Source organism: Melitaea cinxia, chromosome 2 (assembly GCF_905220565.1).
Source record: "Melitaea cinxia chromosome 2, ilMelCinx1.1, whole genome shotgun sequence".
NCBI lineage: Eukaryota > Metazoa > Arthropoda > Insecta > Lepidoptera > Nymphalidae > Melitaea > Melitaea cinxia.
The window spans coordinates 9,435,630-9,557,525 of record NC_059395.1 but is presented as its reverse complement, the minus strand read 5'-3'; the positions used below and the strand labels follow the sequence as shown (position 1 = coordinate 9,557,525).

Genomic DNA, 121,896 nt, shown 5'->3' with positions numbered 1-121,896 from the left:
AAAATGCTTTGTAATAACGATTATGAATATCTTTCTCAAAATGTGGTTTTCTGCATTATATTTTTCTTCATACCACTGACCCTGACCACGAGATAAAACAAAAATTACATTAATTAATTTAGAGGAGTATGCCAAGATTAAATCCAATAACTACCTCTTAACTATTCACGTGTTCTATGCATTAGTCCATCTTAGGTCAACTACCTTATTCCCTATAAATTCTTTTATTTCATTTTTTGTTTAATACAGCTGCCAGGACAGACTTCGATCTGTCAAAAGTTATATATATGTATAACTTTTTTGTATAAGACGGTGGTCCGTGCCTCTTAAGGAACGTACAAAAAAAATAAATTTGCCGAATTAGTCAAGCCATTCTCGAGTTATGCGCTTAGCAACATTCATTTTTTAACCGACTTCCAAAACAGGAGGAGGTTCTCAATTCGACTGTATTTTTCTTTTATGTGTTTTACATCAGAACTTTTGACCATGTGGACCGATTTCGACAAATTTTTTTTAATCGAAAGGTGGTGTGTGTCAATTGGTCCCATTTAAATTTATTTGAGATCTAACAACTACTTTTCGAGTTATATCTAATAATGCGTTTTTACTTGACGCTTTTTTCGTCGACCTACGTTGTATTATACCGCATAACTTTCTACTGGATGTACCGATTTTGATAATTCTTTTTTTGTTAGAAAGGAGATATCCCAGGTTTAGTACCATGGTAAGGAAACCAGGATCTGATGATGGGATCTCAGAGAAATCGAGGGAAACTCTTGAAAATCCGCAATAACTTTTTACTGGGTGTACCGATTTTAATAATTTTTAATTTAATCGAAAGCTGATGTTTGTCATGTGGTCACATATAAATTTTATTGAGATCTGATAACTACTTTTTGAGTAATCTTTGATAACGCGTAGTTACTTGACTATTTTTTCGTCGATCTACGTTGTATTACTCGTCGATGTAATTGAAGTCGGTTTTTTTTCGTTTGTGAGCAAACACAATTATTCACATCTAATCAAATATAATCCATCAATTTTCGTGGTGAACTGAGCGCCTAGTCCGAGTTTTGTTAAATCCGTCTCGCAATAACGGGCGTAAATTTTAACTTCATTTTGTATGGGAAATTCGAGATTTCAACTTAGTTCTCTCGTTTGCCGCTAGATGACTCTGTATCGATGGTATCGTATAACTATTCTTTATCGTCTAGGCTGCACTGTTTAAATTCCCATGCAAAATAATCTTCACGGATAAACGCGTTTCTGTCAAGTTTCTGTGAATAAAACTCGCACTAGGCACTTTGAGCAAAAAACGAGTATGGTTTTGAACACACGACTGAAGTAAAACTTACCACAATAGGCCTGCACTGTGTCTACGAAACGGAACTTACTAGGAGAGAAAGAGAAAGAAAATGAGTACTCGCACATCTCTCTCTTGCTCCGTTCGCCTCGCTCGATCACACTTTTCGTAACGCTCTCGTCACCATTCACGAGCTTACTCCCCAAGCCAAGCGTGCGTAATGGTTTTACTTCGAAATTTTCCATAAGCACAGCTGTCATTAAATTTTTGCGATGTGTCATTGTCATTCATTCTGTACCGTAATGTTTTTACATTTAATTCGTTTCCCTTGAAAAACATAGCTTTTATGATATTTATACTATTGCATGAATTAATCAAGTTGAAAGTGTATATTAAAATGTTATTAGTGTAGAAATAAGAAAAAAAAAAAGGTGTTTCTGGTCGTTTGCTTACCAGTTATGACCAGTGTGTTTGTTATCTTTTTTCGCCTACTTACGTTGTATTACTTGCCGAGGTAATTGAAGTCGGTTTTTTTCGTTTGCGAGCAAACACAATTATATTTATATAGATTTCACAAACACAAAACTATTAATGCAATATTAGATATAAGTTTGTATGCATTAAATAAATAAATAAAAATATATATGTATACCGAATCACATTAAATTCGGTTTATTCCATTCAGCAATACTCACATGCCCATGGTATCTTCTTACGTTAATAATAATTATTATAAGGTAACCATGTAACCATGTTTCTAAAAGAAGTATAACAAACTTATTAAATAGCGTAATATGCTTTACGGACTCCAAGCTACCTCAACTTTAGCTCTAGATGAGTATAAATATTCTGACAGTATATTGCAAAGCTTTGCGCAGTTACGAAAAAACAAACCAAAGTGGATTAATATAAAAGAAAACAATCGTGTTTCTTCAAAGGAAAACGTAGAGTAAGTTGCTGTTAAGTAAAATGTAAAATCTGAAACCGCCGGTGTTGCGCTAAAACGTTCACTATAATATTAATAGGCATGGGATAGGGAAAGTGTTTCGACTGTGTACTTGAAAAGCTTTGATCTTTATTTTGATTCAGAATGAGCACCTTCTGAATCCTGAACATGCTAATAATGATTGTAATAAACTTAATAAAATTGGTTTCTAGTTAATTGCTGACTATTATTCTGAAAGAAAATGTTTTAGTATATTTTTTCTAATGTGTAATAAGTATAAGACCTTTTAACTATTTTTTTTTCAACATGAACTTATATTTTGCCATTATATACTGCATTTTATTTTGAAACTAGCACCTAATACAAAATATATCTTATTTGATAAACAGATTCATAAAAACTGACTTTTAAAAAAATTATAAAATTATAGCTGTTATTATATATATATAATTTTTATTTATTTATATATTATATTTTTTAACATTAAACTAATGGTTAAAATTATTCATAAATAATATTCGTTATATCCGCCAACCCGCATTGGAGCAGCGTGGTGGATTAAGCTCTGATCCTTCTCCTACATGGGGAAAGAGGCCTATGCCCAACAGTGGCATATTACAGACTGAAGCGAATATTTATTTAAATAAAAGACTTCCAAATGCGTTATCGTAATCTTTTTATTAACAATAAAATGAATCAAGTGCATACATAATTCAAATCCCGATTTAAGTTCCACAAGCCTGGTACTACTGGTTCACTTACCTGCTTCGTTAGACTATACTTTGCCGTATGTTAAAACTTGAGTTCATTGCCAAGACAAAGAATAAGGTCTTATATTAAGTTCACAATCAAATTAATTTCAAAACTTTGTTTTGAACACTTCTTTACGGGGTAAACACGGTTATAATTAAATAATGACTTATTTATATGACAAAAAGCCTTCGCATTTTCAAACGCGTAATGCGTTTCCTTAGCAATTTATATTTGAGAAATATAAGAAGAAAAATTTTATGGAATATATAACAATAAATAAATTTTTATTTACATCTTTAAAAATTGTATCCTATCTATTATAATCTCGGGTAGTTAGAAAATGAAGCTTGTGATTAAGCTATGATTTTTACACATAAAAATTTCGGTGATTGTATCACTGTGTTAACAAGAAATTTTATTGAACTATCCGTGAAACATTTAAAGAAATACTTATACGGCCACATATTTATTTTTACTTGAACAAAATGTTACACTATTTTTATATAATCTCACATTTCATGCGAAAATAATTTTAAACAATTATTAATTATATTATATTTGAGACTCAAATTAATATCCGTAATCGTAAACGTGGCTTTTAAGCATTTTTAAGAATATTACAATCATGGTATTGATTCTTAAAGAAACAAATATTGTATGAAATGGCACATTCTTCATCCGACTGTGGAGCTCGTGGCTTAAAAAAAACCTTTCCAATTTAAAAACGGCATGCTTATAAATACGTATCATAAGATAAGTATTTACAAATTTTCCTTAGATTCAAACATTATATTACTAACGTTAAATAATCAATAAACCTTGGTTCGTTTTGAGATTAATTACGACCATTCAATATTTATGTATGTATATATCTAATCCTTAAAAAAGAAGTTTGAAATCAAATCGTATCCTAACGTTCAACAGGAAAACTTTTGTAGATGTTTTATGAACGATGAATTAAACTAATATAGGTTATTATTATAAAGAATTTAAGTACAAAACATTGTCAGTATTTGGATTAATATTTTACATTAAAACATTTTAACTACTTATATTTACCTGGCAGTTGTGATTTTAATTTAATTCTCGGATGTTTTATTTTCTATCCACAATAAGCTACATGTCTTATCATATATACCATTATATAACAAATTACAACATTCTATGATTGTTTTCTGTCTGTTATTCCGAGAATATACATAGATTACATACCAAATTTATTGACAATAAAGTACTACCTATTATTAGTAACACCGTCTTCATTTCGTTACAAAAGAACTAGAATGGAAAATACAAACATTATAAAGTATACCATGGATCGAGATCAGAACTCTACAATAATTAAAGCTCCGTTCTATAAATTACAATAAATTTTATGTTGTCGTTATAATTCAATTACTTTGGCACATATACATATCTTTAGTTAAATTTATAAATACATGATATTAGTAAATTACCCAAAACAAAGTGACACGTTTCGAGATATAACATTAGACGATTTATTAAACGATACATCATATTGTAATTTACGAGAATCGTGACGATCCTATAAAATAACCTATTAACATGGTATGTACAACATACAAATACTAAAATTTGTAGAGACGGTGGCCCTATAGGGCTGACACGCTGAACTGAACCGTAAAGAACGCAGACGCGCCGCGCTCGACCTCACTCACTCCACTTCACACTTCGACTTAAACAACATTAAAGATAATATTGTCTCTGCAAAATCTCACTCCACGAACACTCGTCATTTATAGCGAGTCGTATATACTAAGTATATGTATATAAATTTGATAAAGTTAATTCGTATTTTAAATATTATCCGTATTATTAATTTATCATAAAAACACTTCGATAATGTCCACGTCGTACTCGATGAGTTCGGTGCGATATGGAAAAGCGACAGAAATGTTCGTTCGGTCTCACTCCTAGCAGACGGGCAGGCGAGGCGGCGGCGGCGGCACGCGCAAGGGCGTGGCGCGCCGTTAAATGATGCTCTCGCGGTTCCGTTCATTCTCCTCCTGCGAGCTCAGAGAGCTGCCCCCGCGGATCTGCATTTCGATTTCTTGCAGCCTATATTTCAAATACTCCATTAACTTGATATATTCACAAAATTACAAAACTTGAAATTTCTTCTTCGGATGTAACATATTCGTAAATAATTCGTACATCTTTTGTTTTTTAATACAATTCTAATTCAGAGCAATATATAAAAATGTCTATACTCCCATTTAAAATAAAAAATACCTCTGAGCAACTTCCCATTGCTGTTGGTCCAGTTTGGCCGACATAGCTGCGTTTTCCGACTCGACTGTGTAGAGGCGCTCTCGCAGCCACTTGACTTCACACTCAAGCGCCTCGTGAGATTCAATAAGCGCTCGAGGGGCGCCGCCAGTGACCACCATACTGCTGCCTCCTGCGGCACTACTACGAGCACTCGATGCACATGAAGCTACAGGAGATGCTACACGAAGAGGGGTTACTGAAGAACTGGAAAGTCAAATATTTACTTACTATTTCTTTCGTTCCTGATGACAGCTCTTGTGTTATAGTATATCTGCCGTGTCGGCGGCGCCTAAATACCGACGGTTAAGAATTCGTTTTCCGCTCAGAGTAGAAGTTGTGTTTATACAAACATTTATTTCCGGTCTGGTTGTTTGTCCTTGTGGGTCTCCCCACCGTTCCTCGTAGAACACGGTTAAGCTTTCGGTCCCGGTTGTTATCATATACATATGATAGCGATAATTACTCACAGTAGATAACATATTCGCAACCCGCAGTGGAGCAGCGTGGTGGATTAAGCTCTAATCCTTTTCCTAGATGGGGAAAGAGGCCTATGCAATGGGATATTACAGGTTGAAGCGTATTTCTTTCATAACATAAGCATGCAGCGCTGCATCTAAATACTTGATCTGTGAATTGGGCATACAATTACGTACATATAAGATAGTAAATTTCGTTTGTTTGACAACAAAATTACAAATATATTTACTTCAGACTCTCTGCTGACACCTGATTGTTCCTTTGCGATATTTAACTTCACTGCAAAGCATGAGTTCAATAAAACGAATGTAAGTCTGAGATCATCGCTTTTTTAATAACATACTCAGTCCGACTGACAGTATTCCACAGATGGTTGACGCTTGCGTTTTCAACCCTTAACTTTCATATCTATTTGATTGTCTTCTCTTCTCTGTGGTAAAATGAATCTTAAAGTACTGGTTTGAAAAAAAACATCCTTAAGTTTTAATTACTATTGTTATTTGTCTGTTGACCTCCTAAAATACTCTTTCATGGTTACCTATATAGCTGGTCCCGGTAGGAAGGCGGGTGTGAGGTATGCAATGGCGGGGGAATCGATGCGGGCGGAAGATGCATCTCCTCTATGGGAATACGCCCGCTCGTCTCCACCAGCCCTGGCGTAGACTGGCACCGACCCATTGCCACTACAAGCATTTGTTCATTTAAAATGATATTTAATTCCTATTTATTTTATTTACATTTATTTTCTAAAATAATGAATGGATTGTTTGACGTGATAGACACAATTAAAACACATTGTACTGTGTGGTGTTACTTTAGAATGGCAGGGTATGATTTTTTTTTTTAGTTAAGTACTTCATTCTTAGCTAGAAATACGATAAAGTTACATAATATATAACAATTTAAAAGTACATAATATGTTGTTAATTACCTAGTACCTAGGGGTAGTACCTTTTTCAAGAGGCGCTTTCTTATACTTTTCAAGTCTTTTGACTGCTATTGCTTCAAGACGGACTCTTGCGGCTGGGTACTCCTTCAGAACGTCCCACATGTCCTTCTTGCTGAGCACGAACAGGTCCGAGTAGCCAACGGAGCGCACAGACGCTGTCCGCCGGTTGCCTGTCGACGTGTCATCCACACACTCCGTGCCAACCGATGTTCGGGCAACACATTACGTGAACTATTTCGACTTCGACTTACTTTTACCCAGTAAATAACCATTGAAAACGAAATAGTTCATACAAACATAACAACAGTAACAAGTGTGAAATAAGAAAACTGATCGATAGTAAAACATTTAAAAAATTTCAAAAGTTAAATATTTAAATTTCGAAGATAAATGAAGGTATGGTTTTAATAATTATAAGAATTATTTAACATAACTATAAGAAGCGATGTCTATTAAATATTTTCTGTGCTTCAAGACAAAGCGTTTAGGATTCAAAAATTAGTAAATAAAACTTTTACGAGTAAAAAGAATTAAGCCGTTCTACTAAGTTTAAAATGCCTATTTAAGGCAATGATAGTTTCAACTAAAAACAATCACTGTAACAGCTTGATAGAATGAGAAAACCTTTATTATAACTGGATAATATAGAACTTTAAAATATTATTAGGGGTTTCATGCACCAAGAGGTCACGCCAAATATATAAAGTATTTAGGTAGGATGCAAAGCGGTCGGGGACACTGCCTTCAATACAACCAAAGGAGATGAAACTAAAAGCAAACAAACCACATGACGCATCGTGCTACGAGTCCTGAGTGTATAAAGCTAAAAAACAATCTACGAAAATTATAAATAGAAATTATAAAAATGTAGCTTACCCGTATATGTTAATGAAATTTATCGTTCAAGAAATTTAATTTAGAAAACGTTATGCACATTGCGTTGATGAGAATGGTATATAATGTAGCTCAAATGTATAAAAGTTGGTCAAAGAAACAATAAAATGGAAGCTTGTCCTATAAACAGTATCATGGAACTTCATTAACGCTTAACAATTTAGAATCGAGACTAATCAGCTATATTCTTTTAAGTGCGAAATTAACCGAAAAGCGTTAATGACCGTTCACAAGTGATGTCCCAAAACCTGTTGGTAGCGTCGCGGCCGCTCCCTCGGCCTGATTGCAGCGTCTCCTCGAAACGTTTGCTTTTGCTTTTAAAAACTTCTCAAGATACGACAAAGTAGAATAATAATGGCGTGGCGTCTCGGGCCGGGCGATATTTACCAAGTTGTTTACCTGCGGTGCCCATGTTCAGAATGGATATTTCGCCAAAATAAGAACCCGCCTTGAGTGTAGCTAACACTGTTTTTCCGTTGTCGCCGACCACCTGTAGTTTGCCACGATTCACTATGTACATCTCCTTGCCGACCTCGCCTTAAAATATTATGCAAGTTGTTAAAAAAAAAGAATAATATTTTTAAAAATGTTTAGCAAAAATATTTAAACTGACCTTTTCTACAAATGTAATCGCCTGGCGAAAACAAAACAGGCCGAAGTCTCAAAACAAGCTCGCACAGAAATCCAGCCTCGGTATTTTGAAAAATTTCCACCCTAAATGATATAAATATTTGTAATAAATGTTTTAGTTTAAAAAACTTTTAATTTAATTTTTTTTAAATGTATTACAATTCTACGGTAATCACAATTCAAAATTTGTAATCAAATTTTACAGCATTAAAATGAAAACATAATTATATAAGTAAAAATAAATATAAACTTTTGATTTTAAAATGACCCAATGTATTATTTAGTAAATAAACAAAGTTAACGTCGTTCCGCTTAAAAATGAAAATTAGAAGGAGGAGCCATTTGGCGACAAAAATTTACGTATCGTATGAGTTAAGGAACACTGCTGAATAATTCATGAAAGCAAAAAGCGAGTGTTTCTGTTTTTAATTATACGACACGGTATTTTAAGCACAAACTGTTCTCACGAGCTATAATATATTTTTATTCATAAGACCAACTTTCTAATCTAATCTAAAAACCAAGCCTAGATATATTGATGAATGATTAGAATCTTAATCTAGGTATATTTATAGAAGCCTATAAGCAATATAGTACTGTCTAGTATTAAAATAATAATAAGTCTATAAAGATAGCTAAAACCCATTAAAAATAAAATAAACTAATTTAAAATATTAAACGCTATTAAGTATTCACTTTGACTTCACCCTTATAAAGTAGCCCTATAAGAATTATAAGTGTACCTTTTTAAAGTATCGAGATGTACGTTAATGGCAATTTCCGCTTTAAGCTTATCAGGGAGGCAGGAGACAGCCTTCTCCTCGTCGGAACACTTCTGGGTCAGCCACAGGTAATCGAACCATTTGATCACCTTCACTTGCAAGTGAGTAGGTACTCGTCGCATTCTCATGTAAGTCTTGACACCGTCTAGTTTTGCTGCAAATATAATTTATATTGTAGTAAAAATACCTAAACCATTTTTCATTTCAACTACAATTTTTAGAAGATGCTAAAAGTAAAATACTTTCATATTTAATGTTGTACAAATCGATTTTTTTAATTTTAATACTAGTTGTACGACGTTTTTCAAAATTGTAGGCTTATGATCGAAAAATGTTGTCTCTCTAAAAAACGTAACCGTCAAACTAAATTATAATAAAACTAAAACAATAAACTATATGCTAGAACTAATTTTGTAACAGCAATTTCGTAATTGTATCGTAATTATTGACTCGGTTGTCTGTACTAAGCAAGTTTTCCCTAAGTTAAAATATCACGGTTCAGATGACGAGAATTTAATCAATAAATGCCCGAAAAGTTAGTTGAATTAAACTGAAATTACAGTTTCGTGTATCTTAATAAAGGAAATCGGAAGTTTGCTATCCAAAGTTATTTTTTAACCTTAACATGCTGCTACTGTTTAATCATGAAAAATATTTTTAAAGTTTGCTATATCAACAAGATAAAATATGTACTTTACATAATAGCTAAAACGCTGTTTTTGAAGTACAACTTCTTTACGCATGCTTTACTTGGGGAATTAGCTGGTGAATGCGTGAAGAGAGCGTTACGACAAGACATGGGGCGATGCGAACGGAAGTTGAGAGCGAGATATAATTTAGTGAAGATAGAAAGAGAGAGAGTCACGCTTTGTAAATTTTACTTCAGTCGTGTTGTTTAAAGCGCAATCGTTTTTTTTTCCTTTGAAAACATGTACCATGGAAAAACAACTACGAACAAAGACGCAAAACAGCCGATTCTTTCCTCTTTTTTTATTAGTGATAATATTTCGTATCTTTGTCAAACCCAAAGTCACCAACCCGCCTGCCCAGCGTGGTGACTTTGGACAATACACATGAGTTCGTCCCATTTTTGGCGTAACCTTGTGGTAGCCTATGTCCAGCAGTGGACTGCGATAGGCTGAAGTGATCTTTGTCAAATAGCTAAATATTTGTTTTACTTTTATATCCATCATTTTGTTGCGATTATGTCTTGTACATATATCATATTCTATCTCCATGTTGTTATGTTGTAGGTCGCTCATTAATTATGATTAGAATTCAAATTATTATGCAGCATTATGAGTTAACTAATTCTTTTCAATTCATATATTCGCCGTAAAAGACAAGTTTATAAAGTTCGCCAAGTCTCTCGCAACAGCAACGGAATCTTGAGATTTAGTCCAAGTTCCACTGAGCATACCTTCAATCCGCAGGTTGTATCAATAGAATATCCTGGGGATATACTTAGCTAATTGCAGAAGTTTAGCTATTCAGAACGTTTTCAAAAGAGCTTTAGCGCTTACGAACAGCTCATTCATATGCTTCGAGAAATATCTGAATGTACTTGTATAACATTGAGATTCTGTATAACTAATAGTGTTTTGATATCATCCGAATACATATTTGTCGGTACTTCTGTAGTACCCACCTATTTGACTATATTGTTTTCAAAACTAAATAATTTGTATCATCAATGACCTTTATGTGGCGTTACTATCTATCAATTGTAATTATTTGATTTTCAATTTAATACAAGGTGACAAAGTAAAGAAGAACACTTCAGCGGTACCATAATTAATAATATAATTTTATCTTTCTCAGTTGCAAAGAAACTTTTGTGTTAACACGGAAATGAGATCTTCAGTTAACATGCGAAGATAAGAGAATGTTCGTTAACATACATTTTATTAATATTATCTACATATTTTCCAACGTACAATAAGAAATGAACCTTAAGATTCTTCCGAAAGTCCCAGAATATAAATAATTATTAAAATAAAAAGTTATTACTCTGGAAGATTTTGAATTAATTATTAAATTATACCCTGCATTTTATGATTATTTTAGCCTAGTGAAATTTTCAGTAATTTAATTTTCCCCCAACAAGGGGCCGCACCCGGAAATGAGCCACGTCCACCACACGACGAAGTATCTTGGAAAGCGACAGTAACATTTTTATCTGTTTCTTTTTCTTTACTTTCTGAATTCATTATAGGTTCCACAAATCATCATCATCATGTCGTATTCGGTGACGGCGACTCCTATAAATTACGCTGGTGGGCTCTAATATGGCTAGCGAAACCGAATTTAGTTTTGAAGACTCGGTTGTAAGAAGTAGTTGGCCAGCTGAATCGTATGTGTAAAAGTAGAAGGGTTTTGGCCTAGTCTTCCTTACTTGGCGTTTAAGGTATTGCCCGCCTTGTTTTCGTTTTCCGTTTGAAAGCTCAGAATAGAAGACTGCCTTCGGTAGTCTGCTATCGGGCATGCGTAGGACGTGACCGCTCCATCTCAGTTGACTTTTCATTACGAGAACTTCAATTCCAGACATACCTGTACGACGTAATAACTCGGTGTTTGAAATTCGGTCCTGCCACTTAATGCGCAATATGGATCTTAGACATTTGAGGTGAAATGTGTCTAACTTCTTGATATCTGCTTTATAGCAGCACCAGGTCTCTGAAGCGTATAATAATGTAGGCAGGACAATCGCTTTGTAGACTAATATTTTAGTTTGCAATTTGAGGTCGTGTGAATTCCAGACACGGGATTTAAGTTTGCCAAAGACCGCTGCAGCACCTGCTATTCGGGCTGGTATTTCTGATTCTAGTGTATTGTTGTGCTTTAGTCTGCTGCCTAAGTATTTGAAGTATGGGACTTCCTGCAATGCAGAACCATCCAAGTTGATAGCGGATTGGTCAGCAAGACAACCACAAGCAGGTTGGTTTAAAACCTGAATTTTGCTGGTGCTTATAACCAGACCAAACCTGCGGCACGACGTGTGTAAGGAGTTCACTTAGGCTTGAAGAGACTGCCATAAGGCAAACATCGTCGGCATATAAAACGTCTAGAAGAGAGAGCTTGGAAACTTGTCTCTTAGCTCTGAAACGGGATAGATCGAATATGCTCTTGTCTGTTCTGGAGCTAATTTCAATTTGACTATTGCAAGTTCTGACCATATCCCGCATAACAAAGGCAAAGTATAGAGAAAACAGAGTGGGAGCCAAGACACAGCCCTGTTTCACGCCACTGGTTACTGGTATTTGGTCTGAAAAGTCATTTTCATGTCGAACTTTAACCGCCATATTGTCATGAAACTGACGTATCAAGTTTAATAACTTTCCAGGACAGCCAATTTTCTTTAGCATTATCCAGAGCGCTTCACGCGGGACTCTGTCAAAGGCTTTCTCCAGATCTACAAAGCACATATAAAGAGGACGGTATTGTTCCAGGCTCTTTTCTTAGATTTGCCTTACGACAAAGATAGCATCTACCGTACCTCGGCCTGGCCGGAAACCACACTGGGTCTCGGAAAGTATGGTTTCTGCGTGTTGGCATAGACGGGTGTTTATAATATGGGATAAGATTTTCCCAGCTACTGAGAGAAGCTAGATACCTCTGTACGAGTTGCAATCAGCGATGTCGCCTTTGCCTTTGTACAATTTACAGATGGAGGCATTTCTCCAATCTTGCGGAACCACTTCACTCTCGCATATTTTCAGGATAAGTTGAAATAACCTGTTTTTGACGTGAGGGCCGCTGTATTTTTATAATTCAGACGGTAAATCATCTACCCCAGGTGCCTTGTGATTTCTCAGCCTATCCAGTGCCTTCATAAAGTCATCAAAAGATGGTGGTTCTACCAGATCTTCAAGTACCGGTAAACTTTCGAGGGAATCTATAAACAACAAGTCAGCTGTCTGTGCACTAGGGTTAAGAACGTCATTAAAATGTTCTGCCCATCGGGCAAGAACATCTTTCTGTTCAGTAAGCCGTTGAGTCTTGTCCTTGTTGAAAATTAGAGCTACTTTCTTAGATCTTGGGCCGAAAATAGCTTTGAGACTCTCAAAAAATCTACTATTCTGATTGGTATCAGCATAACGCTGGATTTCATTGGCTTTGTGTACCCACCATTTATCTTTGAGAGCGCGCACTTTTAATTTTAGGCTATGATTAGAAGTTCTCCGCTCAGAGACGTCTGACGAAAGAAGGGTACGTGTGTGGTCCTCAACGAGCTTCTTGATTTGCACCTCGGAATCATCAAACCAATCTTGATTTTTCTTTTCTGGTTTCCCAATAACTCGTGAGGCACAGGTGTGAAGGTTCTCAGCGTATAAACGCCACTCTTCGTCAATAGATATACCCTCTTTTGTCTCTGACATACTGGTGCAGAATGCATCATCTAGCTCTTGACTTAAATGTGGCTCGCGAACAAGCTTTTCACAGTGTATTTTTGCCGGGATCTTGTGAGATGCCCGACGTGGTGCTTTTAAGTGGAACCGTAGTTTTGATCGGACTAGCCGATGATCGGTCCAGCCCTGAGCACCCCTCATTACTCGAGTGATAAATACTTCACTGAGGTCTCTCTTGCGTACTATCACATAGTCTAAGAGGTGCCAGTGCTTAGATTTTGGATGCAACCACGTGGTCTTGAGCTTTTCTGGCAATCGGTAACAGGTGTTAGTAATTGTAAGATCAAATTCGGCACAGAGAGTGAGAAGATCGAGACCATTGGCGTTGCATTTACCAACACCATGACGACCAAGAACTCCACTCCAAGCACTGAAATCGTTACCAACTCGTGCGTTAAAGTTTCCAAACAAAATTATCTTATCTGCGGATGGTATCTAGTCAGGACTTGATTCAGCTTGATTCGGTAGTTCTTTGAGTGTTTTTGCCAGCTGATTCTTTACGGCAAACCCGACTCCACTAGCTGTTCTCTCAGTACTTGGCTTCCCACTCCAGTAATAGGTGTAGCCTCCCAGTTGTTCGCAAAGCTCTCCCGAGTCACTAAGATGGGTTTCGCTTATTGCGGCTATATCTATGTTATATTTGGCCAATTCTCTCGCGATTAGAGCCATCTTTCTCTCCGGACATAAGTTTATGTCATTGTCCAATAAAGTACGAACGTTCCACGTTCCTATTATATTATAATTCCACAAATATTTCGGTAACAAACAATATGCCTATACTTTTCGTACGTATATGCATTATTCTTAAAGTGTAGTGAGAACTAAGCAAACTAATTTACTACATTAAAAAGTCAAGAATAAATAATATATAGGCTTGCTTCAGCCTGTAATATCCCACTACTGGGCATAGGCCTCTCTCACCATGTAGGAGAAGGATCAGAGCTAAATCCACCACGCTGCTCCAATGCGGGTTGGCGGATATATTCCCTCCTACGAGTAACGATCGCTATCAGGTGTACATGATAACAACCGGGACCAACGGCTTAACGTGCTCTCCGAGGCCCGGTGGGAAGACCCACAAGGACTGCATAAACACCCAGACCACTACAGACACCTGTATGGCCAATACAAATGTTTGTCATGTGCGGGGATCTTACCCGCAACCGCCAGCGCAACAGGTATAATCCAGTGCTGTGACCGTTGCGCCAACGCGGCGTCATAAAAAATATAGGCTCATAAAAAGCAAAATCAAAATTGGACAAAATATAATTCGGATATATATATCTGTATTTGAATGTATGTATATGTAAACAATAAATTCATACATGTATGTAATATATATGTCTATTCACTGAGTTGTTTCACATTATTTTCTATAACATGAAAAAGTACACCTACACCTTTAATATATCATATCCTTCGCCCTAAGGTTGCCTGGAAGAGATTGCTTTTTAGCAACAAGGCCGCCTTTTGTACACTTTTCTACTAATTATTGTTAATGTTGCTTATTTATTTTATTTCTTGTCTGATACACAGTAAATTTTAAATAAAATAAATGTATATATGTAAAAATCAACATATAGGAATTAATAATTTACTTGTTAACTCGAAAAAAAACTATTAGTCATTAAATTACTGTCCGTTAGAGTGGTGTCTTTGTCTAATTTAGTTGCCTATGAGCCTGAATGTAATTGTACGCTGTTAGTGTGATAATTGTGACTGTCTATCTATAGATATCATTAAAAGCAAACATCACTTAACTATTGATGACTTGTTTTCCTGGCGCAATCAGATTTAACGCTCAGATAATTTCTTGCGAATATTGCTTAGAAACCGTTTACCGATAAAAGTGAAGATAATGCTTTACTACGGACTATCAAATTCCTATATACAAAATTATTAATATACATACATATTTTTAAGAAATTATCCGTCTTCATTTACTATAAATTGCTTAAAAAACAACTTTTTAGGTTTACGACCCAAAGTGTACCAACGAATCCCCTATTACAAAGGACCGTTTCCTGCTAACCGTCCGTTTGTAGGGGTTTTCTGTTTAATATTAATGACTATGTGCTGAAAATGTTAGTGTCGTTTAATAGAATATATTTATATATATATATATATATATATATATATATATATATATATATATATATATATATTCTATTAAACGATTAACGATTTAACATTATTATATATATATATATATATATAATAATGAGAATATATATATATATATATATATATATATATAATATATATAAAATATATATAAAAATTAATGTTTGTCTGTATGTCCTTTATAGAATCGTAAACTATGCCTACAAAGCCTACAAAGCTTTCTGAGTTGGTACGACAAAAAAAATAATAAGCGTAGTTACAGTTAGTACCTACAGCTAGTTGTTTGATACAATTATCAAACAAATAACAAATAATAAATGAATTGACTCTTTTTAAGTGTCTGAAACCAATGTGGATGAGTTCTTTTAACATTGTTTTAAATTTATAACATATATTAAAACGCTAAGGTTAAGATGTATGCCCCTTTTTTAGAAAAAAAACCTCCCAATTTCTCCACATAAATTATATATCATTTTATAGATAATTACTTGCTCTACCGGCATCAACAGTTAAAAAAATTATTATTGCTTTTGTTTTTGTATATTAATTAATTTTGAAACAACGTCAACATGATTGACGGTCCATGACGATGATGACGGTAATTTTGTAAAGTGATAATTATTATACTTATTTAGTTCGAATTATTCGCAGGGGTATAGCTAGTGTTTAATGTGTCAATACAGTATTATACGAGTAATAATAACAATAAGTCATCAACGATGCGATTACTGTAAAAGTATCATCTAGTAATTATCATTTTAGAAGCATTATGAGAAAAATTGATATATGCAGTTTACCATTAAAATACATAATATACAAACTTTTTTAAGATAAAATACAACAAAAATAAAAAATAAAATACTAAATTAAAACTTGCAAATATAGTATCCGATGACACAACGTACAGTGTGAGTTAAATTTCTGCAAAATTAATCAATACTATAGTCATGTTCGGTTCCATTCGAATACTATTCATCCTACTTGTTAGCAAATAATTGGTAAATACACAATACGAGAACATATAGGAGGAGATTAATTACTCGTATTTCCAATAGAATTCTCTTCATACTAAGTGCTTAAATAATACATTTCCGAACAATATATTTAAGTTGATCTCTGAAAATCTCGACAGCATGTTCAGCTCATCTTACATACATCCCTATTCAAACAAAGCACGTTGAAATATGATCGTATAGATTCGACGTCAAGACTAACAATTTGAATACAAACTAGGGACTTATCAACCGTGACTGCACTCCGAATGTTGTACTATTATGAGTAGCAAACAACGCCTCATCTCGTACAGGGAACAATGGTAGACAGTAGGTGTTCAACGTGCATGTTTATTGTTTAGAGACAAAAGCAATGAATCCTAAAAACTTCTTACTTTTTACAATTTTTTTTTTTTAAATAGATATAGTTTGAAGTGTTCATCTATATCCAGTTTAAATACAATGAGAGATGAGAAAGAGAAGTTATAACATAAAGGTATATAAGCTGAAATGATATCATGGATTAGAAGCAAAAGTGATTGGTTCGAATTCGAGCCAGTACCAGAGTTCTGAATCGGCTAAGTTTATTTGAAATTCATCTCACGTACGGCAGTGGAAAAAACATCCTGACGAAGCTTTTTACGATAACGGAGACATAAATTACGATATCGCTCAATTGTCACTACTGAAAATAAAACCTGGTATTTTTTTTGTAATTTCATATTATTTACAAAACATAAACTATACATATGCATAGAACATAATTTTTTTAGAATGTGTTATATTGAAATAAACATGAATAATTAAAACAATAGTTCTATACTTTCTGCAGCTTCGTAAAATATTTTATTAGCCTTAAAATATTTAGGAATCTGACTATTCTAAATACGTTCACTATATTTTTTAAATACATTTCTTAGCAAAATATTTTTTTTATAAAAGCTTTAATAGGTACTATTAGCAATAAGTTACTACGATTCAGCCAGTAACATTTCACTGCTGAGCATAGGCCTCTTTCTCCACGTAGGAGAAGGATTGGCGCTTAATCCTCCACGCTGCTCTGCACGCTGGTCCTAGTATGAGTAATGATAGCTATCATTTATATAACAATATATGATGATAACATACTTAATAATAAAAATAAATAATTAATACTTAATAATAAAATTATGTTGTGTCATGGGGCACCAGGTAGGAACGAAGTTCCTTCGGATAGTATAGAAGCAACACAATTTGAAAAAAAAATTTTGAATTTTATATATATTTTTCTAGTTCTTGATTTTTTTTAATTTTTTCGTTTGGTTTTTAATTAAGTACATAAAAGTATTTAGGAAATTTATTATTTTAGAAGATAACAAATATCGTAAAATAAAATAAATCAAACAAAATAATAATAATAATAATAATAATAATTTGAGGCATGTTAAGCGCTAAGACCATGCATAAAATAATAATAATGATAATAATAATAATTTGAGGCATGTTAAGCGCTAAGACCATGCATAACCGCGAGGTGTGCAGCCTCAGGGCCTACTTTGAAACGAGACGGGACAGCGCTTTGCATGGTGACGTTTCAATATGTGACAAAGGACTGACCCCCCTAGCCTTGGCCAAAGAGAACTGGCAGAAACCGGTCGTACTGAGCACCTCTGACCGGGAGACCGTATGGATGGAGAAGGAACTGCATGGACGGTTCTACAAGGCGCTTCACGCGCCTCACGTGGACAGTAAGGCCTCCGTGCAGTGGCTGCGATTCGGCGACCTCTTTGGGGAAACCGAAGGTTTTGTCTGTGCAATACAAGATCAGGTGGTCAAGACGAACAACTACCGAAAGCACGTCCTGAAGGATGGCACTCCCGACTTCTGTCGAGCCTGTCGTCATCCCGTTGAGTCACTCAGGCATGTGCTTTCGGGTTGTTCCGCGCTTGCTAATACTGAGTACTTGCACAGACACAACCAAGTGGCCAAGATTCTCCACCAAGAGCTTGCTCTTATGTACGGTCTCCTGGAACAGAGGATGCCGTATTACCAATACTCACCGGTGCCAGTACTCGAACGCGACGGAGTCCGGCTCTACTGGGACCTGCCTATCGCCACAGACAGGACGATACTGGCGAACAAGCCTGATATCGTGGTGATGGACAGGGCACGGTCGAGGGTATTTTTAGTGGACATCACCGTCCCGCATGACGAGAACCTCGTGAAAGCCGAGACTGAGAAAAAACGTAAATATCTGGATCTGGCGCACGAGATTGTCGACATGTGGGGTGTGGGGTCTGCTGAAATAATCCCTATCGTAATATCTGCCAATAGTTTGATCCCGGTTAGCCTCGCTCACCATCTGAGGCAACTGGGGATCCAGGACGGTTCGCTTGCAGCCAGGATGCAGAAGGCGGTGTTACTTGACTCGGCTAGGATTGTCCGCCGGTTTCTCAGCCTGCAGCCCTAACCCCCGGCCGTTTGATCTCCCTGCCGGGGCGTATTCCTCCACCCGCTTATATTTATATATGTAAGTATAAGTAAATTTACTATATAATTATATAAGTAGTTATTATAATATATGTATCTATTATGTATTGGGCGGGCGGAGTGACATTCAGTAGAACAATAATAATAATAATTCATACTATAAAGTGAAATAAAAAACATATAGTCTTTATTTATTTTTGTCAACAGTATAAAATTACATAAATAATTTAAAAATAAGTTTACTAGTAATATGTTAGTTTTACAAACGTCATATTATACAGTCGTGTGACTGATATTACGTCACTTCCGTTATATATTTTTCCTACGGTTTTAGTATCACATTTTTTTCAGTTCGGTCGCCCAGCCAAATATCAAGCCTGCCGTAAGTAACTTCGTTCCAATAAGATAATAATTATAACAAACTTAGCGTGCAAACCAGAAAGAAATACGTTTAAAAATACAAATACCAATCCCGAGCGGGATCAAACCCAAACCGTCAGTTAGGTTAGATGTATACATGGCACACGCACCAGAGTGATCGTTACTTGGTTACTATTCATTTTTATTTGTCAATTAATTAACTGTCGTTCTTAACTGTCTGTTATTTAACTGTTTATTATAAGGTAAAAAAAAAAAACAGCAAAATATCAATATATTTATTTATTAGCACGTTTAGATAAATTTTGAAACAAGTTGGGATGAATAGACAAAATCATTAAACTTCTTGCTAAAGTTAAAAAGTGCAACAGATCTTAAAAGTTCTATTTAAGTTGCCCGTTGCTTGAACAATTATTCATTACATTAACTACAACTACTACACCGAAAAAACCAGACCTTATAAATGAAAAGTTTTAATTTAGTTTTAATTAAAAGATAAATTTTCTTTTGTTACCAATTATTATATGAATTCTATGTTATGTTTTATTGCATATATAATTATATATTTGTTAATTAAAATTAACGTTAGATGTGATAATTTAAATATTTGTTTTATCTTAATTTCTTTGTAATTTCATAATTATTTGCATACAGGAAAACTTCATTATGCAAATCTACAAAATATTGAAAACTTAAAATAAACTGTGAGACATTTTATTCTACACTAGCGACATCTGTCCATCCATATTTTTTACACGATAAGTAATCACCAACATATTATATATGAAAAACCTTCTCTGAAATATGCTATATCTTATGGTATAAATATTATTACGATCGATTAAGTAGTTTTCGTAGTATAAAAAACCGGCTCTTCATTTATAAGTATAGATTTTAATTATATTCGCATACCAATAATTGATTTTAAATTTAGTAACTTTATTTACAGTACGCTATTTTGTTATAACACTTTAATTTCCACCGTCACCGAAAATTGACTTTTAGCATAATGTATTAAAATATTAATATCAAAAAGCAGAATATCGAATATCGAAATTCCATAGCCAATGCCCATAAAATCAAATAGTCCTTTCGAGTGCAAGATTTCATTTATCGAAATACCTCACATCACTTCTGTCCGCGCGAATAACGTTTCACGATACGATTTCGGTGACATTGTTGACGTTTTTTGTTATGGCGATGAGGCACGAGGTGGTCGCACCGGCCGGCGAGCCGAGCATGAAGCGAAACGTAGAGCGGCAGTTGATCCATTAGGGACAACCCCCATATACCGTTTCGAAAAGAAGAGTAAATTTTGACTTATTTAAAATATAACTATGTATTTTTATACTTTAACATTTGCCGCTACAAAAATGTAATATAGTAAGTATTCCCGAACGAAATTTCAATGGAGTGAAATTTATAATATTAAATTTGTCAAGCAACGGATCCACATGTGTCTTTTTGCACTCGAGCAGTCAAAAATACTCGCCGAAAATCTGCGATCCCTTCTATGTGAATTGTTCCTTTATTGTCGAATAGCTAGACTCGGGAGGCGAGGCGGACGCACGGACTGAACCTTCGGGCTTCGGGCGGATGGAACGCCGAGCGGATCGATGGCAGGCGCGCGGGACGCTCCGCTCCCTCTGGGATGGGGCGCGGCGCCCGACTTTCGCCGAGCTATTTATAGCATTCAAGCCGCTGACCTATTTCGCTGCAGCGCCACCAAGGAAGGTCACGGATTCAGCCTGCTCTCTGTCGTCGCGGCGCCATTGTCTTTTCAACCGAGCTGCAGTGCTAATTAAAGTTGTTGACACTTTGCCGCTTTCTGTGTATAAAATGCTCATCCTATCCTTGCCTCACATTGATCGTGAAACTTACACGCTATATTCTCATTCAGTTTTTGCTTTGAAGTCTATTTATGTTGCAATCGAAAGTCGAGAACACGTGTCAAGTGGAATGTATTTCTTTAACCCTTTAACGCATATGGGACACATTTGTCCCCGTAAGTTTTTTCAGTTTCCTGCGATACGTATTAGTTTATATAAATTTAAAAGTGTGTATTTATAAATTTGAAAGTACGTTTAACGATATTTTAGCTGATAGCACTGAGCAAGATGGATTAGAAAAGAAATAAATAGGCGCGAAGTTGTGAGTTTCTCGTCGGCTGAAGTTATGTTTTAGATTTTAATTTTTGTAATATTTCTTCAGTTTTATGATGCTTTGTTTTTAATAATTCTATTCTTTGGTTAGTATTTTGCAAGTTTCATCAGTTTTTCTAATGTTTTCATTCCTAAATATGGTTTTTTTACGAAAAATCGAAAAGGGACACGGGTGTCCCAGTGTGCGTCAACGGAGCCTTTTGTCATATGTTTGACCACCCTCTAAATTTACTATATTTAAGTCATAATTCTTGTAAGTCAATGCAAATTTTGATTCAGAAGTTCGAAAACATGTCTACGAGAAGTACTAGGGAGTTTGCGTTAACGGAAAGTGAGATTTTGGAATATTTAGTAGCTGATAATAATGACGACGAGGATGGACTTTTTTTGGACGAAGAAGATCAACAATTTCTGGCGCAAGACATTGATGAAGGTCTTTCCAGCGTTGAGATTGAACCTAGCATTCCTCCGAGTGTTAGCGAAAACATACAGAATGAAGAGAAGCGATTGCAACAAGAAATTCCACAAACAAGCACAGAAGCTGTACCCTCCTTCAACTGGAGAAAAAACACCTATATACCGCATCAATTTCATGATCAAGAACGCTACAAATATGGTGAAGTTAATATTTTAGACAGTCTTACTAGTTCAAATTTCTCTCCTTTAAATATTTTCAATGCAGTTACAAATTTCGATCAATTAATTGACGACATTATTGTACCTGAATCGGAACAATACGCGTTGCAAAATGGAAGGTCTTTTACTCTCTCTAGTGCTGAGGCCAAGGCTTATCTCGGCTATCTTTATGAACTACGGAATGGGATATCATATTTTACCTTCTTTTCGCTCTTATTGGTCCACAGAGCCTGATGTAGGAGTTCCTTATATTGCAAACGTAATGCCATGTTCCCTAATTGCTGATTTTTCGTCTCGTCAGAGAAGTTTTCCATCTTCAGTAACCACAAATAAGCGGATAAGTCATACTCCAAACGAGAAACGCCTTCTCACTTTATGGTGAATGCAAATATAAGGAAGAGATGCGTCCAATGCGCCAAATTTCATGTTGAGAATCCAACAAACAATTAGTGTTCAACTTCTGAAAGAAATTGTTTTGCAGAATACCACTAAACCTTTTTTTGTTTAAGATTATAATTTTCAGTTGATATAATAAAAACATTAATTTATACTGTATTAGTGTTTTTTTTGCGAAATAACGATATGAAAACCGTGCGTGAAATTGGTACATTTTGCAACCGTTGACGCACACTGGGACACATATGTCCCAGCCTGAAAAACAGATGAAAAATAATAAACTATTATTTTTTTCATTATTTTATGTTTAATTAGCTCCTAATAAGTCGTTATGATTAGTAAACATTTTTGTTTCATTTCTCTAAACCTTATGTGCGTGAAAGGGTTAACGCGAGTCATCGACTCGATAATTTTTTTTTTATATATCTTTTTGTTTAAGAAAAATAAACGCATAAAATTGAATAAACAATGAAGTTAAGGCCCAATATGTATAATAAAATTGCAATTTCATAGTGACGTATAACGTGATAGCCGTGAAACGCGCTACGTTCACGTAGCGGGCACGTGTCACCACGTCTTACCTGCTTAGCGTGTTAATGCCACCATCCGCTATTCAATTTCGAGTCCCTCGTATTAACGTTATTAAGTTTATCATTTGCACACCCACTTAAAATAGTCAGTAGCTTAAAATATTACAAAGCTAATTACTTTAAAAAAGTTTTGAATATTACGTGCAGAACAAAAACCTCAGTGTTGAAGCATATGTTGACTTTAATAAAGAATTTATTGCAATATCCGCTATCGGAGAGTGATGAAACAGCACAATCATTAACGAGTAACATAAATTGTTCAAAACGATTTTCCTCAGCTAAGAATGTTAACATTCAATCATGCTCATAATTGAACGCGTTGAACCACACCGTACGGTGAATTATTGTGCCCAAAATAAAGGTCGTTTACAGCCGTCATAAAACGTTGCTCGTATTAGAATCTGGTTTTATTTCTACCTGTCATTTAAATGTCGCATGCCCGCGCTACTCGTTTATTTTATATTTATTTTAGTTATAATACTTTACCTTTCTTTCGGTTATGGATACTGTAGCGAAATAGTTATGTTGCAACATAAGGAAATGTTTCCAACTACCCCAAATCATTTCATGTCAATGCCGAAAATCTTGCACTTGGGATTTAAATAGATATACTCGTATGCCAGATTTAATAACTTTTTACAAATATTTTCTTATCTACAGTATACTTTAATAAACGTAATAGTTACATTTTTGACATACCTTGGAACTCCTTCCGAGCCGTACTGACGGAGGTGACGATGTTTGCAACGTGGCCCAACACTGTTGCAAATAGTAGCAAACCAAACAGAAGCTGCGCAATCACGAAGACATATTCCCCTTTACTTCGCGGTCGTGGCAGATCACCTGTGAATTTTGTTAAATTATCCTCATTTAAATAAAACTATTAATAACAATGAAGTTCAATATACTAAAGATAACAATGAATCCAATGAGAACAATGTATCAACTTTGTCAAGGACAATCTCTTCATATTCTTTTTATATGAAATTTCAAAACCATACGTTTAGTTTTTATAAATGCAGATATTCTAGGAAAAAAACAATCAAGTGATTTTGTAAACAAACAGAATTTTATACATCAAAAAGTCGTGACCAAAACATCAGCACGCCTGTCGGCTAAGTGTTTTCCGTTTTACCGCATCGCTATAAGCATAACTATTTAACTCGCAATAACACGCGGTTTCAGCATACAAATAGCGTTTACGTGGTCTATTGTTGGTCGAAAAAATGTTACTATGCATGACAATTGCATCGTGACATACGCAAGCCACTATTTTCAACTATCAATGAAGTGACATCACGAATGCGTACGTCAATGAAATAAATCGAAGTTGTTAAAATGCTTAACTCTTAGTATTATTGATAAAGATTGCCATTAAGATCATACCGAAACCCATCATTAATGTAAACAGACTTATATAATTTCAGCTTTCTTAATCCTTATAAGAATAATTTTCTAAAATAGATTAGTTGTACCTAATTATTATTAGTAAATTTAATTGGTTTTCATTATTTTTGAAGTAAAACTTCTTTAGGCACGCTTGACTTGGAAAGTAAGCTGGTGAATGCGTGATGAGGACGTTACGAAAAACGTGATCGGGTGAAGCGAACGGAGTAAAAGAGAGATGAGAGCACACGTTTTCTTTCTCTCTTTCTCTCATAGCCAGTTACGTTTCGTTTATCTAATAATATTGCCAAAGAAGTTTAACTTCAGTCGTGTGGTTTAAAGCATACTCATTATTTTCGTTGTCATTTTTAATTTATGTTGATTGTTACATCCTCGAATCCTGCACGAGGTATAGCAAAATGTACTAATTTGTAAGGTATATTTGGATGTTTGGATGTATATTCAAAATTTATTTATTGTAGTTACTTTAGTTGAAGATTATATACCTAAGAAAAACAAATTATTATCAGTCTACTATTGATTATAGTAGAGTTATTTTTTCCTTTCTAGTTTCTAGTATACGAATATTTTATTTCTATATACGTTTCTAAAAGCAGAGGTTATAAACATCGTCCCCAGTTGTTAGGCCGATTCTCAGCGAGCCTCCACTGAGCGAATCCGAGCGCCTACAACTTAAAAAACGGCGCTCATCAGACCTCACGACTTCCGTGACCAATACTAATAAGCAAGTTCCATATACCCGTTTGGTAGCATTGCAAAATTATATCCATAGATTTGTCTCTCCGATAAAGACGACGTCTAACTCGCCTTGACTTTCTATGAAGAAATTCATAAGGTTTGACCATTCAAGAAAACCAGTTCAGCCGAGGACTCCTCGAATCAGGGCCAATAAAGGGCAAGTGATTTCACCCCGCTGAGACATATATACACAAAAATAAAATCCCACAGCGTCGGACCACGTTCTAGCTTTACTGAGCAGTCACAGAACTGTCGATTTGTTGTCTAAATAATAAATTGGCTATGGTATTATAATGCATGATATTTAAAAAAAGGTATGGACATTTTAAGAGCCCATGGGTTTTACTTCAGTCTGTAATATCATCAGTAAAGAATATAGCCTCCCCCTCTCTTCTCGTGGGTATCGTTAGAGGCGACTAAGGGATAACACAGTTCCACTACCACCTTGGAACTTAAAAAGCCGACCAATGGTGAGATAACTAACTGCTGGCTTTGAAATATGCAAGCCGAAGACGGTTAGCATCATTTTCGGTGCGACAAAGCCAGCTCTGTGGTCACCAACCCAGTCGTGACTATGGGCAAAATATTTGAGTTCACGCCATTTTTGGCGTAAACTTGTAGAGGCCTATGTCTAGCAGTGGACTGTGAGAGGCTGAATTGTGCATAAGCCTCTTTTCCCATGTAGGAGAAGGATTAGAGCTTAATCCACCACGCTGTTTCAATGCTGGTTGGTGCAAATATTTCCTACTATAAGTAACGATCGCTATCAGGTGTACATGATAACAAACGGGATGGACGGCTTAACGTGCTCTCCGAGGCACGGTGGGGAGACCCACGAGGACTACAAAAACACCCAGACTACGGCAAACGTTTGTATGGCCAATACAAATGTTTGTCATGTGCGGGGATCGAACCCGCAACCGCCAGCGCAACAGTCACAAACCAGTACTTTAATTAGTACTACCTACTTCTCAATTTAGAGCTGGTTCAATACTAGCAAGTAATGTTTGGTATGTATTTTAATCTATAAAAGTAAATACAAGTGGTTAGTTAGCAAAGTCATTTGTTTTACGTCAATGCTATGAAATGAAAGAGGTAATCAAAATGTAGGTATAAATAAAATGCTTAGCCTTTTTGTTTCTTTTTTACATTTTTTATTGAGGTTTCTTAAAAAGTTAGATTAGCACAGAAAGCGCAAAATACTTTTTAAAAAACATAATAATGCTATTTGAAATTTAAGTTTTTTTAAGGGACATATTTTTTTGTGAATTTGATTAAATTCATCACATTTTGTCGTCTAATAAGAGATATCAAATGGGGTTTCGAAATAACACGTCGATGTAATTATAAAAACACGCTGGAACGATTTAATGGTTGTACCATTGGAACGCAGACCGTCCATACCGCGAACACCGCATTTTGGTCATTACTTTAGGGTGTGCCCCATTTGCAGTACACATTTGCCTGACATGCTGAATAATTTCTACGTCAGTGTTTACGTTATGTTTATTTTTTTGTATAAATAATGTTACTTAATTGTAATTTTAACGAAATTGTCTTTCATTTATTTGTATAAACGAATTTAAAAAAAAAAAGCTTACAAAGGGTCTGTTCAAAAATGTCAATGTCACGAAAAAGTTTGTCTGTTGCAATGCAATATTTAAAAGTCGTGTATTGATATCAATACATATAATAAAATTATAACGGGTCGCTGTCTGTACATTTAAGATATACTCGTATGAGAAAAACTATTATTGGGATCTATATCAACACAAATAGCACCCAAAAAAATGATTGACAGAATTTTTATCTGTTTGCCTCTTTGTCTGTGCGTTTGTACACGCTAATCTCAGAGACGGCTTATCCGATGTAGAACTGGGGGCACGGTAGTGCCCCCGCCAAAACGAGCCAAAAAAAAAACAAAAAGCACTACCTATCTTTTCTCGAAGCGCTTCGTCGTTTTTTTTTTTTTTTTTTGAACCCTCATAACTTGGGTTTCGATTATACCAGATAAACAAAATTCTCAGAATATGATCTCAATATTAGACTCATTAAACATATAAAGTTTCAATTGCATAGCTCTTATAATTTAGATTTTATTGATATCTAAAAAACCCCGATTTTTAACCGACTTCCAAAAAAGGAGGAGGTTCTCAATTCGACTGTATTTTTTTTTTTTTTTTTTTTTTTTTTTTTTTTTTTTTTTTTTTTTTTATGTATGTTACATCAGAACTTTTGACCGTGTGGACCGATTTCGACAAATTTTGTTTTAATCGAAAGGTGGTGTGTGCCAATTGGTCCCATTTAAATTTATTTGAGATCTAACAACTACTTTTCGAGTTATATCTAATAATGCGTTTTTACTTGACGCTTTTTTCGTCGACCTACGTTGTATTATACCGCATAACTTTCTACTGGATGTACCGATTTTGATAATTCTTTTTTTGTTGGAAAGGGGATATCCCTAGTTTGGTACCGTGATAAGGAAACCAGGATCTGATGATGGGATCCTAGAGAAATCGAGGGAAACTATCGAAAATCCGTAATAACTTTTTACTGGGTGTACCGATTTTGATAATTTTTGATTTAATCGAAAGCTGATGTTTATCTTGTGGTCACATATAAATTTTATCGAGATCTAATAAGTACTTTTTGAGTAATCTTTGATAACGCGTTGTTGTTTGACTATTTTATCGTCGATCTACGTTGTATTACTTGTCGATGTAATTGAAGTCGGTTTTTTTTTCGTTTGTGGGCAAACACAATTATGTCACTCACTGATGATCATCAAAATTCTTAGAGTACTTCCTGAAGCCCCAGAAAGCTGAAATTTGGTATGTAAGCTAGTATTAGTACACAAACAATAAAAAAAATTCTAAAACTTGGAACTTTTACCCCCCAACCCCTTAAACAAGGGGATGGAAATTTGTATGAGACTTCCGCAAATTTTGATGCTAGAGGTCTGAAAATTGATATAGGGACTCCTTGTTATTAATAATGTGTCGCAGGTAAAATGCAGCTATAATATTGTCATAAGCAACTTACAAAAAGAAGTGAAATCCCACCAAAAACATTTTCATGTAAAATGTTGCCAAGACGAGATGCCGAACGGCCAAGCCACATATTTTGACTAAGGTGTAGAGTTTGTGAAGTTAGGGCTTGTAGAGTTAGGGCGTGTAGAGTTAGAAGCTTGGCTCTACGTGAGATCTGATAGCTTTTTGACAGTGCGAGCCATATGATCTCGTCTTGGCAACATTTTACATGAAAATGTTTTTGGTGGGATTTGGTTTTTACTAAAATAGTGGCGAGCTTAGTTTAACATTTAGTGTTTGTTTCATGTCAATCGGTTGACAAATAAAAAAAATTACCAATTTAAAAAATTATTTTGAACATGTAAAGTCACTATTCCACGCGAACGAAGTCGCGAGCACAGCTAGTATGAATTATTTTGCTTTAATATACGAGTATGAAAAGAAATTTTTTACTTCATGCATAATTATTGAAAGAAAAGCCGTCTAGATAAAATGTGTTTTAATTACATATATACCTATCTATTAAAATGTTATTATCCTGTATTATGTTTCTTTAATTCTTTTCCATGAATCGTAGGATTGTTACCAAAAAAAATCATCTGGAGTTTGATTTTAACGACTTTCGTATAAGCTGTCTTTTAATCAATATTTTTTTATTTATATTTTTTACTTATCTGTATGTCATATAACTAATGTACTTACCTCATCATAATAACCCATGTATATTATCATTAAATATATTTATTTTCCTTATATTATATAGTAATTAACGATTTGATTAGATATGATTAACAAATAACCTACATCTTCAAAATCATTTTAGAACTTCAGAGATGGAAACGATTCCATACGTTCTTGGACTAAAATGTAATGAAATGAAAATGGTATCAATTAATGTATTTAGGCTTATTTATCCCTTGGTAAAAATTATCTATATTTTGGCCATCTGAGAGCGGAATTATTAGATGTTTTGTAAAAGTGAGGTTATGTTACAATGTCTAAAATAACCCGATCACTAAGTTCTTGCAGCACTAATGTTAATTATATTTAGTGATGAATGTTTGAAAACTCATTACAAATATCAATCACTTGAAACCATAAATAAATATCAGGAATGAACTCAGAACGTATCAGAAAAAACAGTAAACACGAAATGAGTGACGGGATATAGGAGGAGATGGCACGGTGGCCAGTGCAGAAAATGAACGGCTAGTATCAATGTCAGTCAGATGTCTATCTGTGTAGAGTATGTAATATAAACAATAAACAATAAATGTAATAGCATAGGTATATAATAATGTAATTGTAATGATAAGGCTTTATATATGTACTTAATAAGATGGGATTAGTAAAACATTAATTTAAAAAAAGGGAGAAAAATGGATAAAAAAAATTTTCAAGTACACAAAAAAGTGCCTAATAACAATAACATCAGTTAAGTGTACATTGTAAGTAGCAAATAAGTGTACATATGTTGTAGCTAGAAAATAAGTGTACATATATTTTAGTTAGCAAATAAGTGTAAATATAATAAAAATAATAACTATAAAAAAAATATGTAGAATAGTCTTGGTCGGTGGACTCGCGTCGATTTTTAACCGACTTCAAAAAGGAGGAGGTTACTCAATTCGACCCTATATATGTTTTTTTTATGTATGTTCGAGGATAACTCCGTCGTTTATGGACCGATTTCGAATATTTTTTTTTTTTGGAAAGGAGATATCCCTAGTTTGGTACCGTGATAAGGAAACCAGGTTCTGATGATGGGATCCGAAAGAAATCGAGGGAAACTCTTGAAAATCCGCATAACTTTTTACTGGATGTACCGATTTTGATGATTTTTAATTTAATCGAAAGCCGATGTTTATCATGTGGTCATATTTAAATTTTATCGAGATCTAATTACAACTTTTGGAGTAATCTTTGATAATGCGTATTTACTTGACATTTTTTTTGTCTACCTACGTGGTATTACTTGTCGATATAATTGAAGTCAGTTTTTCTTCGTTTGCCTGCAAACACAATTATTAGAAATTCTAAGGCTAGTTCATAAGTTTTCTAAAGTTGCAGTGAAGTGCCGATGCATAATTAAAATAAAATAAAAACATATGGAATAACAAAAGCACGGGCATTATAGCCCTGTGGATATATCATTTACATTAAAAAAAGTCAGATGTCCAAGCTGTCATTAAAAAATATGATTTATTTTAAATCGATACGAAATCGATAATCATTTTGGTTTCTCAGATATGAATTGATATTTTGACTATTAATGTAACTTTATTTAAATGCGCTTTATTGTTAACAACTTCAACCGTGTATCTAAATACTTTGAATTAGTTAATTAGTGCAAACTTTTTCTTTTTGAATTCTGTAATCGATTATAGTTAAATCGATACTCAATTATTTTGACGAAAACTATCTTTTTTCGTTTTTCTTCGCTTCCAGATTCTGAATTGAGCTCATATCTTATATGTTAAAATAAAAAAATATGTCCAATTTTTTAAACCATATTTCTACTTATTACATTTTATCCCAAAAGTGTGCCCCATCTCCTTTGTCATATTAATGGACATTTTTTTTAAAACGTCGTCTTCACAATCTTCATTTAGTATCGTTATAATGATGTTCATCGATATTTATTAGTTTGTGATTGATAAACTTTAACAAAACTAGTGCGAGAATTTCTATTTACGTTTTTTTTTTTTTTTTTTTTTTATTAAATTTAAAATATTACTTAAAAGACTTATTGGTAACTGTATTCAACTCACGGGTCAGCGTTCTACCGCAAGGCGGTTCGCTTGCGGATGTAGCGGTCACGTAGGTAAGCCGTGGAATATCTTGTAAAAATGTAAAAATCAAATCTGAATTCATTAAAAATCAATTAATTTACTTGTAATACCATATTTTACAAAATATGTTTATAAGTACGTACATATATCGTTATTATATGATATTATTTATCGTGAAAGGTTTGCGGAATCAATTCTATATAACCATAAAAAGTAATTTCCTGTTTACACGTAGTTCACGCCAACATTATTTTATGCGAATGAGGTAACTGACTTTAGGCAAAATTGTTTTTCTCGTTAAATATTTGACAGCTATTGAAAATCGAAAAAAATAACGGAGTTAAGAGGGCGAACGTCCTTTTAAAATATTATTCACGAAATGAGGTTTCGCTTGTACCTTCAAAAACAGGAGAGTTTGGCTTAATATTACGATAATTATTAAAAGTTTCAGGCACCTTGTACTGTATTGATTTGTATAAATTGCCTTTGTACGACTCATTGGCAGGCTACCAAAGGCCTATATGTAAGAGGTACAGTTTATAAAAAATTAAGAACAGTACTGAGAGTTAATTAGTACACCCACTTAGGACATTTTTTACATGTTTATATTTTCCTTTTTATGTAAATTTTTTTCTCTGTTAGTGTACAATAAAGAGTATTTGTATTGTATTGTATTAGGACCCGGTTTCCAGGACACCGTAGTACAGATTGGGAAGGTGTGGACTTAGAAATGTCAAACTCGTTTATTGGCTAAAACTGCTTACTGCCTCGACAAATACTGTCAATAACATTTATGTTATGTTATTTAATATGTACGATTTTATTTTTGTGTTACCCCACATTAGGAATTCTAAACATTTTCGAATATCATATCAAAAACTATTCTATTATTCTTATGTTATTTATTTTCGAAGTAAAACTTGTTTATGCACGCTTGACTTGAAGAGTAAGCTGGCGAATGCGTGACGAGAGCATTACGAAAAGTGTGATCGGGAGAGGCAAATGGAAGTTGAGAGGAAGATAGAAAGAGAGAGAGTTACGTTTTGTAAGTTTTACTTCAGTCGTGTGGTCTAAAGCACACTCGTTTCTTTTTTTTGAAATATAATAAAAATAAAAAAAAAATCGTATAAGTATACAATTGTATCTGTAAGTCTTCCTGTAGAGTAATTTACAATTATTTTTTAATAAAATAGATAAATACATTTAATAACATACTCAACACGGTTAGCAGTACCGTTATTCCTGTAGATACTTAGGCGAGGCAATAATTTGGAAAAAAAATTAATAGCACTATACTTGTACGCTATATAAAACATATGCACAATTTCAGTATTTTGCACATACAAATAAAATGAACATTTTGAATTTATGAGAGAACATTTCACTACTACAAGTTTGGTCTTATTTTAGTTAATAGTGCTACAAACAGACAACAAAGTTTGCATCACTTTAAAAAAAACATAGTAGATATTGTGTATGAAACCATCACGTGTGTTTACTGTTTATGTTTTGCGGAAATAAAATTCTTTAGTAACATATCAAACACATAAAAACAATTCAACATATTCTCTTTTAAGAACAGGCAGTCATTTTTTTTTCAATGTAACTAGATCGGCAAACAAGCGTACGGCTCACCTGATGATAAGTGATTACCGTAGCTTATAGACATCTGCAATATCAGAAGCATCGCAAGCGCGTTGCCGACCCCATCCCCAGTTCCCCCCAGGAGCTTTGGTCACCTTACTCACCAAGAGGAACACAACACTGAACACATAGAACGTGCCTTGTACTACCCACTGGTAGCATATACAAATGTAACTCTAACATAATTATGATGATTAATATGTAAGTTTGTAGAATTTATTTATTTATTCTTAATGTACACCGAAATACAGACACATATGAAGAAAGATACAATACAAGACGTCATGTCAAAGGCGATCTTATCGTTAAATAGCGATTTCTTCCAGATAACCTTTGGGTACTGGACACGATACAGTAGCAGCGGTTAAGATGTGCACAAATTGAGGAGTATAAATCAATTATAAATAGACAAAAACTACGATATGATAGACTTACCTAATTATTAAAAAAGAAGAAAAAACATGTATATAAATAAGTAAATATATAAATAAATAAATATTTTAGTATATAATATATAAAACACATATATACACACATACAACATACACATACATAATTACATTGAGACATACATATATTTACATAATAATATGCATAAAAAATAATTAGATACATAAAATATACATTAACAATAATTATTTATTAACAATAGTATATAAATATCATACAAATAAATGTTATTAACGATATGTAGATATAAAATGTTTTTTAACACGTCGTTTAAAAATATCGTAGAGTAGAGAAAAGATAGAAGATGTAAGTTGCGGCGTTCTCTTATTTTAAGCCAGTTAAGCTATTTAATTGTTAACTGTTACAAAATTTAAATATCTTATATTGAAAATCATCTAAAGCGTCTCAAATCCAACAAAAACGTAACCAACCTAAAGTTTGTTTTTAATTTATTGTACCTTTTAAAATAATAATGATTAAAAATGTAGCGCGTATTTTCGATATGCTGCATTTTTGAAAAAGTAACTAACTTGGAATAATCATCAATCAATACATATAATAAAAATGCAAATGTGATATAATTGTGCACGCTAATATCAGAAACGGATTATTCGATTTAGATGCCGTTTTCACTAATATATTGTGGTAAGCTTCATATAAAATTTAGTGTTTATTTCATGTCAATCGGTTCATAAACGAAAAATTGTGAATAAAAACACGTATATGCCCAAACGACGGTGTTTATAATCCAAAATAAAGCAAAAGATAAATCCAAAAATGCTGCCCAAAGTCACTATTCCACACGGACGAAGTCGTGGGCACAACTAGTAAACAATAAATATTTAAATTAATTTAAGCGCCATCTGTTTTTGGTGCTTTGAATATATGTCACATTATACGAAGCTTATGAGTATTATCATTTTATTAATACAATTCCTTAATCTCTTTAAGGATTGACAGACGGTATTTTAGCGAATAAAAAATATAACAACTGATAGTCTTTAGTTTGAATAATAAAAAGAAAATATTTACGGCAATGAAGCAAAAAAAGTCATGAATAAACATTACTGTGCAAAACAATTTTCGGCTTCGCTGAATGTTTACATTGCCATTAATTTGGAATAAAAAACGATGATAAAAGGTATAACAAAGACGATTCCTCTCAACTCGTTAAATTTTTGTTAAGATGTTGTTAAAATTTAAATTACTATTGGATGTTGGATTATTTTTACTCCAAAAACACAATTAATTTTGTTATTTATCTCGTTTTCATTAGGTTTGGTGTTAGTAGACATTATAAATTTATTATTATTACATTATTCGTTTTTTATACAACCAGACTATGAAGTACTTACGCAGATGTTGAAAACGTAACGAAAATCCATGTATTGATTGAAATTGGATATAAAGTCTTTTACATCGATAAGGGTTGCAATCACATAATTTACAAATTATAGGTAGTTGTGCAATAGTAATCATTGCCTTTTATAACTTATATTCCCTCCAAACAAATTCCCTTTCACAAAACAGTCACAAACAAGTCACTTTTTAACATTTATATATCCATAAACAAAATTGATTATTTCATCCTTCAAATTCAATTACAATGTATAGTTGTTTGTCTATATTTGGTCCGCAATATTACAAAGATCCACCACAAATACATAAACTCATAATACCCAATACCATAATCTAACATTTGCAAACTTTGCGTGGAGGGATCCCGCATATTATTGAAGTTATTATGAACTCCACTTTATAGGAGTGGACGTTATTATGGTATCTTATTTCGTAACGAACATTTCGGCGGTTGGCCTTTATATTCAAATAGTTTAAAACAAATGTTTAAAGTTTACCGTGTTTACATTACATGGAATGTTACACAATATAAAAATTCGTATACCTATTATTATAACGAAACAGTATAATTAAATTTTATAAAATGGATATAATATACTCTATGCATTTGCTTTGAAATTGTAATTAATAAATTGTGTATAATAATTAAAATTACAAACAAATTATTATAAAATATCACATTTTTTTAAATAAAAATCATAATGTAATTGTTTTATGATAAACAAATTAAAGGTTGGATTTTAAATACAACTAGTTGTGCCTCGCCTTCACACACGTAAAGAGGAAAGAATAACCTATAGCCTTCCTTGGTAAATGAAATAAAGATGAATGAATAAAAACAAAAACAATTTTTCATTTCGAAGCAGTAGTTCCTGAGATTAGCGCATTGATACAAACAAATAAACAAACTGTTCAGCTTTATAATCTAATATATAAAATTCACGTGTCGCGGTGTTTGTAGTTAAACTCCTCCGAAGCGGCTTGACCGATTCTCATGAAATTTTGTGTGCATATAGGGTAGGTCTGAGAATCGAACAATCGGTTGAGAAGCTTTAATATAACATATATGGCAAAACAACGTTTGCCGGGTCAGCTAGTATTAGTATAAATACCATTCTTTACGGTGGTATTTGATGTATATTTAAATTAGCTTCATAGTTTAGAATGTCTAGTTAGATCATACACGTAATAATAATTTAAAAAACACTCTATGTAATATATAATATATCAAAGTAGTACGTCTATAAAAAAAAAATCAAATTTAAAAAAATGTCAATGGATTTTTTTTTCACGTGGAACATGATCTTTAAAACGTACAGAAGACCTCATTTGAAGGAACACAGTTAAGAGTTGGAAACCCTATAAATATAATATTTCCATACTGTCCTATACTTTGCAGGTGTGTGTATATGACTACTGCACCACTTTTGTAAAACGTAGCGAAAGCCTGTGCAAAAAATAACTCTTTAAAGATAAGATCACAATTTTTAGCTTTATACTCAATCTATATTCAAGTTATTATCTGTATTTTAACCTTATTCACCACTTTCAGCCATCACGCTGTTGCGGATTAGAGTGCCATATTCCTATTAAGAGTAATGACTGTTGCCAGGTAGGCCTAATGGCTGTACAGGCTCTCTTAGGCACAGGACATCCACTAAAAGAAACACCCAGACGAGAAACAGAGAAATAGGTATGAAAAATATATAAATAAATAGCTATTTAATAGTAATTTTTAAAATGTTATTATAAGCTAATTTTACTTCAAATGGTTTTATTTCTCAAATTGATATCAAATTGAATAAAAAACCTTGGAAAGATGAAAACAGTACAATATTTTTCGCAATTACATTTTCTTTTTCAGATAAACAACAAAGACGCGCCCTGAGGCAACAGCCGACTGCCACGTCTTTTGGTGTCGCTACCATAGTAACACTGATTGTATCTGTTTTTCGCATATGGACTGAGATAAAAAAACAGCAGCAATCTATCAATTTGCTTCCATTTTTTGTACATTATTAGTTAGTTTAGCGGCCACAAATGCTTGAAATTACACCATTCATTGCCACAGCGCTCGTTAACTAATTATATATTTATTTTGAACTATCTATGTAATTAATGATATTGGTTTGAATCCATATAAAAGTCATCGGAATATCCCACGCTAGATTCAATTTAGGAATGAAACTATTTTGTGGCTAGATCTTATACTGGATTTTAATTGTTCTTTTTAAACCGTAATGCTCATGCCTTTGAAAATAGTGTATGCCATCAATAAAATTCCTACATTCACTTAGCTCTCCATAACAAACTTCCACCTAACAATCGGCATTAATAGAAAAGAGATGAGCTCTCATGTTATACGCAAGAAATACAATTAAAAATTGGAGCTGCGGAAATGCACAGTACCCACCTTTCCTTTTTTGTCACGGTTGTTTTATTTTTCACCCTGAAGTCGAAACTGCGAATCCACATGGCTAATATAATAATGCTAGTATTATTTCCACTATTCCTATGTATGTGATTATTTCAATAATTAGTTATGAATGGAAATAATTTGCATGATTCTACTGTTCAAAATGAATGTAATCTTTAAATTAATATATTTGTCGAAAATAAGTTTTGTAAATTAAATAAACAATTAAAATAACGCCATGCATTGGATTTTCAGAATACTTTGTGTAATAATGAATTACAAAGATCGTATTAGGAATGAAAAAAAATCTTTTGTCATTCACTTGATAACTGGCACAAAATTTTTCAATTTTAACATTTTAATTGGCAAGACAGATTCTCAAACTGTGTAAAAAATAGTGATAAAAATAATTGTGTTAGCTCAAAATCTCAAAAAGTAGTTATCACATCTCAATAAAATTTATATGTGCCCACATGACAAACATCAGCTTTCGATTAAATTAAAAATGATTAAAATCGGTAGTCCCAGTAAAAAGTTATTACGGATTTTCAAGAGTTTCCCTCGATTTCTCTAGGATCCCACCATCAGATCCTGGTTTCCTTATCATGGCAATAAACTAGGGATATTTTCTTTCAACAAAAAAAAAAATTATCAAAATCGGTACACCCAGTAAAAAGTTATTGCGGATTTTCAAGAGTTTTCCTCGATTTCTCTGGGATCCCATCATCAGATCCTGGTTTCCTTATCATGAAACTAAACTAAGGATATCTTTTTTCCAACAAAAAAAGAATTATCAAAATCGGTACATCCAGTAGAAAGTTATGCGGTATAATACAACGTAGGTCGACGAAAAAAGCGTCAAGTAAAAATGCATTATTAGATATAACTCGAAAAGTAGTTGACACACACCACCTTTCGATTAAAAAAAATTGTCACACGTCAAAAGTTCTGATGTAACATACATTAAAAAAAAATACAGTCGAATTGAGAACCTCCTTCTTTTTTGGAAGTCGGTTAACAAGCGTCGATCGGTTACAGTCGATGTTTTAAGCACCTGTATATTTGCAAAAATACGTATACATTTAATACAATGAATGTAACAGGATACAAACAGGCTACAAATGCTACAATACAGACGAAATCGATCAACCCTGTTATCCGGCCGACGCTGATATAATGGGACCACAGCGAAACGATATCTCGAACAAGATTTCTTTCACTAAATTCGGAACCATAATTTAACATCAACGTATTGGATAAACCGAAATAAAAATTCCTTAACCTCGACGTTAAAGGATTATTTTATATTGCCTCTGTATGTTTTTATATCCTTATAAAAATCATGTCACATATCATTTATAAAATCTTTATTTTTTCAAACCATTCAAAGGTACCTCAACATTATTTTATTCCCTTGTATCTATCTAATGTTCCTATATTACTCTAAGTTAAAAAAAAATCTCAGCAAAAATAGTTTAAAAAATACATGTGAAACTCAAAAGATAGCCACCGATACGACTACATAGTGTTAGCTCAACACATTGGATACTTTATACTCGGGGATATAAATTGATTATGGAGGATAGCGTAAAATACTGTAAGCTTGGTTTTCCAATCTTCTTTATAAATTGTTACTTTGATAGTATCCCTAATAATTTAAATACAGAAAACTTTTCTAAAATATTTTTTTATTTTAAAATGAAAGTAATGTACTACCTCATTTTTTTCATTTTTATGTAACACTAAATTTATCACAGTTATTTTTAATAAACAGTAATAGTATTCCAGACGATACTCGCTATTGTTGAAATGTACATTGAATGGTCTGAAATTTTTAAATCTTCAAAAGTATTTTAGATACACTTACTGCTTTACTTTGTGAAGGAATTGTAACAGTTAACAAACTTTGCGCTAAGTATTTATTGAAAACAAAGAAATGAAGAGAGCATAAGAAGCAGACACTGAGTATTTAATTTCACACCGCTATTGTTTTAAAAAGTCTCGTGCAAACTGACTCTCAGAAAGTTGCAATTTTCCTTATCCCTCGATATAAAGTAGAGGTGTTTTCTCTTTAATATTTTCTCTTCGTTCTGAAAATCGAATTAGCAGACCGGAAGTCTACCTACACTTTAACGATTTTCACGAGAAAGTAATTGGAAGAAAAATGTTTAAAAGCTATGATTCGAGATAAAAAGTATTCCGATTATTATTATTATTATTATTATTATTATTACTCAAACGAGTATGTAGTAGAAAAAAAAGACCAGTCTAGATGAATGAAAAATGGGAAATACATTTATTTAATTTATATGAAATACAAAAATCTCTTCCACTGAAAAAAATATATTAACTGAAATATGCATTTTAAGAGAGCTTAAATAAATAAAAAAGTATATCATAATTAAATAACAGGAAGACTCAGTGGAAAAAATGCTCACACTATTTTATTAAGAGTGATATTATTTTTTAATTTCAAGTGCGTTTTGACCCTGCCGACCCTGTCCAGCAGCTTTCCATCTTACACAGTAACACAAAACAACTTGGGAGCAATGTTATTTAGCTGTGTTCGTATCCTGTGTGTGTGACCTAAGATTAGATGTTTGTTACTTAATAGACTAAAATAACTGAAATTCTTTTTTTTTTTCTTCATATTAATAGTTATTTCACTGTGACAGATTTTATCTGGCGAAGTTTCTGCTGTCTGGATGGCTCACTGAATAGTTGATGTTCAATAATTCATTTAGTTCAAATAATTTAATTTCTCTTGTTCGAGAACTCGACAGGCATCGAGTTATTTTTTTTCCTGTGTTTCTATATATAATTTGACATGGTATAACTTGAGCTAGGACTACAGCTCATGGAGGCCACCCCGCCATTTTGCCGGGACCCCATCTCGCCAAACCCAGGCGGACGACTGCTCACACGTGGTGATTTTTTAGCCAGTAGGAGTCTGACTGCCCTCGCGCCGGAGGGTATCCATGGTGGATTTTCCACACGTAAAAAAGAAAGGACTACATCTCGCATTTGATGGATGGTGGCATGGTTGGATGAAATATTGTCACAACTCTAAAAAAAATGTGTGACATTATCTTACGCCTGCCAGCTGTTCTTTAATTCTAATCGTAATTCCTTCAGTCAGCGAGGTACTTATAGCTCCTGAGGTACTGAAAACCCATACTGATTTTAGACGTCAAATCATAATAAAGATATTAGTAATATAGCGTATACTTGCGTACAAATTATAGTAAGCGTTATAATGACACCAGGAAATGGCAGAGGTGTTTGAACGTCTAGCCTCATTTCGTTTAACGGCTGTCATTTGAATTTCGCATTTGCGTACGTCTTCTTATTGTTGTCGAGGTTACACGAGCAATAACAATATATACGCTCGTTATATCAGACTCATGTACTTTTGATATACATTGGAAATGAGGCGTAATATATCCTTTTAACAATTGTCTTTAATTTATATGCTTTCCTCTCAATATTCCTTAATGAACGTTTACACTAAAGTTAATATTTATTTCGTAAATTAAAGTCTTGCAATCGTCACATTTTTGTCATTGTATGTAAGTCAAACATATTTATTTATTTAACAAAATATTATGAATGCTTTTAGTTTACCGCAAAGTAAAAAAAGAAAGTTTAAGTTGTCAGCAGAATGTTTTTTTTTTTTTGCTAAAGTAGTTTTAATAGTTATCTAAATTTGTACTAGCTGGTAATTATTATTTTAAAATAATAAATATTTTTATTTAAATCTATTGTTATTACTTTTGTGAGCTGATAGCAAGGAAGCAATTGTAAAAAAGTTAAGTAATACCCTACTCTTAACTTTTTTTAATATTTAGTCGAGTACAGTTAAAGTGATATATTAATTGTTCTGAATTTGTTAATCAATTAGTGCAATTTATGGCATTATTGGTATTGATTAAGTTGTTTTAATACATTAGAGTAATTTGTAATTAATAAAAAAAATTAAAAACAGTATCGCGAAAAAACGAGAAACCTGATAAATGCTGACCGAGAATTCTCGTGCCTAGAGAAACAAAGAAAACCTAGGTTGTACCCATGGTTTCGTATGCGATTACCATTCTTATATACATTTATACATATGTAATAGCAGCTTAAAATGTAGCATACTCAAAGGTTGTTTGACGTACTGAGGTTATAGTATCGGATTACTGGACAGTATTAAAATATAAGTTTTGTTAAAATATCATAGGGAATGAAATCGGACGCAACTTTAATTGAAACTCGCTCAAGAAATAAAAGAATTGGAAGGATTAGTATAATTGAAAGAACTTAAAACATTTTTAGTTTAACTTTATATTTATATTTAGCTAACCTATTTGGAGATACCGGTAGTCTCGGTCTGTGATACACCGCTGTGCCGAGTAAACATATTTAAATGCCTGTGCCACTGAGTTACCGATAGTTTGAAGGATGACTGTGATATTGAGAGGGAACGCAGGTCGCTTTCTGTCCGATGCAACATGTTAGCTCGGAGATTTGCAAGGTGTACGAAGCCAGTCAAATTAACGCTTTTTCAAGCATACTGTCAGTCATTTTATACCTGCAGTCTTTGGGCTGACTACACGGGTCGGGCATACAGCGATCTACGGGTCCAGTACAACAACGCGTTCAATGTTTTGATGGGGCTGCCGCGACAGTGCAGTGCCTCAAGCATGTTTGCGGAGGCGCATGACATTACTTTTACGCCGTTATGAGAAAACGGTGCGCCTCCATGTTAGCCCGCCTCCGCAGGTCCTCCAGCGGAATGCTGAATATGTTTGTTGACCAGTGGGACTCGCCACTAATGTATCGGTGGGTGCAGCTTCATAAAAGACCGAATTATGTAACTGTGTCGTACTAACATTAGTTTCTAAGTTTTTAAATGTTACTAACAATTTTTATGGATGGAAATCTGAAATAAATTATTATTATTATTATCAATAACAATATATAAAAATGTTTAGGTGTACAAATGTACATCATTTTCTTATAGAAATGAAAACCTATACGGTAGGAGTAAGCTTTTAAGTAATGGAGTAAAACATTGTTTCCTTTTAAACTGTCTTTCCCATCAACCTTTTGTATTTGACTTTATTAAAACAGAGAACGTCTGCTGAAAGTGAAAAAGAAATTAAATCACAGTTTTTATGCTGAATTTTCGAACGAATAACTCCAAACACTTCATAATATTCTTTATTTCAATATGTATTAACGGTACAGTTTACTTTATTCAATATGAAATACCTACTTATCTAACGGCATTTAAACATTCAACAGGAAAATTAATCAATTTAAAGTAACGTATTTTACTTATAAAAAAGTTATATCAAGTTAGTGAAAAAATACGTCTGTTCCTTAATTAAATTTCAAGTAATTGAAATGAGGAGAAAATTACAAAATGTGTATCAGGAATTTAAAAAGCAAAATTTTTCGTAAAACTTTTTGAATAAATTTAATTTTTTTCTTTTTTTTGATTCTGTTTTAATATATTGGTAATTCCTTTTCGTGGTAAATCTGTTATGCTTAAGATCAACTTAAATTTTCGTATTTCAGATCGGATTAGGCTTAATATCTTTTAAGCTGAATTTACGAAAACTAATTTGTCCTAAACAAACTGTCCTAGAGCTACAGCCGGCCCAAGGCTATTCGTTTAAATTCATCTATTTGTAATTATCACGCAGCCATCGTGCAATTGATTGCATGTTGGCAATTGAAACCGCATTGCTCTAAATATATTGGCTATGTTTTGAAACCTACTGTTACTAATATTTTTACCTACAAACATTGGACTTTACCATATAAGCTTAACTTTACAATTATATTGTCCCAATGTTTGGCCATATAGAATGTCTCTATGAAGCAAACCATCTTCCAGGTTGTACAAGTTGTTTTTTTTTTTCGAATACGAGATAAATTTTAAACTTTAGTTAGTAGTTAGTAACGGTGCTGACCTTAATTTAAAACACGACCATTTTGTTAACACCTTATAGTATTATACACAGTTAGTAGTTTTTATTTAACAAATAATATACTTATACTAGCTGACCCCGCAAACGTTGTTTTGCCATATATTTTATTAACCTTCTCAATCCCTCCCGCCCCTTATAACTGAGGGGAATGAAAAATAGATGTTGGCCGATTCTCAGACCTACCCGATATGCACACAAAATTTCATTATATTTTATTAACCCTCTTAACACCCCCCCCCCCCCTCCTTATAACTTAGAGGTATGAAAAATAGATGTTGTTCGATTCTCAGACCTACTCGATATGCACACAAAATTTCATGAAAATCGGTCAAGCCGTTTCAGATGAGTTTAACTACAAACACCGCGACACGAGAATTTTATAAATTAGATTAGTCAGTACAGTTCTAATTTGTTAACCGACTTCCTATAAGAAGGAGATTCAAAATTCGACTGTACTTTAAGCAGTCGTTGATAACGCCTATTTACTTGACTATTATTTGTATTACTTGTCGATGTAATTGAATTTTTTTTTTTTTTTCGTTTGCGTGCAAACACAATTATTTATAAAGGTATATTATGGTAATATTAGTGAGAAGTCAAATCGAAGGCAATATGCTAATTAAATGACATTTGTGGCTAGATAGACATATCTATACAAATAATAAAATGGTAGGAAAGTCAAAACTGTACATTGACTATTTTTTTAAAGAATACTTGGGGTGTGATCTAAAATCGATACCGAAGCCAAAAATATAGTTTTTAGAATTTTTGTCTGTTTGTCTGTATGTATGTTCGGGATAAACTCAAAAAGTACTGAATGGATTTACTTCAAATTTGGCACGAATATTAAGAAGTCGGGTCAACATATAGGCTACATAATATCACGCTATCACCTACGGGGAACGAGCAGTGAACTTTTATTTCTTCAACGTATTCTGTAACAACGTGTAATCTAACGACGCATATTTGAATGTTGTTATTATGTTAATAACCATGCTATAAGCTAGCTTCATACTATAAATAAAGACATTCTGTAGTATATTTAGTATCAACATTGCACCCGTGCGAAGCCGGGGCGGGTCGCTAGTTCTAAATAATTTTGATTTTAGTAATAATGTTAATGTGCGATAAACAAATTTTGTATTGAAGTCATAGGTATGACACTCATAAGTTGTACAGAAAAAAAAAGAAACCGAGATCGATTTACATTGACAAATAGGTATAATACAATACCTAGTATTGCGAATAACTCAAACACTACTTCATCAGGTATCGTTCAAATAAAAATGTAACAATAAACAAAAAATCGCTACACCCAATAAAAAATTATGGAGTATCACACATTAAAATACAATCGAATTGAAAAAATCCTCCTTTTTTAAGTCTAAGTTTTAATTTTTTTTTTTTTTTTTTTATAGCTATAATATGATATAAGCAGATTATAGTAGTAATGTACTGCAAAATATCGTATTAATTTATTTATATATCATTAGCATCCTTACAAACTAAATTGTAACATTTCTATGTGTAATAACAATTCATATATGTATTTTGATACGGAATTTGAAAGTTCTCGTATGAATTCGAACTTCTTTGTAAGCGTAAGCTTTGCATGCCGACACATTGCAAACGCATACTATTATAGCATGACTATCAATGTTATCACAATAAAAAATAATACGAAATGTCATGTTGCTGTAAATTCTTAAAAACTAAAAAAAATATCATGATAATTAATGAAATATAAAACCGTTTTATTTAATTTTTTTCATAGAAAGCTCGGTTTTTAATTACACTGCCATTTAGATAATACATTTTTTTTTATCTTTCAATGTCAAATCAATTTTTGATACCATCGTAAATCTCTCGCTTCCTCGCCTCCCGCTGTCTGTATGCTTAAATCTTTAAATTACGCGACGGATTTTGATGCGGTTTTCTTTAGTAAATGATTCCAGAGGAAGTTTTGTATGTATAATACATTCATAACATAGTTGAGAACCACTGATAGTTTTAGAGGTTTCTACTACTACATTGCAAATATTTATTTTATATTTTATATTTAGTGTCAGCATAGCACCGATGCGAAGCCGGGGCGGCTCGCTAGTATAATATAATTTCATCATTATCATTACAGCCTATACAGTCCACTGCTGGACACAGGCCTCCACAAGTTTACGTCAAAAATAACGTGAACTCATGTGTTTTGCCCATAGTCACCACGCTGGGCAGGCGGGTTGGTGACCGCAGTACTGGCTTTGTCGCACCAAAGACGCTGCTGCCCGTCTTCGGCCTGTGTATTTCAAAGCCAGCAGTTGGATGGCTATCCCGCCATCGGTCGGCTTCTTAAGTTCCAAGATGGTCGTGGAACCTTGTTATCCCTTAGTCGCCTCTTACGACACCCACGGGAAGAGAGGGGGTGGCTAAATTCTTTAGTGCCGTAGCCACACAGCACAATACAAATATAATTTAAAAAGTATATATTTGGCAGCAGAAAAATCTATCTGCCTTCGTATTTTCCTAACAAAATAGTAAAATTTACTACTAAAACACAAAAGTTACAAAGACACCACATATAAACTTTTTTATTTTCCCTTCTCTCCTTACTTTGGCCTATCCTGAAGAAGCCTTTTTTATAAAATTTAAAATTTATAATTATATCAGTGTATTTTTTATAACTCAGTATTATAATGTAACAAGTTTTATAGCTCAGCAAGAAAATAACTCCGCTGAGATTATTCCGCTTCATTAAAAATTTTCTACGCTAAGAAAAAAATAGCATATTCTTTTTTTCGAGATTTTCTGTTTGTACGGTGTTAGCGTTATAAATAAGCGCTATCTTTCCGGCAATTATCGCCCTATTTATGGGCGGAAAATGTCGACCTCCGGCTGAGTAGCTACCCTCGATACTGTTTATTATTGAACCGCATAATGATTCATTTAAAATAAACGAAAGTATGAAATACGACGCTTGTGACCACGATAGGTTCAAATTAGATTTGGTTACGTCAAATATGGTTTTGATTAAATCTAATAAATTGATTTTAATTAACCGGTATTAACATTGTTTAATAAATATAATTTTTTAAATTTTATGTTAAATAAATCTCTTTTTGTTTTTATTTAAGATAAAACTTGAATACGTATGTATAAAACCTTGTTCAGTATATATGTAAATGAATGCGCAGTACGCAAGTACATAAAATTGCTCTTTATAGCCACGCAATACATGCTCGTATATCTTAATTGTTTAATTTCACGTACATACTGCGTTTAGGCTAAAATATCTAGGGATGTGAAGCGTTTTTGTTTTATAATATTCGTATTTTTCTTTACTTACATTTTATTCATAGTGTATCTAAGGTGTTGGCACAAAAAAGAGCCTGTTACTAAAATTTTGCTACCCGTTTGTGCGCCCGTCCATCCCAAATTGATGAGACTTCTCTAACAAATTTTATAATTTATAGTTATATCTAAGAATACATACATAGTGTTACAAAATTGCAAGAAATCCTTGCCTTTTTGCATTTAGTTAGCACCTAGAAACCTAATCGCTGAACACTTAATCTTCAAAAATTGAATAAAAACTATGACCATTATAACGGCGAACTATAAATTTAATGAGTCTTCCTACTAGAATCCTGGCTTTTCGTGTTTTATCTAAAAATATGATACTGAAAATATTGAACAAGGTGCGTTAGTCAGAAACCGGCCGGTAAGATAGATCTTACTATAAAATAAATTCATTTGATGGAAGGTCTACAAAATAATATACTTTAAATATCAAAGTACTTTTATGTCTGTATCCAAAAAAAAATTCTGTCAAACTTGATTAACACGTGTATTTCTTTGAATAAATACAATTCTTAAACTTTTTCTGTATAATACAATTTAAAAAAAAGAAGTAAACTTTAAAAAATGAATCGCGTCACTTAACTTGTCTTTATATTTTAAAAACATATTTTTTTATAAATAAATTAGCATTTAAATAATATTAGTATTTAATATCAATGTACGAAATAAAAAGTCATTGCATGGGCGTGTCAGTCGGCGCGAATATTGACAGTGGCGGACGACGATAAACAGACACTTCAAGTCGACAGCGCTTGACTCGAGGAAGCTTCTTGCTACATTTTTCTACTTGGTTTTTTTTTTTCTACAGGACCAAGCACTTCTAGTATTTAATTTGAGATTCGTAGAAACGTAGCGTCGTAAAAAAATCTGCGATGTGACTGTGATTCCTAATGTATTTTTTTTTTTTCTTAACCAACCGGTAAAATATGCTTTTTCGTAATACAAGGGATCTTATACGAGATTTTTGATGAATATGTTGTTGCGTCATAATAAAATGGTGTCACGTAAAGTAATCTTTGCAGCCATCAGCTTTAACGACGTCAGCCCTGGCGTGCGCTTACGACAGCCTTTCAGTAAAAATTGTCAATTGGCGCTTAAAACGATTTACCATAGTCGAAGTTGCTCATTGACAGTATTGTATTAAATCCCTTTGAATGTACGTACTATGTACTGTACCATATTAGCTAATCAAACTTTTTATTACCGTTTAAACTGTATTAGAGATTTGAAAGATTACATTTACTATTAATAAGCCTATGGATTCTTAAACACTTAAACTTAAGGATGACGTAAGATCGCACGATATATATAGTTTTTAAAAAGATTGCATTTCTGACTGACTTTAAAACTAATTTCGTTTTGACATTTGAACCCCAGTTTTATAAAATCGAGTTAACCATAATCTCTTTTGGCTTTCGCCCAAACATACTGCAGTTTTAAAAATATGCTGAATTACTATTACTTTAAATTTTTGCCAAATTTTTAATAACGTTTAGTTTTAAACTTTGAGCCCTTAAAATTAATTTATTTTAATAATAACAAATTTAAGTTAATTCGATATCTAAATTTAACACTAAAATCTACTGTACCAATGATGAAAAAAATATCATATAAAAAATAATACAAAATATCAACAGGTATAAAAGCAATGAAAATATACTATAATTAATTTCGAAACATTTGCCAGTATGCCGATATTGAAAAGAGCTTTGTTTCGATTTCCAACTTTTTTTTTTAAATTATACTATGCTATTCTAGTTAATATTACGGTCATAAAATACGTACGTCAGTAGTTCGCTTTCAATCTATAATGATGGTGTAATAGACCGAAGAAAATTGTTATATCGTTATTAGTTATGTAAGTATCTGTGTATGAATACATGAAACAAAAATTTTGTACCCCTTTTTACGAAAATTAAACGGACGGAGGAGTATGAAATGTCGTCCACTTATGGTTTATATAGAAAAGGAGTGCAGATTTGCAGAATGCTAATTTTTTTTTTAATTATGCGCATAAATATATCAAATCAATAAAAATAAGATTACACACACTACCATGTATTGACACACACACGCATATACTCTTTAGTTGATTGTCAAAGTCTATAGTCAAATTGAATTATTTTTTTATGTTCTTTACTTTCATTATTTTTCTTATTTAAATTTTTAATTATGGTCGAATTTGGACCGTTAGGCGACCACTAGTATTAAAATATAAAGTGTGTCATCTTGTTAACAACGAAAATATCGTGTTATAACAAACATACTAAGTTTAAATAATTATAAAGAAGAAGATAAATACTTACCTATCGTTGTAAGCGCCAATGTACACCAATAATAACTCTGTAGATACTGTTTCACTACGTCCGTATTTTCTGTATCGTGGTACACCCAGTTTTTGCTACCAAATCCATTGTTTTTATATATTATATGGTACAAGCACCCATTCCAGTGGAAAATCACTAATAAATAATGTATTAAACTTGTCGATCTAAACAAATTAGGATAGTTCGTGTGCCGCTCGGTGCGGTCCATGAATGCCCAAAACCGGTAGATTTTCACGAGCCGGAAGGAGCGAAGAATGGAGTTAAAACCGATGGACAGGTAGAGGAAGTCCAGGGGCAACAAACACAGGCAGTCGATGTAGAATGTTGTCGAATTCATGTAATGTGCTCTTAGTTTTGCCGCATCCGTCTGTAACACCCCGTCTTCTAAATATCCCGTCCGAAAGTGAAATAGAATATCCGCCAAATAAAGAAAATCCGAAAAGTAATCCAAGCAAAACCAAACTATCAGCGTTTCCCCTGAAACAAAGGTGTGTTTTAAACATACTTATAGTTATCTAAATTTATTCGAATAATTTAAATTTATATTTATTATGTATTAATAACATTAACATTTAACTTCTGCATGAAATACGTAGAAGTGTAACAGAGTATTACAGAGTGGCAAAGGAAGCAGTTTCATTAGGTACAGTTCAGTTTAATAAAACAATGAAAAACTTGAACGATGCAACATCGGAATGTACCTTTCAAAGTATCACATTGTTTTCGGTGAGACATTTAACTCGGAAAAGCTATTTAAATAAGTAATTTAATTCTCCGCGAAACAAGTTGTGGAAAACTATGCGTCGAGAGCGCTGCAACCCAGATCGTTGTACTAATGTACTTCACTATCTTAAATAGAGGCGTCTTTTGCATAAGAACGAGAATCAAGATTACATTTTTATTTATTTTCTAAACTGTTTTTGTTTAAATTTAATTCAAAATGAACAAACCACGTTACATTTCTATGTATAATATTATTTGAACGATATGAGTTCTATTAGATTTTTTTAGAACATATGACATTTAAAATACAGATATATATATTTAAATTTCCACTCTTATAAAACGACGATAGTTAGACAACAGCCTAGTATTCACGAATACAATAGTAACACTTTTTTATCTGATAAAAATGTGATATGACATGCTATGAAATATGTTACCATTTATCTACAAAGATCTTTTTATAATTAAGATGGATACTGGGTGCAATGCTCATCCATCTCACCAATAAATAGTTTTTGATCAATTTTCATCATTACCGAGAAAGCAATTTTCATTTGATGGTAAAATCGATATAATTCACAGAATATACGATTAAATATAAACATCGTCAATCGTTGGGATTCAAGTATAATACAAAAAATGTTTTTTTTTTTTATTTTTATTTCTATGTATTTCATAAAAATATATTCCTCATTAAATAATAATTTAGGTGGAATATTATGAGCCTTGATATATCTGTTATATTCTTTAGAGGTTTCTAGAGTAAAATTAAATATTTATATTCAAAACTATAAGAAAATAGTAAACTTACCGTTGATTTCTTGAAAAGCAAACCTATAAACGATGACCCAGAGATTGTATAAAAAGGCTAGTGAGACTACCATGGACCAGTAATAGCATAATCGGCCTGCGGGGTCAAACACAAAAGACCATTTCGAGCCCGCCCGTAGTCGTCCACTGGTGTACGTCGACCGCCGTCTCAGTCCTCCTCTGCTGCTACTGCACAGAAATATAAACGTACGTTAAATATTTATTAATCAACAAAGTAAGACTTAAAAAGTAATAAATGTCTTACTGACAATAGATAACCAGGGATTAAAACATTTGTTGAGGGTAGGGAAATATACACATCTCATAATTGACTACCCCGTTGCCACAGTTTGTAGTGACTCTACTTTCGGCTCCGCGAGTTGCGGGTTCAATTTCCACTTCAGTCTGGGTCTGTGATATTTATACTTGCTTGCTGCTTCAGCCTGTAATATCCCACTACTGGGCATAGGCCTCTTTCCCCATGTAGGAGAAGGATCAGAGCTTAATCCACCACGCTGCTCCAATGCGGGATGGCGGATATATTTCCTACTATGAGTAACGACCGCTATCAGGTGTACATGATAATAACCGGGACTGACGGCTTAACGTGCTCTCCGAGGCACGGTGGGGAGACCCACAAGGACTGCACAAACACCCAGACCACGGCAAACACCTGTATGGCCTATACAAATGTTTGTCATGTACGGGGATCGAACCCGCAACCGCTAGTGCAACAGGTACAATCCATGGCTGTAACCGTTGCGCCAACGCGGCCTCATATATATCTATTATATGTATTATTTTACGTATATGTATCGAAAAAAATATTTATCTATAACAGTCAGCTGCTACCTATATACAAGCATTAAGTTGCTTACGATAGAATCAGACGACCGTATATTATAAAATAATAATAAAGAAATGCCTTTATCACGACAAATATCTGTATTGCCTACAACATCGACAAATATCTTGAGGGTGAATCAAATCCATGAGAGTTAGAACAGAAGTTATTTGTTGATACATAAGAAAAAATTAAATTATAACATAGAAACAGTCCTAAATAGAGAGGCTAAGTTAGGAAAAAGTACAACAATAAGAAACAAAATAAAAATTCGAAACACTATAAAAAACAAATGGTACTAATATTGAATTAACATCGAAGCGTTATTTAAAATTAGATTTACATTAAATAAATCCCAATGAACTCAAATTTACTAAGCGCTGTAAGCTAAATAATTATAATTATACTAGCTGACCTGGCGAACTTCCTACCGCCTAATTATATTTTTTTTTCTTAAATATAATAATTATATATATCAAAATTAAATATGGCCTATTTTTCAAGTTGGATCAAACTGCACACGGTGTGCAAATTAAATTAAATTTGGTTAAGTAGTTTAGAGTCCATCGCGGACAAACAAAAAGACGCGTAATTTATATATATTAAGATTATAAATACAAAAACTTGTTACTTTTAAATTTTATTTTTTATTACCAGTTATCGCACTAACACTGTAATATAAAAAGCTTATTGCTCTAATAAAATTTTAGCACTATTGCGTAAAACCTATTCGCGATACACGTTACTAGAATATACACAATGGATAATGCAACCAAATATATTCCATTGAATTTTATAGTATTGGAATTCATTTGATACAGAATTAACGTAAATCAAAGACGGTGTCGGAACAATGCGATAATATGAAACGTTTAGATAGCGGATCCGATGATATTAGACAGACAATCCATGTACTAATTACACTAATGAAGCTAAATTGATCGGGTAATTATTAACGTGATATGTTAGAAAGTAACTACACTGCTGATAGCCTAGTTATTTGGAACTAGGAGCTTGTGTTTAATATTGGGAGCGCGTAATACCATGTCGGAATAATTGAATATCACGATTACCACCTGAGAATAGGCCACAAGGATACTGGGAGTGTTTCCAATTAATGTTGGACGGAAACCGGAAGGCCTCCCCGCTTTACTGCAGTGCCCGGTACCGGTAATGGTAGATTGATTATCTTTGATTGACATAATTTCAATAGCATCAGTATTCAAGGTAATGTACAAATTGTATAATGGAAAAAAAAACGTTCACAATTTAGTTTCTGAGAACAGAAGTTGAGTTCGTCGCTTGAGAAAAACAACGATATCATATAGAAAAAAATGTCGTATCACATCTCGGAACTTTTGGACTAGGACGTTCATATCTGAAATTCGTCTTTATTTATTAAAAAACATATCTATCTAGTTAAGTAATACTTGCATTCACGTGTATAATAATTTCAGAGACGTAATTAACAATTAAATATAATCACGCAATTTATTATACACAATCCAATTACTAAAATAAATAATTTATTTCACTGGATTTCGAAATATTACGGAACTGTTTTCGTTAACTGTGCAAATTAATTTGGTATAATAGTATGACGAAGTATAATTCATTAAAGCTAGCTAAACTATTATATTCCTAAAGCTCGCTTTATTAAATCTGTTCGAAGCAAATATAGATGCTACAGTACTTTAAAGTTATGTATTAAATATATTTCGAGGATAGATGGTTCTGTCATACGAAATTGGGTGACAAATTTTATTCTAATCAGTTGAATATTGTCACTTTAAAAGTTCGAAACCAGAAAAATTGTTTTTCTCGAAACTGCTTCATGTTTGAAAAGTTCTGAATACATATAAATCTATATTAAAAATATCATATATTTTTTTTATTAACAATATATATAACAATGAACATAGATTATTTCAAAGTGAAAATTTTTCCACTGTTCCACAGAGGCACGAAGGCTAACAAGGTGACTCGAAGGAAACATAAACGATTTAGCCTATTATACGCTACTGCGAGAGTACACGACGGGCGTCTGAAATTACTAATGCGTTGCCAAAGGTTAAATCCTACATGTTACTTCTCATACACTCGTAATTACGTGACCTCGATTCATTGACGTGTTAGTTCATGGAAATTAGTGATGTTAGACCAAATACAGCATATATATTAAATACAGCATAATTAAATCGTTAATGAAAATTTTTCTTTCGAAATATTTATTGCGCTTAGTATGTTTCGAAAACGAATACCCACCCCTAAAACTTCTGTCTCATCTTACTAACATCGGTGGTCTACTATTATATCTAGTCAATCTTGCATTCAAAATGTATTTGTAATTACTATTGCGTTCCCATAGAAATGTGGTGTCGCAACATGACCTATCAATGTAGAGATGTTTTAAATGCCTTTACCCTCTGCTCAATAAACAGGCCTTTTAAACTGCAGTATTCATTTCAACCTTTAGATCCAGTTGGAACAAACAATTAAGCTCTCTGTGGCTTGTATGTATAGCAGTAATTAACTGTAATAATGGTGTAAGATAATAAGTATTAATTACCTGTCGGTTCCATTACAATGCGGTGTGGAGAGGTGGTTGTGCGAATGATGCGGCGCTGGCGTGGCTGGCGTGTGTGGCGTGCTTCGCCATGCGGTCAAAAGTGGCGCTTCCCCACTTGCACCCAGCAATTTTAACCTAAGCACAAAAATTATACGCAATGATGCTAAGCACAAAACTCGAGAACGGCTAAAACAATTTGCCTATATATTTTTTTTTTCTAAGTTTTCTAATATTTGTAGAAAGTTCTTACTGAACGAAAAATTAAGCAAATTGCTCAGAAAATAGATTATTTTAGAAAACATTACGATTGAATCAATTTTACACGTTTGACACGTTGTCACAAGCCAGGACAAGTCGGGGCAGCTAGAAAAAATAAAATTATAAATAACATTTTTAATGATAGCAATGCACAATTCACTTTACATGAAGACTAGTACAGTGCAATATTCTAAGCACCAAGATCCTTTACCCTCAAAGATTACGATTTATTTAACTACTAAAATCTTAATTAAAAATAATTAGGTCGATAAAACGTTAAACCAAACATTTTGTAGTATTTTTGAAACTCGTTTAAAGTCTTAAGATTTAATGTGTAGTCTCATGTAAGTTAATTACTATTCTTGATGAGGAGTTCTGGTAAGATTTTCTTACCAGAAATCGCCATGAATTTCTTGTACATTTGTGTAATTAATGGTCTTTTAAATTGTACAAATAATATTTAAATTGTATACTTATATCTCACAAACTTAAAATTGTATAATTCACGATCAGTTAAATCATCTTAGCCTCGCTTGAGCCGCTGCCATTACAAATTGGTTTTCCAAAAGCATCGTGAAACCGAAGTCGACAGAACCTTATTCGATGTAAGCTGTCGTACCATGAAATGAGATATAAAACGCTCAAAAATGTTATCGGTTCTATTGCGGCAGTGTTGCTCCACTTGCTCATACTTATACCGATATTATCGATTTATATACCACAAACGAAATGTTACGTTTCACAAAATATAAAGGTGAATCTTCGGTAGAGAATTTTTATAGACCTTTTTATTTTGTAAATAATCACTCTGAGACCGATTTTGTTATTTAATTAACGCCTTTCTAAATTAGACTACTTATAATGTCTTTGGTTTTTAAGTTAAGCGGTTTTATCGATAAAACGACGTCCATTGAGACCACTCTTATGATTAAGTCACACTCTAGAAAAGGGCCCTTGTGTTCCTCGGCAAACAAGAGACAGGCCCTCAAACCTCTCCGCTGCTGACTTAATGGGACACAATTTGGATATGTAACTTGAGAAAATTTTATACCTTTTGAAAAGATGGTTTCGAATTTTGAACACCATTTTGAAGTATTAAGGTGTCAAATATATTGAAACATTTTTACAGTAGTTGTTATTCAAGCTAAATTTTGTATTATATTTTTCATGTTGTTATCATTATGATGTGTTGTTATGATGCATGCATACCGGTTAAATATGGTGTATTACTTGCATTACACTGATAATATTTTGATGTTTTTTAAAACAATTTTATAATAGTCTTCTATATGTAGCATTTATAAAATAGTATATAGCACCTTTGCAGTTTTAAAAGAAAAAAAAAAACTAACTTTGCTGTACATGTTTGCAGTATCGTCTACGTATCGAGCCAGAAGCGAGAAGATATTTAGAAACCCCACCAGTTCGAACTTTGACTCCATAAAAACTATACTTAAAGTTGCTGAACTAACGAAGTTGCTTCATTTATTTTTGAATTCAATTAGAAAGAGTGAAGTTTTACACCAATTTTGTTTTATAAGTTTAGACAACAGAACCTTTTTGGCTGTAAGGAATATTGATACTGATAGTAATGTGATAAATAATAATCTATGATTTAATAAACGTCTTGTAATCAATCATCTAGTACAATCAAAATATATTAATCGTTAACATGTATAGATTTAGTCTACGCTTCAGCCTGTAATATCCCTCTGTTGGGCATAGGCCTCTTTCCCCATGTAGGAGCAAGATAAAGTTTTGTATACGTATATTTTTTATTACTGCTTTCTACTATTCAATTCTAGTCTGTCGCCTCATAATACTGAACCTTTATTTCTATAAAAAAAAAAAAAAGTATTCAGCTCTTTAAAATAATATGCGAAGGTTTTAAAAAGAACACATTTATAAAATTATTCAAAAATTTCATCTATTTACTGGCACAGTAACCATCACTTACAAACTGGTAAATTTTATTGGCGAATTTATGAGGTTCCAAAAGCGTAGCCAAAAATATCTGTTATCCGAAACCAAATCTATACAAATAAATAAAATTGGAATGTCTGTTTGTAATATTAAAATAACCGCTTTTTACTAAATGCATATGTATTTATACGCAGTGCATATATCAAAACAACATTTTTTAGTATTTTTGTCAGTCTGTCTGTCTGTCTGTTTGTTCAGGCTAATCTCTGAAATGGCTGGACCGATTTTGACGGGAATTTCACTGGCAGATAGCTAATGTAACATGGAGTAACTTAGGCTACTTTTATTGTAGAAATTTATTTATTTTATCACTCTGCGAACTGAACAATAACTTTTTTGTTAAATCCCACGCGGACGAAGTCGCGAGCACAGCTAGTCTAATAAAAGTTTTGAATAATTTCCAATAGGAAGCGAGCTTAAATAAGACAAGACACACTAAGCTTTACGTGTACCTTATATTATTTACCAGCGAACCACGCAGTTTTACCCGCGTCAATTTGTGGAAAAAACGTACTAAAACATTTTTATTATGTGCAACTCGAGCGACATACACAGGCGCGCGGCGTGACGTGGCGCGTCGTTTTATTTGATTTTATATTATCTCCTAAATTATGCGTCCAAAATTAATGTTATGAAATACAAATTTTACCGTATTAAAATTACTTTTTAATGAAGTATTTTTCATTTCTAAGGATTCGTAGGCCTGGTTAATTAAATAGCAAAAATTGGCCTTTTCATTTTTTGGGGTCATTAATTCGCTACATATTTATTTTTAAATTATGATATCTTCGAAGACGTTATTGAAATCCAATGATATCAGAGACAATTTTGTTCAAAAAGATATACTTGTGATATATAACGTATTTATTTTTATAAGGATTTATATCATGTCTATAAAACCACCTTCGCAAATAAGGCATTATTTTAAAACAAACTTGATTACTATAAAAAGGTTCTAATGAGTTAACCTTAAAAGATCGACATATGCTGTAGCGGACTTTTTTAGAACTTTTAATGGCTATCAATTAATTCACTCATATAAAAATTTTGGGTAGCTTTAATCGTTTAAGCAGCGCAAATTTCGGAAGCTCTCAAAAAAGAATATTATTTCCGTTTTCAATAACGTAATAGGACAATCCAACACAAAAATGTTTTTAATTCGTACCAGTAGCTTCTCCGATTAGCGCGCTTTTAACAAACAAACAAACTCTTCAGATTTGTAATATAAGTATATAGGTATTTATTTTTCTTATTTTGACAATTTCTATAAACTTTAATATACGGAAACTGTAAAGAACAGATAATCCGAAATAGATAAAGATTACAGAGATAACGTAGCATATTGCACTGGTATTGCAACAGGCCTGATTTTGTATATTTTTAAGCCAACAAGAATTTTCATCTTAAATGCCTATTAGAACGTAATACTCCCGATTCATACCGCTCCAAGAAACTTCGTTGAAATCCTCTTAGTTAATTACTACGTTACGTGATATTGCTACTATTTACTCCACTAATTAAATAGATGTACTTAAATCTAGCAGAACACACTTACTTACTTTTGTAAGCTTTTTATTAAATTAATAATAATACACTTTGTTGTACACTAAAATCAGAAATATTGCATAGCAAAATAGATTTTAATTTGTATCATTAGGTACAAAGGCGTTCTTATCGCTGAAAAGCGGTTTCTTTCAGGCAACCTAGAGTCAGAGGAGATTAATTGTATATTTTTATTGTTAATATTTAATTATTTTGTATAACGATGATAAAATCTGTTAAAATCAGTTTCAAAAAATATATTCGATTCTTTATTTATAATCAAGTTCAAATATGTATATTAAATCTGCTGTGTGGTTATGGCAGTAAAGAATATAGCCAGCCCCTCTCTTCCCGTGGTTGTCGTAAGAAGCGACTAAGGGATAACACTGTTCCGCTACCACCGTGGAACTTAAAAAGGCGACCGATGGCGGGATAACCATCCAACTGCTGGCTTTGAAATACACAGGCCGAAGACAGGCAGCAGCGTCTTCGGTGCGACAAAGCCAGCCCTGCGGTCACCAACCCGCCTGCCCAGCGTGGTGACTATGGGCAGAACACATAAGTTCACGCCATTTTTGGCGCGAACTTGTGGAGTGGAGGCCTATGTCCAGCAGTGGACTGCGATAGGCTGAACTGTGTATTTACGAGTATATAAAATAGTTTACGTACCTTTACACTCTATATTTAATTTATACTTATCTCGTTAAAAAAGATATTTCATCCTATTAAAAGTCGATACTTTACTTACGAGAAAGTATCGACGCAGAAACTTATGACGTTCTCTTGATTACAGAAAACTACCTGTTTATTTATAGCCCGAAACTAAAACTGGCTCACGAAGTTTCCTTTTTGACGGAATATTAGTTTTCCGTCCTTTAAAAATAAAATTATTAATAATAACTTACGGTCTACTTATATAGTAAATACTAGCTGTGCCCACATCTTCATCCACGAGGAATTTAACAAAAAAGTTATTGTTCATCTCGCAGAGTTATAAAATAAATAAATTTCTAAAATAAAAATAGCTTAAGTTACTCCTTATTACATCAGCTATTTACCAATGACAGTCCCATCAAAATATTTCCAGTTTTGTTTTAAGATTAGCCGGAACAAACAGACAGACAAACAAAAATTTAAAAAAAAAAAATTGGTATATGTACCGTGTACACATCCATATGAATTTAGTAATAGCGGTTATTTTAATATTACAAACAGACCCTCCAATATTATTTATTTTTATAGATATTATTACAATATATAAAATAGGGAAAATAATTAGTGAATGAATTTAAGAAGTTACAATGAACATTATCAAGACACAATTCAAATTAAAAGTTGCATGTCAAACTGCTATCTTGCATAACAAAACAGTGCACTTTTCTTATACATTCTGACGTACCTAGCTTTATGGGATCGTCTGGAACGAGATGAGAGGTCGAGCTCGCTAGCGGCAGAGCACGCGGTGCCGGCCTGCAAGGAGCCGCGCGAACCGCCCAGCCGCCGCGAACCCAGCCGACACGTCATCATTTCTGTAACAAAGATAACAATAAATAATGATAAAAATTGCATCGCAGTCAACTCAACTAGGCCTAAAAGGAATTTTTCCTGTGTCGGAATTCGGGATAGACAAGCACAAACGACCAGACTACGGCAATTTTGTGTACCTAAACAAACAAAAGTTTGGCATAACCGTAACGACCAACGTAACGTCGTTGTTGATAAATAAGAAATATCGAAAAAAAATGGTATTCATCACTTCAGCCTACCGCAGTCCACTGCTGGACATAGGCTTCATGTGGCTCTCGCGAACTCATGTGTTTTGCCCATAATCATCACGCTGGGCAGGCGGGTTGGTGACCACAGGGCTGGCTTTGTCGCACCGAAGACGCTGCTGCCCGTCTTGATTGTGATAAATTAGATTCGGCGGTTAGTTTTATTCCTGTAGGTCTTGACAGTAATGTCAAAAATTACCATAATACAAATTCTACATCTGTTTTTTTTTTAAATAAATTAACGACTGAATATGGTCGTACATCGTTCACACATTATCAATATACTCGTATGTTGCGCTGGAACATAGTTAAACAATTTAAATTATTTCCTCTAGAAAATGATAATACTTGTAAGCATCTAATCTAATTTCATTACAAATGTATTTTAAGTGTACATAAAAAATTTGAGTGCTCTCAGGTATGAATTAGAATTTTTCCTACAGAAATTTCGTATGAAATAAGACTGAATTTGCTGTCAGACTGCCAGATAAATTTCGCTTATCTCGTTAGGATTGCGAGAGTAGTCTAAAATTAACCAATAAAGCATACGTTAACAATTGTTTTTCAATGTTTTATTAAAAACTCAAAACTAGTGCACACTTAAATTATTCTAGTGTATAGTCAATCGGAAACATAAACTATATATTATCTATATAGTTTATGTTTCCGATTGTAGAGTCCAGAGGCAACAAAATATTTCACACAATGATAATTTTGGCTTATAAAAATAGTAAAAATTTCAATACAGTAATGCAGACTAAAAACAATTTATAGTTCGATTGTTATACGTTTTTTGACTTTTAAAAGTAGTTTCCTCTAACTTTTATTTACATACTAGCTGTGCCCGCGACTTCGTCCGTATGGATTTTGACAAAAAGTTATTGTTCAGTTCGCAGAGATATAAAATAAATAATGAAATAAAAGTAGCCTAATTTACTCTTTATTACATAAGCCCGAAAGTCCCGTCAAAATCTGTCCAGCCGTTTTAGAAATTAGCCGGAACAAACAAACAGACAAGGAGACAGACAAAAATTGTAAAAATGTTATTTTGGTATATGTACCGTGTATACATCCATATGCATTTAGTAAAAAGCTGTTATTTTAATATTACAAACAGACACTCCAATTTAATTTTTTCGTATACATATTCTCACGTAAAACAAACAGTTTTGCTTGAAACTGGATCCACTTATCGCAGATTTATTCTTGAAGTTCTCTGTTCTTATCTTACATATTAATAAATACGAATAATCATCATGAAGTTAAATAATCAATTTAATGATAAAAAAGTTTAATACAAATACAAAATTATGCAAGTAAATTAAAAATAAATCTTTTTTAGAGAGTCTTTTTGCTTTAAACGTTTTCGCTGTTAATTTTTTTATACAATAAAGTGTCATAAGCATCTCTTATCAAAATAATACGAAAAAATAAATCCAAAACCTTTTAAGATGTCGTAAGGACGAAGGTCAAATAAAAGGAAAACAATAGAGACAATGAAAGCGAACCATCTTGCGAAGCAAATAAAATGAATAAATCGAATAAAGCCTGTTCTTGGAGCGACTCTTTTTATAAACTGTCATCCACAATTTGGTTCATTGAGGCGCCACTCCCCGAAAGATCCGGTCCAAATTACAAGGATGAAAGAGTCTCTATAGTACTGCACTGAGATTTAAGAAAAAAGTGGGAATAAATACAATCCCATGCAATCAGGCAGTCGCTTATTTCACAAAAAAGAAATTATAAATGTCATGTAAACGGAATTCAAACTTTGTATGTAATGAGGTAAATTATGATATATGTTTATATAATTATAATATATAATTTATAATTATTTATATTTAATTATCATATGTATATATAATTTCCTATGTCCAGCAGTTGACTGTGATAGGCTGAAATGATGATGATGATGATCTTAATATATATAAATCTCGTGTCACAATGTTTGTCCTCAATGGACTCCTAAACTACTTAACCGATTTTAGTCAAATTTGCACACCGTGTGCAGTTTGATCCAACTTAAAAGATAGGCTATATTTTATTTTGATATATTATGTTATTATTATATTTCAGAAAAAAATAAGGTGATACGAAGTTCGCCAGGTCAGCTAGTATAATTATATTATAGCATGCTACTCGTAATACAACAACTTTATCTACATAAAAATTCATCACATCACTTTAGCCTATTGAAGTCCACTGCTCGACAAAGGCCTCTACAAGTCCGCGCCAAAAATGGCGTAAACTCATGTATGTTTCCCATAGTCACCACGCTTTGAAGGATGGTTGTTAAACGCAGTGCTGGCTTTGACGTACCGAAGACATTGCTGTCCGTTTTCGGCCTTTGTATTTCAAAGCCAGCAGTTGGATGGTTATCCCACCATCGGTTGGCTTTTTAAGTTCCAAAGTGGTAGTGGAACTGTGTTATCCCTTAATCGCCTCTTACGACACCCACGGGAAGATTGGGATGGCTATATTATTTACTCCCGTAACCACACAGCATACATAAAAATTAATTATTAAAAAAAAACGAGTGTGCTTTAAGCCACACGACTGAAGTAAAACTTTCTATCTTCACTAACTTATATCTCCCTCTCAACTTCCGTTCGCCTCACCTGATCACAGTATTAATAATGCTCTCGTCACGCATTTACCATCTCACTCCCCAAGTCAAGCGTTTACTTCAAAAAACAAAAAACCCGACTGCGACAAATAACATACGAGTACATACATACCCTCGAGAAACATTACCCTCGTTCTGCAGTGGGGTAATTACTGTGAATTAGTCCCATTATGAATAATTAATGAAAAAAAAAGCATTTCGTAACACGATTAGAAATGTAATAGATACGAAAACGGAAGCGACGTCATAAGCGTAAATGTAAACAGCCGTGTGCATGTACTATTCGCAGCCTACATTGTTTTATTCGCAGCAGGCAGTAGTTTCGGTAAATTTTAATGACATGTTACGTCGCAGTGCGGAGTACGGGTGCGAATTGGTAGCGCCGGTTACCGTCTGCTTATCATACGTTATTGCTGTTTCTGGATAAACAGATTAAATTCTTTATGCCGACATTTCCCGCAAAAAGATTAATTCGTCGGCTTAATGACGGCACGCGCGACGCGAAAGATTTTATTATTTTGCAGTGGCGTCAGTAAACTTGTGATATGATGAATATATGATGTGATGAATATACACAATAGTAGAACTTCAGTTTTGAATTTTGAAAAAATAACTAGAAACATTTAAATGTAATAATTATAAACATTATTTGATAGTAATTTACATCAAACAAGTAACAAATTGAGCAAAAGAAAAGATTGTGCATTTTTAAGTGCATTTTATTATTTTTTTTATGTTAAAACGAAATTATATCACCCAAATAATAAACAAGAGGATGAAGTAGTATTATTACCATTCAGGCTTTAAAATCTACGGATTAATATCTACTCGATGAAATATCCAAACAATTTAAAAAGTCTTTTGTAATAATTATGACTTTAACAATATAAGGGGTCATTCATAAATTACCTCACATCTTAAGGTAGGGGGTCCAAGAAGTGTGATATTGTGTGACAAGGAGTGGGGAGTGGTCCAAAGTTTTGTGACATCACATTTCAAAATATAAGATACTCGTATATGACTATGAGTATTAAAATAACTTGAGTTATTTATTCCTATGTTGGATCGATGATGATTTTATTGAAAACTAGCTTCTCGCCCCGGCTTCGCACGGGTATTTAACAAAAATTTCCAATCCCTATTTTTTTTTAAATAACTTCTTTCCTTTTCGTTTCGAAATCGCGTTTTGCTGTTCAAATCGAATTAACTCTGGCGGGCGACTCCGGGCTCTTATATATTCAGAGAGCTCGGCTCTAGGATATTCGAGAAAGTTTGAGACTATTTTCTTTCTCACACCTTCTAGAATCTTCGTTCTCGACATTATCGCCCGCCGTAACAATAGGTTCTGCAGCTGTAGCATACGTAGTAAAGGCGCGAAATTTAAAAACTTAAATTTTAAAATGTTTTCAGAACTAATTTGAATAACTAAAATTATGTCGCTTTAACTCCAAAATATACGTTAGCTACTGCTGTATAAATACATTAAATTTAATAATTTTATTATACATAGTAACAAATGTAATTTAAGACTTTATTGAAATTGTAATTTTAAATTTCGGGCCATTACAACACATGCTGCAATTGCTCGTAGCGCCTTTCGAAATGCAACCCAAATAATCGTTGTTCTGAATGAAGTTCAAACACTTGACAACAGATGGCGCCACTACACTTAATTTCCGAATTGAAAGGTTGGAAAAGCCCTTATATTTTTTAAAAATATGCCCTTTAGGTTAAAACGGGAACTTTTTTGTTCGAGGGGGGATAAAGTGCTATCACACTATAACGTCCCTTTAACGTGCCGGGACTCCTTTTTAAGTTTTATCGGCACGCACATTTTATCAACTTAGTTTTACTATATAAATAATGATAATGTAAAAGGAAATAAAAATAATGTTTTAATTTAACATATATGTGACGTCACATATATGTGAGGTCTCAAAAATCTGACCTTCTTGACAAGGACAGGGAATGGGTCAAAAAATCGTGAAATTCGTCTACGTCATTTGTGAATGGCCCCTAATAAGCTTTAAAGTCACAGAATAATAACGCAACAGTAAGTCGAGATAACGTCGACACAATTCTAAAAGTTTTACATCCATTTCCCTAAAGAAATTTATGTGATATGGAGAGGAAATATTGAGTTAGGCAAGTGTTGAAGCGACGATGTCACTCGTGGCGTGTAATATATGGCTGTGGTAATGCTGGTTAGGAAAAAGTTTAAAGTTCAAGAAATTAAGTCAACAAATTAGTTTATACTAGCTATACCCGTGCGAATAATTCGCACTAAATAAATATAATAATTATCACTTTACAAAATTTCAAAAAGTTTTTTAAATATGTGAGTTGATTTGAAATTTAACAAAAACTATTCAAATTTTCAAAATTAAAGCCGTCAGATGGCAGCATTGCTGTATCGTGTCTCAGTGTATATCTATAATTTTAATAATTAATTTACAAAAAACAACTACAAAAAAGCGATAGTAAATTTTTTAGTTGTTGATGCCGGTAAGGCAAATTATCTATAAAATGATATATAATTTATGTGGAGTAACTGTGAGGTTTTTAACCTTAGCGTAATATTTATGATGCTTGTGAAGACAATTGTAAGAATATATTTAACTGTAGTCTGTAAATATAAAGTTAAGAATTTGTATGCTTTAAGCAGCATTTACAAATGCGTAAATAACATATGCATTGTAAAAATGTTGCCTTTCTACAAAAAATTACCTTTTATTACGTAGGCTAGAAATTAAACGTTCTAGTCGTATTGAAAAAGAACTTAGCTTAGGTTTTGACTTACATACAAAATCTATACCAATATTATAAAGCTGAAGAGTTTGTTTGTTTGTTTGAACTCGCTAATCTCAGGAACTACTGGTCCGATTTGAAAAATTCTTTCAAAAAAAATGATTCAAATAAAAATAAAAGAAATAGAATGTTTCTATTCAACGCAGACGAAGTCGCGGACAGTAGCTAGTATTTAAATATTAATCGAAAGTTGTAAAAAGATTGCAATAGATCTTAAAAAATATCTGCAAAGATATCCCTCTGAAAAAACATAGGACAAAAAGTCACTGTTACTTTTCGGGAACTAAAGAACAGATAAACATGAGGAAACTATTACGATTTCTTTAAATACACAAAAACTCGTTTTCCTTCCTGGAGAAAAAAAACGAATTTTATCTGAGGTTGGATGTGTGAAAATCTGTTCAAGTTTAACAATAATCACTGCTGTCACATTTATCATATTTATATGAATAAAATTTAATTTCGTTTACAGGTTCCAATTTAATTCAAAGCTGTCTAGAATTGCTAAGTTGAAATGAAATTGGTTGACGTCGAGAGCCTATTCCTCCGAAGCTTTTACGAGCTTAATGACTATCAGTGATGGAATTTTAATAAATATGTTACGAGGAAGAAACCTTTGGCAATCATCTTTTTAACTTATGTGTCACTTACACGGTAAGTACAAAAGTGTATACACATATATATGGATATGCGTGTATACATAGCAGCGTGGAAACAAGAGCAGGCGAGAGTCGTCTTATCCTCTAGCCACACTGGGCTCGTTTGGCTAGAGATTAAGATAAGCCTTAGCTGTATTGTTTTGGCTTTGTGCGTTCATAAGCCAAGTAAGCGCGGCTTGACGAACTGCTTCATCCGCTAGGGCCGGCCGGTATGCATGCCGTGTGGTGTCGGACGAATAGAAGAGCACCACCGCCTTTCTTCCTGTAGGGGTCGTAAAAGACGAGCGAGGGATAAACTTGGCTCAAAATCATCAGGGTCCTGGAGATGGAAAACTTCATTTGAAATCCGGAATAGGGTCTCCGTCAAGCATTCGTGACATAGCTCTAAAATACGAAAGACTCCTGTAGCCGAACTTGCTCCACACGTATCGACTCGTCGTTTCTGTGGGCCTAGCCAGTGAGGTCGAGAGGTTGGCGCAGAGCTTAGGCAACTCTGCTTTTTCCTGAAGAGTAGCCTAGGCGACACAGTGTCTGTCTGACACTGTCTAAATCGTCTGCAATAGACAGACTAAGGCCAATGATGATGATGATGATGGTCATTTACACTCACTCCGACTAGAACGTTAAGGCTAGTCATATAAAACTGTTGTTATATATTAAATGTGATTATTTCTTAAATATTAAATGAACATAAAGAGATTCTAATTAAAATCAGCGAGGATTAATTCTTTTTAGAATATTTTTTTGAATATCATATCAAATCTCATCTCATCTTTTTAGAATACTTTAATCAAAATATTAAATTATATCTCGATTTATAATTTGGTAATTTTGAAAAAAAAAACACTTTGATTTTTAAATTAACTTATAAAACTTCAAAATTCATCTTTACAATATTGCAATACGTTTTCATTTGTCTTCGATCGTGAAATAATTAGCTGAGTAGGTACAAAACGCTGCTGAAGCTGTAGCTTTATTTACGAATGCAGGGGTGAAAATACGAGGGTTATTAAAAATTCATAAATTCAATGAAATCATTAATATCATCGAGCCTCGGCTTCAAAATACTTTAGTCAAGTATTGGATGTAAATTATCTTTCATACCTACAGACGTGTTTACCTATTTACTTCACTTTTTATTTTAGGTCGCTGTCATTACAATACGTATAATAAACCCAATTCACGTATTTAATTATACTCATAATAATACGAGTATTTATATGTCTTGGCATATCAAAGTTGTTTGAAAAATTTGAGAAGATATTGTGCATTATTGAAAGGAGTTGCATTGGTTTATTTATTTTAAGGGGTACGGCAACAAAACAAAAAAAAAGGGGGAAAATGGGAAGCAGCGTCTAGAATATTTTCCCATTAAATAGGTATTCTTATTTTTATTATTAAAACCAACGCAATAGATAACGAATTTAATCGATTCATATAAAAAATCCTCCGCATTTTAACGTCATGAATTCATATATACAATTACTTCAGAGAATAAATTTAGGGTTCTCCCGAGCACCACGCTCTAGTCACGCTATATATAAACCGTAGCCAGCAGCCAGCCGCACTGCGACGCAACAAACGGAAATACACAAGATTTATCTACAATTAAATCCGAGAATATAATTAGGGAATGGATACATTTATTATTCATGCATACGTGTTGTTTTTTCTACTTAATATTATATATTTTTTGCTTTATATTTATTAAAATTACGCAGCGTCTTAACTGTTATTTAAATTACGCAGCGTCAATTTCTAAATTAGTTTATTTACATTAGACGAGTAACACAGAAATGCATTTATTAAGAAAAGTAATTAGAAATTTTTAACCAAGGTACTAAGATGATTGGTCCATTAAAAAAACGATTACCAACTAAAATAAAAACTGAAAAAGATTTACTCCGTAAAAAAAACTACATGATACCACAATGCGTAACTGAGTCAGAACAAAAAAAAAATGAACTGAATTTCGAAAGCCGGTTCGACAATACCAAACCGCACTCGCGAAAACGGTCGGATTTATTTTGCAGCGATATTTTGCATTGAAACAAGGCGAATTACCCATTTTAATAGAAAACTACAAAAATAATCCAACGGATTTTTAATCATGTAACATCACACAGTATTGTATAATATTACAAAATGCTACGAACAGACAAACATGTATCATTAATTTCAAAAGAAGTTTGTATTATTTGAAGTAATTTCATTCAATTCGAATATTATTAAAAATACACGTACTCCATTCAAGTTAATATTTTAGTAAATTTAGCATAGTTTCAATACTTCAAAAATATAACATTTTACGTTGACTCCAATTAAACTCTCTCAGTGTTAAAAAGTTTGGATATCCATATTTGACATGTAGAACTATTTTTAAACAGTATTATTTATTATTTTATATTTTGTACTAGCTGCCCGGATAGACTTCGTTCAGTCAAAAGTTAATAGTAATTTTTTTTAGTACAATAAAATAAATTAGCCGAATTCTTGAGTTATGCGCTTAACAACATTTATTTTTATTTATACAGATAATGTATAGTATGTACTCATTAAATGTTTATAACGTATACCCATATTTCTGTCATAGACTTTTAGAAAAGCTATTAGAATGTGAGGGTAATTTTAAAGTTTTTATGAATATCAATATTTTTCAAACATCACAAAAAAACAATTTAAGTAGAATACCCTATTAAAACACCGAAACAGACTTTCGCAGATCTTATGAAAAATGTTACCATATACTTGACAAATATTATTTATAAAGGTAGAATGTACAATGTTCGTTAACTATTTTAGGTTTATAGTAAGTACTCAATCTTTTATGTAACTACCCTAAAGGATTCAAATAAAATATTAACCAAATATGTCATGTAAGTGTTACTCTCGAATTTTTAAATAATATTGAAATGAAGTGTAGCATTAACCGCTTACACATACAAGCAATTAGAAATTTGACATATGAATTAACAAATGTATTCTTGCTTTTAGTTTTGGCGAAAGCTGATCGTGTTAAACTTATTTGTGGACACAGTTTTGGTTTATGTATTATGTTTGTAACTTTAATTGTATGTGTTTATTTTTAACTGTTTGTGTTCCTTAACAATAAAATTAAAAATAAAATATCAAATAACGATATTTAGCAGTTGAATAAACAATAAATAGTATAACCATAATTCATTTGTTAAAAATTTATTTATTTCATTTAATAATGTGTAAACAAACTGTTTGAGAAAACTCAATGCTTATTATCGCTGATCCTTTTGTTGTTTAAATTAATAGGGAATCTGCGTGCCATTTGCATGCTATTCAGAAAACGTTCGCTCATGCATACACCACGGCCGGTTAATTGTATCAAATCACTAATTAAGTATAGTATGCACTGACAAAGTTGAAAGAGATATCAGTTTGATCGCGAAAAATCATGGTAAATAAGTTCGTCAAAGCATTTCCAGTGTGTGTTCCAGTTCGTGTTGTAAAAACATGTCAAATATTGTAATATGTGAGTTTTGATTTCTATCATTACGCTTAAGCCTGTAATTTCCCACTGCTATAGGACTCTTTCCCATGGATGAAGGATCACAGCTTAATCACACTTAAATATCACTTATAAATATTTTTCCTCATCCAAGTGTCAACCAATGACACCAACAATAGCCTATCGGCTATATTGTTATTCAGGCGAGATGTGTATTTTACGGAAGACAACAAGTTGTACAAAGTTAGCGCTAAAACGCCGTTACATATTCTTCCTGGTAACAAAGACAACAAATCCTGCACTTGTAGCGATAACAATTTTTTTATATTATCTCAAATTAAAAAAAAAAAACATCTCAAATGCCTTAAAAGATCCAACAGTAACATTAATATAAATATAATATTCAAGTACTGCAATGGATACTACTGCCGACGATTCAACTTAATTTCCAGATTTGTATTATTACTTGCTAAACTGCCCCTTTACTATCGTAGTGAAGGAATGACGTCGTTGTCAATAGGAACATTACCTATAATTTCATAACTTGTCTGCAACTTGTTGTAACTAAACAAGAAGGGCTGCCAGCGAAGATCAAAGTTTCTTCTTTAAACTATACTACTGTTACGAACACTCAAAGAAACTAGCGCCATCTAGCGGCAACCATTGAAACCACACAAAGACAGAGACCGCATGAAACTCTCTACTCAATACTAGATGGCGTTAGAGGAACTACTGTGGAACTATGTAGAAGTATAGTCTCGAAAACCGGGTACATGCGCGAACTTTCCAGAATGGTCTGGGCCTCGTGTCGGCCGATATAAATAGCTGCAGGGAGGCGAGCGCGTTCAGTGCTGTTCAGTTTGAGCGATCTTCGAGGCGACTTCAAGAGTGAAAACTAGTGATCAAGAGTGGTTCCAGCGAAACCTACGACATTGGCTACGACATAGGACATTGTTAGTGCTTAGTGTTTAAACCTAGTGTTTTGTGTTGGACCTAGTGCTTGTGAATAAAGTCTTGAAAAGAGTCAGCAGGTCTTTCTCTCCAAATCCTTCGAACCCTAACACGTAACAACTGGTTTCAGAAGTGGGATTTGGAGATGCCATTGACTCCGAGAGAAGACTTCAAGGACTTCAAGGGCGTCAGGACCAGGGCACAACGAGCTGCGGAGGCCACACCTACTGGGGACCAAGCTCCGCCCACCGTGGACCAAGCCCCGCCCACTGGCCCCGCCTATCAAGCCCCGCCCACTGACCACGCCCCTCTGGCCCCGCCCACTCGGACGCAGGCCCCGCCTACTAAGGCTCAGGCCCCGCCCACTCGGACGCAGGCCCCGCCTACTCAGGCTCAGGCACCGCCTACTCAGGCTCAGGCCCAGCCTACTCCGGCTCAGGCCCCGCCCACTTTGTCTCAAGCCCCGCCCACTGAATCCGCCCACCTTACCACGCCCACCAGTGACACCGTAGCTTCTACAGACTCTCAAGTGGCTCTTCAGTTAGGAAGTTTAATTAAATTAATGGAGCTGCAAAGGGCTGAAATTCGTGCTTTGCAAGAATCGCAAGAGCAAACAAGTTTCAAATTGCAAGAATCACAAGAGCAACAAAAGGCTGAAATTCGTGGTGCTTTGCAAGAATTACAAGAGCAAACAAGTTCAAAATTCCAAGGATTACAAGAGCAACAAAAAGAGCTCCAAGAAAAAACGCTTTGGGCTGTAAAAGATGTTAGTGACGCGGTGACTAAGCTTCGAAAAGATGTCGACGTAGTGGAAGAACGAGTTACCGGGTTAGGATTGGATGTTGAAAATGTGAAAACCGGCCTCACTGAACTAAAGAAGAGAGTAGTACGCCTTGAAGCCATAGGGATTGCGATGTCTAGTGGAACTACCGGAGTGGCGCAAGGACCAAAAGTGAAAGTGCCGCCATACGACGGCACTACTTCGTGGAACGCTTATCGTCGACAATTCCAGACTGTTGCTACTGCCAACGGATGGACGGAAGAGCAATGCCTGACCGCTCTTACTGTTGCGCTCAGAGGGCAAGCTTTGTCTGTCCTGGAAGCACTGCCAGGAAATGGGTTCCAAGACTTGATGGAGGCACTTGAATCCCGATATGGGCAGCGACACCTGGAGCACGTATTCCGTGCCCAACTGCGTGACAGAGTCCAACGTTCAGGAGAAGGACTACAACAATGGGCGTTGGAAATCGAAAAACTCGTCAGGAAGTCATACCCAGGAGCCGACACCAAGATGGTAAACACGAATATTGTTCAAGCATTTGTCGACGGAATCAAAGACCTGGAGGTCAGAGTTGCAGTGAGGCTTCGTCACCATACCTCGATAAAGGAAGCATTGGCGCATGCTTTGGAGGTTGAGGCTGTTCGCCATGACATACGGCAGACCCATAAGATCCGCGTGGTCTCTGAGGAAGTCAAGGAGGTTAAGGCTCCTACGAAAAAAAGTGCTGGAGTTATGTGCTACAAGTGCGGCGAGAGGGGCCATCTTCAGCTCAACTGTCCGCAGAAGAAGACCCAGATAGCAAGGATGAAGAGGATAGAGGAACAAATGGAGGAGCTGAAGAAGCAAGGGGCTTCGCCCCCTGCCCGGGATCAGGAGTATGACTTCAAAACGAAACACCGCAGCGGAAAGATGCATGGGAATGCCGACGCACTCTCACGAAGGCAGTTTTCGGAAGTCTGCAAACATTGTGTTAAGCAGGAATCTAATGAACTGGACTACTTCACCAAATGGCCCGAAGTGTTCGCCATACTAAACCAAGAAGCTACAACAGTCGCTTCCAAGTTAGTCGAAGAAGTGATATGTCGCTTTGGCGTGCCTCTAGAAATCCATTCCGATCAGGGCAGGAACTTCGAATCACAAGTATTCCAGGAAGTGTGCAGAATTTTGGGCGTGCATATGACGAGGACCACCGTGTACCATCCACAGTCTGATGGAATGGTTGAGAGATTTAACCAGACCCTTGAGAGGCATTTGGCGAAATTGGTAGACGACAAACAAAAAGATTGTGTAGTATATATTTTTAATAGCGCCTGGTTTCGTTCCTGCTGATGTATAATAGCACAGTTATGTATTAGCGTTGCTATTTACTTTTTCTAGGCGACTGATTTAATTTTTGGAATACCCTCGTATCGTATTACGTTGCGGTGCACCTTAGGGGGTAGTTGTGTCGCGACACACTGGGGTTGGCTGTATATAAGCCTCAGGGCGAGTGTTTGCGGCCCTTTTTGCTCTTTTCTTTTTTTGGGTTGGATTCTCTCGCCGTCTTAAGATCTGAGTGCAATTTATTGTGGGTGAGTCATTGTAGTTTCTTATGATATAAGCTTTGCTTTAGTGTAAGTTGATTTTGTGAGTTTTTGAAGGAGAAGATTAAGATTCTGTAGGATTTTTTTTTTTTACTCTCTCTCTTGTGTCTCGTGTTAGGAGTTGTGGGTGGCTCTCTAACCCAGCAAGCAATTTTTTAACACGTAACACTGGCGCCCAACGTAAATTCTCTAATATTTAAAATTATTTGTTTGTCGGTGAATTATTTTAATTATTTTATTTTGTAGGGTATCGCATTGGCACTCAATTTTTTTTTCTTATTTCTGGTAAGTGGTTTTCTCTGGGTATGAAAAGGGTCTTGTCCTTGTGTCTTTGTGTGTTTTGTGTTTTGTGAATTGTGTTAAATTATTACTTTTCATTTTTATTAATTAAATTTGATTACTGTTTCGTTTAGGTTGTGTATTTATATTGGTATGTTTAAAATTTAAAGTTAATATTTAAAAGTTTTTATTTGAATTTAAAAGATTTGTCCGAGCGTAGTCACCGTTTTTGCATTGTTAATCGTTCCTTGCTAAAAATTTTCAGTTACCTACTTTTTGTATTAATTATTTCTTGCTCAATAATTTTTGCCGTAACTAAATTTTTTTTGACTACCCTCTATTAACGAATATTTTTGCTTACTTTGTACTTCTTTGTTACATTTTAACATTAATTTAAATCGAACTTTTTTTGTACTTTTTGTTTCGTTTAAATTTTATTATTGTGCTACGATGACTCACTTAATAAAATTCGTATCCCTGCCTAAGGCTGAGTTAGAATATGAGGTGGTTGTTCGGAATGAGGAGCCAGCTGCCACGGTTTTAGCTTTACGTAAACAAATATTACAATTATCGGAATTGTTACCGTCAGAAGAGATTTTGGTCAGTCCGTTGGATATTATAACTGATTTGGGCGGTATTAGTGACACTTTGATAAAAGTGAAATCAATTATTAATATATTTTAGTTATAATAAATTTTAGTTTTCGGTAGGCAGTTAGTGTCGTGTGGTTCGCATTATTTGGACTCTGATAGTATAGAAAATATGATTTTTACTCCTCGTGACTGTTATGCGGAGAACTTAGGTCGGTTGGCGAGTATTTTCGATAAAGTTCAATTTCGGTTGTATGCCGCTCATTTAAAAAATACTTCAAGTTATAATTTGCGTCGTAGGACTGCGGAATTTAATGTTGGTGATCTTGTTTATAAGAAAACTTACTTCTTGAGTGATAAAGATAAATACTTTTCTAAGAAATTAGCGCCTAAATTTATCAAATGTCGAATTGTTGGTAAAAGGTCTCCTCTTGTATACGTATTACAGGATATGAATGGTAAAGATCTTGGGGTTTGGCATATTAAAGATTTGAAGTTAACAGGAAGTTCTGGTAGTAAGGGTAATTGATATTGTGTTTTCTTTTTGTTTTAAATCTATATTACGTATTCCATCTTTGAGACGGGTGATGATCTCATTTTTTTTATTTTGTGCTTATACAAGTACATGACTTATGATAATTTGTGTGTGTTGGGTGCATCTCTAACGTATCTACTCACTCATATTATTTTGTTTAAAGCCTACGCCATAAGTTGTTGTTGTTGTGTTACAACTTAACTCTGGAACGGGTGGCGATTCCACATATTATTTTATTCTGTCGAATATATATTCGATTCTAATTGTGTTATGCACATTCTAAAGCCTACATCGGGAATACGGTATTAAATATGGATTAAAAAAAAAAAATTGTTAAATTAAAAATTTTAAGTAGCTGCTGAGTGGTGCTCATTTATAGACCGTCACTCTGAGTGTCAGGGCGTTAATTGTCTAGGTCGGTTAACGCACGTTGATAGTTGAATTTCAGGATGTTGTATGTTAGTGACGTATGATTGGGTCGTAAGACAGTGTTGCAGTGAATTCAAAATTATATGTGGTGTTTTTGTAATTCGATTATCTCTTATGATTAATCTATCAAAAAAAAAAATTTTTTTCTCTTAGTTTGGAGTTAAATTTTATAATCCCTTCCTGAGCTTACCAGATTCTCTCCTTGCATTAGTTTTTTTTAGAATTTTGCCAGAGATGCAAAATTCTTCTCTGTCGGGGGGGGTATTGTAGCATATATTTTTAATAGCGCCTGGTTTCGTTCCTGCTGATGTATAATAGCACAGTTATGTATTAGCGTTGCTATTTACTTTTTCTAGGCGACTGATTTAATTTTTGGAATACCCTCGTATCGTATTAAGTTGCGGTGCACCTTAGGGGGTAGTTGTGTCGCGACACACTGGGTTTGCTGTATATAAGGCTCAGGACGTGTGTTGCGGGTCTTTTTGCTCTTTTCTTTTTTGGGTTGGATTCTCTCGCCGTCTTAAGATCTGAGTGTGGGTGAGTCATTGTAGTTTCTTTTGGTATAAGCTTTGCTTTAGTGTAAGTTGATTTTGTGAGTTTTTGAAAAAGAAGATTAAGATTCTGTAGGATTTTTTTTTTACTCTCTCTCTTGTGTCTCGTGTTGGGAGTTGTGGGTGGCTCTCTGACCCAACAAACAATTTTTTAACACGTAGCAATTGGGACAAGTATATACCACTCTTCCTTCTGTCGTACCGAACCGCCGAGCATGAGAGCATAAAAGCTACCCCGGCGTATGTCAATTACGGTAGAAAATTACGAATACCAGTAGACCTATTGACTGGAGGGTCACCGGAGGAACCAAATACCGTACAAGACTATGTCAGTGATTTAAGGGAAAAAATGCGCTATATACACGCCTTGGTTCGGGAAAATGGTTTACAGTCAAGTGAGAACATGAAAACCCGATACGACCGGAAATCGAACACGAACGGCTTCAAGGAAGAATCACTGGTGTGGCTGCATAACCCAACCCGCCGGAAAGGGAAATCTCCAAAGTTGCAGACCAAGTGGGACGGTCCATACAAAGTGGTTACCCGACTGAATGATGTGACTTACAGGATTCAAAAGCAACCAAGAGGGGCATTCAAAGTGGTACACCTAGACCGTTTGGCACGTTACCATGGCAGTAACAACGATGCTCGGGACGAGCATCTCTAAGAGGGGGAGTAGTGTTACGAACACTCAAAGAAACTAGCGCCATCTAGCGGCAACCATTGAAACCACACAAAGACAGAGACCGCAAGAAACTCTCTACTCAATACTAGATGGCGTTAGAGGAACTACTGTGGAACTATGTAGAAGTATAGTCTCGAAAACCGGGTACATGCGCGAACTTTCCAGAATGGTCTGGGCCTCGTGTCGGCCGATATAAATAGCTGCAGGGAGGCGAGCGCGTTCAGTGCAGTTCAGTTTGAGCGATCTTCGAGGCGACTTCAAGAGTGAAAACTAGTGATCAAGAGTGGTACCAGCGAAACCTACGACATTGGCTACGACATAGGACATTGTTAGTGCTTAGTGTTTAAACCTAGTGTTTTGTGTTGGACCTAGTGCTTGTGAATAAAGTCTTGAAAAGAGTCAGCAGGTCTTTCTCTCCAAATCCTTCGAACCCTAACACGTAACACTACTTATGACTTCGGAACAAAGGCTGAATAAAGTTACATTTTACTTTTCCTCCTAAGGTCTACGCATATTAACCTTCAATGTAATGTATTCAGGTACATTATTCCTGTTAACACGTTAAACGCTGACTTGATTTTTTAGTTTTTCTGTTTGGGTCATGGGGACACCACGTCGTTGACACACAATTTTTTCCGTTGGTGCCGTGGGGGATACCACATGAACGCGAGCCAGAGTGAACTTAAAAAATATGGCTTAGAAAAGTGTGTCATATAGTGTAAGAAAAATAAGTAAGATCTTTAAGAATGAGCATGGTAATGCAATCAATACTTACCATAAAATTTTTGTAAATAAGTAATAATAAATCTTAAACTGGCCCCATGGACTAAACAAGTGAGGCCCAACTGGCCCCATGGCGGTCAACGTGCTAATAACGAATTTTAAACACAAATAGAAATGACGATATTTAACTTTCCTTAGATATGTTTCGTGTTATTAGTTAAATAATTTCAGCTGGCTATTCCCGTGTAGAACTTAAAAAGTTAACATTTAAAATCAAGAATACCCTGATTAAAATTATAATTTGATTTAATAACGTTAAACGAAAATATCAATTAATCAATTTTACTCTTTATCATCCTCATTTGTGTATTGCTTACAAATTACAAAAACGGGTACAAAGAACTCATTCATTAGCGTGGTCTTAACGCAGTGGCATTTAATTAGTTCTGCTATTCGCTCCGGCAAATAACAAAATGGAAACAAATAATCGACAATATCATCTAAACGTGCTCTGCTTGACGAAAATATTAACTTCTTGCTCCGGAAGCTCTAATAAAATTTTAAAATTTCATATTTAATAAAAGTCGGTAAAAGAATCTCATCAATTTTGTATATATTTTTGTACAGAATAGCCAATATACTCAACACCACTTGTATTTCAAATGAGTGAGAAATATTAATAATACTAATAAAACTTAAAATAGAATTATTCTAGAAAAAGTTTTTAGTAATTAGTACTAACGTATTGTACTTAACGTCGTTTTGGGCTAGAAGTAACTGCTTGAAAGGGCGTGCCTTATGTTCGACGAATTGTGCCCGCGACGTCGCCCGCGTGGAATTTAACAAAAAAGTTATTGTTTAATTCACAGAGTTATAAAATAAATTTCAAAAATAAAAGTAGAGTACATTACTCCTTACGATATCAGCTATCAGCCAGTGAAAGTCCCGTCAAAACCGGTCCAGCCGTTTCAGAGATTAGCCGGAACAAACAGACAGACAGACAAAAATTGTAAAAACTGTTATTATGTATATATACCGTGTACACATCCATATGCATTTAGTAAAAAGCGGTTATTTTAATATTACAAACAGACACTCCAATTTTAAAAGCGGTTATTTTAATATTACAAACAGACACTCTAATTTTATTTATTTGTATAGATGACATAAGGATGACCACTGTAAAATTCGTTTTTCAAACTACGAGTATGTCTACGAATTTTATAATTATATTGATTTCAAAACACGAAGTTAAAATGACTAGTAAGACCTTAACGTCCGTTCAAATCAGAAAGCAATTTAAAGTATTTCAAACTTAAATTGTGTTTACAATTAATTTCCTCAAATGCGGAGATATTAAATATAGTAAACAAATCTTTATTTCCGGCAACATTACGAGACATTAATACATGTATTGCCTAGTTGGAATGGAGAGGTGGAAATATTAACTGTATATCCCGTTGAAGATACCTTTTTATTAGCAAATGATGGAATTCAAAATGCTTTTTGTTGATAGTATAACGCTATAAAAATCAAAGACGACGACGATATTATCCATGTATTAATACGTGAAGCAAAAACTTTGTAACCCTTGAGAAGTATGAAATTTCGCACACTTATAGTTTATTATAAACGTATAGTCTTTGGACAACAGAACCTTAATAATGTCAAACTCATAATTTAAATGAATTATGGTTGAATTTTAATATGGTCGAATTTCGACCACTGGGCGACCACTAATTAAAAATAAATAAACATGTAAGTCTAAACACTAACTACAACAACACTAAAAAGTCTGTAACTAAAAATATAATTTTATAATTCAAGAACGTGGACACTGACAAAGGGACTGGTCCACAAGTTTAAAGTCACTCAACGTGCAATGGATCGGGCTATGCTTAGCAATTTTCTTAAAGATAGGATTAAAAATGAGACTATCCGCGAAAGAACGAAAGTAACCGACATAGCGCACAGAACTAACAAGTTGAAGTGGCAGTGGGCTGGTCATCTGTGTCGCAGGACCGATGGCCGTTGGAGTGGACGGGTTCTGGAATGGAGACCGCGTCTTGGTAAACGCAGTGTGAGACGTCCTCCGGCCCGTTGGACCGACGATCTACGTAAGATTGCCGGTGTAGGCTGGATGAGGATTGCAGAAAACCAGGATGTCTGACGCGAACTTGGGGAGGCCTATGTCCAGCAGTGGACTGCGATAGGCTGAAGTGAAGTATGTCAGCCCTGACACGCGACTTAAGTTCTTAAGAAAGATTGCCTTGGCATTTAATAGTAAAACGTTCTTCTAAATTAAAGAAACTATAATTAATCAAAATAATAAAGTCGAAAATCAAAACATACATAGATGCTGCTTATTAAATATTTTTTGAAAAAAATATATATTTAAATATGCTAATACATTTCTCAGTAACATTTAAATTAAAAAACTTAAAGTACGACATCATCGTTCAAATTTCAGCTAATCAAATTTCGCGAGTCGAAGAAAGTTGTCAGTGAGTTCTCCCTAAGTTCTCCGATTCAATTCGCAGATACGCTGCCTCTTTCTTGGCAACAATGTCGTATTGTACCCTACAATATAATTCAATTTAAATGAATTCATATATTATAAAAGATGGCCTAATATACTTCATCCATTAAATAGACTAGACAATGGAAAAACTTTTTAACAAAAAAATTAAACTGTCGAAAAACCTGAAAATCAAAAAATAGTAAGAGTTTTTTACTGGACCTTAATAACTAAGCTCTAAAACTGGTCTACAAAAAATGCTGTATGAGAAAAAGATATTAAGGATAATCTAACAATGAGAAAAAAATACACGACTCAACAAAAAATCTGTGCATGAACAATAAATCATTAATATTTATTTTTTCTAAAATGTTTACGGGACCAACTACACGGTATACTAAATCCAATAAACTACTCTGTAAAAAGTTATTCGTGGTCATATTCGTATATGAAAAATATAAACGTCGACTTGAGAATCTCCCCCGTTTTTTTTTTTGGCGGTTCAAAAGCACTTGTCTGCAAATTTCCCGAATTCTGTTTCAATTTCGTCACACTGTCTGTATTTCGGGAAATACAAACGTACATCCCAAGATAAAATATTCTTTTACTCGTCTATATGACTGACAAGATTTGCTATACATATTCAGGTGAAAGAGAATCTTTGATTCACCCTTCCCTAGTACGTAGGTCACAAGGACCAAAAAATTTACTTACTGAAATATCACTTCGCGTTTAATTTTATCTGGCTCTTTTCATTTAAACTTACAAGTCTATCTGCTAAAAAGAAAGTTCAAACAATCCCAAAGGCGATACATAATTATTTCACGGACTAAGATTTCATCGAAGGTTAATTATTCACTTACAAAAAAAATCAAATCAGAATTACTTTTATCCCAGTTCACTGTAAATTATTTCAAAAATACAATGAATATCTAAAGTTTTACACAAACTACAGGACATTGGCTTCAGTTTTGCTTTGTATTTGGTGATGTCATAACGTACACATAGCTCTGGTTTGCATTCGTGGCTTACTACTCATTTTTTACAATTAGCAATATTTTGCTTTAAAACTCAGGTGAAAAAAAAGGCAAGTCATACGCTTGTTTGCCGACCTGGTTATAAAAAAAAATACAATATCTGATTCAACTAAATCTAACAATCGAACCTCTAATAAATAATTTTATCTGACTCTAGTAAATTGTGAACCTCTAACAAATTATATTTTAGGAGTTTTTTTTGCTAGATGACATTACAAATAGCTAAATGTTTTAACCGATACGTACTCGTATTGTTCTCGTAGTTTTCTTAATATAAGAACACTGCACGATAGTAGATTGATATGGAACAATATTCGCTTCTGTCTAATACATTGCAGCAATCACTACTGGTAAACAAGTATATTTTTTCAACTACTGTATTATATTAATGCAATAAAAGAGAAAGTACCCGTACTAACGTTTGCCATTTGCCATTTCTTAGTTACAGTGTCAATACATATATAATGTACCTGCAACATATCTTATACTATTAAACGAGCAAATCTTGTATATATATATATATAATCTGAATCTCGGAAACGGCTCCAACGATTTTCATGAAATTTAGTATGCAGGAGATTTCGGGGGAGATAAATAAATCTAGCTAGGATTCATTTTTAGAAAATGTCGTTTTATCCCTGTTTTTAGGCAATGAAAAAATAGCTACAATATCGTTAGAATAAGAAGGTAAATTTCGCATCTGTTAACAAACTTCTAATAGCTCAGGGGAAATCGGCCGATCGCGCTCGGCCGAAAAGATCATGGTTCGTATCCTCAAGTTTTCCAGATCGATTATCGTTTTTTTTTTCTTTTTTTTCTAAAAAAAATAAAATCGAAAAATATTATTCAAATTTTATCAATATGTAATTCGTATTTAAAGATTTTCAACAAACACGATTTACTAAAAATACCGAGCTAAGCTCGGTCACCCAGGTCCTATTATTATGAATTAAGAATAAAATACACACTCAATATATTATATTGTATATATATAGATTGTTATTCATTAAAAAAAATATTTAAATTTGAATTAACAGTCGCTTCAGCCTGTAATATCCCACTACTGGGCATAGGCCTCTTTCCCCATGTAGGAGAAGGATCAGAGCTTAATCCACTACGCTGCTCCAATGCAGGTTGGCGGATATATTTCCTACTATGAGTAACAATCGCTATCAGGTGTACATGATAACAACCGGGACTGAATTAATAGTGGATGACAGTAATTGCTTAAAAACTTCTAAATAATACAAAAAGACTCGAGAGATCTAATATAAAGACGACAATAAAAATACTATGACATCTTGACCATTGTTTTATTATTACTTAAGTTATGGTTACAGTTTATTGTTCAATATTTTCTTATTCTTCTTTGCAATACGAAATTAAGAACAATTATTCAGTTATTTAATTTAATCAATGACTACTATACTATACTGTTTCAATTACTACTATTTTAATTATATTTAAATTATTTAGTTCATTATGGCATTTATGAAATAGATAATTACGATTAGAATAATATGTATTATTTCTTAATAAAAACTTAATATTTGGCGTTCCTTTATTATGTTTTGAAATAATACAGTTATATTAATGTGTTGTGCTTTGTGGCTGCTTTCAAATAAATTAAATGAAGTCAAACGTACAAAGTTAAGTAAAATGCCAGTTTTAAATGAGAATCAATAACGAGAAGCCGCCGTCATAGGCGATAACTCATACTTATTCTATTAAAGTTGTCCACCGCCGCCCTCATTCTGTTGGCACCGATGCTATTTTTAAAGCGGGCAAAGGCGCCTAAGGGTAATTAATACATTCAGTCGCCTGTTTATATGGTTAGTTTTACACTCTTGCAAGTTTAAAATATATCTCTTCGTTCTATAGCCACAAAATTTAAGAAACTTCGAGGTGATATTCTACTGCAGATGTCTCATATTATGACATTTGAATGTCGTAGTAATTAATTCATTTTAATTGACAAAAAAATTAGTACACGGTATAATCGGAATGTATTATTATTTAAAAACATACAAGGCTTGGACAAAATAGACCCGCAGGTTAGTTGTCACACACATTCACCGATGCAAAATTATTTTTATAAATATAATAATTCTATTATTTCTTTTCTTACGTAAAATATATATAAAATCTGATGACTAATTTTGACAAACAAAAAACACGTCATACTTTCAAACAAAAGTTTCACGGATACCTAGTTTTCTCAATTTTAACTTATGTAAAAAAATATTTATAAGTATGATGATTTAAACATAGATAAAATGTTTGTTTTTTATGGTAATAGTATTTATGGCCAGACCATATATACTCAAACTCAAAACTTCTTATAAACCCAATAAATAAAACACATTTCATTTATTTTTGTCACGTAATCTTTATCCGACCAAAATTTTATCTCTGTACGTATTTCAATAACAATTATATTAAATGTTAATTTAAGTACATTTATTTTGGTCTTAAATACAAAATCTTTAATAGTTCGATGAAAATCCTCGGCTCTAACTATCTTTGATCTCTGAGTAATAAATTAAGATCGTCGAATTCCCGCTTCGGTTATTAAAAAGACTTCATTTACAAAGGCTTTTTTAGGATTACTTTACATTTTCCTTTGTTACCAATTTATCGCTTTCATCGTATGATTGGCACTATTTAAGCGGAACGTGAGCAGTTATTTTAATTAACTTTGTTAATGCAATATAATTATCTAGATGTTTTATTTAAATATTTTTACAAATACTTAAGGTTACTATACATTATATTTATTGTATATACATAATCTATCTTATACATTTTTAAATCTTATATTTATATCTTCTTCTAATCTTATATTAAATCTATAATTTATAGAAAAATAAACAAACATATATATAAGTCCACTGATACATACAATTGAATGTCGTTAAGGTTCACACATAAAAGTTAGATATAAATGATAAACAATATTTAGATTTAAACTAGTTACTAAAACCAACTACAGAGCATCTCAAAATAGCTTGATGGCTAATAGTTTTGAACACACTCCTTTTAAGTCACACTGCTTGCCATCGAAATAGTTTTAAAAATGTTTTCATTACTTAACAGATGCCAGTCAGTAATGTCATAAGTATGTTGAGCTGGTAAAATATATAGTATATGGTAAAAATATAATGATATTATAATTATTAAATATTTAAGTTAATATGACTACGCAATTTTAATATTTATACCGTCATCTATTTTCCATTTCATTATATCTACGGTTATCTTGAAGTAATCACTGTAAAAGTTATAGAAACGACATCAAATTTATAGTGCTCGATATTTATAGTTAAGACCTAAACAAGAAAATTAAAAATAGGCAAAAAAGGAAAAAAAAAAGAATAAAACAGCCAACTGAGGAATATATTTTGCTGATACTACATGTTTAGTACTAGGGGGCAAGTTCAACGATCTAATGAACGTTATGAATCTTATGAAGATAAATGAGAGGACATAAAAAGTCGAACTGGTCGTCGTAGTTCATAACTGTTACACCTGTTACTTGAAGTGATATTTCAAACCTACGGGTGCGCGTGACTTTGTCGTGAGCACTCTTGACAACTGTTTCAAAATTCATTACTGCACGTTATTTTTTAAAACGAACAAAAGTTTATGAACCAAATTGATGCGCATTTTCAAGAGGTAACATTTTTGCATACCTGTTAAATAAATAAACACTTCACTTACAACGGCCCTATATGATAACTATTATGTGATTCCTGTATCGTGACACGGAAATATACACAATAGTTAAGTAATAAAAAACGCTCGGAGCACGTCAAACGTCTGTATGACCTTTACAAGTACTTCACTTGTGCGGGTATAAAACCTGTGATCGCTCAATCGATCATCATAATTAGTTTGATTTCCATGTTTACTATTTGAAAAAAAATAAACAAGTTACTTAAAAACTTAACAACTTAGCTATAATAGAAAAAAATTGCTAAATATACTGTAAATTCTGCAAAAAAAAATAGACATATTTTCCTCATTAGCTAATTATCAACACAAAATTGAATAATCAGTCTCAGTCAGTGAGTCAAAATGGTTTAAAAGTACAAATTTAGTTCGTTTGGTATTTCTACATATTAAAAGACATTTGTTTCCTTAAAAGTCTTATGGCATTTAAAAATCCAAGAGAAAAGAAACGAAGCTTGAAATAAATGTGATAAGCGTGTAAAGCAGAGCATAAGACTGAATCCAAATGTGTCATCAAACTTTTACGCGTCGTAGTCGAGTTCTTGCGGTCGATGTGTATTTAATACCTCGATGGTAAGAGATTTTCATATACCCATCAATAAAATTCACGGTTCCCGGTAAAATGAAGCTATGAAATCTAAATTGATTTGCAGACTTAAAATTCATATCCGTCTATTGAGGTTTTATAACCCTCGCACTGCAAGAAAAGAGATTTTAATATTGTCTATATTCTTTGTTCAAACTCAATTTTCTAATATTGCTTTTCTAAACATGTGCTACAGAACGCTGTTGTAATTTAATTTAAGGGATATAATGTTACAATAACCGTATCACCGTGAAATTGGGTTTGAATTGTTGTTAGATACGGTTCAAAAATACTTATAATATAATTATGTAAAGGAAAAACTCAAGCTTTTTTTTTTTACTTTTTCGCTTTTTTAGCAATTTTTTTTCGTTACTAGCTTTACCCGCGACTTCGTGCGGGTGGAAGATTGTATCTGGACACTCATTATATTTTTACAGCTTCATCCTGATCCTGTAGGATTTATGGCACAAAAACTACGAGTATATGTTGTAGTGTGACCTCCTGTATCTTATTTTGAGATTTTAGTTATTTTTAAAAATATTATTTTATTTCTATCTGGTTGGTAGGTACTGGCTTGCCGTAAATTTGGGTTTTTCCGCGTAAGTCTCGATTTAGAAAATTGCGGGAATTCCGGGATAAAAAGTATCCTGTGCTCCGCAAACTTCAGTGAAAGTTCCATAAAACACTATTCAGTCGTTTCGGAGATTAGCCCGGATGTTTATCGGAAAGACGGACAGACAGATAGACAAAATTTGAACAACGTTTGTTTTTGTTTTAGTATCGTGTGAATAACTATGTGCACTTGCAAAATACAGTTATTTTGAAATCACAGACAAATACATCAATTTCAGTATAGATGACCAACTTAAATGACAGATGCCAAAATAAGTATAGGTAAGTAGTAGTAGGTAAATTTCATTTCTAAGAGCATAACATTGACCAGAAATCCAGTAACGTACAAAAGTCATTCGCTTTTCTATGTAATTAAATTTACATGAGAAGTATTTTTGAAAGACGATAAGAGAAAAGTATTATAAAATTATTTCAGTAAGGAAAACACAACGAGCAATGTTGTAATATTATTTTTAGGTTATATCCAATTAATTTATCGACTAATTGCTTTTTATTTGCTATTTTGCACTATCGTTGCTTACCCGTTGCTATAAGTCAGCTATAAATATATGAGTATAAAGTTATAACTGTCACTTACAACTGGTTTTTCTTATTTTGACTTGTTTTACCTTCTGTATGCCGTACGGTGGTTAAATTGTGAATCTATATCGCATCTACGAAGATTTACTACGAAAATCACTCTATTTACTAAAGAAAACCGCATAAAAATCCGTTGCGTAGTTTTAAAGATCTAAGTATACAGACAGCGGGAAGCGACATTGTTTTATACTATGTAATGATATAATTAATTTATTAATAATGTTATAATATTGTAAAATATTCGTTGTTACGTTTATAAAGACCAAATTCACTTTCCTGGAATAATTAAAATGATAAACTTCTATAAAAGTCCCGAAAACCAGGATCATCTATATATGTCCCTAGTGGTAAATAGATTATAATAATTAATGAAGGCTACCATTTTATTTCAGTGACCCTATTTTATGCATAAAAAGCTGAAGTTAATGAGGCGACTAGTCGGGTCTTTTTATCAATTTATCGTCGAATACTTGCCGACTATAAATACAGCGAAATAGTCGGCTTTCTCCAATAGTTGACGACTAATCAATACATACCTAAATATATTCCATTAAATAATTTCAATTTGAACCTGGCATCTCCGTACAGATACACAATAGTGTGTCATTATTTTGGCACTGTATCTGTGTATCAACAATAGGAAATTAACAATAATCAGAGACATCTATTTATTGTGTAATTTATGTTTGTGTCTAATACTGAATATTTAAGTAAGAAAAATATATTTTTTAATACTTTTTTTATCTGTTGTAAAAACTAAATGTATTATTTACAAAGCGAGTATGTGGGGTGGATTGATGTCTGATTTATCTTAATTAGAGGTGAAAGTACTAAGCCATTCTATGAAGCTTGACATTTATACATAAATATTAAAATTATGATTAGAAATTTTTAAGAATCTAGTGGGTAAAACTGTGGAGCTGAGATAATATTCTGTAATTAATATTTTTCTTTAATCAGCTTATGTTTGTCTACAAATAAGCTTAAACCAAAACACTCTGTGTATCTGCCAAGAATCATATAGAAAGAAAGCTTATTCAAACAAATAAAATCAAGTAATATCAAGCGATTTCTTCAAAACTGTCAAATCCTGTCAGCGTTCGATTTATTGAAAGCAGCGGGTAACGAGCGCGTATTTGAGAGATTCGAGGTTTCGTCACGTAGTAACACGTAGGCTACCCTCGGCGCCATTATGCTGATATCCGAACCAATATGAGAGGCGCGTATCATCGTACGCGCAAAGTACACATATCACACCCACAAGATTTTGATTCATAATAAAGATATGGCAATATCCATGTATATAAAATGCAATCAATATTTGAACGGATGACGTATACTGTCTGGCTATTTTTATTTATACTAGTGGTCGCCCATCGTGGCCATTGGTCGAAAGTTTGAACATTATTAAGGTTCTGTTATCAAAGACTATTTCTATAATTATAAACAAAAGAGTGTATATATATATATATATACTCTTGCGGTGTGTGTCAAATACATGGTAGTGTGTGTAATGTTTTTATTCATTTAATGTATTTTTTATGCATAATTTTATTCATTTCATTAGAAATTTCTAAAGTGTACTAAATTTAAAATTGTCTAAAAATGAAAAATAAAATAGAAAGAGTCGTAAAATAGTTTTAACTACCAACATTATTAATAGCTAAATAGTCTGACGTAAAACATTTTTAAACCATAGTTATAGATGAAGTTTCGACTCAAATAATTATTTTTGTGACGTTTAGAATATTAATGATTTTTCGATATTTTAAATTTGATACAACATTACATATTGTTACAAGCAAATTAGCAAATGTCTTACAAGCACACGTTCATCTCTCCTTGCTCTAATTAACATAATTCGATTTAGTCCACGATCGTTCTAATTCGCAATGTTAATCACGTGTGTACTACACATTAATCTTAGCACTACGGCTATTTATCTGTGCTCCCAACATTATGTTGACTATCAAACAGCAAAGTGATAGCAAGAAGTTACTGTTCAAACGATATTAAAGTACCCTAGCGTAAAACAAATTAAGGTCGTTTGCTTATTATATTTAGCTATATATAGAAAAGTAATTTGTAGATAATTTTGGCTTGTCAACAGTAACAATTATTGAACTTTTGCCGAGTTATATAGATACATTTACAGTTACAGGACATATCTTGCTCAAAATCTGGAGCAGCTCGACTGTGGAAGTACCTTAAATTTACAGAAGATCACAGCTAAATAATACTGCTTTCAAGCAACAAAAAAAATTACAGTAGAGCCTAGCTCTGGCTTACAGAATTAAAACTGCAATAAGTTTGATTCAACCACAGGGTATATGACCACATTCAAAGAAAATTGGTGTTAAGCTTTTGTAGTTGCACATCGTGTGAAGAGTGAAAGAGCTGCTAAGCAAGATGGCTGTTTTTTTTTGTTACCTACCATCAATCATCTTTGCCAAAATCCTTAACCAACCCATTTGTAAATAATGTGGTGCTGGTAACGTTTATGATTGGGCCTCTTCATTAAGCATTAGTTAGTCTACAGTTATACGAAAAACACACAAATCAGACACTTTAACAGAAAGTCGTATAAGTCATTCTCTTTTTTTGTTATTAGATAGATTTTTACACCGGAGCAGTTTAACGATTTCTTTTTGGAATATTTATATTTTAAAACTAGGTGTACCCTTGACTTCGTCCGCGTGGAAATTAACAAAAAGTTAGTGTTCAATTCGCAGAGTTATAAAATAAATAAATTTCAAAAAAAAGTAGCCTAAGTTACTCCTTATTACATCAGCTGCCCGTGAAAGTCCCGACAAAATCGGTCCAGTCGTTTTAGAGAGTAGCCGGAACAAACAGATAGACAGCTAGACACACAAAAATAGTAAAAAATGTTATTTTGGTATATGCATCGTATATACATCGACATTTTATTAAAAAGCGGTTATTTTAATATTCCAAATTGACACTTCAATTGTATTTATTTGTATAGATTATTTATCACATTCAGTATGCGAGTACTTATAGTATAGTACTAATAGTGAATATGTAGTCCAAAATTATACTTAAATCGTTATTATCTGTTTCGAAGTGAACTGTGTCTGCGTTAAAAAATTTAATTCTCATTTCACTATTTTTATTTCGTATTTCGCCTTTAAAGTGGAACACATGATAACGTGTTTTTAATTAACTGCTTTTCTGAAGAGATGTCAATTCAAAAGTACAGCAAACGGCTTTGTTTGCAATCCCAATCTCTTCCATTAAGCCTATAACGTAACATAAATAACAGAACTTATTCCACTTATAATATAAGTATAGATGAAAAAGTGTTTAAAATAAATTATCATTTTTGTAATTTCAAAAAGTATGATTAAGATACAACGTTCATTTATCCTTCATTAGAATTTTACTGTTATAAATTATAATAACAACCTGAAGCGATATAAACTGTTGAATGAAATTATAATAGTTAATTGGAACGCAGATACCGCGATCTCATTTCCTATATATCACCATTAATTACATTCATGTCCTCGTGTACGTTGTGGTAATGAAGAAAGTTAGTTAATCCCCAGTATTTATCTGAGTCGTTTCCGTCTCCTCATTGCGCGCGTATTCCGCATGAATAATTCCACGGTATTTACTAAAATAAGAATTCTCACTTTCCTTCCAACCGCTACCTCATAATGATACTTACATATAATTTTCGATTTCTTAACGCGTTTGCCAAACAATGTTAATGATTAACGTTTGCATTAGATTAACAAATAGTTACCGCAACGTGTTATATACGTACGCCTCCAAATAATAAATAAGCTGTGTTTATATTTTATTTTTCCAAAAGCACAGTTTATCGAAAAGAAGATAGATACAACATTTTTAGGAAATGAAGAGAATTAATTATACAAAGATATTTAAATTTCATCACAGCAGCCTTTCGCAGTCCACTACTGGACACAGGCATGCATAAGTTCACGCCAAAAAAGGCGTGAGCTCATGTGTGTTGCCCATAGTCACCACGCAGGGCTGGCTTTGTCGCACCGAAGAATATATAGCTATTTAAATTTAGTTTTAATATAATAGATATATCTGCTAAAGCAAATTTCTTAGTACAAATATATCTCACAAAATATATCGTGTATGTAGGTAATAGATTATATATAGTGGCTTCCGTGGCAGTAATTATGCGAGCCCGCTACAACAAATCACGTGGAGAGAAAATATACAAACTAACGGAACGGCCTCGAACGGGCTTGCGCAAAGCTCTACTTAGTTAATAGCATTCAATCACAAAATAGAGAGAGTGAATCATTCGTTTAATGTTTAATGAGAAGAATCCTTTCCATTACACTTTCCTGATTCTATTCATTTTCAATATAAACAAAACTCAAAAATATATTAATATTTCTACACCAAAATAATGAATCTATACATTTTTTGAGTCTTAGTTGAAAATGTGGTTGTTTGTCGATAGAAAAACAAAACCTGTGTCCTTTTTATTATTACAATAAAGTGTGGTGAAATTTAATTGGTCATATATGTATAATACATGTATATTACAAATTTATTAAGCTGATATTATCAATTATTATAGATGTTTGTCGTGGTCTGGGCGTTTGTGCATGCGTATTGTGTGTGTTTCTGAACCTCCAACACAGGAGAAAATTCTATTGGGGGCCGTTGAGTGTGAAGCGTTTGTTTATTTATTTATTTATCTCTATCGCAGTACGATAACTTATGATGGGTGAAACATTTCAAACAAAAAGATATATTTATCGACATTGTTACCAACCAAGAATGATTTGCTTCTATGTCAGCTGTTTTTTTAAAAGCTAAAATCTTAATAAAAATTATAGAAACTCTCAGAACAATAAACTTTAGTCTTTTGTAAAAGTATGTGTGAGTGTGACTGTGAAGCGTTTATTTATTTATCAATTAATTTTGTGTTCATTGGCATCGGAAACTAAACCGGACGCTCTTTCTTACACGCGTATAAATATATACTGGAGTATTTTGTTTGTTTTTTAATAACACAACCTAGAACTTTGTATATATATTATTTACTTTTTCGAAATAATTTAATTTTACAAAGGTGTTTTAATTTCACTAATAATTTACACAATTATCTAAATATAATTCTATTTAAAAACATCAATTTTTCGTGAAAAACATCGTTCAAAACTACATCGTCCAGATGACGCGAATTGCCTTACTTATACAAATTAATCGAGAGCTAGACCAACCCGCGTAACTTAGATTTACGAGTATCCTCGGTAGCCGTCGCCGCGACCCGCACTACACAACTCATCAATTGCTCAGCTCAGGACTCACGACTTGGATTCCTGTTAATTAAACTATGCTACCAAATTAAACCTACGCAATCTAGAAGTTGCTCTGTGGTTACGGTATAAAAGAATATAGCCACCCCCTCTCTTCCCGTGGGTGTCGTAAGAGGCGACTAAGGGATAGCACAGTTCCACTACCACCTTGGAACTTAAAAAACCCTTTAACTGCTGGTTTTAAAATACACAGGCCGAAGACGAGCAGCAGCGTCTTCGGTGCGACAAAGCCAGCCCTGTGGTCACCAACCGGCCTGCCCAAATTTGTCGAGGCCTATGTCTAGCAGTGGACTGCGATAGACTGAAGTGAACCATAAATAAATAATGATCCATCCATGAAATGTGATCAACGCTTCTTTCAATATTCTTTTAATGAATAAACAATGAAATAGATACAATTTATATTATTACAGAGAAAATCAAATACACGTAGAAGTATATATAGTGTGTTATGTATTACTGTTAAAATGTAACATTGTAATTTCACTCCTTGTAAAACAAGATACATATAATATTCAACACGTTGCCGGTGCTGCAAGTAACAAAACCACAAAATAATAACACGGACAATGACGTGCTCAGAATGTTAATTTTATTTTATATATTTTCAACGGAATACAAAAACTTTTACTGTTCTTTGTTTGACCTTTTATTTTATTAAAACATTCACGCATAATTTGTGTACATCATTTCTTTTTTTATGCAGAAGTAAGAAAAGTATGAATGTACTCAAATGTCTACGAACTTAAAAATACACACTGTTTATTTCGTGTTTTTAACCGACTTCAAAAAAGGAGGAGGTTACTCAATTCGACCATATATATATTTTTTTTATGTATGTTCGGGGATAACTTCGTTGTTTATGAACTGATTTTGATAATTCTTTTTTTTTTTTTTGTTAGAAAGGAGATATCGTAAGTGTGGTACCATGATAAGGAAACCAGGATGATGATGATGGGATCCAAGAGAAATCGAGGGAAACCTTCGAAAATCCCCATAACTTTTTACTGGGTGTACCGATTTTGATGGTTTTTAATTTAATCGAAAGCCGATGTTTATCATGTGGCATTAAAATTTGGTACATTTAAATTTTATCGAGATCTGACAAAAATTTTTGAGTAATCTTTGATAATGTGTATTTACTTGACAATTTTTCGTCTACCTACGTTGTATTACTATTCGATGTAATTGAAGTCAGTTTTTTTCGTTTGCCAGCAAACACAATTATGCATTTATATTTTTCGTATTACTAGCGGTCGCCCGAAAATAATTTAAATTATTATATCCTCTCGATTTTTTGGAACAAAACATCACTTATGTAGAATATAAAAAAGTCCGCTTGTTACTAACATCATAAATGCGATTACCGTACACATGACCATCACAAATTCAAATATGCTATTGTATTAGACAAATATTTAAACCTTATTTCCGCCGTGTTACATTGACAAAATATTACTGTTACTTAATTTTTCTCATACCGAAATTAAGAAATTAATAACTCAACTACTCTACAAACCTAAAAAGTTACTTCACTTCACTGACGTCTTGTTAATACTGTACTGTACGATAGCTTTTATAATACCTTTAAATATGTGTTTGACAAATTTTCGTCAAATTATAAAAGAATACAAAATTTATAAAATCATTTGCAAAGAGATACTTAATATATTTTTCATTACATAAAAATGACAAAAAAAACGAGTGTGCTTTAGACCACATGACTGAAGTAAAACTTACGAAAAGTAAAATCCTCTCAACTTCCGTTCGCCTCACCCGATCACACTTTTCGTAACGCTCTCGTCACTCATTCACTAGCTAACTCCCCAAGTCAAGCGTGCGTACAGAAGTTTTAATTCAATAATTGTTATTTTATGTAATAGTTAAGGCAATTGAATTGAAAAGAAAACTACAGGGAAATGGTTGATTCCTTTTAAAACAATACAGTTACCTATGAGACTATGTCGGCTGGCACCGAGGCTGGGCGCGGGCGGCGAGCCGGCAGGACGCAGCGCGCCGAGCGCGCCACCGCCGCCGCCGCCGCCCAAGGGACCGCCCTCCAGCGCGCCTGCAACGAATTTAATAGTAATATACGCCTATAACATTTTACTATTTACTGCTTATTACAAATACCCTGTCAAACAAAACACAAAGATACTGTCGTCAACACATGGACGTCCTAAAACGAGCTCGGTCTTCTCTAACTTCCGTTAACTAAAGAATATCTATTTTTTAAATATTATTTATGTGAATATTTATCTCAATAATTTAAGTAATTTTACAAAACTGTATATTTAACTAAAAAGACATTCTAATTTAAAATATAAGATATCCGTAAAACTATGTAAAAAGTATTCACTGATAAATAAATAAAAACGAGTAATATTTATAGTGTAAAAATAGCCAGATTCAAACAAAATTCGATTGCTTTGAAAACCAATTCCAGTTCTGAAACACCAATAATATAGACTTGTATCGCTTCTGCACTGCGTCTGTTGCTCATTTTCCTCAAAACTTTACGTTTGTTACAGTTTTGTGACAGCGAAATACTCTTGATTGCATTATAAATAGACGCCGTGTTTCAAAATAATAATTGTTCTATTTAAAAACATCAAGTACATTCAATATTTTTATATATTATTAATATTTTGCTGGATGTCACTCAACCTATTTCATATATAATTGATACATATAATATAATAAATAGTTATACAGGGTGTCCCAAAAAGTAGTGATAAGCGGAATTCCAGAGATAGGGCACCCCTTGGGGTATCCGAATCACCCCTATGTATGTTCAGCGATTTTGCATAGTTTTCGAGTTATGAATTTTTTTATATGTTTTTGAGAATATTCCACCTGAACAACTTTAAAAATTTCTAAAAAAAAAATTGAAGACTTTTTAGAATTTTTGTTTTTGTATCTAAATAGTCATGAGCTGTAGCTTTCCGCTTAAAAGATTCAACTTCTTAACTTTGATGGAAATTGTGAAAATCTAAGTGTAAAGTGAAAATTTTACGTTTTGAGAACTATGACTTCAATTTTCAACTTAGAATTAAAAATCTAAACAGGCAATTTTATGGTTTTTAATTAGGCTTAAAAACTTCTCCAGAGTCTCAGCTTTCATAATCACAAATAAAAAGTTGTACTTAATGGGGCTACTTTTGCTAAAATTTGCCTTCAAAGACATCAAGGTGGAAAATTCTTAAAATTACCAATTTGAATAAAAAAATTTTTTTGTTCAATTTATTATTCCTTTAAGGTTAAATAGTTTTGTCGGCGCTCTAGCTGGGTCATACGTATAGGATTCGTGCGGAGGAAAATGATAAATCCGTAGACTGAGTGATATGGTTCCAAAACGATGGTGCTCCATGCCACTTTGCAAGAATAGTCAGACAACACTTAACAGAAAGATTTAGAGACAGATGGATCGGCCGTGGAGGGCCCATTGCATGGCCGCGCGGTCCACAGACTTGAATCCAATCGATTTCTTTGTCTGGGGATATTATAAAGAAATAGTTTACGCTAAAAACATTAGCAACGTAGCGGAGTTAAGACGAAAATTGAGACAGGCAGAAGAAACAATTAAAAACAAAAGAATAGCATTCGTAAGAGTTAAGTAACTCGTTATTCGTAAGAGTTAAGTAATTCGTTAGAGTAAGTAGTCTGTTAACCAACCAAAAGATTGTAAGAAAACTAAGATTGAAGATTGAATAAACATTTGGAGGTTATTTAGGTTTAATTAATAAAACGAAAAATAATCGTCTTAAAATTATTTATTATAAAAAGTTTTCAATATGTCGACCTTCGTGCTCGATACATGTTTTACATCGTCTTAAAAAGTTTTCTTTGAGTCTTACGAATGCTATTCTATTGTTTTTATTTGTTTCTTCTGCCTGTCTCAATTTTCGTCTTACCTCCGCTACGTTGCTAATGTTTTTAGCGTAAACTATTTCTTTATAATATCCCCAGACAAAGAAATCGATTGGATTCAAGTCTGGGGACCGCGCAGCCATGCAATAGGCCCTCCACGGCCGATCCATCTGTCTCTAAATCTTTCTGTTAAGTGTTGTCTGACTATTCTTGCAAAGTGGCATGGAGCACCATCGTTTTGGAACCATATCACTCAGTCTACGGATTTATCATTTTCCTCCGCACGAATCCTATACGTATGACCTAGCTAGAGGGCCGACAAAACTATTTAACCTTAAAGGAATAATAAATTGAACAAAAAAATTTTTTTATTCAAATTGGTAATTTTAAGAATTTTCCACCTTGATGTCTTTGAAGGCAAATTTTAGCAAAAGTAGCCCCATTAAGTACAACTTTTTATTTGTGATTATGAAAGCTGAGACTCTGGAAAAGTTTTTAAGCCTAATTAGAAACCATAAAATCGCCTGTTTAGATTTTTAATTCTAAGTTGAAAATTGAAGTCATAGTTCTCAAAACGTAAAATTTTCACTTTACACTTAGATTTTCACAATTTCCATCAAAGTTAAGAAGCTGAATCTTTTAAACGGAAAGCTACAGCTCATGACTATTTAGATACAAAAACAAAAATTCTAAAAAGTTTTCAATTCTTTTTTTTAGAAATTTTTAAAGTTGTTCAGGTGGAAAATTCTCAAAAATATATAAAAAAATTCATAACTCGAAAACTATGCAAAATCGTTGAACATACATAGGGGTGATTCGGATACCCCAAGGGGTGCCCTATCTCTGGAATTCCGCTTATCACTACTTTTTGGGACACCCTGTATAAATAATATAATAAATTTACATATATAAATATTATTATTATAAATATAATTGTGTTTGCTCGCAAACGAAAAAATACCGACTTCAATTACATCGACGAGTAATACAACGTAGATCGACGAAAAAATAGTCAAGTAACTACGCGTTATCAAAGATTACTCAAAAAGTAGTTATCAGATCTCGATAAAATTTAAATGTGACCACATGATAAACATCCGCTTTCGATAAAATTAAAAATTATCAAAATCGGTACATCCAGTAAAAAGTTATTGCGGATTTTCGAGAGTTTCCCTCGATTTCTCTGGGATCCCATTATCAGATCCTGGTTTTCTTATCATGGTACCAAACTAGGGATATCCCCTTTCCAACAAAAAAGAATTATCAAAATCGGTACACCCAGTAAAAAGTTATTGCGGATTTTCAAGAGTTTCCCTCGATTTCTCTGGGATCCCATCATCAGATCCTGGTTTCCTTATCATGTTACTAAACTAGGGATATCTTATTTCCAACAAAAATAGAATTATCAAAATCGGTACACCCAGTAAAAAGTTATTGCGGATTTTCAAGAGTTTCCCTCGATTTCTCTGGGATTCCATAATCAGATCCTGGTTTCTTTATCATGGTACTAAACTAGGGATATCTCCTTTCTAACAAAAAAAAAGAATTATCAAAATCGGTACATCCAGTACAAAGTTATGCGGTATAATACAACGTAGGTCGACGAAAAAAGCGTCAAGTAAAAACGCATTATTAGATATAACTCGAAAACTAGTTGATAGATCTCAAATAAATTTAAATGGGGCCAATTGGCACACACCACCTTTCGATTAAAAAAAAATTGTCGATATCGGTCCACCCGGTCAAAAGTTCTGATGTAACATACATTAAAAAAAAATACAGTCGAATTGAGAACCTCCTCCTTTTTTGGAAGTCGGTTAATAAGCGGGTGGAGAATTACACCCGGCAGGCCGGGCGTTATATAATATATTAATATTTTTAATATATTTTTATATTTTTTACGGCTACCCTAGATTTATAAGAGTATTTCTTAGTATAAAATATGATATGTGGACGGTTTTGTCTTATTATCATCAAAAACCCCCGTGAATGACGTAATGTGACATATGCGTTATCAATCCCCCTTCTATTCCACTATCTATTACGCGAGACACTTGTTTCGTCTCGATGGCATTATCACTTGACGTTGTCTCTCTCGGGTGATACTAAAATGTCAAAATATCTTCTTATTGTCACTGTACTGATGCTGGTTATTTCAAATATATATGGTTAGTAATTGGAGATGAAATGATACGATACGTGTTTTGACAAAATATAGAAGGCGCTGTGTGTCAAACGCTTATCCACAGAAAAAAAAGATAGTGATCGAAAGTGACAATAAACATATAGAGCAGTTTCGTTTTATATATTATTCAAGTTATTTTTACAGCGTAGGTTAAAACAAGAATAAATCATATGTTAAGGTCTTTTATATTCTGAAATATATTCTAAAAGGTCAGATTATTATTGCAGAGAGCATCTTAAATATAAATATAACATAACTAGCTTCTGCGCGCGACTTCGTCCGCGTGGAACAGAGGAGCGCGCAATACTTGATCATTATTTTGCTGCGATGCTATTTTAAAACTGTCAAATCTCCTGAGATACTCATTGAAATAGTATAGATAACTAAAAACTTTCCCTGACGGCGGAATTAGATTAGGTTTTATTGTAAGACCGTTTTAAGATTTTCTCATTTCTTTTTAACCTTAACAATTATATTTGGTTATTGTAAAACCTTAATGAGAATAGTTAAAATCTCTTTCATAATAAATTAACAGTACATAAATAATAATGTTGACTGTAGACATTGTGCTAACTGTTAACAAGGTAAGGTGATAATTACGCAAGTAAATAGTTACGTAACTAGGTAATTGCTACATTAATCTCAATTATTTTGATAGCAATAATTATGTAAATAGTTGAAATTGTTTGTTATTAGTTATTCAAATAAAAGTTATTTGCTTAATTAATTATAACATTTTGTAGTCGAACAAACGATTTATTTACTTTTATTTAAAGTTTTTCTTTAACAACCATAAAATAGTAATATTATTAATAATTAAATTAATAGTAATTAGTTGTTGAAGGAGAATCACAATTCTTGTAACAAAATATTTTTATATACAATTCTAATACAAACTTTTTTTACCCCACAGAATTTCAGTAAAGAATTTTACATTTCCCAAGCACATTTCAAAACAGCTAAAGATAAAAATAGAACAGGAAATTGATTGGTCCTTTCTGTTTCCAATAAACCGTTGATGAGGGTTCAGGATATAACGGACACCTAAAACCTCGGAACAGAGAACGTAAGAAAGTGTCATGTTTTCAACTATAATATATGAATGAATGACCATGTGACACATGTGACCAAATGACAGCCCATGCTTATCGGATTTGTGAAACCTTTTCCAAATTTCACTAAATTATATCCTATTGACGTTTATTTTCGTATAGTTAAACAAGAATCAGAAACCTTTAAATATAATATAATACATACTTCCTACGAGTATACACGTACTTATGTGAGATCTGCGTACTACAAATAGCGTTAAATTTTTTAAATTATAAGTAACTTTAGATTGCAGGCTTAAGGGAAATTATCAGGTATTCATTACACATAGTATTCAATCATTCATCATATTCAAGTATAAATTAGTATAAGTAGTTAGAAAAGGTGGAATATTGACTGAAAAAAGCAATTAGTATCAAACGAAGGTAACCAAATCAAGTTTACTACTGCATGGTTTTGACTATTTCATTGTCGGTATAGCAACAAACCTTTGTATTTTTAACCGACGTCCAAAAAAGGAGGAGGTTCTCAATTCGACTGTATTTATTTTTTTATGTATGTTACATCAGAACTTTTGACCGTGTGGACCGTTTTCGACATTTTTTTTTTTAATCGAAAGGTGGTGTGTGTCAATTGGTCCCGTTTAAATTTATTTGAGATCTAACAAGTACTTTTTGAGTTATATCTAATAATGCGTTTTTACTTGACGCTTTTTTCGTCGACCTACGTTGTATTATACCGCATAACTTTCTATTGGATATACCGATTTTGATAATTCTTTTTTTGTTGGAAAGGAGATATCCCTAATTTAGTACCGTGATAAGGAAACCAGGATCTGATGATGGGATCCCAGAGAAATCGAGGGAAACTCTTGAAAATCTGCATAACTTTTTACTGGGTGTACCGATTTTGATAATTTTTAATTTAATCGAAAGCCGATGTTTATCAGGTGGTCATATTTACTGTTAGTCTGATTACAACTTTTGGAGTAATCATTGATAATGTGTATTTACTTGAATTTTTTTTTTATCTACCTACGTTGTATTACTTGTCGGTATAATTGAAGTCGGGTTTTCTTCGTTTGCCTGCAAACACAATTATATTCACTTTATTAGAAGATTTGAATTGTTGTCTTTAAAATTACGTTTAAAGCTTCCATCAAAAACTATCTTATAGTAAATTTTATTTTATCTACAGTGTATTATATATATATATATATATATATATATATATATATATATATATATATATATATATATATATATATATATATATGAGCAAAATGGTTAAGCTACGCTGAACTTCTATGCCTAAACAAACAGTAATATTTGATTATATTCTGAAAGTTATCTATATCAATGTGACACATCGGTATTACAGATGAAAATTATTGGTATTGTTTCCGCTCGTAGCTCTGTACTGAGCTAGCAACACTCGCGCAGGCCGAACGACGCTCAAGGGAGGCATCGCCTTGTTTTATGTCCTATAATGTCTATATCGATCGTCACAAGTATAAGAACTCATTAAAGACACCTATAGTACCTATATATTGAAATTAATTAAATAATTTAGCAAGTCTTTGTTATAAATTGGAGGAATATATTACTGCGTTTTAAATTTCACATAAATATTTATTCAAAACAATATTAAAAACACAAATGCGATTATTCGAAACAGTACATTTAAAAAAAATCGTGCATGCATTAACTACGTGTTAAATGGATTATTATAAAATTTTAAAAGCTTTTATTTAAACCAATATATGGACTGGGTTACGTTTTTGTAGAAAAAATTGATAGGTCAAAACATAATTTACGTTTATATGCGTTTTAAATTTTGATAATTTTTTATTAGCTTATTTTACCTACAGTATAGAGTTAAAACAACACCGGCCAGGTGTCAGACAAAATCGTAGTGCTCCCTACGGTCGTACATTTTTTTTATATTCAGATCCCTAAGATTAGGGTAATCAAGCATGATCATGTGCATATGCGTGTGCAATACCTTCTTAACAAGGTTCAAACGAATTAGATTAGAACGTTACTACATCGCTAATTTTTTGCTAAACTTTTGCTTTTGTATGGTGTACAAAGGATTTTGTCAAGTTCATATCAATCCATCCATTATAGTGCTGTATACTTCATCACATCAGCCTATCGCAGTCCACTACTGGACATAGGCCTCCACAAGTTCGAGCCAAAAATGGCGTAAACTCATGTGTTTTGCCCTTAGTTACCCCGCTGGGCAGGCGGATTGGTGACCGCAGGGCTGGCTTTGTCGCACCGAAGGCGCTGCTGCCCGTCTTCGGCCTGTGTATTTCAAAGCCAGTAGTTGTATGGTTATCCCGCCATCGGTTGGCTTTTTAAGTTCCAAGGTGGTAGTGGGACTGCGTTATCATTTAGTCGCCTCTTACGACACCCACGGGAAGAGAGAGCGGGGGCTATATTATTTTATACCGTAATCACACAGCACTGTATACTTAAGAAACATAATTTAGTGAAAATACGTTATATTGTAGATGTAGTATTTCCACTAACATAATTTATCTCCACTTACCAAATTACATAATATTTTCAAATCAAACTGTGTTAGTTAAATAAGTAATTTGCATAAATACCTCTTCCAGTTCATACTCGTATATTCCAATGTTGTTGACCATTTTTTTTATTTCTAGCTGTTTATATACAAATGAATTTTCGTCACACTCGTCAAGCTAATCATTTCCAAAGAGTAATAAATATCTATCTATCCTCACAAATTTCACAATCATATATTTTTGTATGTTGTTTGATATTATTATACTGACTGTCTATAAAAATCAGGGGCGGCTTTACTGGGCCTTTTTGTACAGCGGTTGCGGTGCACCCAGGTGGCGATTGGTAAAGGGCGCCGAGAAACGCATGCAAGGACTCAAATTATCGAGATATAAATCTTAAAAAAAAGATAGATATCGTTGATTGTCTTTATAATTCAACAACAGAGCGCCACGGTATTAATTGCACCCGCGCTATAGGCTAGAGCCACCCCTGATCCACCTGAAATCTTACTTATCAAATATAAAAAAAACAGCAATTTTGACATAAGATATACAACTAGGCCAAAAGTTTGTCCTTGGGCTATACATGTACAATAAACCAATTGTTATAAAAAGATCACTGACGCAATTGATAAAACTGAAATTCAGAATACAATGACGATGCTGCAATATTATTGTTATAAGTTATACGAAGTTTGAAAAATACCATAACAGATCCCATAAGAAATGCCATAATACTTTAGCGTTACCGTAGTCTTAACCTACGAGATAACCTCATATAGCAGTACAATGAACAAATATTTCGTAAAGTCCACTCTTTTGTTTTTATGGCGCATGTTAAGTAAATTTATGGCTGTAATTTTTCCATTTTACTATAGCTATTGCTTCTATATTCGCAAAGTTTTTTCAGAGGATATTTAGTGCTGCCAGTGCTTCGGTAGCATATGTTAGTGATTCTTTTAATTAATGACTTTTACGATAATATGCGATATTTTTTACGATAATTCGTAAAAAATTTGAAAATATTATTATTTATTTATTTATTTATACTTTTTAATACTGTGAGTATTGCGCATGTGTAGATATATGTATGTATTTATATGGATTGTATATATTATATAATTATTATATTATATTATTAGGTTGCACAAACCCCTTAAATTCAACAAGCTCCTTTCTGGTGGGTAGTCTGAAAGAGACCTATCTAGTGATAAGCCCGTCCGTTGCATGCGATATAATTATTTTTTTTCCCTTTAAACTTTATTCTTATGTAATTGTTATATGTTACTGTGTGCAATAAAGTTATTTATCAGTATTGTTTTATATTATTACATAATAAATGAAAATATTTAGTCTTTAAAGGATAAAACCTTACATTATTAATTAAAATACAACAAATAATCTGTTCCGTAATATTCAGATATCTCTTCTCTCATGGCTCAGTGTACTTATACGTATACGTTAACTGCTAAATAATATTTATACATGATATAATAATGTTTAAAGTTCGTTTAAACGTACTAACATATGTCGATATACTGTACTCTCCTGTTGTATTTTTTATAATACAGAAAGTAACACATTTCAACTCATAAGACCGGCTCAGTAACGATAAATGCGAATAAAAAGCGTGCGCATCATCTTGTTTGAAATAAAGCAATAACAAAAACCTGGGTGAAATCTTTTATATATTATGCCAGCATGAGTTAGCAAACGCTGAAAGAACTACTTCGTAATTATTGAAAAACATGGAAGCACAAAAATCACCTTACTTTGTTTAATTTTAACTTTACAAAAAAAAATCATAGTATTATATAAGGTAAGAGATTATATCATATTCAAAGACAAAAAAGACCTACAAATGTAGGTATGTATATATTTAACTACATGTAAAATTGTAAATAATCACTCGTATGAGTGTGGGGGGGGATTGGTAGGTCTAGGTCTAGAACCTAATAATTCACTTACGGACATATTTGACTCCTTCGTTGTATATTGGTTTCACTTAAAGTGATTTACTTTAATAAATAAAAACGTTTTTAATCTTTATTTTTATAATAAAGAATTTAACAGTTTGTCAAACACTATAAAATATTTTGCTTCCATATGAATTAACCTCTCATTTCATTAAAAAAATGATTTGTTGTTGGAAAACTTCATCGGACACCCGTTTATTCAATGTGCATTTCACAAAGATTACTTAATAAAAATACTGGTAAATAGATGTTTACAGCGATGTCGTGGTCCCAAGAAAGGATATTGGATTTTTATAAACCCTAGAAAGAAATAAATCTTGAATCATACCGCCACGATGAAAAAGAAAATTTTAAATCAATTAAGCTGCAAGCGGCGTCTAACACTTTAAATAAAATTGAAACTTGATTTTTAAGGCAATCTAAAAAAGTTTTACTGTATTTAAAAATACAATCTATTTCACATGTCTGTTTACATTAGTTGTTTAAAAGCTTATATTCTTTCTTGCACTAAATCATTTTACAATAATCATTTTATAAGAAGTTTGCAGGAGCGAACTTATCTCTAAAAGAGATCTCTACCAGTCAACCCATGGTCGTGAAAGATCATGTGAACACGGGATGTAAAACGGGGTCGACTCCAGCTTGCCACGAGTGTGGGGCGCCAGAGGATAGGGTGCTCCACACGGTGGAGGTCTGCGCTGCGTTGGACTCGCAGCGGCGTGCACTTTCGGCGGTCTTTGGAGATCTCTCAAATCGTGGCAGGCGGCGGTCTCCTTCTGCGAAGAGGTGATAATGCAGAAAGAGGCCGCGGAGCGGACCAGGGAGAATGACGTCTCCGCTGACCCACTCCGCCGCAGAAGTACGGGGGCAAGGAGGAGACAGTTTGCCCACCTCCCTCTCGTAATAGTGGGGTCGCCGGCCGATAGTCGCGGAACTTCGGCCGGCCTGACAACACGACCCCACATGTCTGAGGTGTGGCCTTGTTGTGAGCAAGACCACCCCCACCATTGTGCCGGGGCCCGGAGGGTTCGTCCGGGTCTACCGCTGGGGCGAGGTGACGAATGCTAACGCGACCCCATCTCGCCCCACCCAGGCATACGACTGCTCACACGTGGTGGTTTCTTAGTCAATAGGAGTCTGACATAACCCTCTGGCGCTCCCGCGCCGGAGGGTATCCGTGATGGATTTTCCCCACGTTAAAAAAAAGGAATAAAATTAGAAGGAGGTTTCATCCGGGGCGAGGTGGCGAATGCTAGCGCGATCCCATCTCGCCCCAGCCAGGCAGATGACTGCTCACACGTGGTGGTTTTTTAATCAGTAGGAGTCTGACATAACCCTCTGGCACCCCCGCGCCGGAAGGTATCCATGATGGATTTTCCCCACGTAAAAAAGGGAATAAAATTACAACATTGCGGATATAATTGTGTTTGTTCGCAAACTAAAAAAACCGACTTCAATTACATCGACGAGTAATACAACGTAGATCGACGAAAAAATAGTCAAGTAACTACGCGTTATCAAAGATTATTCAAAAAGTAGTTATCAGATCTCAATAAAATTTATATGTGACCACATGACAAACATCAGCTTTCGATTAAATTAAAAATTATTAAAATCGGTAGTCCCAGTAAAAAGTTATTGCGGATTTTCAAGAATTTTCCTCGATTTCTCTGGGATCCCATCATCAAATCCTGGTTTCCTTATTATAGTACTAAACTAGAGATATTTTCTTTCCAACAAAAAAGTATTATCAAAATCGGTATACCCAGTAAAAAGTTATTGCGGATTTTCAAGAGTTTCCCTCGATTTCTCTGGGATCCCATCATTAGATCTTTTTCTTTTCGTTTCCTTATCATGGTACTAAACTAAGGATATCTCCTTTCCAACAAAAAAAGAATTATCAAAATCGGTACATCGAGTAGAAAGTTATGCGGTATAATACAACGTAGGTCGACGAAAAAAACGTCAAGTAAAAACGCATTATTAAATATAACTCGAAAAGTAGTTGTTAGATCTCAAATAAATTTAAATGGGACCAATTGAACTTTCGATTAAAAAAAAATTTGTCGAAATTTTCGGTCAAAAGTTCTGATGTAACATACTTATATACCACAATACGTACATAAACATATATTTATACATCCATACACATATACTACGTATAAACATCTCATACATTTGTTGTGATTTTGGATGGAGATACTTCTTAGGTATATAGAATTTTTAAATTAGTTAATAATATATTGTAAGAAATAAATAGTTAAAAGTCAAGTAAGATCATAATATAATTTACTTTGTAACCAAAACTTTTCAAAATAAAATATAGTGAGTATGAACGAAATAATGCAATATCACTGGATTGCATCAAAAACAAATTTATAGAGACGTCCGCGCTCAACTCTATCAGAAGTTCAAATCTTCCTAACTTGGCTCGAACAAGCGACGTTAAATTTTTAGGCACGTTTCCAAGTTTCAAAACCACAGAATACCTAAATCGGTTAAAATTAATCCATCATTCAAACGCTTCCCATCAGATACATTTAAATGTTTAAATTTAAATTAAGTTAAGCTTCATCTGTCAAAATGTTACGAATTCAAGAGTAATTTTTCATCTTAGATTTTTTTTATTTAATAATAGTTACATAATACGCAACTTAAGAAGTCATTGTTAAACTGTATTTTATTATTGAACGAATGACGAACGATGAATTTAAGACGAGACAATATCATAAATAACGATGTGATTTTTCTAAGAAATCATGGACAAAAGAATCCGTCCGTCCGTCCAAACTTAAAATTTTCTATTGAAATAGAAATACAATTTTCTGAAGCGAGCCTTGAAGCGTTACGATCTGCAATGAAGCTTAGTGGGTGACTGAACTGTAGGTCAAAGTTCTCAACTTGATACTCAATCGCCTAGAAAAAGCTCTTGAAAACTGTTTAGACGATAAAAGAACGCAATAAAAAATGTTTTTAAAACTTTAAAAGTTAAGTATAAGACGATATGTTTGATACTTTAGTGCACTTACTACTTATTAGTTTCATAACAAAAGGAATTTTATATTAGGTTTATACACTTACTCTGCAAAGCATCTTGTGAAATATAATTTCAAAAATTAAATTTAAATTCATGTTTCATTGTTATTTTAATACATTTCCATTTGCATAAATTAAACTTACATTGGGTTATCAATTAAAACATATTAAAGTCAATTTAGATATTCTATCATAATAAGGTTCCTTTCTCTAAATTATTGCTTAAATTAATCTAACAGTAGTTATAAATTAATCGGTATGTATATGAAGATATACTGCGTCTGCCGTCCGTGGTCCACAGCAATAAAAAATGTCCAAAAATATTAAAATCTATCTTCGTAATATCATTCGGTCCCTTGATATATGTAGTAATTAATCTTGTTAGAAACGAAGCAATATCGCTTGTGGTCTCGAGATAAACATGTTTTTAATATTTGCCTACACGGTTAGAACGTTCAGGGTCACAGGTAGACTCTGCAATAATGATCAATGTCCATTGCCTCGCCTGCCTTCCTGCCCTTTGTTTTGTAAGTCTTTGTGCATCTAGCGTTCATTACAGACGTAATGTACATGTGCCTGCTAATTCTTCATCAAATTATTTCGCACACGATGAGAGTATTCGAAAGAAAGGTCCGACGATGTGTCCTCTCATGCAGTTTCATATTTTATGGAATGGGTGTACACTGCAAGACTCCTAGTATCATTTTCTGTGAGTTACACGGTCAAATCATAATTGTGTTTGCTCGCAAAGGAAAAAAAACCGACTTCACTGAAGATTTTCGAAATAATTGTCCATAAAATACGCTTTATTAAGATAAGTCAAAAATTAGTCATCAGATTTCGATCAAATTTCGAATCGAAAATGGGGATCATATGTCAAGCACTACTTTTCAGTTAAAACAAAAATCATTAAAATCGGTATACCCAGCAAAAGTTAAGAGATAACACACATTCTTTTTGTGAGCTCAGTTAACGAAACGGTATTCGTTTAATTTTTTCTCATGCTGCTCATTATTTAAATTATACAACAAGATATTTATAAAACTATATGTAAATATTAAATATATACTTACACTGGTATAGCGTAGTTGTTATAAAAACATAACTTATAGTTACGTAAAAGTAAAGACAAGTTTTTGGTTAAGTATAATAATAACAATTTTTTTATAATATATTGTTTTATTATTGTATTCGAATTTCACTCATTGTAACGAAACCATTTTTTCGGATTTTACCGCTGTTTATTAAGTTTTTTAAAAGTATGACTTGCCGAAAATCACTCACTCACTCACTTTAGCCTATCGCAGTCCACTACTGTACATAGGCCTCCACAAGTTCGCGCTAAAAATGGCGTGAACTCGTGGCTGGTTGGTGACCGCAGGGCTAGCTTTGTCGCACCGAAGACGCTGCAAATACACAAGGCTAATGATCCAATACGTTTAGTTGTAAGCCAGATCGACTCACCAACCTACACACTGGATAAACATGTTGCCCATGTACTTTCGCCTGTGCGTGGACAAACCAGATAAACAGACAAAAACATAAATGTATAGGAGAGAATGAGATAGAATACATTACACAGTATTCTACACATGTTCTTGGTGAAAAAAATAAATCATACATCCATAGACTACTTTTTAGAATTTTCACTTCTGTCGTGTGTGAATTGCACACAAACTATTTTTTTCGAAGACTGAAAATCTACAAGATACCTATATTTTTTTAATTTAAAATGCATTTTTCCGTCCAAAAGGTGTGTGTTCAAATTATAATTAGTACAATCAACCAGATTAGTAACTAGGTCAACCACATAACATGTGATTCTTTTCTAGCGTCTAATTTTATTTAGTTTCACTTTTCTTAAATATATTGTTGACTTTAAATTAATATTATACTTTACTATCTACCAGGTTTTTTTTCACTTTTCGTGTCTACTTCGTATATTTTGTATTTATTTGATGTAATTTGGCGTATTGTCAAAGGGAGTTCATTAAACTTTAGCAAGCGTATACAATCTTAGAAAAGTTATAAAACCTTGTAGGTAACATAAGAATCCTATTACTTTAAATAACTTAAAATACGAACATCAATACATTTTAAGTGTATGTAGTAGATAATCGACATAAATACTATCATAATGTATTTGTGGATGCGTTAGAACTCAAGTACCATATATATATATATATATATATATATACTAGCTGACCCCACAAACGTTGTTTTTCCATATATGTTATTAACCCTCTTAATACCCCCCCCTCCCCTTATAACTTAGGGGTATGTAAAATAGATATTGGCCGATTCTCAGACCTAAATACTTTACTTTACTACCCGATATACATACACACAAAATTTCATAAAAATCGGTCCAAGCGACGAGAATTTTATATATAAGATAAAAAAAGTTATTCAACCGCTTGCAAAATACACGATGATATATATTAAAAGTTGTAATAAAAGCACCATTAAGAAACTACTAAACGTAACCCATTAATCGCCTTTAAAATTCAAACCGTTAGTAAAAAATAATAAAAATAGTTATAAATATTTTAATCAATTTCTAAAAATATAAATCCTCCTCAACAATACATCAATCAAACTAGTATTAAACAAATAAGTGCAGTTTAAAATGTATCGTAAGTTCAGTTATAAACTTTTATAAACGTATATAAATAGAACATTGATCTCGCTGGAACGATCCAAGTCTCGAAGCTATTCTAGTTTTAGAAACAATGCGATCGACGTAAGCCTCCAACTTTTCAACCTCCAACAGAAACAAGGCACCGTCAGCGATTTTCAATGACAATTCATTCGTTATTTTAAAAAAATTTACAATCAACTTCATATTATTATTTGCAATCCAAGTGGACATATGGTCTTATTAATACCACAAATGGACTTACAACTGAGGTGTCTATTTAGGAGTGCTGCAAATTTCACATTAGGCACTGATTATGTTTAAATATCTCTTTAATCATTTAATATTAACATTACTTTTAATTTAATATATTTTATTAATCTTAAATATTTAAGATATATTTCAATTTTTTATGAAAGATTTTATGTTTCCTAACATTATTTGCATACAACATAATTAAGTACCTGTGTATTCTTATCACTGTATGTTATGGGTTTTTTAACTTTTGCGGTACTATGGCCTTTTTTACTTTTTGGGGTTGCCACATTTTACCCAGTACACTGTGTGTACACTATATCTATATTAATTTTTAGAAAATCTTACACAAATGTTTATAAATGTATTCCATCAAGCTTAAACACATATGTGTGTAAATAGTTTTAACTCAACAATGAATTTCATGATTCTATTCCGCAACCACATTTGCAATTTGTATGATATCGTTGACATGTTTTAGTGTTATTTGTCATTTATAATGCAAGTATCGCTTGACCTGATTTTATAAACTGAATTTAAAAACTAGAATTTTATACAGCTACGAAATGTATCTAAATAGAAATAGAAAAATTATTGTTAAAGAGCGAAAGATACCTCAAACACATAATAATACACATAAAGATACACGGTTATTAATTATGACCTGTTATTTAATAGTTACATGATATAAATATATGATATAATTTTCTAAAAAAAAAACAAAACTGGAATTACTTCATAGCATATTGAGTATATCATTCTTTATCCAATTTTACAAAGCAATATCAATTTTTATAAGTTTTCTGTGGCGGGACTACTGGAAAAGTTTATCCAGTCCTTTTAACATGATGCCCTTTAAATAGATAGACATCTAAACAGCATCAAATTATAATTCTCTTGTGTTTCTATTAATTCTACTTTGATTCCATCCACTCGATAGAAAAGAAACTTAAAATTTACTTAATAACATCTAAAGCAAAACAACGTAATATGAAACTTCTACTAAAGTTCAAAGGTCCCATTTAAGCTATCTCCATCCGCAAGTTACTTGTAAATAAGCTGGTAGAAGACGAATAAATATTTATGAAAAAATTTAAATTCAAAACATTAAGGGAAATTTTCAAACTGTCGAAATCAGCACAAATGGTAAAACGTTAATATTAAATATTGCCATCTCAAATTCATCAGGAATATACCATTCACAGTCCTTATACTTTTTTTGTATCATATTAATCATAAACACTATTTTTTTTTTCATTAACTAATTAGAATATCATTCCTTATTATAACGTCAATTTAATGTTAAATATTACAATTGGTACAACGGTACTCGTATTACAGCACAGGAGTCATCTAAAAAAACACCAAGTCTTATTTATTGAATTTATTTTATACCTTTATTGAATTGAATCACAATTCCTGGCTTTTATCGTATAAGTATTTGGAGTTCGACGCCGAGCCGTATTTCAATTCCGTAAATTTAAGTTCATTTGTAGACCCTAAAAGCTAATGCTACAGTCTATTTTGTATTAATATTCAATAACGTAGAATATGAAATTATATATTAAGCGCATTAAATGATATGTTGACTAAAGACATGACATATAAATATAATAATAATCAATAGCATCCAAAATGATTGTTAGAACTTTTGTCTGTTTGTCTGTGCGTTTGTGCACGTTAATTTCAGAAACAGCTTATCGAATTTTAACGACTTATTCGATTCATAAATAAAAAAGTTAAGCAAATTTAAAGAATGACATTATATTACATTATATTTTTTATAATCCAAAATAAAGCAAAAGAATATCAAAAGCATATATCAAAAAAATACTATCCAATGTCATGCTGTCAGCTATTGGTACAATATAATTTATAAAAAAGCTATTTTAAATAATTAAGAATAACATGAACTGAAAAAGTCAAGTTTAAATTAAACTCTTCATTTGGCAGCTTGCCAGGTTCAATCACAGGGTTTAACTTAATACAAAATTCATACTTGGTGAAATAAAGCTGATAAGTGAATATTTTTCAAGTGTACGAAGTTATTACGTCGGGTGCGTTTGACAAGTATACCCGCCATCTATCATACTTTACGGATATCTATAACTAACTTGATATTATTATAAATGAAAAACGCCTACCATTTTGATTCTAATAACAGCGTGAACTAGGACACTTTACAACATGTTTTTGATGAGGTATACCTCCTCTTAGCAAAATAGACATAGCGAGGAGATCATACCTTTTGATCTACAATGATAAAATAACTTGTATGATAATAATAATACACTTTATTTTACACCAAAAACAAAAATAATACATAGCAAAGAAAGAAAGATTTTAACAATATATTCATAAGGTATAAAGGGCGGCCTTATCGCTTAAAAGCGATCTCTTCCAGGCAACCTTTGGGCAAAGGAAATGGTCTAGCGTCAGAATAGGTGTACAAGTTACAATAAATTAATAATAAATATCCAAATAATTAAACATATAAATACATACACACGTACATAGTGCATACATACATATACTCATAAATACATAAACACTTATAAATTACTTGTTTATTGTTGAGTTTCAAGATAATGGTTCCTAACAATCTTTTTAAAATTGCATATGTTTGTACTCGTCTAATATTCAAGAGCAAGGTATTTCAAAGGTGAGAGGCTTGAACTGTAAAAAATTTATCATAAAAGGAAGGGGAGTGAGAAAGAATTTCAAGAAGAAAATTACTGTCAGAACGAAGACAGCGTTCATGTTGTTGTATGGAAATTTTGCATGGAAAACTTATCATTTTAGATATGTGAAAACGTACGTATTTTAAGCACTAATGAACCTACTTTATTTTATGTGAATGAAAAAAATCGTAAATATTTAATAATAAATAATCTTATATAACATCTAATTATAATATATTCACTCATCAAAAGCTACGCCCTAAAAATATCCCGAGATAGCAGACTCTTGACCTGTTTTCGAATATAATTTTAACTTTGTGACTAGGTGATATTATTTACATTAAATAAGATAGTTTTTAAATAACGACAAATAAGTAACTACGTTGAAGGTACTTGATATTCTTTAGTACGTAAATAATAATTGTGTTTGCTCGCAAACTAAAAAATACCAACTTCAATGTTACATCGACTAGTAATACCACGTAGGTAGACGAAAAAATAGTCAAATAAATATACATTATTATTAGAAAGTAATGATGTAATACACACACACACACACAAAAAAAAAAATACAGTCAAATTGAGAGCGTCCTCCTTCTTTTGAAGTCTGTTATAACTAATAGTGATAGTTTGGTTGTTAGTATAACAGTCTGTAGGTAATATTTGTTGTTCAAACTTAACACCAACTAGTTTTCAAACATATTCGGTGTAACAATGAGAACTATAGTAATTAAAATGTCATTAAAATATTGTAAGATTTAACGTCACGTTTGTATTCGAGGCTACAATCATTTGTTTTCAATCCTAAATTAATTGTCTTTTTTAACAAAAGTACTTACTTCAGTTTAAAAAGAAAACCGCGATATGTAATCCTGTTCATTTGTTACATACGTTCATTCCTCTATCTCTACAAGTAACTACTCTGACAGCCTTATATATGTATAGTTCTGTTGGCCTACCCCAATTAGTGTATCATTTTGCAACTTTGCATTTGCTTTTCTACTATTTATAATTATTTTAAAACTAAGCATATACGAGTAAAATAATATTCCCTAAACTTAAATAACACAGATTTTACTGATAAAGATCAAAGGAGCTTTTTTTTTCAATTCCATTAAGAAGCTTAGAAATTAATTGATAAATCAATACAGTTTTTGATGTATTTTTAATTAAAATTAAAATATTAATTAAAAAAATAAAATATTATTATGAATTAATTTCAATTTTTTTTATTTGCCGTAATTATTCCCTTCACCTTAATTTAGAAAACTAAATATACCTACTTTATTTGTAATTCTTTCATCTATTACTGTCTTCTTCTCCCGTGTAAAATATAACTACCTAAATAAACAAGTAAATAGAAATCAATTAATTCGCAAGTCCGGATAAAAAAAAAAAAGTTTGGTGTTCAGAGGAGGTTTACGTCATTTTCAGAGAATCTCATTAAACGCTGTTCAAGTTTCCATCTATCTTCACATAGGTACGTATAGTCTCCACGTAAGTATATTCAATACTCGTGGAAAATGTCGAGGGCGCCTTTTTGCGCCGGAAGTCTCTCTGATTTTTATTGGATCTGATTATTAAGGTTTTCTTTTTTCTATTCAAATGTATTTTTTGGCCTTTGGTGGAAAATTTAGAGTGAAATTAATTTAATATCTGTCTTTATCCGTTATTACAGTGCAATTGAACAAAAAAATTTCCAGCCGGTATTTCGTTGATTCGATTGTTCATAAATGAATGTCTACTGTCGATATTTTATACGATTAAAGGGAATGACGCATGTAATATTTAATAAAATTAAATTTCTAACAATCTGAATAATATCTTAAATGTATTTTGCAAGTATGAGTAATAAGAATAAAATAATGTAATACGCTTCAGCCCGCAATATCCCACTACTGGGCATAGGCCTCTTTCCCCGCGTAGGAGAAGGATCGGAGCTTAATCCACCACGCTGCTCCAATGCGGGTTGGCGGATATATTCCCTACTATCAGTAACGATCGCTATCAGGTGTACATGATAACAACCGGGACCGACGGCTTAACGTGCTCTCCGAGGCACGGTGGGGAGACCCACAAGGACTGCACAAACACCCAGACCACTTCAAACACCTGTATGGCCAATACAAACGTTTGTCATGAGCGGGGATCGAACCCGCAACCGCCAGTGCAACAGGTACAATCCATGGCTGTAACCGTTGCGCCAACGCGGCGTCAAATAATGTAAAGTATAAATTAATTAATATTTAATAATAATTATTAGATATTTTGTTATTATTATAAATAAAAGGAAAATATAAAAGAAGATTTCCACGAATATCTAAGATAAAGAATATCTAAATAGGTAACAAATTGCACAACATTTTATAAAATCTAACCGCATTTTATTAATATCAAATATAGAGTTTTATATGACAGGCAATAAGCGTATAATTTAATACCAGTCTACTAAGTGGTATCTACCCGCTCGCAATCATATTAACCCCCTAGTATTAAGCGGATATAAGCACTCGGAGCACCTATGACTATTAACCTCCGGCCGGATTATTTTATAAACACATCCATATTAAATTTGAACCAATTACGAACGAGTTATACTTTGCGAGCTTAGTTTGAGAGTCCACAACTCAATAATATACATTTTAATGATGATTTTCTTTATAATTTCAAGTCTAAAACTTTAAACGTCTAATTGTTTTATATGAATGACCTGTTTTCACATTATGAGCAGTACCATTTTTTTTAAAAACGACAAATATTCTGTATCCATAATATTTTGTAATCGTAGAATTACTTAATTGTTAGAATACAAAAAAGAGTGCTGCTTGACCGCACTAGAACTCTTAATTACAAGCTGCCTGCCTGGTCGTAACTCTTCTTTACTTGGCTTTACTAGCAGTAAACTGTTTTTTCTTTTCATAAAAAGAATTAGAATATTATAAAATATTAAGGATACTAACAAAAGCAATATAAATAACAAAATTTTATCATAAAAGTACCGCAGAATTGCACTTTGTATTTTCCTAGCTGCAAGCCATTTTTACGCGGTATTTTAAAAGTTGATATATGCGTTTCATGTGAATAATACTTTAAATATAAGCTTATAAGGTTTTATACGCACGATGGGTAATAAAAACGGTGAAACATTAAGCCATCTAAATTCTAATATATAAAGAACATTTTTGAATATCATATCAAAAATTGACCGCTCCAGCGGGATTCGAACCCGCGTCTCCGACTGACCGTGTCGGCGCTCTAGCCAATTAAGCTATGGAACGATGTACCCGCTAGAGCGAAATTTTTGATATGATGATTTTTATTTTCGGTTTAAGCGAACCGTGGCGCCGTCTATAGTGAGTTCTTTACAGAGACCCGTAACTATTCAAAGTTTCATATTACAATGAAAATCTTTGACAGGAGACGACACCATGCTATTATTAATACCTACGATTTTTATTTTTGTGTTACCCCCACATTAGGAATTCTAAACATTTTTGAATATCATATCAAAAATTGACCGCTCCAGCGGGATTCGAACCCGCGTCTCCGACTGACCGTGTCGGCGCTCTAGCCAATTAAGCTATGGAACGATGTACCCGCTAGAGCGAAATTTTTGATATGATGATTTTTATTTTCGGTTTAAGCGAACCGTGGCGTCAATTTTTGATATGATATTCAAAAATGTTTAGAATTCCTAATGTAAATGTAAATGTAACACAAAAATAAAAATCGTGGGTATTAATAATAGCATGGTGTCGTCTCCTGTCAAAGATTTTCATTGTAATATGAAACTTTGAATAGTTACGGGTCTCTGTAAAGAACTCACTATAGACGGCGCCACGGTTCGCTTAAACCGAAAATAAAAATCATCATATCAAAAATTTCGCTCTAGCGGGTACATCGTTCCATAGCTTAATTGGCTAGAGCGCCGACACGGTCAGTTGGAGACGCGGGTTCGAATCCCGCTGGAGCGGTCAATTTTTGATATGATATTCAAAAATGTATAAAGAACATATTTTACAACATTAACCTTCAATTTTTCATTAAAATGTTACAAGTTTAAGTAAAAACAGTAAGTTTTAGTACAAAAACATGTCATTTGTCATGTCACTTGCGATAAAAATTTATTTGCATTCAGTCTATATCATCCCACTTCTGGGTATAGCCTCTTTCTTCACGTCGGAGAAGGATTCGATCTCAATCCACCACGCTGCTCCACTGCGGGTTGGCGGATTTATTTAATTTAATACTGTAAATGTCACTAACTTTGTATAAAATTCAGAATTTTGTATTATTATTATGTTCATAACCCTTTTTTAAATGACGTTAAGACTATTCACCATTTTTTAAACGTTTGCAACTGGCTGTCTAAATGTTGCTGTACAAATAAAATAAATAATTAGTATTAAAATCTGTAAAAAGTTAAAATTATACATATAAAAACGTGAATTACAAAAACCAAATAAAATTGCTTTCACTTCTTTTTCGTATGCAAGACGTATCACACATACGTAGAATACATCCCTTTTTGTTAAGAAAGAACAAATTTTTCTCCACTTTAAGTTAAAGTACTCGTAGATGAATGAAGTCTAGCGAAACACAAAAAGTTTTATTTGGCTAGTCTTGTTCCGCTTCGAATTCATATGTTTCCTAAGAGTAATTCAGGATTAATACTTCTAAAATAAACTTTGCTCATTAGAAATCGGACCGATGAATTTTGTTAGAAAAAAATTGTAACCTCCGTACTACTATAGTTATATTAAAATTTATCTTGCTTTCTATAAATACCCTGTAAACCTAATTATACTGTTCTAATTTTGGGGAATATATGAGCTTTAAAACAATACAAAAATGTAAAAAATGAGCACATGATATAGAATATGGACGCGTTGGAATTCTTGTATTGTTATTATAATTTTCATCTCATAAAATTATTAAAATACTGAATAAATTTTGAAAACATTAACTTTTTTGTCACAGGAGAATTTTTACGTAAAGTTTAGGTAGTGTGATATTTATGCATATAATATCTGCAAGTGGAGCGCATCATCTCAAAAGTCCTGTTCTTATTTTATGAGAGGAAAGTACTCTTGGAGGCTAAGGTCGTAAACATGTGTAGTTTACGAGGACCGCTGTATGCCTTGCGAACCCTCTACATTTATCCGAGTGATGCATTTTGGACATTATCAAAGCCTGCTCATAATAAATTCAGTTTGAAATAGCCGAGGAAAACTGGAAGATGTAAATCAAGTTTATTTTACAGTTTACTTGGTCATATTGAGGAAGATATGTCGAGGCATATACGTAAACTGAGAGACCTCAGTGTGTTTTGAATTTGCAGTCACGCAATTTGTCACACCATAAGTTTTTTTACAAAAGTGTTTTTTTTTTTAATTTTTATCGTATCCATTATATAGTTTTATATAATTTTTATATTTGGATAATATATGGTAATGGATACAATGTATTGACATACTGTAATTAGAAGTTATATAATTTCAAGTATAACAGGAAATCTATTATAAAAAATAATTGAAGCCTATACTAGTTCCAATACGAAATGACTACATTAAGTTGATGACTACTAAAGAGTCCCTTACAAAATACATCTAAGAAGCAAAACTAAAGGAGCAAAATCGTTATGAAAAAAAATATATATATGGTAAATAGACTATAAAAATATGGTACATATAGGAAGGTAAGGTAACCCAATACCTGACTAAAGTATATGTAAATAACAATTTAGCCGGTAGCTGTCACATGTGTACATTTCTCCGTTACGGCAGCCCGCCTATTGGAGCTTGTGTATTTACATTAGAAATACGAATCGAATAAAGTTCATATTCTAAAAGAAAATAAAACGAACCGTGTTGACATTTGTCGCACCAATAACATGAGAGGAAAGGAAATTGAAAAATAAATTTACTGGATGAATTTAATTTATCCTAGTCGATTTTAAATATAAATTCAGTGGGTAATGATTGATTGACGTAGTGATTGACACATAAAGAAAAAAATTTTTTTGTTGCTGCTCGAAAAATGTAATTATATCGAGACTAGAGATTTTTAACAAAGTCGTACCTAGTTGGCGTCACATTTTCTTTATAAAAAATTCAATAACCTTTAACAAAAGTCAACAAAATTTTATAAAATATCAACAATAGTGTTCAACAAGATTAAATCAAATAAAAAAGTAACCCTCGTTCAGAAGTCAAGTAAAATGAACAATAAATTAAATAAAATATTACCACCTCTAACTGTAACAAAAGAAATGAAAAACACAGTTTTAATTACGTCCTACTTGACCGTGGATCAACAGAAGGAACTTGTTTCCTACAAAATCACTGCAGCTGATACTCGTATTCAGTTTTAACCCAACAACACAACATCATAATAAAAGAGTACCTCTTGTTAATTTAATCTCGCTTTAATTGTTCTACGTTAACTGAACATAGATTTTTTTCTATTGTAATATAACATATAACAGGCAGTCTACATAACGACATATGTTCTACGGCAAGGTCAACTACTTATGACTTATTGTAGTGCATAATTTATGTTCACATTAATTTCAGAACGTACAGTTATGTGGACACCCTAAAGTACCCTGCGTAGTTAACATAATAACTATGATCAAACAGTAAATTCTTGCTTAAAATGGTAACATAGACTTTAGATCTGTTTGATAGTTTTATCTAAACTTTGAAGGCAAAGAAAGATATTTTGTGATTTTTTTTTGTTCTCGTACACAAACCATAACATCACTTCTTGATATTAAAAACATTCCAATTCACTTTTATTTACGTAACGAATCTAGAAATTTATTGATAGACTAACTCGTGCGAATCTTTTGTCGTGTATCTGATATCTGAAAATTTAATTTAAGAGAAATGCTGATCTTCAATAAAATCTGTTGTTGTCACAGCTTGAAGCATACAGAGGAAAACAAAAACGTTAAAATTTCTTTAAACTTCCTTGTTTATAGACCTTTACGATTAAACTTCAAAAATCTTTATCTTTTTAGGAGATAGATGAACAGATCTAACTAATATAAAACGGTTCAAATAGTCGTCGGTAATATCAAAGGCAAGGGGTGGATCCCGCTAAAGCCCTGCAAATTGTACGGACCAAAACCTTATTACGTCTTTTGTGGAGTACAGTTAAGATCACGATAGGTTAAATGATCTATACGGGTATTTTCCTCTAAGACATTCGGCTCTTTTGCCGCTTAACATAAAGCTTTATTTGTATTTTCGTTTTGAGATTACACGGTTTTCTAAAATGAAAAGCAATCGCTAGCTAAAATTTTAATTTAAATTTATTGTCATATTTATATTCACTCTTTGATTATACGTGTATTCTGTGAATAAAGAGGAAGTTCCAACGAATGGTCATACACAGTCCTTTATAAACATGCCAGTAGATCCGGACATCCCGTTGTGCACAGCGTTGCCCTTTTAACAAAATAACCAGCAAATCTCTCATTTTCTTGCGCCTAACTCGCTGCCTTTACTTATTCATGCATGTAAGTATTGCACAGTTAGTTGCTATGCAGACTTTCAGTGACTGTATGTGGATTAACAGAAATATAAAACTGACGTTGGATAATATTTGTTTGAATATTGGTAAAACATTATATTATTGCTGGAGACGGCTGCTTTTTATTATTAAAATACGTAAGCTGTATATTAAGAGAGCTTTACTCGTATTTTGTGATAGTTTATATAATTACGAACAGAACTCAACTAAATGACCTATAAATATTAAACTGCTTCACAAAGTTTCAGCTTTGCTTCAATGTTGTATTAGTTAAATTTTACAATTACTTTAGTAATATTATGCACGATATATAAATTTAAAAAAAAATTGTTTAATTACAATATACTAAGTGCTAAAAAACTAAAATGCTCTACCTTATATCTTAACATGAAATAGGAATAATATTTCATCTCATGCTACATTTCTTAAGTTGTAATTTTTTTATCTTTTACATTTTAGGGGCTTTTATCTTCACAGACATAGCCTAATTCTTACTATATTTAAAAAATCAAGAGAGAATCGTTGATCCTTATTACCATCCTGATATACAATTTGTCTGCATCGACATTACTGCTAATACAGTTAATAAAGCACAAAAAAAATATTTGTTTTCATCTTCAGAACAAAAACGAACAGTCTCGGAAAGACTGCTTAATAAATTAAAAAGTTCTACATCGAATGTGATACAACTTTGACAGTTCCCTAGTGCAGAGAGTTAACTTTTTGTATAATGCCACTGTTTTAAGTTGTGCTTACATAGCGTACGCGTGGGACCTTTGGAAACTTTACAGAAAAGGTAAATTTACTACCATGTCGAGCCCAGAGCTAATTAAATGGTGGGGCCATTTATTAAAAGTCTAATAAGCTCTGTTATAAGAACTTTAGAAAGAAACTCAATTCATAAATGATTTGAAATATACTGCAAACAAGGTAAATTTAATTCTACAAGAGTTAACACTGGCTAATAAGAAAGGTTTTATTTTATTATTGCTGGCCTAGCTTCAATTTTGAATAGTATGTCTGCAATATACTACTTTCCCTTGTATGTTGATGTTGTGCTCGGATGTATTGAGTTCTCGAAATTGATTTTTAAATAAAAAGAAATGTTTAAAAAGTTCTAAACTGTCTGTAGGGTTTTCGCTTCTAAGCTTTCATCAAAAACTTTTACCGATACATATCGAGATTAATTTAAACTTTTGAATTTTAACGTAATATTAAAAGTTAATTGTGTTTATTCATCAAGAACGAGGGATCTTGTTGATAAAAATACGAATTACATAAAATAATAAACGGCGCTAAATGTCTAATCGGATATCAGAAGTATAAGAAGTTGTTAAACTATGTGTTGATGTTAGATATCTTGAGTTTTCTTTTTTCATTAAAAGTTTTGTCAAGTTTTATCTCGAAATTTTCTATTCGGAAACGTAATTTATAAGAAGAAATTCGAATTCGTATTACAATACTTAAGTATTACTTTTTTATTCAAACTAAGACACAGACAAAAAATCAAAACAAACTTGAATTGAGTCATATTTATGAATAAATCGATTTCTACTTTAACTATAAATCAATAATTAGCTGATTATTCTAAGTTGTATGACCTGTACGACGTCACTTGAGTTTATGGCTACTACTCCGCGCCCATGAGTCATAATGTAGTTAAATCATTCTTAAAAATCGCAAAAAGAATTTTTAAAATCCTTTCTAGTATTACTTTAGATTTATACATACACATACCCGTGAATTTGGCGCTCGTAGTGCGATCGGCTAAGTCGGGGCGGGCCGGCACGCCGCCGCCCGCATGCTATCAGCTGGCCGGCGTGACCATCTTGCCCGCGCGGGCCTCCTCTCACCGTCCTGCGCCTGCGCAACGATACCCGATCAGTTATATATGAAACGTATCAAAACCTTAGATTTTTTTATTTTTTTAGAAAAACTGATCACAATTTTATGTTGCTGATTTAACTAAACTCATATAAATACCCACAAGCGAGGGTATTCATTCCTTGTTTAGATTTTATCGAGAACAGTTTAACTGTCAGAGCTACGAAATGAACCCCTTAAAAATATAATAGAAATAATAATCCGAACATGGAAAAATGTAGACTTTCTAAAGAAAAAAGCTGAAAAACCGAAAAAAAACTTTATCCAATAGCTACAACATTTTATGGAATTATCCAAATATTTTGCTGTTAAAATAATAATTTTTATATGCTGCCTTATTACAACATACATCATTCTTCTAGCTCGCTCTATATGAATGTGCTTTTGTCGATATTTAATCGGTTGTTTGTCCATCCATAACTACTACTACTACTATTTCTGTCATCTTGTCGCCAGCAAATATTAAACTCGCAATCTTAAACCTCCTTTTGTACACCACCATATCTTTACACCTGTGGATAGTGGTGAGTCAGCTGAAACTACATTTCGGGAATTGGTTGCTAATCCAGTGGCATTTTCGCCCAACGACCTTCAGTTCTATAAACTTTCTACTCTGTAAAACCAATTGCCACTTCAACTTCGCTATGCATTGACATATATTTTCAATAAAATTTTTTGGAGTGTAGTGTTATTGACCCTATCGGCTTAACAGTTATTGAGACCCAGCCGTGAAAGAAAAAGGGGAACCCTTAAGGAGGGTTCGGGGTAGCCGTTCTTCCTAAGGGGGTGTCCTAGCGAGACCTCCTAGCGCACCTCCGCTTACAACAAAATCAACTGATATCAGCTGATTTAGTTTAAATCTAGTACTAAAAGTTACTCGAAGAGCTGTTTAAAATCAAAATACCTACCTACTGCCTATCAAGTTTCATAAGCAATGTAATTTTTTTTTTGTGCAGTCACTAACTATCATCAAAATCCAATTTACAAAACTGTAGCGTCGAATAATAACAAAAGAAATCCTAGGTTCTAATAATTGTGTTTGCTGGCAAACGAAAAAAACCGACTTCAATTACATCGACAAGTAATACAACGTAGGTAGATGAAAAAATAGTCAAGTAAATACGCATTATCAAAGATTACTCCCAAAGTTGTAATCAGATCTCGATAAAATGTGACCACATGGTAAACATCAGCTTTCGATTAAGTTAAAAATCATCAAAATCAGTACACCCAGTAAAAAGTTATTAAGGATTTTCGAGGGTTTCCCTCGATTTCTCTAGGAACGCATCATCAGATCCTGGTTTTCTGATCATGATACCACAATTAGGATATCTCCTTTCCAACAAAAAAGAATTATCAAAATCGGTTCATAAACGACAAAGTTATCCCCGAATATATTTAAAAATATATATATACGGTCGAATTGAGTAACCTCCTCCTTTTTTGAAGTCGGTTAAAAAGATAGAAATCTTTTGCTGTAACGTTTCAGTCTTAATTAATATCCCACTGCTGGGAAAAGGCCTCTTTGCCCATATAGGAGAAGGATCAGAGCTTAATCCACCACGCTGTTCCAATGCGGGTTGGCGGATATATTCCCTACTATGAGTAACGATCGCTACCAGGTATACATAATAACAACCGGGACCTACGGGTTAAAGTGCTTTCCGAAGCACGGTGCTATGAGGTGTACATGATAACAACTGGGACCGACGACTGCACAAACACCCAGATCACGCCAAACACCTATATGGCCAATACAAATGTTTGTCATGTGCGGGGATCGAACCTGCAACCGCCAGCGCAACAGGTACAAACCAGTGCTGTGATCGTTGCGTCTACGCGGCGTCGCGTTAATGCTGGAAACAATATTAATTCTGGATATCTTTTCGAAAAAGTTGATTGAATATTTAAATGTACTGAATTTTTATTCCCTAATAAACTCTACCGAGCGTGACAGAAATACA

The 121,896-nt window shown here is 33.1% G+C and overlaps 1 protein-coding gene across 1 annotated transcript; it reads right to left on the bottom strand.

Annotated features, from left to right (window-relative positions):
• Nucleotides 1-4,993: 4,993 nt before the first annotated feature.
• Nucleotides 4,994-58,938, bottom strand: LOC123660334 (cyclic nucleotide-gated cation channel alpha-3). Its single transcript, XM_045595438.1, has 12 exons — nt 58,811-58,938; nt 53,629-53,763; nt 50,217-50,404; nt 48,659-49,156; nt 23,882-24,025; nt 8,988-9,180; nt 8,228-8,328; nt 8,002-8,151; nt 6,723-6,890; nt 6,310-6,454; nt 5,256-5,498; nt 4,994-5,081 (listed from the first exon to the last, which is right to left on the bottom strand). The coding sequence occupies exons 1-12, from the start codon at nt 58,936-58,938 to the stop codon at nt 4,994-4,996; spliced, it is 2,181 nt and encodes a 726-aa protein (XP_045451394.1).
• Nucleotides 58,939-121,896: the final 62,958 nt, after the last annotated feature.

Bases quoted from the DNA above. Each gene is read 5' to 3' on its own strand.
- LOC123660334 (XM_045595438.1), bottom strand. From the start codon at position 58,938: ATGATGACGTGTCGGCTGGGTTCGCGGCGGCTGGGCGGTTCGCGCGGC. The intron at 53,764-58,810 runs GTACGTCAGAAT...TTTTGTGCTTAG, and splicing joins AGACGATCCCATAAAGCTAG to GTTAAAATTGCTGGGTGCAA. The intron at 8,329-8,987 runs GTACACTTATAA...TATATCATTTAG, and splicing joins CATCTCGATACTTTAAAAAG to GGTGGAAATTTTTCAAAATA.